Here is a 144,179-nt window from a genome sequence, read left to right on the forward strand (position 1 = left end):
TGATTTTGTGCACCAGCTGTTGTTTACAAATATACAGAGACCGCCACCCCTTGTCTTACCGTAGTCTGCCGTTCTGTCCTGTCGATGTAGCGTATAGCCTGCTAGCTGAATGTTATCATTGTTGTCGTTCAGCCACGACTCCGTGAAACATAAGATATTACAGTTTTTAATGTCCCGTTGGTAGGATAACCGTAATCTTAAATCGTCAATTTTATTCTCAAAAGATTGAACGTTGGCTAATAGGATTGATGGGAGAGGCAGTTTACTCGCTCGCCGTCGGATCCTTACAAGGCACCCGGATCTGCGTCCACGATATCTCCGTCTCTTCCTCACGCGAATGACGGGGATCTGGGCCTTGTCGGGTGTCTGTTGGAAATCCTTCGCGAACGCCTCGTTGAAGAAAAAATCTTCGTCCAATGCTAGGTGAGTAATCGCTGTCCTGATATCCAGAAGCTCTCTTTGGTTATAAGAGACGATGGCAGAAACATTATGTACAAAATAAATTACAAATAACGCGGAAAAACACACATAATAGTACAATTGGTTAGAGGGCTGTAAAATCAGCCACCAATTGTGCAAGTTCTCCCACTTAAAAAGATGAGAGAGGCCTGTAATTTTCATCATAGGTACACGTCAACTATGACAGACAAATTGAGATTTTTTTTCCCAGAAAATCACATTGTAGGATTTTTAATGAATTATGGTGGAAAATAAGGTGTAAACTTGGCAGTAGAAAACCTAAACAGTATACAGTGGGGAGAACAAGTATTTGATACACTGCCGATTTTGCAGGTTTTCCTACTTACAAAGCATGTAGAGGTCTGCAATTTTTATCATAGGTACACTTCAACTGTGAGAGACGGAATCTAAAACAAAAACCAGAAAATCACATTGTATGATTTTTAAGTAATTAATTTGCATTTTATTGCATGACATAAGTATTTGATACAGTGAGAGAAAAAAGTATTTGATCCCCTGCTGATTTTGTACGTTTGCCCACTGACAAAGAAATGATCAGTCTATAATTGTAATGGTAGGTTTATTTGAACAGTGAGAGACAGAATAACAACAAAAAAAATCCAGAAAGACACATGTCAAAAATGTTATAAATTCATTTGCATTTTAATGAGGGAAATAAGTATTTGACCCCCTCTCAATCAGAAAGATTTCTGTCTCCCAGGTGTCTTTTATACAGGTAACGAGCTGAGATTAGGAGCACACTCTTAAAGGGAGCGCTCCTAATCTCAGCTTGTTACCTGTATAAAAGACACCTGTCCACAGAAGCAATCAATCAATCCGATTCCAAACTCTCCTCCATGGCCAAGACCAAAGAGCTCTCCAACGATGTCAGGGACAAGATTGTAGACCTACACAAGGCTGGAATGGGCTACAAGACCATCGCCAAGCAGCTTGGTGAGAAGGTGACAACAGTTGGTGCGATTATTCGCAAATGGAAGAAACACAAAAGAACTGTCAATCTCCCTCGGCCTGGGGCTCCATGCAAGATCTCACCTCGTGGAGTTGCAATGATCATGAGAACGGTGAGGAATCAGCACAGAACTACACGGGAGGATCTTGTCAATGATCTCAAGGCAGCTGGGACCATAGTCACCAAGAAAACAATTGGTAACACACTACGCCGTGAAGGACTGAAATCCTGCAGTGCCCGCAAGGTCCCCCTGCTCAAGAAAGCACATATACAGGCCCGTCTGAAGTTTGCCAATGAACATCTGAATGATTCAGAGGAGAACTGGGTGAAAGTGTTGTGGTCAGATGAGACCAAAATCGAGCTATTTGGCATCAACTTAACTTGCCGTGTTTGGAGGAGGAGGAATGCTGCCTATGACCCCAAGAACACCATCCCCACCGTCAAACATGGATGTGGAAACATTATGCTTTGGGGGTGTTTTTCTGCTAAGGGGATAGGACAACTTTACCGCATCAAAGGGACAATGGACGGGGCCATGTACCGTCAAATCATGGGTGAGAACCTCCTTCCCTCAGCTAGGGCATTGAAAATTGGTCGTGGATGGCTATTCCAGCATGACAATGACCCAAAACACACGGCCAATGCAACAAAGGAGTGGCTCAAGAAGAAGCACATTAAGGTCCTGGAGTGGCCTAGCCAGTCTCCAGACCTTAATCCCATAGGAAATCTGTGGAGGGAGCTGAAGGTTCGAGTTGCCAAACGTCAGCCTCGAAACCTTAACGACTTGGAGAAGATCTGCAAAGAGGAGTGGGACAAAATCCCTCCTGAGATGTGTGCAAACCTGGTGGCCAACTACAAGAAACGTCTGACCTCTGTGATTGCCAACAAGGGTTTTGCCACAAAGTACTAAGTCATGTTTTGCAGAGGGGTCAAATACTTATTTCCCTCATTAAAATGCAAATCAATTTATAACATTTTTGACATGCGTTTTTCTGGATTTTTTGTTGTTATTCTGTCTCTCACTGTTCAAATAAACCTACCATTAAAATTATAGACTGATCATGTCTTTGTCAGTGGGCAAACATACAAAATCAGCAGGGGATCAAATACTTTTTTCCCTCACTGTACATCAGAAAAGGAGAACTTAATATTTGGTACAGAAAGCTTTGTTTGCAATTACAGAGATCATATGTTTCCTGTAGGTCTTGACCAGGTTTGCACACACTGCAGCAGGGATTTTGGCCCACTCCTCCATACAGACCTTCTCCAGATCCTTCAGGTTTCGGGGGCTGTCGCTGGGCAATACGGACTTTCAGCTCCCTCCAAAGATTTTCTATTGGGTTCAGGTCTGGAGACTGGCTAGGCCACTCCAGGACCTTGAGATGCTTCTCTACGGAGCCACTCCTTAGTTGCCCTGGCTGTGTGTTTCGGGGTCGTTGTCATGCTGGAAGACCCAGCCACGACCCATTTTCAATGCTCTTACTGAGGGAAGGAGGTTGTTGGCCAAGATCTCGCGATACATGGCCCCATCCATCCTCCCCTCAATACGGTGCAGTCGTCCTGTCCCCTTTGCAGAAAAGCATCCCCAAAGAATGATGTTTCCACCTCCATGCTTCACGGTTGGGATGGTGTTCTTGGGGTTGTACTCATCCTTCTTCTTCCTCCAAACACGGCGAGTGGAGTTTAGACCAAAAAGCTATATTTTTGTCTCATCAGACCACATAACCTTCTCCCATTCATCCTCTGGATCATCCAGATGGTCATTGGCAAACTTCAGACGGGCCTGGACATGCGCTGGCTTGAGCAGGGGGACCTTGCGTGCGCTGCAGGATTTTAATCCATGATGGCGTAGTGTGTTACTAATAGTTTTATTTGAGACTGTGGTCCCAGCTCTCTTCAGGTCATTGACCAGGTCCTGCAGTGTAGTTCTGGGCTGATCCCTCACCTTCCTCATGATCATTGATGCCCCACGAGGTGAGATCTTGCATGGAGCCCCAGACCGAGGGTGTTTGACCGTCATCTTGAACTTCTTCCATTTTCTAATAATTGCGCCAACAGTTGTTGCCTTCTCACCAAGCTGCTTGCCTATTGCCCTGTAGCCCATCCCAGCCTTGTGCAGGTCTACAATTTTATCCCTGATGTCCTTACACAGCTCTCTGGTCTTGGCCATTGTGGAAAGGTTGGAGTCTGTTTGATTGAGTGTGTGGACAGGTGTCTTTTATACAGGTAATGAGTTCAAACAGGTGCAGTTAATACAGGTAATGAGTGGAGAACAGGAGGGCTTCTTAAAGAAAAACTAACAGGCCTGTGAGAGCCGGAATTCTTACTGGTTGGTAGGTGATCAAATACTTATGTCATGCAATAAAATGCAAATTAATTACTTAAAAATCATACAATGTGATTTTCTGGATTTTGGTTTTAGATTCCGTCTCTCACAGTTGAAGTGTACCTATGATAAAAATTACAGACCTCTACATGCTTTGTAAGTAGGAAAACCTGCAAAATCGGCAGTGTATCAAATACTTGTTCTCCCCACTGTATATGACCTCTCAGCTTCCCTATCAAATCTAAAAATCTCTAACAGAAAACCGAAGAAAAGTAACAACAATGACAAATGGTTTGATGAAGAATGCAAAACCCTAAGAAAGAAATTGAGAAACCTATCAAACCAAAAACATAGAGACCCAGAAAACCTGAGCCTACGCCTTCACTATGGTGAATCACTAAAACAATACACAAATACACTACGTAAAAAGAAGGAGCAGCATGTCAGAAATCAGCTCAATGTAATTGAATAATCCATAGACTCTAACCACTTCTGGGAAAATTGGAAAACACTAAACAAACAACAACACGAAGTGCTATCTATCCAAAACGGAGATGTATGGGTAAACCACTTCTCCAATCTTTTTGGCCCGATAACAAAGAACAAACAGCAAAAATATATACATGATCAAATGCAAATCTTAGAATCAACTACTAAAGACTACCAGAACCCACTGGATTCTCCAATTACATTGAATGAACTACAGGACAAAAGACAAACCCACCAACCCTAAAAGGCCTGTGTTGTTGATGGTATCCTCAATGAAATGATAAAATATACAGACCACAAATTCCAATTGGCTATACTTAAACTCTTTAACATCATCCTTAGCTCTGGCATCTTCCCCAATATCTCAAGAGAAGACTGGCTATGTGCACACTGCCCACAAAATGAGGTGGAAACTGAGCTGCACTTCCTAACCTCCTACCAAATGTATGACCATATTAGAGACACATATTTCCTTCAGATTACGCAGATCCACAAAGTATTCGAAAACAAACCCAATTTTTATAAACTCCCTTATCTACTGGGTGAAATACCATGGTGTGCCATCACAGCAGCAATATTTGTGACCTGTTGCCACAAGAAAAGGGCAACCAGTGAAGAACAAACACCATTATAAATACAACCCATATTTATGTTTTATTTATTTTCCCATTTGTACTTTAACTATTTGCACATTGTTACAACACTGTATATATACTCCTGAGTGGCACAGTGGTCTAAGGCACTGCATCGCAGTGCTAGCTGTGCCACTAGAGATCCTGGTTCGAATCCAGGCTCTGTCGCAGCCGTGGGCGGCGCACAACTGGCCCAGCGTCGTCCAGGGTAGGGGAGGGAATGGCCGGCAGGGATGTAGCTCAGTTGATAGAGCATGGCGTTTGCAACGCCAGGGTTGTGGGTTTGATTCCCACGGAGGGCCAGTATATATAAAAAAATATGTATTCACTAACTGTAAGTCGCTCTGGATAAGAACGTCTGCTAAATGACTAAAATGTATGTAAATATACATAATATGACATTTGAAATGTCTTTATTATTTTGGAACTTCTGAGTGTAATGTTTACTGTTAATATTTATTGTTCATTTCACTTTTGTTTACTATCTACTCCACTTGCTTTGGCAATGTTTACATACGGCCAATAAAGCCCTTCAATTGAAAAAAATTGAATTGATAGAGAGAGTTTGTGTGTGTGTGTGTGTCACGATTGTTTACGGACGAGACGGACTAAGGCGCAGCGTGATATGCGTACATGTTTATTATGAATAAACTCAATGACAAAACAACAAATGAAACGATACGTGAAGTCCAAGGCAGCAACACTACACATACCTCACACGGAACAAGATCCTACAACCCCCTAGTGCCAATAGGCTACCTAAGTATGGTCCCCAATCAGAGACAACGAGCTACAGCTGCCTCTGATTGGGAACCACACCGGCCAACATAAATCTATACTATCTAGAATGCACAACACAGAAATACACAACACACAACATACACACCCTGACTCAACATTTAAGAGTCCCCAGAGCCAGGGCGTGACAGTACCCCCCCAAAGGTGCGGACTCCGACCGCACAACCTAAACATAACAGGGTAGGGGCCGGGTGGGCATTCCGCCTCGGAGGCGGATCCGGCTCAGGGCGTGACGACCACTTACTCTCCGCCTCCCTGTTGCGCCCCTGGTCTAGTCTGGACCTCGGCGCGCTGCTTCCCCTCTTCCTCCCACGACGTACCAAGCCCTGTCTGGACCCTGGTGTGGGAGAACCCGAACCTGGAGAGGGGCTGACGTCTGCGTCTGGACTGGAACCGCTGACTGGATCTGGACTGGACCCCGGTGGAGCGGATTGCTCAGACTCCGGAGTGGAGCAGCTGACCGGAGCTGGATCAGGCACCGGTGGAGTGGACTGCTCTGCCTCCGAAGTGGAGCAGCTGACCGGTGCCAGACCAGGCACCGGTGGGACAGTCACGGGCCGTGCCGGACTGGACACACGCACCACTGGCTTGGTGCGAGGAGCAGGAACGGGCCGGACCGGGCTGACGACGCGCACCACTGGCTTGGTGCGAGGGACAGGAACAGGCCGGACCGGGCTGGCGACGCGCACCACTGGCTTGGTGCGAGGGGCAGGAACAGGCCAGGCCGGGCTGGCGACGTGCACCACTGGCTTGGTGCGAGGGGCAGGAACAGGCCGGGCCGGGCTGGCGACGCGCACCACTGGCTTGGTGCGAGGGGCAGGAACGGGCCGGGCCGGGTGGCGACGCCGCACCACTGGCTTGGTGCGAGGGACAGGAACGGGCCGGACCGGGCTGGAGACGCGCACCACTGACTTGGTGCGAAGGTCAGGAACGGGCCGGGCCGGGCTGGAGACGCGCACCACTGACTTGGTGCGAGGGTCAGTAACGGGCCGGGCCGGACTGGGAACACGCACCACTGGCTTGGTGCGGGGAGCAGGAACGGGCCGGGCCGGACTGGGAACACGCACCACTGGCTTGGTGCGGGGAGCAGGAACGGGAACACGCACCACTGTCTTGGTGCGGGGAGCAGGAACGGGCCGGGCCGGACTGGGAACACGCACCACTGGCTTGGTGCGGGGAGCAGGAACGGGCCGGGCCGGACTGGGAACACGCACCACTGGCTTGATGCGGGGAGCAGGGACGGGCCGGGCCGGACTGGGAACACGCACCACTGGCTTGGTGCGGGGAGCAGGGACGGGCCGGGCCGGACTGGGAACACGCACCACTGGCTTGGTGCGGGAAGCAGGACTGGGCCGGGCCGGACTGGGAACACGCACCACTGGCTTGGTGCGGGGAGCAGGAACTGGCCGGACCGTACTGGGAACACACACCACTGGCTTAGTGCGGGGATCAGGAACGGGCCGGACCGGACTGGCGACACGCACCACTTTCTTGGTGCGAGGAGCGGGACTGGGTTCCTTTATAAACCCCCGCTCCTTCTGCTGCCTAACCAGCTCCTCTCGCCGTGCCTCTACACTCTCCTTCTCCCTTATAGCCGCCTGTAGCTCCTCCCTCTGACCAAATAACTCCTGCTCCCTCTGGACCAATAGCCCCCGTAACCTGGTGGCCTCCTCTCCTAACCTGCAGATCCGCCCTGTCGCTGCCTCCTGCTGCCTCGTCGTCCACACCGTGTGCCCCCCCAAAAAAAATTATTGGGGTTGCCTCTCGGGTCTCCGTCGTCGGCACTGTTGGCGCCGTTTCTCCTCTCCTACCTGGGCATCCTCCTTCATCGCCTTCCGGTAGCGGACGGCCTCCTCCTCCGTAATTCTCCCCCACCCGAGGAGGACATCTACTAAAGTAACCTCCTGTTTAATTCCCGGCGTTTGCTCCTGAACACGCTGCTTGGTCCTATTTTGGTGGGATCTTCTGTCAAGATCGTTTACGGACGAGACGGACCAAGGCGCAGCGTGATATGCGTACATGTTTATTATGAATAAACTCAATGACAAAACAACAAATGAAACGATACGTGAAGTCAAAGGCAGCAACACTACACATACCTCACACGGAACAAGATCCCACAACCCCCTAGTGCCAATAGGCTACCTAAGTATGGTCCCCAATCAGAGACAACGAGCTACAGCTGCCTCTGATTGGGAATCACACCGGCCAACATAGATCTATACGATCTAGAATGCACAACACAGAAATACACAACACACAACATACACACCCTGACTCAACATTTAAGAGTCCCCAGAGCCAGGGCGTGACAGTGTGTGTGTGTGTGAGAGAGAGAGAGAGAGAGAGAGAGAGAGAGAGAGAGAGAGAGAGACAGAGACAGAATCATAATATGATTTTGTGTGTGGATTTGTGAGAGAGCGAGTGTGTAAAGTGTGTGTGTGAGAGAGAGTGTGTGTGTATGTTAGAGAGAGAGAAAGAGAGAGAGAGAGTGTGAGAATGTGAGATAGAGAGAGAGAGTGTGTGAGAGTGTGGGAGAGAGTGTGAGTGTGAGAGAGCGAGCGAGAGAGAGAGAGTGTGTGAGAGAGAGAGAGAGAGAGATAGGAACTTAACATTCAACATACCAATTAGGATCTGGCTAAAAATACTTGAATCAGTTATAGAACCTATTGCCCTGTATGGTTGTGAGGTCTGGGGTCCGCTCACCAACCAAGAATTCACAAAATGGGACAAACACCAAATTGAGACTCTGCATGCAGAATTCTGCAAAAATATCCTCCATGTATAACGAAAAACACCAAATAATGCATGCGGAGCAGAATTAGGCCGATACCCGCTAATGATCAAAATCCAGAAAAGAGCCGTTAAATTCTATAACCACTTAAAAGGAAGTGATTCCCAAGCCTTCCATAACAAAGCCATCCCCTACAGAGAGATGAACTTGGAGAAGAGTCCCCAAAGTAAGCTGGTCCTGCTATTCATAGCAGACTTCGAAAAGGCATTTGATAAAGTACGACTGGGGTTTATATATAAATGCCTGGAGCGTTTCAATTTTGGAGAATCTCTTATAAAATGGGTCAAAATCATGTACAGTAACCCTAGGTGTAAAATAGTAAATAATGGCTATTTCTCAGAAAGTTTTAAACTGTCAAGAGGAGTGAAACAAGGTTGTCCACTATCGGCATATCTATTTATTGTGGCCATCGAGATGTTAGCTATTAAAATCAGATCCAATAATAATATCAGAGGACTAGAAATCCAGGGCTTAAAAACAAAGGTGTCATTGTACGCTGATGATTCATGTTTTCTTTTAAATCCACAATTAGAATCCCTCCACATCCTCATAGAGGATCTAGATACATTTTCAAACCTCTCTGGATTACAACCAAATTATGACAAATGTACTATATTACGTATTGGATCACTAAAAAATACAATTTTTACATTACCATGTAGTTTACCAATAAAATGGTCTGATGGTGATGTGGATATACTCTGAATAAATATCCCAAAGGAAATAAATGATCTCACTTCAATCAATTTTAATAGAAAGTTAGCAAAAATAGATAAGATCTTACTACCATGGAAAGGAAAATACCTGTCAATTTGTGGAAAAATCACCCTGATGAACTCTTTAGTATTATCCCAGTTTACCTATTTACTTATGGTCTTGCCTACGCCTAGCGAACAATTTTTTTTATTATATGAGAAAAAAAGATTCAATTTTATTTGGAACGGCAAGCCAGACAAAATTAAAAGGGCCTATTTATATAATGAATATGAATTCGGAGGACAGAAATTATTAAATATTAAAGCATTAGACCTATCACTAAAAGCTTCAGTCATACAAAAGTTATACTTAAATCCGAACTGGTTCTCCAGCAAATTAGTAAGATTGTCTCACCCAATGTTCAAGAAAGGCCTTTTTCCCTTTATTCAGATTACAACAACTCATTTTCAGTTATTTGAAAAGGAAATCATCTCCCAAATATCACTATTTCTAAAACAAGCCATAGAAAGTTGGTTGCAATTTCAATTTAATCCTCTAGAAACGACAAAACAAATAATGCAACAAATATTGTGGTTAAATTCAAATATACTAATTGACAAAAATCCTTAATTTTTTGACAGAATGTTTAAAAAAGGTATAATCTTCGTAAATGATATCATCGGTAGGACTGGTGGAGTTAAGTCGCACATGCAGCTAACAAAAACATATGGAAATGTCTGCTCTACCCAATATTACAACCAAATAATTGCAGCCTTACCGCAAAAGTGGAAGAGGAAAGTGTGTCACGATCGTCTAAGGAAGCGGACCAAGGCGCAGCGTGTTTAGCGAACATGTTGACTTTATTTAATTAAAGCAACCACGAAAACAACAACAATAAATGACGATAGTGAAGTCCACAGTGACAATGACTGACTAGGAACAAAAACCCACAACCCCAAGGTGAAAACACACAGTATAAATATGGCTCCCAATCAGAGATAACGAGCCGACAGCTGACACTCGTTACCTCCGATTGGGAGTCACTCAATACAAACATACAACAACCTAGAAATAGACACAACAGAACTACCAACATTGAAATAAACACATAGAATGCACACACCCTGGCTCAACAATACGAGTCCCAGAACCAGGGTGTGACAGTACCCCCCCCTAAAGGCGCGGACTGCGACCGCGCCTCAAAAACCCCAAACAGGGGAGGGCTGGGCGGGCATACCTCCTCGGTGGCGGTTCTGGCTCCGGCCTAGACCACCACCCTCCGATACACCCCCACAGTACCCCTGGTCCTGTCTAGCCCCGCTGGCCGGAGCCGGACTGACGACACGCGCCCCTGGCTTGGTGCGTGGAACAGGAATGGACCGGAATGGGCTGGCGACGCGCACCACAGACCTGGTGCGGAGAGCAGGAACGAGCCGGACAGGGCTGACGACGCACCCCGTAGGCCTGGTGCGTGGAGGAGGAACGGGCCTTACCAGGCTGACTTCTCGCACCCCTGGCTTAGTGCGAGTGGCAGGAACAGGCCGGACCGGGCTGGCGACGCGCACCGTAGGCTTGGTGCGAGTGGCAGGAACAGGCCGGGTCGGGCTGGCGACGCACACCGTAGACTTGGTGCGGGTGGCAGGAACAGGCCGGACCGGGCTGGCGACGCGCACCGTAGGTTTGGTGCGCGTGGCAGGAACAGGCCGGGTCGGGCTGGCGACGCGCACCGTAGACTTGGTGCGGGTGGCAGGAACAGGTCGGGCAGGGCTGTCGACGCACACCGTAGACTTGGTGCGGGGAGCAGGACTGGGCCGGACAGGGCTGTCGACGCACACCGTAGACTTGGTGCGTAGAGCAGGAACAGGCCGGGCAGGGCTGTCGACGCACACCGTAGACTTGGTGCGTAGAGCAGGAACAGGCCGGGCAGGGCTGTCGACGCACACCGTAGACTTGGTGCGTAGAGCAGGAACAGGCCGGGCAGGGCTGTCGACGCACACCGTAGACTTGGTGCGTAGAGCAGGAACAGGCCGGGCAGGGCTGTCGACGCACACCGTAGACTTGGTGCGTAGAGCAGGAACAGGTCGGGCAGGGCTGTCGACGCACACCGTAGACTTGGTGCGGGTGGCAGGAACAGGCCGGACCGGGCTGTGGAGACGGATAGGAGGCCTGGAGTGAACAGCGGCCACCACCCGTCCTGGCTGAATGCCTACCCTCACACACTCTGTGTGAGGCATCCGCACAGGACGTACAGGGCGGTGTACCCCTGGCCTGGTGGCCTCCTGGATTCGCCCCATCTTTGCCTCCGTCGTCCATGCCGTGTGCCCCCCCCTAAAAATTTCTTGGGGTTGCCTCTCGTCCTTCCGACGATGGCCCTGCTGACGCCGTTGCTCCTCTCTCGCCAGGGCCTTGATCTTCCCCCAAGGTCCCTTGCCCCCGAGCATGTCCTCCCAGGACCACGATTTGCCCACCTGGGCCATCGCCAGCCTCTCGATCTCCTTACCAGGCGCCTCCTCCCATGTCCAGTCTCTTTGCTCCTGGACACGCTGCTTGGTCCTTTTGTGGTGGGTTTTTCTGTCACGATCGTCTAAGGAAGCGGACCAAGGCGCAGCGTGTTTAGCGAACATGTTGACTTTATTTAATTAAAGCAACCACGAAAACAACAACAATAAATGACGATAGTGAAGTCCACAGTGACAATGACTGACTAGGAACAAAAACCCACAACCCCAAGGTGAAAACACACAGTATAAATATGGCTCCCAATCAGAGATAACGAGCCGACAGCTGACACTCGTTACCTCCGATTGGGAGTCACTCAATACAAACATACAACAACCTAGAAATAGACACAACAGAACTACCAACATTGAAATAAACACATAGAATGCACACACCCTGGCTCAACAATACGAGTCCCAGAACCAGGGTGTGACAAAGTGGAAGGGGGAGAAAGTAAGGAACTTGTCTGTCGGCCTTGCATTAAAGAACATAATTGGTTAAGGAAAACTGTGATAAATAAAAAAGTATATCAGTTTCACTTATGGACCAACGGATTGACAGCCGTCCCATATAGATTGCAAAATAGTTGGGAAGAGATTTTTGACGTACCGATCCCATGGCATAGTGTTTATGAACTGACACGCAAAATGACACCGGATTCAAAAATTAGAATCTTTCAATTTAAATTATTATATAAAATTCTTGCTACCAATAGAATGTTATTTATATGGGGGATACAATCTTCCCAGCTCTGCAGATTTTGCTGTGAAGAGACAGAATCATTAGATCATTTGTTTTGGTTCTGTCCATTTGTAGCTTGTTTTTGGACACAGGTCCAGGAATGGCTAAAGGATTGCAATATTTACCTGGAGCTAACCTTGCAGATAGCACTACTGGGTGATCTGAAAAGTCATAGTCAATCGATCAATAATATAATAATACTTTTAGCAAAAATGTTTATTTTTAATTCACAATCTGTAGAAGCAATGAGAATAGAAAGGTTCAGAACTTTTGTAAAACATCACAGTACGGTTGAAATATATATGGCAAATAGAAATCCTATATGGATGGTGTTAAGAGATAGATGGGAGGTATTGAATGGAGTTGAAGGATGGGTCTAATAACAAATAACAACAAATAATAACAAGATAACTAATAATGTAAGCATACTGTGTCCATAATAAGTATATAGGTTGCAGGGGCGGCCTGTTCAATAGGGCGATATGGGCGACGCACTGCCAAACGGGAAAAGGAAGGGATTTTTTTTCTAATCAATTATATCACGGCAACAGTAGTTATCAGTGTTGTAATCTATACGTCTGATCTGCCACAGTGCCACACTGCCACTAAATGTCGAATCAGGCTAAAGTCGTGCTTCAAATGGCTCCCCCCTTTTGGGGGCGATTTCAGTCAGGTTGAAAATCGCCCAGAAGTCTGTCATAGACTCCCATGTAAAATCTATTTTTTCAAATTTCAGAGCCTTCAATACAATCTCAATGGGTGTCTGTGGGCTTGCACTTACGCGCTTTGCGTCATACGTTACGTAACCATGAACGTAACTGAGAAAAGAGCGGATTGTGTCTTTGAAAGAAGTTCCTTTTTGTCGCGAACAAATTAAGATAAATTGGCAACGAAACAATTAGGACCTCCCAGACCAAATTTAATAATTCAACAGGTTTCTACTAAAGGCGGAAAGTCCTACACCCGAGGATTTTCCAAAAAATTGGTACGAAACGAAAAAAGACATTGCCACTCACTCAACTGGATGAGGGATACAGGCTAGCTGTCCGCCGCCACAACGATGAGGTTAGTGTTGATAATCACAAGTTTACTGGAGAACTGAGACCAAGTAGAGACTTTGGACAGGGTGGATATGGTATAATAAAGGCAGTTTATTCAGAGGTAAAGATATCTGGAATCGCGTGCACGGACCCGTTCGTCAAACTCTTAGGGAGCTATAAATTAAGCCCCATTACTTACCATATCAGATAAGAGAAATTGCTGCAGCTACATATATTTTACATCCTGGCCCTACATAGTTCACTATTTGCATCACTTACCAAAATATTACATGTGGTCATATATGCTTGGAAAGTGGAGATGCCATAGAACGTCAAAAAAGTAAACATTGCTGGAGACACATTGCCGTTTTGGAGAAGACATCGCGTTTGCTAGCGAAGAGATTTGTTGTGGCAAATGAACTTGGGCTGGGAATTGCCAGGAACCTCACGATAAGATATATGCATCAGCATTGCGAGTCTCATGATTCTATACGTATTGCGATTCGATAATGTGATTTTATTGCGCACCATATGTCTGTTGCAGAGGGATCAGAAAGCCATGAGAACGAGTTTTGATCAGTCATGGAAATAAAAGTGCTGAAAACAAATTGGCTCCCAATGTGAAAAGATTGAGAACAAGCTATGAAGGAACAATAATGGTGTTTTGGTGCAGGTACAGCCAACTAGCGCTAAAATATTGCGATATTGTCAATACAGTATATCGTAAAGTATCACTATGTAACTCGATTTCTTTCACCCCAATCCCTCAAATTAACGGTAAATAACTGAATTGTTTGCCCCACATTTAGCTAAGATGATTAGCTAGCCAGCTAAAATGTTTTATTTAGTTAGCAGTCGCATCTACAATAGTTTACTGTCAATAACATGTCTCCAAAAATGACGTGGTGTCTCCAATTGTGTTGACATTTTACAATTGCGATGCGCATCCATGAGTATCCACTTTCTGTAGCTCAGCTGGTAGAGCATGGTGCTTGTAACGCCAAGGTAGTGGGTTCGATCCATATGGGACCACCCATACACAAAAATGTATGCACGCATGACTGTAAGTCGCTTTGGATAAAAGCGTCTGCTAAATGGCATATTATTATTATTATTATTATTATTATCTAAAGAGAGCCCCGAAACATTGTGTGCAGACATTTTATGCAATAAATGAAGTAGGTTGAATCTAGTAGTTCTGATCTTCTGATTGGTCCTGATGAGTTGGGCGAGGTCCCCTCCAGGCTACTGTCACTGTTGCATTGGCTCTGAGTCGGGTTCTCTGTCTTCAAATGTTCAGCCTAAGAGAGGGGATTTTTGTGTGTGTGTGTGTGTGTGTGTGTTTAACAGTGATGATGTGTGTGTGTGTGTGTGTGTGTGTGTGTTTAACAGTGATGATGTGTGTGTGTGTGTGTGTTTGTGTGTGTGTGTGTCCTCAGAGCAAGAACTCGTGAGTTGGAAGAACTGAGAGGCCTATGGCGTGGGTGTTGTCCTTGGCCACCTGCTGACAAGGCTGACAAGATAGGACCCTTTTGTCCATTGTTATTGGATAGGAACAGAACTTATAACCAGCTCCTGACCTAAATAGATCTTAGCACAACATTTTACTCAACATATCATATTCCATATTCACTATAACAAATATATTTACTACGACATTAGCAAGAACCGCCACATCCTCAGCCGGCTAATCCAGTGTGTGAAGTTTTTGCGGAGTGTTTGAGTTAGCTTTGCGAGGCAAAGATGAAACTGAGGGCTCCACCAACCCTGGTAAGCCAACACTTTTGAGATCAGTCAATAAATGCTTCTGGTATTGACTTATATGCTGCCCCTGTCTTCATGTTGTTGCTGGACATATCTTTTTTAAAATGTGTGTAGGTCACCTAAATCATCAGAAAAATTGCCCCTCCTGAGAATTTTTTCAGGAGCAGCCACTGATAGGTTGTATGTTGGGAGCTTTTGGGAAAGAGCACAGTTAGAAAGATATGGCATATAGAAGCAAAACGGATGGACATCATGAAAATGATCGGAGAGGTTGAGAGTAGAAGAAGTTCAGGAGCAAAAACAAAAAAAAACAAATAAAATAGAATTATTGTAAAATTGACTGTGTCCTTAAGGTGTAGATAGTAAGTATAGGCTCGAAGTAGAGGCCTGGGCATTGTTGTTCACTAATTTACCCCAAGTAGGGAAAGGATTGCGGGGTTAAAAAGTAATAAAGGGGAGTATATATATAAAAAACATGGGGGATTGTAAGAGATGCAGACAATTACATTGATAGAAGTTACAATCTATCTGCAATAGTAAGCTGATCTACCCCCATAAAAAAAAAAAAAAAAAAATAGCTGGTCCTGGGGCTCTGTTCACAAACACAAACAGACCCCACAGAGCCCCAGGACAACAACAACACAATTAGACCCAACCAAATCATGAGAAAACAAAAAGAGAATTACTTGACACATTGGAAAGAATTAACAAAAAAATTGAGCAAACTAGAATGCTATTTAGCCCTAAACAGAGAGTACACAGTGGCAGAATACCTGACCACTGTGACTAACCCAAACTTAAGGAAAGCTTTGACTATGTACAGACTCAGTGAGCATAGCCTTGCTATTGAGAAAGGCCGCCGTAGGCAGACCTGGCTCTCAAGAGAAGACAGGCTATGTGCACACTGCCCACAAAATGAGGTGGAAACTGAGCTGCACTTCCTAACCTCCTGCCAAATGTATGACCATATTAGAGACACATATTTCCCTCAGATTACACAGATCCACAAAGAATTTGAAAACAAACCCAATTTTGATAAACTTCCTTATCTACTGGGTGAAATACCACGGTGTGCCATCACAGCAGCAAGATTTGTGACCTGTTGCCACAAGAAAGGGGCAACCAGTGAAGAACAAACACCATTATAAATACAACCCATATTTATGTTTATTTATTTTCCCATTTGTACTTTAACTATTTGCACATTGTTACAACACTGTCTGTAGACATAATATGACATTTGAAATGTCTTTATTCTTTTGGAATTTCTGAGTGTAATGTTTACTGTTATATTTATCGTTTATTTCACTTTTGTTTACTATCTACTTCACTTGCTTTGGCAATGTTAACATACGTTCCACATGCCAATAAAGCCCTTAAATTGAAATTGAAATTGAATTGAGAGAGAGAGAGAGCAGGAGATAGAGAGAGAGTTTGTGTGAGAGAGAGTCTGTGTATAACAAGCCCTGCAGGTAATATTCTTTATCTCACTATTAGTGTTATAATATGGTTTTGTGTGTGTATTTGTGAGAGAGTGAGTGTGTAAAGTGTGTGTGAGAGAGAGAGAGAGAGAGAAAGAGAGAGTGTGTGTGTGTGTGAGAGAGAGAGAGAGAGAGAGAGAGAGAGAGAGAGAGAGAGACAGAGAGAGAGAGAGAGAGAGAGAGAGAGAGAGAGAGAGAGAGAGAGAGAGAGAGAGAGAGAGAGAGAGAGAGAGAGAGAGAGAGAGAGAGAGATACAGTCTGTGTATAACAAGTCTCTCACAATTGACTGAAGTGATTTTGAATTATCTTTCACTGCAGGTACTTGACTGAACCTCTGGGAGGAGAGAAGTACATTTCCTGCTCAGTGGTGTTGCCTGATTTGTGTAATCTCCTTCAGGTGATGGAGAGCTCAGATGATGACCCTGCCTACATGGTAAGAATCAAGCTGACATTCACAACAGACCTGGAAAAACGCAAGGAAAACGCCAAGCTCACATGGCTGAAGATCACCACAGCACTCGACCCAAGGTTTAAGGACCTGAAGTGCCTTCCTAGACCTGAGAGGGGTGAGGTGTGGGATTTGGTCAGCAACTTGCTGAAGGAAGATAGGCCTGCACAGCAACCTGATAAAGCAACAGAGTCACAGCCACCAAAGAAGAAAGCTGCCCTTTTGTTGAGTTCTTCTGAGTCTGACTCTGATGAAGAGGAGGAGTCCATTGAGAAATGTGTGGAGCGTTACAAAGCAGAGCCCAGCATCAACATGGAGGACTGTCCACTACAGTGGTGGTCACATCATGCAGGGGCACACACCAGGCTGGCCTGCATTGCACAAAGGTACCTGGCAACGCCTGCTACATCAGTACCTTGTGAGAGGTTGTTTTCACTCCCTATGGCATATCGTACAAAAGAAGAGAGCAGCTTTATCATCTGAAAATGTCAACAGGCTTGTTTGTCTTTGAAACTGGCTCAGTGAAAAGAAATAGGAGGACGACTGAAGTGTATGGTCGCAGGTTTATGTTCTGTGGAATTCATTACATAGTTGGACAAGTTATGTTCGTTGTATCCATAGAGCCAGTAGTTTTTTTCTTATAGCCAACCCTCCAATCAGTAATTGGGAGAACAATCATTTGGAATGGCTGAAGCTTTAACTGTGTGTGTGTATGTGTGTGTGTGTGTTTGTGTGTGTGTGTGTGTGTGTGTGTGTGTGTGTGTGTGTGTGTGTGTGTGTGTGTGTGTGTGTGTGTGTGTGTGTGTGTGTGTGTGTGTGTGAGAGAGAGAGAGAGAGAGAATGTATGAGGGAGCATTACCTGGCCTACTGGGAGCATTAGTAAGTTCCAGGACTTTTGTATTGCTTAACTTGTTTATGGTGCATATGCCATTAAAATCATTCTGATACAGAATATGTTTTGTGATTCTGTCCCTACATGCCTATAACTAAATACACATATAAAAAAAAAGGAAATAATCTTTATTTAGCACCAAATTTGAGCAAATAGAAAATGTGCGTTTAACTACAGAATTGAATGCGATTAATCGCGATTCATTATATTAATCATTTGACAGCCCTAGTAATATTGTTATTGTTATAGAGTGGACACTATATAAATAATTACATTGAATATGTGTTGTACTTACCTGCAGTATAGTATGATTGCTATTCATGTGTGCATGGTTATTATTGGCATTGACCGTGACCTTTCCCCTCTGATGATGTCATCACCAAGAGTCAGTTCTGTACAATGTGATTCTACCACAGGTTGAGTGGGCTGTATCGTTCTACTGTTTTGGTACCGTTTGTACATGGCTGTACACCTTTTATTTATTGGGTTGAAAGTAAAGGAAAGTAATATTGAAATGTGTGTGGACATTCCTTGTCAAGTTACTACATATTTTTGGCGACGAGGATAAAACTTTATCAACATGTACAGGGCGATGAGCGACGGAGAGCAGCCGCCGCTGGAGGGAGACGCCGACGGGGACGATCAGCAGCAGGTGAAAATCGCTAACGAAGATCAAGGACAAGTTGGCGTTATAATGGCAATGTTTGGGACTATCACCGAGTTTGTGGAATAGAACGAGGACTGGACGGAATATGTGGAAAGGTTGGGACACTTGGAATTACAGATGAGGCTAAACAGTGCTCTATTCTCTTGAGTGTGTGTGGGGCTAAAACCTACAAGCTAATGAGGAATTTGGCTACACCAAGGAGACCGGGAGAAATTCCTTTTGGCGATCTAGTTGCTCTCTCGTTCAGACTCACCACAATCCAAAGCCTTCAGTGATTGTCCAGAGGTTCAAGTTTAACTACCATTTTCGGAAAACAGGTCAGTCTGTTGCTAACTTTGTTGCTGAATTACTTGAACTCTCTGAACATTGTGAGTTTGGCCTATGTTAGAGGACATGCTCCGTGACAGATTAGTCTGTGGCATTAATGAGGACAGCGCAGGTTGCTGGGGGAAGCCACACTGACTTTCAAGAGAGCATTGGAACTATCTCAAGGGATGGAGATGGCCGCTAGTAATGTGAAAAATATTCAAAAGGCCAACAGTCAGTGGAAGTTGTGCAGTGCATCAGGTGACAAAAGAGGTGGCAGGAAAAAGGGGAAAAGCAGTGGAATGTTTCAGATGTGGAGGAACACATTATGCAAACAATTGTAAGTTCAAGGATACTGTCTGTCACAATTGCAACAAAAAGGGACATTTAGCTAAAAAATGCAGGGGTCCTAGGAGCAAGCCAGAGGGTGGGCGGATTGGGCTGGGCAAGTTCACAGCACTGAAGCCGCAGTCAGCAGCGCACCACCTAGAGAGCACAGAGGAGGAGGAAGAGCATTGTTCCTACAACATGTTTAATGTGAGTGAGCCGCGTGCAGAGCATATCTATGCTACAGTGTAGGTAGATGGAAAGCAGATGAGGATGGAGGTTGACAAGGACAGCCAGGAAGCGAGAGCACGGCTCCTGGTGGTGAAAGGGAATACTACTACTAGGGTGTGACTGGCTTAACAAAATACAACTGAACTGGGGTGAGATAAAACACAACCGAGTGACTGAGGATGTCATTCAAAAGTACCCTGAGATTTTCAAAGATGAACTGGGCACACTGCAGGGCACTGCAGTTAAGCTGTTCGTGGATCCTCAGGCCGAGCCTCGCTTTTTCAAGCCCAGGACAGTGCCTTACGCCATGAAAAAGAAAGTGGAAGATGAGTTGGAGCGGCTGCAGGAAACAAACATCATGACTCTCATTCAGTTCTCCCGCTGGGCAGCTCCAATCATTCCCGTTCTGAAAAGTGAAGGCACGGTGCGTATATGTGGGGACTACAAACTCACCATCAACGGGGCCTCTAAGCTAGACGCTTACCCGCTGCCGCGGGTGGAGAACCTGTTTGTGACGCTTGCAGGAGGTAAGACGTTCTCAAAGCTTGACATGAGTCACGCCTACCAACAACTCCTCCTGGACGAGGACTCAAAAGAGTATGTCACAGTCAACACGCACAAAGGCTTGTTCAGGTACAACTGCTTGGTTTTCGGAGTGGCGTCCAGCCCAGCCATTTTCCAGAGGACAATGGACAATCTGCTGCAGGGGATCCCTCATGTAGCAGTGTACCTGGACGACATCCTGGTTACAGGGGAGACAGAGGAGGAGCACCTCCACCATCTGGCCCAGGTGTTAAAGAGATTCTCTGAGGCAGGGCTGCGCCTGAAGCGTAGCAAGTGCACATTCCAAGCACAGAGTGTGACATACCTAGGTCACAAGATCACAGCGCAGGGTCTGTGTCCTGTGGAGGACAAAGTCAGGGCAATCAAGGATGCTCCAAACCCCAAGAATGTGTCCGAGCTCAGGTCGGTCCTGGGCATGGTGAACTACTATGGTAAGTTCCTCCCTGAGCTGTCAACAGTGTTGGCTCCACTTTATCAGCTGCTCCACAAAGACTGTAAATGGAAGTGGGGGCCAGCACAAGAGAAAGCTTTCAAGGAAGTGAAAGCACTACTACAATCAGCACAACTTCTGGTTCATTTTGACCAAGACAAAGAGATCATCCTGTCATGTGACGCCTTGCCCTATGGCGTCGGGGCAGTACTCTCTCATCAGATGGATGACAGGTCAGAGAAACCCATTGGATTCGCATCACGTATGCCGACGAGTGCTGAGAAGGGTTATTCACAGTTAGACAAAGAAGATGTCTGGCCATAGTCTTTGCTGTGAAATGCTTCCATCAGTACCTCTACGGTCGTCATTTCACCATATGGACTGACCACAAACCACTGATGAGCCTTTTCAGTGAATCAAGATGCATTCCTCCCATGGCTTCAGCAAGGATACAGCGCTGGGCCCTCACACTGTCAGCTTACCAGTACACTAGAGCGGGGAAGGACAATGCAAACGCAGACGCGCTCAGCCGTCTCCCGCTACCAGAGATGCCCACCACAACGGTGGTGCCTCCCGAAACAATTTTCCTAATGGAGAGATCGTCAAACTCACCTGTGAAACAGATCAAACAGTGGACAGACCAGGATCCTATCCTGTCCCAAGTGAAAAGATTCCTTATGCTGCACATAGACTTTGCAGGCCCTTTTATGGGTCACATGTTCCTTGTCATGGTGGACGCGCACTCCAAGTGGCTGGAGGCTAACATCATGAACAACATCACAGCGACCACAACCATCGAAAAGCTTCGGCAGGTGTTTGCAACCCATGGTCTGCCTGACTCTCTTATGTCCGACAACGCAACAACGTTTACCTGTGACTTGTTCCAAGAATTCATGTGGAGAAACGGGATTCGCCATGTCCGCAGCGCTCCGTTTCACCCAGCCTCAAACGGCTTAGCGGAGCGGGCTGTGCAGACACTGAAAGAGGGGCTCAAAAGAATGACTGGGGGAACCATCACAACTAAGCTCTCTCGGTTCTTGTTCCAGTACCGCATCACACCACAAACAAGAACAGGACAGGCTCCAGCGGAGATGTTAATGGGCAGAAAGCCAAAAGCTCACCTGGATCTACTGTGTCCGGACATCAAAGCACGAGTGGAACGGAAGCAGGAGAAACAAAAAGAGAGACATGACCACCACGCGAGGGAGAGACAGTTAAAACCCAATGACACTGTCTACATCCGCAACTTCACAAGCAGCCAACGCTGGTTGCCAGGTATCATTCTGAGTCAGAGTGGTCCTGTCTCCTTTGTGGTCAAACTGACTGATGGTCGAGTCATGCGCAGACACCAGGACCACCTCCGCCTCCGCTATGACAAAGACAAGTGTCACGTTCGTTCATGAACGGGTCAGACCAAGGCGCAGCGTGATATGCATACATGTTTATTAGACTTATAAACACAACGACAAAACAAGAAACGAAACGTGAAGTCCAAGGTACACAAACAACATACCTTTCACGGAACAAGATCCCACAACCCACTAGTGCCAATAGGCTGCCTAAGTATGGTCCCCAATCAGAGACAACGAGCGACAGCTGCCTCTGATTGGGAACCACACCGGCCAACATAGAAATACACATCCTAGAATATCAACATAGATATACACCAACATAGAACATACACACTCTGACTCAATATATACGAGTCCCCTGAGTCAGGGCGTGACAACAAGATCATGTTTTCAGACGGAACAGCTGTGGGTGGTAGTATACAAGTTGAAACCCCACAGGAAACAGTATCTGAGGAACAGGGGCATTCAGTGGTTCCAGCAGAGGGTGATGGACATTCTCTCACAAACATCCAACCCGCTCCTGTGCCCTCAGACCCAGCTCCACTGGGACACGCCTTACCTGTGTCTCGTGGCACACCAGGAGTACTGCGCAGATCACAGCGTAGTCACAAGCCTCCTGAAAGACTAACTCTGTAGTTGAGACTGAGAGACTCGTGGTGTTAGTGTTTGTTTGGAGCAGCAGACTTAGTTGTTTACATTTACAGTTACACCAGCAGAAGTTCTACAGTGTTGTGAAGTAAAGAAAAGAAAACACTGATGTGGTTTACTTGTTAACCTTATGTTTTCCTTACAGGGGGGATTTAAATTGAGGGGGGAGAAGTGTTATTGTGTGGACGCTATATAAATAATTACATTGAATATGTGTTGTACTTACCTGCAGTATAGTATGATTGCTATTCATGTGTGCATGGTTATTATTGCCATTGACCGTGACCTTTCCCCTTTGATGATATCATCACCAAGAGTCAGATCTGTACAATGTGATTCTACCACAGGTTGAGTGGGCTGTATCGTTCTACTGTTTTGGTACCATTTGTACATGGCTGTACACTTTTTGTTTCTTGGGTTGAAAGTAAAGGAAAGTATTATTGAAATGCGTGTGGACATTCCTTGTCAAGTTACTACAGTTATAATATTGTATTTTTTTAAATTTGTATTTTTTGGATGTAATAATTCATGTGTAGCATTATTATAATCATGTATTTTCTTTAGATGTTTTTTTCTGGAAGTAATAATTAATGTTAATTAATAATTATCTTTGTTGTTGTTAGTTGATTTGGTTAATCAAATAACAAACAGATGCATTACATAATAGATCAACATCCCAATGACATAGCTGTGATCTAGCCTTTTGAGGGCCCTAAGCGAGATTTTGTTCTGTATCTATGGACGCAACCCAGTCGTTCGTTCTAAATGTTCTATTATGATACTGGCTGGCAATGTTCTTATCACTCGCTTACTAGCTAGCCAACTACGGCTAATTTACAGTCACATTAAACAGTGCAGCCAGAATAATAACAAAGTAGCTGCATTTGCATTTGTTTAAGCTGTTTTCCAGTGACATTTATTTGGATACATCCATAACAATGAGCTAATGATGCACAATTTCACCTGGCATAGAAAATGTGCTCTCTCATCAGGACACTGTTGTTCAGAGGAGCTAGCCAACAACACCGCTAACACAATAACTTCAAACTGAAGCTGGAAAGACTGCAAACTAGCTGCACTTTGCTTCGATTTACCTGTTTTCTATTGACATTTATTTGTATATATACATAAAAATTATGCTTATTCATGATTTTGACTGGCTGAGAAAAGCTGCCTGCCTGTCTCATCTCGACTCCCGACCTCTACACGTTCATTATTATGGGACAGCTAGAGATCGAATTTCAATACTGATTTTTTTTTTCAAATGTCAGACAGATCAAATCAAATTGTATTTGTCACACACACGTGTTTAGCAGATGTTATTGCGGGTGTAGCTTCTAGCTCCAACAGTGGAGTAATATCTAACAATTTCACAACATATACCCACGTCGTGATGTGACTTTCATTATTGTGATGACTATTATTTATCCAATAATTACCTACTATGTTTAATTGTTACTAGATTAAATTAATCATGTAACAATTAACTCATTAGGAATTTGGGGCACCACGGGAAAAGTTGTTTAACGAGTTACCGTTTCCCGAATGAACTCTAAAGATATCTAGATATCTCTTATCATTTAACAATCATTTATTAATAATTTGCCTCATATCAGTCTCATTCTGAAAGTCGTAGGCTCTTTAAGTCTGCACGAACCCGGGTCTTACTGATTATTCAGTACCACACAAATTAATTTAATCATTTATTTACTAACTAATAAAAAATGATAACACAAGATACAAACACATACACGGTATAGGTAGGGATTAGAAACTTAATACAATGAAAACTGGTCCCTAGCGAACGAATACAATATGACACTTGTTTATTTATTTATTATTTTTTTTATTTTTTTGGGATGGATCAGCTTAATATTGCAGATAGATTGTATCTTCTATCAATGTAATTGTCTGCATCACTTCCAATCCCCCATGTTTTATTTTATTTTTTATATATATATTCCCCTTTATTACTTTTCAACCCCACCATCCTTTCCCTACTTGGAGTAAATTAGTGAACAACAACGCCCAGGCCTCTACTACCGGTCTATACTTACTATCTACACCTTATGGACAGAGTTAATTTTACAATAATTCTATATCTATATATATATATATATTAATTTATTTTTTTGCTCCTGAACTTCTTCTACTCTCAACCTCTCCGATCATTTTCATGATGTCCATCCGGTTTGCTTCTATATGCCATATCTTTCTAACTGTGCTCTTTCCCAAAAGCTCCCAACATACTACCTATATACTTATTATGGACACAGTATGCTTACATTATTAGTTATCTTGTTATTATTTGTTGTTATTTGTTATTAGACCCATCCTTCAACCCCATTCAATACCTCCCATCCATCTCTTAACACCATCCATATAGGATTTCTATTTGCCATATATATTTCAACCGTACTGTGATGTACAATATGACACTTGTTACAAAAGATGGCTAGAGAGAGAGAGAGAGAGAGAGAGAGAGAGAGAAACACTTGGATACACATGGACCTAAGCTCATAGTAATCATAATACTTTGCCAGAACTGTCGCCCGTTTGGTAAGAAGTAATGCATGTATTTACGCGTTTGTCTTCGTCGTCTCTGTTGGACCCAGGCCTTCGTGGGAAGGGTCGATTGGGCCTTCTCTTTCCGGATGGCCTTTTAGATGTAAGGCTCAGATGTAAGGCTCAGATTGTCCACAAGAGGTCAGAATGTCCTTCTTCTTAGTCGTCTGTTTACTTTCACTCGTTCTGGAAGTGGTCTTCTGAGGACGACTAATCAGCCGTGTCGATGATCCCCTGTGGGGTGATGAGAGCAGTGTAGTAGACAATGGTTTGAAGAGAGTAACAGGATGGTCCCACTTAAATTCACCTTCTTAAATACAGTCCTTAGAACAGCTTCTCAGCCGTAACATTGATTGTTAGTGGAGGCAACTTTGTCGTCTTCACCTCGTGTTGATTTTCAGGGTCGGACCAATATGGACAACAGCTGCAGCTTGAGGTCCATCTAGTCTGATCTGATAATTCTTATCTCAGTCTTTTATGCACTCTGGTAAAGAGGGGCGTTTCTGTCATACGGACACGCTCTCTGAGCTCCCTTGGGCGTGGCTAGTTACGAGGCAAAAGTATTATCATCACTATGATTTTGTTAGAAAGCTAAATTCACATTCCTATCTTCATGAAAACATTGTCTTCCTCCTTGATATTTTCTACACAGGGTAAAGGATGTAAGCCGGATATACACAGTGTAAAAGCTCTTCAAGTCACAATGTTTTCATTATAACGCCTTTATACCATTTTTAATGACATCACAAAATATACATTCATTTTCCATATTCCATTTCTCATCATTCCCAATGTTTGGATGTTGAAATATATTGTCCCAATGTTCATTGTTGGATGTTGAAGTTTTTGGGTGGCAAAAGTCTCTGAAACAAAGGACATTCCTTTCACCATACTACAGGGCCAGAGATAGATTCTCCTATCTCAAATTTATGTCAGTATTAAGGTGTCAAGACCGGCAAACCGGTCTGGTATATCAAGAAGCTGATTAAATGGTATGATAATTACACAGGTGCAACAATGCCACAGATGTCTCAAGTTTTGAGGGAGCATGCAATTGGCATGCTGACTGCAGGAATGTCCACCAGAGCTGTTGCCAGAGAAAGTAATGTTAATTTCTCTACCATAAACTGCCTCCAATGTTGTTTTAAAGAATTTGGCAGTACATCCAACCCGCCTCTCAACCACAGACCATGTGTAACCACGCCAGCCCAGGACCTTCACATCCTGTTTCTTCACCTGCGGGATCGTCTGAGACCAGACACCCAGAGAGCTGATGAAACTGTGGGTTTGCACAACCGAAGATGTTCTGCACAAACTGTCAGAAACCGTCTCAGGGAAGCTCATCTGCATGCTCGTCGTCCTCACTGGGGTCTTGACCTGGGTGCAGTTCTGCGTCGTAACTGACTTCAGTGGGCAAATACTCACATTCGATGGCCACTGGCATGCTGGATAAGTGTGCTCTTCACAGATGAATCCCCGTTTCAACTGTAGCGGGCAGATAGCAGACAGCATGTATGGCGTTGTGTGGGAGAGCGGTTTGCTGATGACAATGTTGTGAACAGAGTGCTCCATGGTGGCGGTGCATTTTATCGATGGCAATTTGAATGCACAGAGATACCAAGACGAGATCCTGAGGCCCCATTGTCGTGCCATTCATCCTCCGCCATCACCTCATGTTTCAGCAAGATAATGCACAGCCCCATGTCGCAAGGATCTGTAGACAATTCCTGGAAGCTGAAAATCTTCCAATTCTTCCATGGCCTGCATACTCACCAGACATGTCACCCATTTAGCATATTTGGGATGCTCTAGATCGACGTGTACGACAGCGTGTTCCAGTTCCCGCCAATATCCAGCAACTTTGCACAGCCATTGAAGAAGAGTGGGACAACATTCCACAGGCCACAATAAACAGCATGATCAACTCTATGTGAAGGAGATGTGTCGCGCTGCATGAGGCAAATGGTGGTCACACCCGTTACTGACTAGTTTTCTGATCCACGCCCCTACCTTTTTTTAAAGGTATCTGTGACCAACAAATGCATATCTGTATTCCAAGTCATTTGAAATCCATAGATCAGGGCCTAATGAATTTATTTAAATTGATTGAATTCCTTATATGAGACTTGTTTCAAGAAACTAGGCGTATGTCGTGGGTCACAACTTCAAAGGAGAGCCATTTGAACGTAAACTTTAAAAAATAGTCATAATCATAATAATTTGCCACCATATCTTCATTTTCACTAAACTATGAAAAAAGAAAAATATATACTGAAGAAAAAAAAAAATATGTATATATATATATTGACAAGCAGCTACATAAAGTGCAATCGGGAAGTATTCAGACCCTTTCCCCATTATTTTGTTGAAGCACCTTAGGCAGCGATTACCACCTTGAGTCTTCTTGGATATGAGGCCACAAGCTTGGCACATCTATATTTGGGGAGTTTCTCCCATTCTTCTCTGCAGATCCTCTCAAGCTCTGTCAGGTTGGATGGGAAGCTTTGCCGCACAGCTATTTTCAGGTCTCTCCAAAGATGTTAGATCGGGTTCAAGTCCGGGCTCTAGCTGGGCCACTCAAGGACATTCAGAGATTCTTGTCCCAAAGCCACTCCTGTGTTGTCTTGGCAGTGTACTTAGGGCCGTTGTCCTGTTGGAAGGTGAACCTTCACCCCAGTCTGAGGTCATATGCGCTCTGGAGCAGGTTTTCATCAAGGATCTCTCTGCTCCATTTATCTTTCCCTCAATAGTGACTAGTCTCCCAGTCCCTGCCGCTGAAAAACATCCCCACAGCATTATGCTGCCACCACCATGCTTCACCGTTGGGATAGTGCCAGGTTTCCTCCAGATGTGACGCTTGGCATTCAGGCCAAAGAATTCAATCTTGGTTTCATCAGACCAGAGAATCTTGTTTCTCATGGTCTGAGAGTCTTTAGGTGCCTATTGTCAAACTCCAAGTGGGCTGTCATGTGCCTTTTACTGAGGAGTGGCTTCCATCTGGCCACTCTACCATAAAGGCCTGATTGGTGAAGTGCTGCAGAGATGGTTGTCCTTCTGGAAGGTTCTCCCATTTCTACAGAGGTACTCTGGAGCTCTGTCAGAATGACCATCAGCTTCTTGGTCACTTCCCTGACCAAAGCCCTTCTCCCCCGATTGCTCAGTTTGGCCAGCTCTAGGAAGCGTCTTGGTGGTTCCAAACTTCTTCCATTTAAGAATGATGGAGGCCACTGTGTTCTTGGGGACCTTCAATGCTGCAGAAATGCTTTGGTACCCTTCCCCAGATCTGTTCCTCAACACAATCCTGTCTCGGAACTCTACGGACAATTCCTTCGACCTCATGGCTTTGTTTTTGCTCTGACATGCACTGTCAACTGTGGGACCTTATATAGACAGGTGTGTGCCTTTTTAAATCATGTCCAATCAATTGAATTTACCACAGGTGAACTCCAATCAAGTTGTAGAAACATCTCAAGGATGATCAATGGAAAGAGGATGCACCTGAGCTCAATTATGATTCTCATAACAAAGGGTGTGAAAACGTATGTAAATAAGGTATTTCTGTTTTTTAGTTTTTATAAATTGCAAAAAAGAAATTTAATAAGGCTGTAACGTAACAAAATGTGGAAAGAGTCAAGGGGTCTGAATACTTTCCGAATGCGCTGTATGTTGAACAATCAGCTATTCTACAGTGGTATAGAACTGACTGGTGTCTAAATGGTTATTAGTCAGGTGTTGAAAACCACTTTACCATCACTCAACGATTTCAGGTATATCTCAGCTACTTAGAGCCTGCTTGGTCATAAAGACCCTTAGCTTCCTTGTAGACAGCACTAGCTGCTTTCTCTGCTGCCTCCTGTACTGTCTCTGCCTCCTCTGCTACAGTAGCTCCTACTATCCCTCCTCTTACCGCTCCTGCTGTTGCTCTTGCACCTATGCGTACCCATGCTCCTATGCCTATACCTGAAACCATTCCCATGAGCGCCCCTGTCTCTCCTGCAAGCACTGGTCCTGCCGCTGTCTCCATGACTGTTTGCACTGTTTTCATTGAAGCTGCCATCTGACGTATACCTAAATGAACCAGTGGTTTTGTAGCGAGTGTGAGTGGGATCCCTGACCCCAGTGCCACCCCAAGGAACGCTCCTACCACTACACCTGCTGTAATCCCTGAGAGTTTGATCAGGCATTTCTTCCACACACTTTCTTTAGCCTGTTTTCTCATCTCTTCCTCTAACATCTGGTCCTTTGACTCCTTTCTAAGACTTTCTATCTCTGCCTGTATTTCTCTCTCTGCCTCTTGGAGCATCTCGTTGGTGTAGCATCCTCCTCCGTTCTCTCTCACCATCTTCTCTATGGTGTTGAGTAGCTCTGCTACTTGGTACTGGTTGCTGTGCTGACCCTGCTGACTGGTGTTCCAGTATTTGTTGTCGATTACGTGATAGCGGCCTCCACATTTCTCCACAAGCTTGTTCAGTTCAGCATTCTGTTGGACAAACTTCTCAATGGTCAAACCATTGAGTTGTTCACCATGAGTGAAGAGGACTGTGGCATATTTGAAGGCCTCTGGTGAAAAATATTTCTCAATATTCGCTACGGCTTCTTTCTCGTGGACTGTGTACCGTTCCACTTTCAGTACAATGAGAAAGGCATGCGGCCCCGGAGCACACTCTGTTATACATTTGACTATTATAGGTTTGAGGTTCTCTTTAGGGATGTCAGTGTCAAATAATCCAGGTGTGTCAATCAAGGTGATGTTTCTTCCTTTGATGTTCTTGGTCTGCGCTTTACATATCTGTGTTGCGGAAGTGGAGTTACTGTCCGCAAGGAACACATCGCCTTGTCCGAAGATTGTGTTTCCAGCACTGCTTTTACCTCCTCCGGATTTCCCCAGCAGCACAATCCTGATGTCTATAGGGAGGGTTCATAATTAAAACTTGGAATAGTTTAATCATAACGTAATAATGTATTTGATCTAAAGGTGGGCATGAAGTGTTATAACTCACCTTGCTCTGGACGAGTGCCCATTCTGGGCAAAGCATTCTGGGCAGTCTGAAAAGCCTGTAGATTAGAGCAAACGATACAACTGTAATGAAGGACTGTAATTGTAATTATTACAACAAATTTGTAATTTGTAATTTTTGACTCAGTATTATATAATGGCTTCAGAGACTCTGCAACGTGATTGGCTGAAACATATTGAAGTTAATAGACATTTTGTGAAATGCTTTGAGACCTTTAAAAGTCTCTGCTCACCTTGGTAGAATCTCTGTCATTGGGATGGACGATGATGTGGACAAGGAAGGGACTTTTGCTCGCTCGATTCTGTTCATACCGACGCACCTCTTCTAGCAGAACCCGCGTTGCCACGTTCTGAGGAAACCGGAGAACCACACCAGTTTCAACTACAGGGAAGGCAACGGAACAGAAGCCCCGGTTCTCACAAGAGGTCAGGATTTTCCTCACACCTTGCCTCAGAACCTGAGAGAGGACCAGAGGTTAAGGGTTAATGGAGGTTCAAAGGTCATAACACACACACACACACACACACACACACAAGGGGACACACTTGTACTGCTGGTCCTTGGGGGTTGTTGTCCCATTGTGCACAGCTGAGGAAGAAGACACGGCCAGAGCTGAGACCAGTCAGTCCCTCCACCAGGACATTGTCACCAGGTGCAGTCTGTCCCCCTGATTCCCTCAGAAATGCTTTCATCAGTCCCGGTCCAGCTGCCTCCGACAAGACATTACCAACACGGGAGGAGAGAGGGTCACTACCAACCATGGGGGACACCAGGGCATCCACCTTCAGAGAGACAGACAGAGAGACAGAGAAGAGGAAAGAAAGAGATAAAGAAAGAAAGAAAAAGGGTAACAGAAAAAGGAAGAGAAAGTGTAAAAGAGAACGGGAACATTGAGTCAGTATGAAGTAAACATAATTCACAGAATGTTGTTGAATCAAGAATATGGTCATGTCAGTGTCTCTCTCTCACCTGCTGCTTCTCTATGGTTCCCTGGATGATCTCCACCTGGACACAGACCTCTGGAGTGGCTGCTTCCCTTGCGGAGGCAGAAGTGGTGTCTCTCTGAGGAGCATGTGTAGTGGTAGTGGTGGTGCTAGAATCTCCCTCCCAACCAGAAAACTCCCTCTTCCCCTGAAACAGCCTATCACAGGCCTCCTGCATGGCTTTCACTGCCTCTCCACTCACATCAATCAGAGTGACCTTGGTAAGGATGCGCTGTTCCCTCCCAAAGTCCCTCACTGCAGAGACTATGGCCTCAGAGCACACCTTCAGAGGAACGCTGAATATCCCTGAGCTGATGCAGGGCATGGCCAGGGTCTGGAGCTCCATGGTCTCTGCCAGATCCAGGGCTGCCATTACTGTCTTCTCCAGCAGAGGGCGCTCATTCCCACCTACGCTGCCACCTACTGGTCCCACCGCATGCAGCAGCATCTTACAAGGCAGCTTCCCTCCTGTGGTCTCTACCACTGTACCTGTGGGTACTCTCCCTATCTGCCTAACCAGATCCCTGCTGGCCCGCTGTACCTCAGGCCCCCCAGCCCGGCTCAGAGCTGCAGCCACGCCCCCAGCGTGATCCAGATCCTCATTGGCTGCGTTCACCAGCGCGTCCGCCCATTCCTTGGTGATGTCACCCTGACAAACCACTACCTGCAGTCCCCCCTGGAGGTGATAGCTGGTGGCTGCGACCATCTCCTCACGTCTTGGTCCGGGGCCCGCTTCACCGACTATGCCACCATGGTTCTGTTGAGGGCGTCCCACGACTCTTACACTGGACTGGTCTATCAGAAAGGCCCCGATCTCCTCCCTCAGTTCCTGAACCTGCTTCAGGTGGCCCAGCAGCTGCACTCTACACGCAGGACCATAACTGGCTACCACCCTGTGTCTGCTCTTGTTCATCTCCTTCACCTTCTTCTCAAGCTTAGACTTCAGTTCAGCCGGGAGGGCAGGAAAGTTGGGCAAGTCGATCTTCTCCTCCCCAAACTCCCCGAGCAGATCTTTCTCAGCCTGGTCCAGTTTATAGGAGGAGAGGGCGAACAGACGGAGCTCTGTGTCCCCCAGCTCTACTTTCACATGGCATCCAAACCCCAGCAGGCTGCTCAGGTGCTCAGGCCTCCCATACTCCTGCCTCAAGAAGGACAGGAGGTGGAGGGACACCTCAGGCACCACCCGCTCCAGCACCAGAGAGATCTTATCTGTAACTAACTGTCTGGCTGTCCGGACTTCACTTGCTGAACCCTCCAGCACCAGCTGAGCTGAGTCACCGCGCATCACTCTCACTCCAGGAACAGCCTCACCTAGATCCTTCTCTATAACTTCCCCTAGAAGACGGAGCTTGGCCGGTCCCAGACGACAAGTGGTGCTGATCTTCTCCTGCTTCCCTGAACTCAGACCCTGAGCCTGGAAGGCCTCCAGCTCCTTCAGTTTGGCCTGTACCTCGGCCCCCTCCCCAACCACCACCGCAAACCCTGCCTCGCAGTAAACCCTCACATCCTCCGAACCTAGGGTACTTCTCTGCAGCAGCGTCTGGAGCTTACATGCGTCTACCTCATAGTGGCATTGGTACCGCTCATGGAGATGTTTGAACAGTTTCTCTACCTGTGCCTTCCATGGTCCCACCCCAATCCCGACTCCATCTCCACATGAATAAGCTTGGCCTGAGCCTCTGACCACTGCCCTCCCGTCCTCTTGGTGGAGCTGGACAGAGCAGCCCAGAAAGGCCAGCTGCTGCTGCATGCCTTTTCCAGCCCCAGGGCTCTCCTTCAGGTAGCGCAGGAGGTAGGAGTCTAGATGGAGTTCATGCTCTAGGCCACCAGGTGGCGATGTCTGGACTGGGAAGGAGGGACGTAATGGGAGGAGTTGGTGACTCTACAGTCAGAAAAGAAAGGTATAAGTCCTGGATAATTCTACTGTTAATGATTATTATGTCTGGATTTATCTACATTTATTATTGATTTATTATTGTAGTTCGACCGTACAGCTGCGTCTGGATTATCTGATACATAAAAAAAAAAAACTGGTTTGGCATTTGTCCATTTAGTTTAGTACAGATTTGTTTTGCTAAAATGTATGTTCTTGTCATTCCACAAATTGTAAATTATTATGTTACTTATTACAATATAACATACACCAAACATGCAATAAAATCAGTGCAGACTATTTTGGCCTCATTTGAAGGGATATTATAGTTATTACCTGACTGGCAGATCCACGATGTATGACTAAGCTATGTGTTTACTGGGATGCAAATACAACAACAGTGCATTGACGTCTGTGTACTTTGACCTCATGTTAGGGAAAATAAATGTATTCTCTAACAGGTTATGTGACTCAGCCTGTACTCTATACTGTAGTTGTGTCTGTATAGTCGGGCCTCACCGCATGACTGCTTACTGGGGAGGTTGTCTCCAGGCTGCCTCTCAGAGTGAGGGAGAGAGGTCCCCCAGGCATCTCCAACACATGATGAGTTTTCTGAAGTACCCTCTCCTGGACTGGAAGAATTACAACGTCATAATGAGTTGTTGTTGTTTTGTTGTTGTCATGTAGTAGTAGTAGTAGTAGCAGTAGTAGTATTAGTAGTAGTAGTAGTAGTAGTAGTAGTAACAGTAAGAACAATAACAACAACAACAACAATAATAATAATAATAATAATAATAATAATATTTTTTTACTGCATTAATTAAGCCTTTTGCATTTAGTCCAGGACTTGAAGAGTTAAAGGCTACATATGCTAGAGGAGTTGTGCTGTAATCTCTAAAGTAATACACTGTATGTACATCTATACAGTTCTTAATTAATCATAAAAGTTATTAAAATAAAAATGTTATTTCCTTTTAGATTGATAAAGTCCTGTAGAGTTAATACATATAATGAAAAGCCAAAGGAATGAATTTGTGCATATCTGTCTGCATACCTGTAGCCTGGCTATGTGAAAGTGAAATTTACTCCTATAGCATATTTATTTGCTGCATGTCAATCACTAGTTACCACAGCCACAAAGTCATAAACCCTGCCTATTACTACAATTTATTTTCTTAATTAAAATATTATTTCAAACCTAACAATAACCTTAAACCTAACCTTAACCACACTGCTAACCTTATGCCAAACCCTAACCTAAAATCAAGACCAAAAAGCACATATTTTTTCAAGTATTTTTATGATAGCCAATTCTGACTTTGTGGCTGTGGTAACTAGTGAAAACGGCACGTCTGACAAACATTCTGATTTCGCAAATCCTCCTTGAAGTTTAAATTTCATTGTCTTACCCAAATGTAGGCCTATTCAAATTATAAATTGTAATCAAATAGGCCATAGAATAAATCATATATTGAACAAACTAACTTTAACTTATGAACAGACATTGGCAAGAGCGCATGGTAAAAAATAAATAAAAAAGGCATTCAATATCCTATCACTTCGCCTAAACATTTTCATACCTTTCGGGTAAATAAACGCAACCTTGTAAACTTTGTCACCAACTGATTCTACTGGTCCACAATCTCCGCCACCGGATTTACGGCGAATTTCAAAGTACTTTTTTATCTTCTCTTTCTGTGATGGGTCCAGAGTCTGGCACTCGAAGAAAACAGGGTATTTGTAAACTTCCATTTTATAACGTAGGCTAGCAATTAGTCAGTCGATCGAGGAGAATAACTACACTGCTGCCACAACATACACCCATGCTTGGCCACGAATTCCTATTATTTGATCAGATTTACATAACTTGATGAACTATAGAGGTCGTCTATGATTGGTTCAGATGTAGTCCGTCCTGAACGTCCGGAAAAACAACTTCTGTGTATGCACGGTGCTCGTTGAGGGGATTCGGTTAATCTGTCCCGGTCACCCAGGTATGCCTCTTTTGCACCGGGTGAAAGTTTGTTGCATTCGTTTTGAAACAGGGCTGCCTCCTGGCCCGGTTCAAAGCCTACAGAGATGTCGGCTCAAAACAAAAGTGGTGTAATTAAGCATGCTGGGTAATGAGTAGGATTTTTTGTTTTTACATGCAAAAGTGATAGCTTTTTTTTTTTTTTTAACTTGATCTGCCTTTCCAATTAAAACTAGTTTGAAAATTGAAATACATATTTCAAGGAAAATAGATGTTTTATGTTTCTGGATGATGCACGACGTTGCAATGTTGACAACATGACCAAGTGACAGAGATTACTAAACGATTTGAAGCACTTTTGCTGGTTCAAATCCGCTCAACCAGCAAAAGTGCTTCAAATCGCCAGTGACGTCATCCGCTCACATTGATGAGCTGACGTGAGAACCATAAACTGTAGGGCAGGGATCATCAACTAGATGCAGCTGCGGTCTGATTTCCGTAACATAATTACATATAATTTGTAGACTGCAAATTGACCTTTGACTAAAACATAATCATTTCAAACCTTGCTTACGTTTGTATATGATCACGTGACTCCCTACAGTGCGTGGGAATACTTGGGAACAGATTTCTGAAGTTAAAATCACTTGGAGCTGATTTCCTGGTATTTTTACAGTCTTTTATGTCCAACAATAAAATATGATAATAATATATCATCTTTTTTTTGGCTCAGGAAACTTAATTATTTGTATGTAGCCTACAAGGTATGACCTAGTGTGGTAGGATGGCTAATGTTTTACTATTCTTCCAGGCACCTTTATTTCCAAGGGTGTAGTTATTCACCTGCCGCGTTCAATCAGCTAGCAAGTCAGAAATGTCTGATTTCCCACTAGCACCTGAATTCAGCAATAATAATAGTAAAACATTAGCCATCCTACCACACTAGGTCATACCTTTATGTAGTGCACTAGCAGGGCACTGTGTTGTACTTCCAAATAAAACCACCTGCGGTCCAAATTTTTACCATTGGCTATACTGTGGGCGTGTATGTAGGCTACATAAAAGTAATTATTGCTGAATTCAGGTGCTAGTGGGAAATCAGACATTTCTGACTTGCTAGCTGATTGAACGCAGCACGTGTATAACTACACCCTTAGAAATAAAGGTGCCTGGAAGAACCTTTCCAGTTCAAAAACGTTTTGTTGTGACTTCACCTTAACATTAATCTGAGGACTGTTATTTATCTAATCAACTAACAATGTTTAATTGTTACCCGATAAAATGTATCATGTAACAATTAACTCATTAGGATCTGGTGCACCACGAGAGCGGTTCTTTAAAGAGTTACCATCTCCCGAATTAAACTCTAAAAGGTCTTTACCTATCACATCTATAAACAGTCAACTTATTCATCATAACCTCGTATCATATCATCATTCTGACAGTCGTATCTGCAAAAACCCGAGCCTTACTTATGATTCAGTACTGCACAAATTTGTTTAATTATTAATTTACTAGCTAATTAAATGGAAACACAGGATAAACACACACACACTGTATCGGTTATTGACTGGAAACTTAATACGATGAAAACAGGTATCACGACTTCCTCCGAATCTCTCCTTGTTCGGGCAGGCTTCGGCGTTCGTCGTCACCGGCCTTCTAGCCACTGCCGCTCCTCATCTCATCATTCCAATTGTTTTGTCTTGTTTATTACACACACCTGGTTCATATCCCCTCATCAGTACCTGTATCAGTGTTCCCTCTGCCCCCTTGGGTTTGTGTGTGATTGTTTATTGTAGAGGAGATTATAGCTCGGTGGAGCTAGTTTCTATTGTGTATCGCTGGGTTATTCACCTGTTTGCCTTATTTTCCCCAGTCCACCGTTTGTACACACTGGTGTGTATTACGCATTGCTGCGTACCTCTGTTTATTGATTAAACCATTTATTCCGTGATTTCCTCTCCTGCGTCTGACTCCGTCCATCATCACCCGCACAGTTCCCTAGCGGAATGACAACAGCATTGATGCATGTTAAGGAAAAGAGGAAGAGGTTAGAGACACTTAACATTACCACATTCGTAAAACTACTCTCTTCTATAGTAACCATATACTTTGCACACAAACCGCCGCCCTCTTTGAGTAAGAAATCATGAATGTATTTACGTGAAATGCCTGTTTCGCCATGTATCTCTCTCGGTGGACTGTACCGTCCTGGAAAGGGAGGTGAGCCTTCTCGCTGCACGCTTGTAAGGCTCTGATTGTCCAAAAAGGTTCCAACAAGTCTTCTACTGTTGTTCTCTTCTTCGTAGTTGTCCGGTCTGCAATGACTTGTCTTGTAGTCCTGAACAGAACTATAGTTGATTTTCCTTCCATTCACTCTTGAAAATGTTTCTTTGAAGATAGGCTAGCCAGCCGTATCGATGATTCCCAGTGGGGTGATGGGCATAGCGTAAAAGGATGGTTTGAGCAGAGTAATAGGATGGGCCTACTTAAATTCAATTTCAAAGATACTTTACTTAGGACAGCTAATCAGCCATACCAGTGATTGTCCTGGAAGTGAGTTTTCCTTCTCCACCTTGTGTTGCAATTCAGAGTTCCAACCATTTTAAACGTGTAGCGGCCGCTTTATGCTTTTCTGATCTAATATGTTAATTCTTAACCCACCATTTACAGACTCTGCTCGAAAAGGGGCGGTTCCGTAAGGCTGACACGCTTTCTGACCTCACTTTGGGCGGTTACTACTTCCTGTTTAAAGTTTATGGAAAACAATTATCTCTTATAGCTTCTTAAATCACATCCCTCTCTTAACAAAAATACTTTAATCATTTTTCATATTACATGCACAACGCATAGTATGGACACTTTCCAAGTTACAGTATTTCCTTTAAAACATTTTTAATGACATCACAAAATAACAAACAATAAGACATTAGTGTTCTATAGATTGCCTACGACCATTCCCACATTCTACATTAGAAATATTGTTCCAGTATTCGCTTTTGAACGTGTTAAAGTTTCAGCTGGAAAAAGTATGTTAAACAAAGAACATTCCTATAGGGAATCTTTAGAAGGGAGAGAGAGATCTTCTTCCCTTGATTTATGACCAGGCGTGAGCTGTTAAGCCCCCCCATTAGTTCTTTCCTTCCACCTCTACGGGTGAGAGGGGGTCTGATTGAATTTGTTAATTGCAAACCTGATCTGACCTATTTGGATTCTCGTGGACAGTCAGCAGGGGTTCTACAGTTTGAACCCCTGCTGTCTCTGGCTCTACACTCACCCCGCCCAGCCATCTAGATGTGTGAAAGTTAGTGTATAAGCTAATGATCCATCATGTATGACATTCCTGGGAGTGTGTAAACGTATTTTTTTTATTACCATATCATTTTTGTATGTTCTCTATAGTGACCAATTCGGCACATTTGGGCAGACTTGATTAAAATAGTCCAGTATTGCAATGTTTCACTGGATCATTCTGAAACTTTGCACACACACTAAATCTAAATTGCGCCTAAACTGCAATATTATATTGTGGCCTTTCTCTTGCATTTCAAAGATGATGGAACAAAACAAATAATAGAAAACACATGTTTTTTTGTTTGTATTATCTTTTACCACATCTAATGTGTTATATTCTCCTACATTAATTTCACATTTCCACAAACAAAGTGTTTCCTTTCAAATGGTATCAAGAATATGCATATCCTTGCTTCAAGTCCTGAGCTACAGGCAGTGAGATTTGGGTATGTCATTTTAGACAAAAATGGAAAAAAAGGGTCTGATCCTTAAGAGGTTAACAATATTTTGTAGAGGTGGCAGCCTATGAGATTGGATGCGTGGCTTATTGGGGAATGGCTTTCAGATAGTTGTTTTTAACTACCCGTCAGCGTAAATGTCATTCCTGCTCATTTTAAGTTTGTACACTGCACCCCATGTTCAAGAATGGCCTTTTCCTCTTTATTCAGATTACAACCTCTCACTATTGGTTATTTGAAAATGTAATACTCCTCAAAATATTGCTATTTTTAAAGCAAGCCATAGAAAGTTGGTTGCAATTTCAATTTAATCCACCAGAAACGACAACAAATAATACAACAAATATTATGGTTAAAATGAAATATACTTATTGATAAAAAAAGGGTATAATCTTTGTAAGTGATATCATATATAGGACTGGTGGAGTTATGTCACACATGCAGCTAACAAAAATAAATGGAAATGTCTGCTCTACCCAAAATTACAACTAACTAATTGCAGCATTACCGCAAAAATGGAAGTGGCAAGTAGAAGGGGGAAAAAGTAAGGAACTTGTCTGTTGGCCCTGCATTAAAGACCAAAATGTGTTAAAGAATGTTGTGATAAATAAAAAAATATACCAGTTTCATTTACAGACCTAAAAATTGACAGCTGTGCCATATAGATTGCAAAATAGTTGGGAAGAGATTTTCAATGTACCGATTCCATGGCACATGGTTTATGAACTGATACACAACGCCAGATTCAAAACTTAGAATTTTTCAATTTAAATTATTGTACAAAATTCTTGCAACCAATACATACAACCATCCCAGCTCTGCAGATGTTGCTGCAAAGAGACAGAATCATTAGATCATTTGTTTTGGTACTGTCCATTTGTAGCTTGTTTTTGTTCACAGGTACAGGAATGGCTGAAGAATTGCAACATTTACCTGGAGCTAACTCTGCAAATAGCACCGCTGAGTGATTTGAAAAGTCAAAGTCATTCGATCAATAATATAATAATACTTTTTAGCAAAAATGTGTGTCTTTGATTTACAATCTGTAGAAACTATGATAATAGAAAGCTTCAGAACTTTTGTGAAACATCACAGCACAGTTGAAAACTATATGGCTAATATAAATAAAAACAGGATGGTGTTAAGAGATAGATGGGAGGGGTTGGATGAAGCTGAAGGGTGGGACTAAATACAACAAGATCAAATATACTGTGTCCGTAAAATGTATATGGATTCGGAAAGTATTCAGACCCCTAGACTTTTTACACATTTTGTTATGTTAGCCTTATTCTCAAACAGATTGTATGTTTTTTTCCTCATCAATCTACACACAATACCCCATAATGTCAAAGTAAAAACAGTATTTTTTTAAATCTTAGCAAATTTATAAAAATAAAAAAAAACGGAAATATCACATTTACCTAAGTATTCAGACCCTTTACTCAGTACTTTGTTGAAGCAACTTTGGCAGTGATTACAGCCTCGAGTCTTCTTGGGTATGACGCTATAAGCTTGGCACACCTGTATTTGGAGAGTTTCTCCCATTCTTCTCTGCAGATCCTCTCAAGCTCTGTCAGGTTGGATGGGGAGCGTCGCTGCACAGCTATTTTCAGGTCTCTCCAGGGATGTTCGATCGGGTTCAAGTCCGGGCTCTGGCTGGGCCACTCAAGGACATTCAGAGACTTGTCCCAAAGCCACTCCTGTGTTGTCTTGGCTGTGTGCTTAGGATTTCATCAAGGATCTCTCTGTTCTTTCCTCCGTTCATCTTTCCCTCGATCCTGACTAGTCTCCCAGTCCCTGCCGCTGAAAAACATCCTCACAGCATGATGCTGCCACCACCATGCTTCACTGCAGAGATGGTGCCAGGTTTCCTCCAGACGTGACACTTGGCATTCAAGCCAAATAATTCAATATTGGTTTCATCAGACCAGTGAATCTTGTTTCTCATGATCTGAGAGGCCTTTAGGTCCCTAAAATTAATTACTTAAAAATCATACAATGTGATTTTCTGGATTTTTAGATTCAGTCTCTCACAGTTGAAGTGTACCTATGGTAAAAATGACAGACCTCTACATGCTTTGTAAGTAGGACAACTGGCAAAATCGGCAGTGTATCAAATACTTGTTCTCCCCACTGGAAAGGAAAGGAAAGGGGGATACAGTGAGGGAAAAAAGTATTTGATCCCCTGCTGATTTTGTACGTTTGCCCACTGACAAAGAAATGATCAGTCTATCATTTTTATGGTAGGTTTATTTGAACAGTGAGAGACAGAATAACAATAAAAAAATCCAGAAAAACGCATGTCAATAATGTCATCAATTGATAAACATGAGGGAAATAAGTATTTGACCCCTCTGCTAAACATTACTTAGTACTTGGTGGCAAAACCCTTGTTGGCAATCACAGAGGTCAGACGTTTCTTGTAGTTGGCCAACAGGTTTGCACACATCTCAGAAGGGATTTTGTTCCAGTGCTCTTTGCAGATCTTCTCCAAGTCATTAAGGTTTCGAGGCTGACATTTGGCAACTCGAACATTCAGCTCCCTCCACAGATTTTCTATGGGATTAAGGTCTGGAGACTGGCTAGGCCACTCCAGGACCTTAATGTGCTTCTTCTTGAGCCACTCCTTTGTTGCCTTGGCCGTGTGTTTTGGGTCATTGTCATGCTGGAATACCCATCCACAACCCATTTTCAATGCCCTGGCTGAGGGATGGAGGTTCTCACCCAGGATTTGACGGTATATGGCCCCGTCCAACGTCCCTTTGATGCGGTGAAGTTGTCCTGTCCCCTTAGCAGAAAAACACCCCCAAAGCATAATGTTTCCACCTCCATGTTTGACGGTGGGGATGGTGTTCTTGGGGTCATAGGCAGCATTCCTCCTCCTCCAAACACGGCGAGTTGAGTTGATGCCAAAGAGCTCAATTTTGGTCTCATCTGACCACAACACTTTCACCCAGTTCTCCTCTGAATCATTCAGATGTTCATTGGCAAACTTCAGACGGGCATGTATATGTGCTTTCTTGAGCAGGGGGACCTTGTGGGCGCTGTAGGATTTCAGTTCTTCACGGCGTAGTGTGTTACTAATTGTTTTCTTGGTGACTATGGTCCCAGCTGCCTTGAGATCATTGACAAGATCCTCCCGTGTAGTTCTAGGCTGATTCCTCACCGTTCTCATGATCATTACAACTCCATGAGGTGAGATCTTGCATGGAGCCCCAGGCCGAGGGAGATTGACAGTTCTTTTGTGTTTCTTCCATTTGCAAATAATCACACCAACTGTTGTCACCTTCTCACCAAGCTGCTTGGCGATGGTCTTGTAGCTCATTCCAGCCTTGTCCCTGACATCCTTGGAGAGCTCTTTGGTCTTGGCCATGGTGGAGAGTTTAGAATCTGATTGATTGATTGCTTCTTTGGACAGGTGTCTTTTATACAGGTAACAAGCTGAGATTAGGAGCACTCCCTTTAAGAGTGTGCTCCTAATCTCAGCTCGTTACCTGTATAAAAGACACCTGGGAGCCAGAAATCTTTCTGATTGAGAGGGGGTCCAATACTTATTTCCCTCATTAAAATGCAAATCAATTTATAACATTTTTGACATGCGTTTTTCTGGATTTTTTTGTTGTTATTCTGTCTCTCACTGTTCAAATAAACCTACCATTAAAATTATAGACTGATCATTTCTTTGTGAGTGGGCAAACGTACAAAATCAGCAGGGGATCAAATACTTTTTTCCCTCACTGTATGTAAAGGGTTACCAGTACCGAGTCAATGTGTGGGGGTACAGGTTAGTTGAGGTAATTGAGGTTATATGTTCATGTAGGTAGGGGTAAAGTGACTATGCATAGATAATAAACAGTGAGTAGCAGCAGCTTAAAAAAAGTGGCGGTCAATGCAAATAGTCCAGGTAGCCATTTGATTAATTGTTCAGCAGTCTAATGCCAAGCTCCTGAGTGGCGCAGTGGTCTAAGGCACTGTGCCACTAGTGATCCTGGTTCGAATCCAGGCTCTGTCGCAGCCGGCCGCGACCGGGAGACTCATGGGCGGCGCACAATTGGCCCAGCGTCGTCCAGGGTAGGGGAGGGAATGGCCGGCATGTAGCTCAGTTGATAGAGCATGGCGTTTGCAACGCCAGGGTTGTGGGTTCATTTCCCATGGGGGGCCAGTATTAAAAATAAAAATAAAATAATAATATGTATTCACTAGATAAGAGCGTCTGCTAAATGACAAAAATGTAAATGTAATGTAAATGTAATGGCTTGGGGGTAGAAGCTGTTAAGGAGCCTTTTGGACCAAGACTTGGCGCTCTGGTACCACTTCCCATGCGGTAACAGAGATAAGAGTCTATGATTTGGGTGGCTGGAGTCTTTGACCATTTTTTGGGTTCCTTACTAATGAGTGACCTTAATTCATCAATCAAGTATAAGGAAGGAGTGAAAACCCGTGAACACTCGGCCCTCCGTGGAATGAGTTTTACACCTGTGCATTAAAGGTTCTTCCAAGAACCCCTCAACTAACCGAATGTGCAAATATAAACCATTTACTAGCAGTGGTTCCTTGAAGAACTCCAGGGGTTCCTTGAAGATCTCCAGGGTTCCTCGAGTCACCACTAATTCTAAAGTGTACAACCAGTTGAAAAGTTGGACATTTCTGAGTTTGGAAAAAATCTGCCATTCTGCCTTTGAGCAACGCAGTTAACCCCAAACAACAACTGCGCAGATGACATTGATTAAGGCAGCACCTCTCTGATTCAGATGGGTTGGGTTAAATGCGGAATAAACATTTTGGTTGAATGCATTCAGTCGTGCAACAGACCAGATATCCCCTTTACCTTCTCTCTCTCAGACCATGGATATAGATGGCCAATTGATTGTACATTTTCAGAAGGGCTATCACTTATTTTATTTATATTTGTTTCCAATTGGAAATAAATCCTAGGATATGTTGTGAAAACAACCGCATAGCCTACGGTCGCCTACGGTCGGGAAGCCCGCAATTTGGGAACCAGGAGAAAAATATCAAATGGAGTGGCTGCAGTTCCGAATTATCTGGAAGCCTCTTCCAGATAGCTAAAAATCTGAAGCTTTCGCTCATGTGCAAGATTCTCAACTTTATGCACAGGCCGTGTCCGAAATCCTGTCTTGCCTACTACTTAAACTGCATACTGTGCACTAATCATACTTATCAAGCAAACTATTTGGAACATACTTTTTAGTAAAAACTAATGCAGTAGGCTAAGCATATCAGCACACTAGGCTTATTCTACTGAGAATGTGCCATCTAATGCGCAATTACGTTTATTCCCGCCATTAGTTTATTTTGGCATATTGCATCCACTCATGTCTCGGTGTCAGCGAATTAAACAGGAAAGCTGAAATGAGTATGACATCCTGATATTAAAGCATAGTAAATGTTTGAAATTTCACATACTATAATACTTTTTTCTCATACTCAAAATGCCTACTATTTAGAAAGCAAGTACGGGTATTTGGACACGTCCAAAATCTCTGACCACAATGTCTGCTCTACTGTTTTGCCTGCCCAGAGAACAGGCTACTCTAGCGAATTTCAGTGACGAATGGAGAATGGTGCTGGTTTAATAAAGTTAGATCAAATTTAGATCAAGACCATAAACCAAATGGGGCCATTGGCCTAGCTGATTGTTGAGTTTTGGCTGTCAGTGAAAAGCATCCAAAATAGTCCTAGGCCTATGGCAATATTTCAAAATATAATTGCGGTTAAAACACAAAAGAGAAAGGAGACAAAGAAAAAACTCTTATATGTCTTTAGTTATCAAAATTCTCACCTCCCAATACTGAGAGAACAGTAGGCCTAGCCTGTCTTGGCACTAGCGGAGAGTATCGGACATATTCTCGGGGAGTGCTCACATTCACTATCTTTATCATTGGATGAGTCAGCGCTACTGGAATGTTTTTTTTTCCCTCCTCCAGGCCAGATGGATGTCATACTGTACAATATGTGTTTCCCCTTTTCATAGGCCTAGATTAGATGGTTACATTAAAGATGAGGTCGTTATTATTGGTCTTTGTCAGTGTAAGCAGGGTATTATTTTTGTGGTGTTAAAGTAACTTTCCAGTGAAAATCTCACTTTTAAAAGTTAATATTCTGTTAACCCTTACCCAAATAATGTTGTTGACTCATCCTACACTCATATGACATGCGTCACCTAGATGCGATTGGCCCCAGGTGTGTCTCATTGTTGGGGGGTGGGGTTTGCCTTTTAAGATGCAGGTGTTTCCATGTGCCAGCAGATATATTTAGACGTGTACAGGTTGGCGTACCTGGGGAGGATGAGAGCAGTGAATGTGTCTTCAGTCCAAATTCCAGTGTAGCAACCTGGTTGTCTAATCTGTGCTGTTCAGCCAGTCGGCTCTCCTTCTCCCTGTGGCACACCTCCCTCAACGATGCACTTTGTTTGTACGCTCTTGTTATATCAAACTAATAATTGTGCTAGAATGACTCTGCAAGTGACAGCGCCGAAGATTGTGTTATATTTATATGCAGACCATACTATTATATTGAATGTACGAACTGAAACTATGCTGCTGCAGAAAAAACAGGGTTTCTATTTAAAACTTCGTTCTCAATTTGGTATTTCCATGCTCCACCCCTATTGGTAAAGAACCTGTGTTATTATAAATTGTTGATATAGTGTTTGGTAATTATCAGATGACCTCACCTCTATAAAAAAGTTGGCGTAGATCAGCTATTTACTCAGTGCTACACTCGTAGTTTGGGGCCAAAACATAAACTGGAGAAAAACACATCAACTCCACCTCAAACTTGTATCTTAAACAGACCTTTGAAAAAAAATGCTTACTATTTCCTCATAGTGCAAACCCTTCCCCTGCCTCGCAGTACACCCTCAGATCCTCACACTTTTTAAAAGGTTGATGCTCATGTACTGTATTTCTATACAATTTAAAAACTCTAAAATACTATTTGGAAAACAGCAAAAATTATGTCCTGCAATTCTACAAATTTTGCCATTACTTATGCCATGATAATATGATATCTGAGTGAGAATAATTAACCAAATCAATGGGGGCCCCCTGGAGGTCGGGCCCCTGGGCACATGCTCAGGGGTCCACATTGTGACCAGATATCCTGGTCCCTCCCTGTATGCAAAATATTTGTAGATATTCTTTCAAAATATTATTTATTTTAAGACACATATTGATTTCATAAGTCAGAGGACTTGATGGTTTTTGCGACAGCACTTGAAGAAACTTTAAAAGTTCTTGACATTTTCCAGATTGACTGACCTTCATGTCTTAAAGTAATGATGGACTGTCGTTTCTCTTTTCTTATCTGAGCTGTTCTTGCCATAATATGGACTTGGTCATTTACCAAATAGGGTTATCTTCTGTATAGTAACCCTACCTTGTCACAACTCAACTGATTGGCTCAAACGCATTAAGAAGGAAAGAAATTCCACAAATTAACTTTTAAGAAGGCACACCTGTTAATTGAAATGCATTCCAGGTGACTACCTCATGAAGCTGGTTGAGAGATTGCCAAGAGTGTTCAAAGCTGTCATCAAGGCAAAGGGTGTCTACTTTGAAGAATATAAAATATACAATATTTACTACATGATTCCATATGTGTTATTTCATAGTTATGATGTGGTCACTATTATTCTACAATGTAGAAAAACCCTTGAATGAGTAGGTGTGTCCAAACTTTTGACTGGTACTGTATGTACATGCCTTCAAATTCAAATATACATTTACTGATTAATATTACACTTTTATGTCAAATGAACTGCATACACTGAAAATATACTTAAAGTATTGCTACCTTGAGCAGTATGTACACTGCTCAAAAAAATAAAGGGAACACTAAAATAACACATCCTAGATCTGAATGAATGAAATAATCTTATTAAATACTTTTTTCTTTACATAGTTGAATGTGCTGACAACAAAATCACACAAAAATTATCAATGGAAATCAAATGTATCATGGAGGTCTAGATTTGGAGTCACCCTCAAAATTAAAGTGGAAAACCACACTACAGGCTGATCCAACTTTGATGTAATGTCCTTAAAACAAGTAAAAATGAGGCTCAGTAGTGTGTGTGGCCTCCATGTGCCGGTATGACCTCTCTACAACGCCTGGGTATGCTCCTGATGAGGTGGCGGATGGTCTCCTGAGGGATCTCCTCCCAGACCTGGACTAAAGCATCCGCCAACTCCTGGACAGTCTGTGGTGCAACGTGGCGTTGGTGGATGGAGCGAGACATGATGTCCCAGATGTGCTCAATTGGATTCAGGTCTGGGGAACGGGCGGGCCAGTCCATAGCATCAATGCCTTCCTCTTGCAGGAACTGCTGACACACTCCAGCCACATGAGGTCTAGCATTGTCTTGCATTAGGAGGAACCCAGGGCCAACCGCACCAACATATGGTCTCACAAGGGGTCTGAGGATCTCATCTCGGTACCTAATGGCAGTCAGGCTACCTCTGGCGAGCACATGGAGGGCTGTGCGGCCCCCCCCCCCCACACCTTGACTGACCCACCGCCTGTCTAGACCCTGGTGTGGGAGACCCCGAACCTGGAGAGGGGCTGACGTCATGGTCTGGACTAGAGCCGCTGATCGGAGCTGGACTGGGCACCGGTGGAGCGGACTGCTCTGGCTCCGGAGTGGAGCCGCTGACCGGAGCTGTATCAGGCACCGGTGGAGCGGACTGCTCTGGCTCCGGAGTGGAGCCGCTGACCGGAGCTGGACTAGACCCCGGTGGAGCGGACTGCTCTGGCTCCGGAGTGGCGCAGCTGACCGGAGCTGGATCAGGCACCGGTGGAGCGGACTGCTCTGTCTCCGGAGTGGAGCAGCTGACCGGTGCCGGGCTGGCGACGCGCACCCCTGGCTTGGTGCGAGGAGCAGGAACAGGCCGGGCCGGGCTGGCGACACGCACCACTGGCTTGGTGCGAGGAGCAGGAACAGGCCGGGCCGGGCTGGCGACGCGCACCACTGGCTTGGTGCGAGGAGCAGGAACAGGCAGGGCCGGACTGGCGACGCGCACCGCTGGCTTTGTGCGAGGAGCAGGAACAGGCCGGGCCGGGCTGGCGACGCGCACCCCTGGCTTGGTGCGAGGAGCAGGCACGGGCCGGGCCGGACTGGCGACGCGCACCACTAGCTTGGTGCGGGGAGCAGGAACGGGCCGGGCCGGACTGGGAACACGCACCACTGGCTTGGTGCGGGGAGCAGGAACGGGCCGGACCGGACTGGCGACACGCACCACTTGCTTGGTGCGAGGAGCAGGACTGGGTTCCTTTATTAACCCTCGCTCCTTCTGCTGCCTAACCAGCTCCTCTCGCCGTGCCTCTACCTTTTCCTTCTCCCTTTTAACTTCCTGTAGCGCCTCTCTCTGACCGAATAACTCCTGCTCCCTCTGAGCCAACAGCCCCCGTAACATGGTGGCCTCCTCTCCTAACCTGCAGATCCACCCTGTCGCGGCCTCATGCTGCCTCGTCGTCCACACCGTGTGCCCCCCCAACATTTTTTCTTGGGGTTGCCTCTCGGGTCTCCGTCGTTGGCACTCCTCTTCCCGTGAGGACTCCTCCGGGAGCCCCCACGAGTTAAGGAACAGAAACTCGTCGTCGTCATCATCCTCCGACTCCTCAGTATAATACTGTTCCCACTCCTCTTCCAATGGTCGTAGGGACCCAATCTGGAAACCAACCGGGTGCAGTGGTCGGGGCTCTTCTCTCTCGCTCCCCGACCACCCCTTTAGCCCCCCCCAAACATTTTATTGGGGCTGCTTCTCGGGCTTCCTCCTCGGCCGGCTTCCGTGTTGCCGTTGCTCCTCTCCTGCCTGGGCTTCCTTCTTCGCCCAGGGTCCTTTTCCCGCAAATATCTCTTCCCATGACCACCAATTGCCCACCTGTGACATGGCTACTCTCTCCGCCTGGGCACGCTGCTTGGTCCTCGTTTGGTGGGATCTTCTGTCACGTTCGTTCATAGATGGGTCAGACCAAGGCGCAGCGTGATATGCGTACGTTTATTTTAACTTAATAAACAAAACGACAAAACAACAAACTAAACGAAACGTGAAGTCCAAGGTAGAACACAAAACATACCTTACATGGAACAAGATCCCACAACTCACTAGTGCCAATAGGCTGCCTAAGTATGGTCCCCAATCAGAGACAACGAGCGACAGCTGCCTCTGATTGGGAACCACACCGGCCAACATAGATCTAGACATACTAGATAGAAAACATAGAACTACACAACATAGAATATACACACCATGACTCAACAAATAAGCGTCCCCTGAGTCAGGGCGTGACAGCTGGAGGATGTTGCAGGCAGCAGAACGTTCTCCACGGCGTCTCCAGATTCTGTCACGTCTGTCACATGTGCTCAGTGTGAACCTGCTTTCATCTGTGAAGAGCACAGGGCGCCAGTGGCGAATTTGCCAATCTTGGTGTTCTCTGGCAAATGCCAAACGTCCTGCACGGTGTTGGGCTGTAAGCACAACCCCCAACTGTGGACGTCGGGCCCTCATACCACCCTCATGGAGTCTGTTTCTGACCGTTTGAGCAGACACATGCACATTTGTGGCCTGCTGGAGGTCATTTTGCAGGGCTCTGGCAGTGCTCCTCCTGCTCCTCCTTGCACAAAGGCGGAGGTAGCAGTCCTGCTGCTGGGTTGTTGCCCTCCTACGGCCTCCTCCACGTCTCCTGATGTACTGGCCTGTCTCCTGGTAGCGCCTCCATGCTCTGGACACTACGCTGACAGACACAGCAAACCTTCTTGCCACAGCTCGCATTGATGTGCCATCCTGGATGAGCTGCACTACCTGAGCCACTTGTGTGGGTTGTAGACTCCGTCTCATGCTACCACTAGAGTGAAAGCACCGCCAGCATTCAAAAGTGACCAAAACATCAGCCAGGAAGCATAGGAACTGAGAAGTTGTCTGTGGTCACCACCTGCAAAACCAGTCCTTTATTGGGGGTGTCTTGTTAATTGCCTATAATTTCCACCTGTTGTCTATTCCATTTGCACAACAGCATGTGAAATGTATTGTCAATCAGTGTTGCTTCCTAAGTGGACAGTTTGATTTCACAGAAGTGTGATTGACTTGGAGTTACATTGTGTTGTTTAAGTGTTCCCTTTATTTTTTTGAGCAGTGTATATTTACATTTCTATGATAATCATTACTGCATTATACTAATTCTGTACAAAACATTCCCAATCTCTTCATGGTTATATAATCAAATGTATTGGTCCTACTTTACAATATATTAAGTATTCAGAAATATACGTATTTACATGGTAGCTACATAACCAGGTACAGTGTAATTACACAGTGTAGGTACACATTGTTATCTGAAATGCATTCTGTTTGTGCTAACATTACACTCTTTTCCACTCCTTGCCATGTCAAACATGAAACAAAATGGTTGGCATAACAAGGAGTTGCAAGGAGTGGAATGCTAGCACAGAACAGACTGAACACATTGTTATATACAAGTAACTGCCACAATAATGGAAACACAGGTGTGGTTTCTGAGTTAAATGTGCAATTAACATCCCATCATGCTTAGGGTCATGTTTAAAAATGCTTGTCAGGCCATTATTTTGGCTACATAACTATGCCCCCATAGGATGACAATGCCCCCATCCATAGGGCACGAGTGGTCATTGAATGGTTTGATGAGCATGACAATGATGTAAACCATATGCCATGGCCGTCTCAGTCACCAGATCTCAACCCAATACAACACTTATGGGAGAGTCTGGAGCGGCACTGGAGACAGCGTTTTCCACCACCATCAACAAAACACCAAATGATGGAATTTCTTAGAAGAATGGTGTTGGGGTTGCATCCAGACACTCGTGGTGGCCCAACACCCTATTAAGACACTTTATGTTGGTGTTTCTTTCATTTAGGCAGTTACCTGTAGTTCTCGTTATACCCGTATATCTACCAGGTGTTGACTATAATAACTCTTCAGTCACACACATGGCCTAATACAGCACACACACACACACAATATCTGTTTTAATCCATCACCATCAATTAAAATCTGATCAAAGAATAAACCTAGAGATGAACGCATGCGTGTGTAGTACCACCTACCACAGGTGTGGTAATTTCGAGGTAAACTTGGCAGCAGTGGCAGTCTAGCGTAGTAATGGATCGATCAACTGACTTGAAGTCAGTGATTTGCTCCCTGTCTATATGCTAAATACTTTATTGTATAACAAGTTTACAAATACCTTGTTTTGTTCAAGGGCCAGAATTTGAACCCATCACAAAAACAGAAGATAAAAAAGTACTTTGAAATTCGCTGGAGATTGGGGACCAGTAGAATCAGTTGATGACAACTTCCAGGAGCAATTAGGGTTATGTGCCTTGCTCAAGGGCACATTGACAGATTGATCACCTGTTCGTCTCAGGGATTCGAACCAGCGACATTTTGGTTACTGGCCCAACGCTCTTAACCGCTAGGCTACCTGCCGCCTACAAAGTACAGTACATACAGTACATGCTGTCATGACAACAACAACTCATTGTGACTCTGTAACTCTTTCAGTCCAGGAGAGGGTACTTCAGAAACCTAATCATGTGTTGGAGATGCCTGGGGGACCTCTCTCCCTCACTCTGAGAGGCAGCCTGGAGCCTCCACCCACAACAACCTCTTCAGTCAGCAGTCAGGAGGTGAGGCCATAGTAAACAGACACACCTATACAGTACATACTGAGTCACATATCCTGTTAGATACAACATTTATTTTCCATAATATGAGGTCAAAATATACACACACACGTCAATGCACTGTTGTTGTATTTGCATCCCAGTAAACACAAAGTTTAGTCATGTATCGTTGATCTGCCTGTCAGGTAATTACTTTATTATCCCTTCAAATAAGGCCAAAATACTGTGACCATAGACCAGCAGGGGGTGCTACGGTACTTCCAGGGCCTGGGAATGGTGTACATGGGGGCGGGGGTCCGCTCTCAACACTGCCTCATCCAGCAGCAAAACCATGGTGGCGTTGCCGGTGAAGCGGGCGCCGGACCAAGACGGTAGGAGGGCTGCAGGTAGTGAGGTGTCAGGGTGACATCACCAAGGAACAGGCGGACGCACAGTTAAACGCAGCCAATGAGGACCTGGATCATGCTGGGGGCGTGGCTGCAGCTCTGAGCCAGGCTGGGGGACCTGAGGTACAGTGGGCCAGCAGGGATCTGGTTAGGCAGATAGGGAGAGTACCCACAGGTACAGTGGTAGAGACCACAGGAGGGAAGCTGCCTTGTAAGATGCTGTTGCATGCGGTGGGACCAGTAGGGGGCAGCGTAGGTGGGAATGAGTGCCTTCTACTGGAGAAAACAGTAAAGGCAGCCCTGTATCTGACAGAGACCATGGTGTGTGTGTCATTGCAAACACACCCACACACCCACACACATACACACACACGCATGCACACACACACACACCACTGAGGCAGCATTTCTCAAACCTGTCCTTGGAGAACACCCTGTATTCAATGTATTTGAACTATATACAATACCAGTCAAATGTTTGGACACACCTAATCATTCAAAGGTTTTTCTTTATTTTTACTATTTTTTACATTGTAGAATAATATTGAAGACATCAAAACTACGAAATAACACATATGGAATCATGTAGTAACCAAAACAGTGTTAAACAAATGAAAATGTATTTCCTTCTTAATGCGTTTGAGCCAATCAGTTGACTTGTGACAAGGTAGGGGGGGTATACAGAAGGTAGCCCTATTTAGTAAAAGACCAAGTCCATATTATGGCAAGAACAGCTCAAATAAGCAAAGAGAAACGACAGTCCATCATTACTTTAAGACATAAAGGTCAGTCAACACGGAACATTTCAAGAACTTTGAAAGTTTCTTAAAGTGCTGTCGCAAAAACCATCAAGCGCTATGATGAAACTGGCTCTCATGAGGACTTCCACAGGAAAGGAAGACCCACAGTTACCTCTGCTGCAGAGAATAAGTTCATTAGAGTTACCAGCCTCAGAAATTGCAGCCCAAACAAATGCTTCACGGAGTTCAAGTAACAGACACAGCTCAACATCAACTGTTCAGAGGGGACTGTGTGAATCAGGCCTTCATGGTCAAATTGCTGCAAATAAACCACTACTAAAGGACACCAATAATAAGAAGAGACCTGCTTGGGACAAGAAACACGAGCAATGGACATTAGACCGGTGGAAATTTGTCCTTTGGTCTGGAGTCCAAATGTGAGATTTTTGGTTCTAACCGCCGTGTCTTTGTGAGATGCAGTGTGGGTGAATGGAGGAGGAGAGTTATGGTGTGGGGGTGATTTGTTGGTGACACTGTCTGTGATTTGTTTAGAATTCAAGGCACACTTAACCAGCATGGCTACCACAGCATTCTGCGGTGATACACCATCCCATCTGGTTTGCGCTTAGTGGGACTATCATTTGTTTTTCAACAGGACAATGACCCAACACACCTCCAGGCTGTGTAAGGGCTATTTGACAAAGAAGGAGAGGGATGGAGTGCTGCATCAGATTACCTGGCCTCCACAATCCCCCGACCTCAACCCAATTGAGATGGTTTGGGATGAGTCGGACGGCAGAGTGAAGGAAAAGCAGCCAACAAGTGCTAAGCATATGTGGGAACTATTGGAAAAGCATTCCAGGTGAAGCTGGTTGAGAGAATGCCAAGAGTGTGCAAAGCTGTCATCAAGGCAAAGGGTGGCTATTTGAAGAATCTCAAATATATGATTAGGTGTGTTTTGACTGGTACTGTATATGGTTTGCTACAGCAGGAAAGGAAATGTGAATTATTAATGGGGATTACAATTAATGTCCATAACAGTCTAAACCCTGTCTAAGCTGGGGGAGGGGGGTTCTACTTAGCTATATGGAATTGTTTTAGGAAGGGCATACCAAGGATCATTTAGCTATTTAGAATTTTAAGAAACCCTTGAAGTATCAAAAAAAAAGATTATGAAATTATTTGATGAAAATGTTAATTTGGCCTTACTGCTGTTAGCCCATTCTGTCACGATCGTCTAATGAGGACCAATGCGCAGCGTTGAAGGTGAACATCTTTTATTAGATAAATGATCACACGATCAAAATAACAAACGAAATGTGACGTCTACAGTTGAACACAACCCAACGAGAACAAGAAACCACAAACACAACGTGAAAGACAGATAGTTAAATATGGCTCCCAATCAGAGACAACGAGCCAACAGCTGACACTCGTTCCCTCTGATTGGGAGTCACTCAAACAAAGAAATACAATAACCTAGAACCCACAACAAAACATATAAACTAACACCCTGGCTCAACATACGAGAGTCCCCCGAGCCAGGGCGTGACAGTACCCCCCCCTAAAGGCGCGGACTCCGACCGCGCCAACGAAACACAACAGGGGAGGGACCGGGTGGGCACTCCGCCTAGGCGGCGGATCCGGCTCCAGTGGAACAGGCACGTGCCGTGCCGGACCGACGACGCACACCACTGGCTTGGTGTGGGGAACAGGCACGGGCCGTGCTGCACTGACGACGCACACCACTGGCTTGGTGTGGGGAGCAGGAGCGGGCCGGACAGGGCTGACGAACCGCCCCACAGACTTGGTGCTGGGAGCAGGAATGGGCCGGACCGGGCTGGCGACGCGCACCACAGACCTGGTGCGGAGAGCAGGAACGGGCAGAGCCGGGCTGACGAGACGCACCACAGACTTGACGCGGGGAGCAGGAATGGGCCGGACCGGGCTGGCGACGCGCACCACAGACCTGGTGCGGAGAGCAGGAACGGGCAGAGCCGGGCTGACGAGACGCACCACAGGCTTGATGCGGGGCGCAGGAATGGGCCGGACCGGGCTGGCGACGCGCACCACAGACCTGGTGCGGGGAGCAGGAACGGGCAGAGCCGGGCTGACGAGACGCACCACAGACTTGATGCGGGGAGCAGGAATGGGCCGGACTGGGCTGGCGACGCGCACCGCAGGTTCGGTGCGGGGAGCAGGAATAGACCGGACCGTACTGGGGACACACACCACTGGCTCCACACCGGGATCTGGAACGGGCCGGACCGGACTGGCAACACACGCCAGTACCTCTCGCCGTGCCTCCACACCTTCCATCCCCTCTTCTACCAGTGGCCCCCGTAACCCGGCGGCCTTCTCCGGCAACCCACTGGACCGCTCTATCGCGGCCTCCTGCTGGTCCGCCGTCGTGAGCCCCCCCCTAAAAATTTTCGGGCGTCTCTCCTACCCGTGGACCACGTCTCCATATCCCTCGCCAGCTTCTCGCCCTTCTGCCATAATGTCAAGCCCTTGTCTTCCTCCCTCGGCTTGACCCAGTCCAGGAGGCGAAGGAGATCTGTGAGGGATCTCCCTGGCGATGGCTCCTGAACACGCTGCTTGGTCCCATCTTGGTGGTTTCTTCTGTCACGATCGTCTAATGAGGACCAATGCGCAGCGTTGAAGGTGAACATCTTTTATTAGATAAATGATCACACGATCAAAATAACAAACGAAATGTGACGTCTACAGTTGAACACAACCCAACGAGAACAAGAAACCACAAACACAACGTGAAAGACAGATAGTTAAATATGGCTCCCAATCAGAGACAACGAGCCAACAGCTGACACTCGTTCCCTCTGATTGGGAGTCACTCAAACAAAGAAATACAATAACCTAGAACCCACAACAAAACATAGAAACTAACACCCTGGCTCAACATACGAGAGTCCCCCGAGCCAGGGCGTGACACATACTTACGTGATAATGCCAGAGAAGCCGGTGTTTGGAGGATATATTGGCACGGGTGTTGTTAGGCCCGAGACGAAGTCAAGGGCCGGCAAACCTTGCCAATATATCCTCCAAACAGCGGCTTCACTAGCTGATTTCACTAGCTGGCTGTCCATCATCTGTTGTTTCTACAGCTCTGGTGCCGCAGGGAATTTTATTGACCAGGCCCTTGCCTCCTCCCTGAACCTAAATTTATAGCGGCTCTCCTCTCCGTTTCCAGTTCAAGCGCTGGATAACCGACCACTGGGATCTGGGACAATCACACATATCACAGCACCCCTCACCATCACTGTGGGACCCCTGCATCAAGAAAACCGTCCCTTCCTCATCATCCAGGTACCTGTACACAAAGTCATCCTTGGCCTCCCGTGGCTCCAACGCCACGACCCCACCATCTCCTGGTCGAGGACGGAGATCACGGCCTGGGCACCCGGATGTTGGAAGACCTGCTTTCCCTTACCCTGTGGTTCCACGTCGGTTGAGAATCCTGTGGTTGCCCTGCAGGCCGACATCCAGCTGGATCTGCGGAGTGCCTACAATTTGATCTGCATCCGGGAGGGGGATGATTGGAAGTCGGCCTTCAGCACGATGTCTGGGCCCTACGAGTACTTGGTGATGCCTTATGGATTAGCCAATGCTCTGTCGGTGTTCCAGGTATTCGTGAATGAGGTGTTTCGGGACATGCTTTGGCGTCAGGTGGTCATGTATATTGATGACATCCTGATCTACTTGGCTACCTTGGAGGAGCACATCGGCCATGTCCGGGTAGTCCAGGAACGCCTCCTGGAAAACCGTCTGTAAGTCAAAGGGGAGAATTGCCAATTCCATCAGACCACCATCTCCTTCTTGGGATATCGGATCAGCCCACAGGGAGTGGTTTTGGAGGAGAGGAAGGTAGTTGCAGTCAGGTCATGGCCAGTCCCAACCAACATAAAGGCACTACAGCGGTTTTTGGGGTATGCCAACTTCTATCGCCGCTCCCTTAGGAATTTCAGCTCCATTGCTTCTTCTCTCACCTCTCTCGTCAAAGGTGGTCCCCGTAAGATGGTGTGGAGTCCTGCAGCCAATGAGGCCTTCCGCCTACTGAAGGGGCGTTTTACCTTCCGCCCCATTGCTAAAAAAAACAGATCCTATGCTGCCCTTCGTGGTGGAGGTGGATGCCTCAGAAGTGGGCGTGGGGGCCGTTCTGTCACAACGTCAAGGTAATCCACATAAATGGCATCCGTGTGCATACTACTCTAAAAAACTGTCTCCTGCAGAAAGGAACTATGACGTCGGCGACTGGGAGCTCCTGGCGGTGAAGTTGGCATTAGAGGAGTGGAGACACTGGCTAGAGGGCGCCACGGACCCATTTCTCATCCTCATCGACCATCAAAACCTGGCAGCTGAACCCCCACCAATCAAGGTGGGCTCTCTTCTTTACCAGATTCAACATCACCCTGTCATACCGCCCAGGTTCAAAGAACATCAAAGCCGATACCGTGTCCCATCTCCACAATTCGGGAGAGGTTGTTGTCCTGAGTGTGCCCATCATACCGCCCTCCCGAATGGTTGCTCCTGTGCTTTGGGACATAGACGTGGACATCCTCCAGGCTCTGGAGAGGGAACCCGCGCCTACGACCTGTCCTCTGGAGCGCACCTACATTCCCATGGAGGTAAGGGATTGGCTATTGACCTGGGTGCAAACATCCCTCGCAGCTGGACGCCCAGGTATCACCCACACAACTCAATCCATTTCCGTTAAGTACTGGTGGCCCACCTTGTGCGCAGGACGTCGCCCGCTATTTCACCGTATTGAAGCACCCGTATTCCATCCTGGTGATCGCGTCTGGCTCTCCATCAGGAACCTCCTGCTCCACCTGCCGGAAGGTTGAGCCCCCGGTTTGTGGGGCCATTCAAAGTCCCCCTCTCCAGCGCTCGACATCGCCGGTCTACTAAACACCGGTCCTGGCAACCCATCATTACGCACACCTGTGCCTCATCATTAGGCATACCTGGACTTCATCACTTCCCTGATTACTCCTCCGTTATCTAGCACTCCTTTGTTATCACCCATCAAGCAATATTGTTTCTGTGTTATGTTCAGATGCTACTCTTGATCCTGTATCCACTCTATGTTTGATCTTATTAAACTCACCGACTGCACCTGCTTCCCGACTCCCAGCATCTTCGTTACAAAACTGAAGTTGGAAAGACTGAAAACTAGCTGCACTTCGTTTCGTTTTACCTTTTTTCAATTGACATTTTGTTGTATATATACACAAAAATGATGCCAGCTGATTCATGATTTAGACTGGCTGAGAAACGCTGCCTGCCTGTCTGTCTCGTCCAGACTTGTTCACCTCGTTCACGAATAACATGAATTTTTTCAACTGGTACCTAGGGACATTCAGACGAGTCCTGTGGGCATCCTAGAGCAAAACAACCGACATGTACGCATTTGTGTGTAGCCCAAACTGTTCGGACGCTATGGAGAGAAGACAGAAGAACTTCAGACGAGTTCCAAGACACTTGTGGGGTTGGTTTGCCAGTAAGTGCTGTTACAAGATCCTCTGTCCCCATCATTGGCCTTCTGTGAGCTTCACGCTGAAACACAAGTCATTGAATCCTGATTGTTTGCTAATCATTTTACAGTACTCTAATTCAACATGCTTAGGTCAAGTTGCAACTTGAACTTTGTCTTGTCCAATTACCTTTTAAAAACAGATTAACAAAGTTATCTATTAGGATTAGGATAATGAGAGTACACAAAAACATAATTTAACATAATAATAAAAAACATTACAGGAAACAGAAAGGTGGTCTTACCTGTTAGCGCACTGTCTACATGGGTTAGGAGCAGGCTTACAACTCCTGTGAATAAGTCATCATTAATTTGCTTGTATTGCAATCATCTTCATTCATTATCCATACAGTAGATCATTTTCACAATACAGTATGTAATAGTAGAATTAATTGCTGAGGCACTATAGTGAAACAGTGGTAGTATGATCAGTTGTTGCTATGAATATTGTGGTGGAAGATGGAAAGGAAAGCAACATTGGTTGTCATTGTAAACATACAATACATAAGCCCTTAACATGTCTGGCAGGGTTAGGGTCAATTCCATTTCAATTCCAGTCACTTCAGAAAGTCATATAGACTGTTCTCTCTGCTACCGCACGGCAAGCGGTACTGATGCACCAAGTCTGGAACCAAAAGGACCCTGAACGGCTTCTACCCCCAAGACACAAGATTGCTAAATACTTTGTTAAATAGTTAACCAAATAGCTACCCAGACTATCTGCATGTACCCTTTTGTTTAACCTCTTCAGGATCGGACCCTTTTTTTACATTTCCGCCTAAATTGACATACCCAAATCGAACTGCCTGTAGCTCAGGACCTGAAGCAAGGATATGCATATTATTGATACCATTTGAAAGGAAACACTTTGTTTGTGGAAATGTGAAATTAATGTAGGAGAATATAACACATTAGATCTGGTAAAAGATAATACAAACAAAAAAGGTTTTTTGTTTTGTTTTATGTTCCATCATCTTTGAAATGCAAGAGAAAGGCCACAATATAATATTGCAGTTTAGTTGCCATTTAGAAGATAGCAGCAGGGTGTGTTTAAAGTTTCAGATTGATCCAGTGAAGCATTGCAAAACTGGACTATTTTGTATTTCGTCTGCCCAAATGTGCCGAATTGGTCAATTAACACTTTTTCAAGTACATAACAATAGAAAACATACAAAAATGATATGGTAATACAAAATGTAAGTTTACACACTCCCAGGAATGTCATACATGATGGATCATTAGCTTATACACAAACTTTCACACATCTAGATGGCCGGGCGTGGTGGGTGTAGAGCCAGAGACAGCAGGGGTTCAAACTGTAGAACCCAGTTACTACATTTGAATATAAAAATTGATTTGATCAAACAAAACTATGCTACATTTTATATCTGTGACCCTTATGATGACAAATCAGAGCAAGATTACTGAATGTAAGTACATTATTTACCTTCAGAGGTAAATGTATCAAACAAGTTGCCGTGATAAGATTTTTGTTGTTGTGCACTCTCCTCAAACAATAGCATGGTATGTTTTCAATGTAATAGCTACGGTAAATTGGACAGCGCAGTTAGATTAACAATAATTTAAGCTTTCTGCCCATATAAGACATGTCTTCGTCCTGGAAAGTTTGCTGTTACTTACAACAGTCATGCTAATCACATTAGTGCACGTTAGCTCAACCGTCCCTTTTTTGCTATTGTGACTCTGCTGCTACTGTTTAGTCACTTTATTCCTAGTTATATGTACATATCTACCTCAATTACCTCGTACCCCTGCAACTCGGTACTGGTTCCCGTGTATATAGCCAAGTTATCTTTACTCATTATGTGTTAATTATTACTATTATTATTAATTATTACTATTATCATTTTTTCTCTCTCTGCATTGTTGGGAAGGGCCCATAAGTAAGCATTTCACTGTTAGTCTACTCCTGTTGTTAACGAAGCGTGTGACAAATTCAATTAGATTTTATTTGAAACACACACATACAAACCTACACCCACGTGTACCCACAAAAACCCAAACCAACACACACACACACGCGCACGCGCACGTGCACACACACACACACACACACACACACACACACACACACCCTTCCACCCAGCATCCTAATACATGGAGTATGAAGGAAGATGCATTTACACAGTCTTGTCCTGTTTCAGTGAAGTGACTTCCTCTCTCCAAGGTCTGTCTGTGTGTCTCTTCAGTCTCTTCATCACTATACTTTATGGATGAAGCCAACTCGTCACTCCAGCTTATGTTGCCTTAGCAACATGTAAATCATAGGAGAGGGCTCTGGTCAAAAGTAGCACACTATATAGGGAATAGGGTGCTATTTTGGAGGCACTTCCTAGTCTGCCATCACATTGCATTATGGCCCGTCATCCTCTGTTGTCAATTAAACACAACAGAGACATTTCACTATTCAAAGTACAATATAATGACTTAGTTATCCATTCGCAATTCTGGTGCCATACTCATTTGATGCGCCCCAAATTGCACCCTATTCCCTACTTAGTGACTACTTTTGACCAGGACCCATAGTGTTATGTTCAAAAGTAGTGCACTTGATAGGGAATAGGGTGCGCAGCCATGAATTTGAGACGCAGCCATGGTGATCTCATTGTTAAAGGGAAGAGCTGGAGTCCTGTTGAAATAAGGCACTTTTATTCATTTTGATAGAATATCTTTACATAATATATTCAATCTTATGTTTGTGTAAATACATAATCATGATTGTGAACAGACATGTAAAAAATGTACAATGTATGTTAAAATAAAAAAAATTAAAAGAGATAAATACATTTGCATAGAAATTGTATTTTACACACTCACTAACTTATTTTCTGTGTGAAAAATATAAATCGTTCAATAAGGAATGTTTGAAACGTTTGATTGTTGATTGTCAAGTAAATAAAATATATTCACCCTATTTAAATATGCATATATTATCATATCAAGCGCTTTTTCCAAATTAAAAGGTACAATGGTTCAGAGGTAACTCGATCAATTATTCTGATACGGTCCTGATTGAAGGCAGTGATAACTTGGATCAACATAACAGCCATGACTATTCAAATAGCCATGTCCATTATGATACTAACTCTGTGAAAGCAACAAATTGTCAGCAAAATAAACTGTATATGGCTGGGATTCAATCAAAGGTGCATGATCAACAACGCACTGCACTGTTGTCAATGCACCTTTCAACGCAATTTCCCTGACATTCATGGAGATCACATTCATGCTAAACCCTGTGATGTCGGCGCAAGTGTCAATTACCTTTAATGTCAAGTTCAGTTCTCAACAATTATCCATTGATTCAAATCTGGCCTATGCTTGAAGATGTCAGTTACAGTGCCTTCAGAAAGTATTCATACCCCTTGACTTATTCCACATTTTGTTGGGTTACAGACAGAATTCAAAATGGATTAAATGTATTATTTTATTCACCCATCTACACACAATACCCCATAATGACATGTTTTTAGAAATGTTTGCAAATTTGTTGAAAATTAAATACAGAAAAATCTAATTTACACAAGTATTCACACCCATGAGTCAATACTTTGTAGAAGCACCTTTTGCAGCGATTACAGCTGTGAGTCTTTCTGGGTAAATCTCTAAGAGTTTTTCACACTCAGATTGTGCAACATTTGCCCATTATCCTTTTCAAAAATTCTTCAAGCTCTGTCAAATTGGTTGTTGATCACTGCTAGAAAACCATTTTCAGGTCTTGCCATAGATCTTCAAGTAGATTTAAGTAAAAACTGTAACTCGGCCACTCAGGAACATTCGCTGCCTTCTTGATAAGCAACTCCAGTGTAGATTTGGCCTTGTGTTTTAGGTTATTGTCCTGCTGAAAGGTTAATTAATCTCCCAGTGTCTGGTGGAAAGCAGACTGAACCAGGTTTTCTTATCACCATTCCATTTTATCCTGAAAATCTCCCCAGTCCTTATCAATTACAAGCATACCCATAACATGATACAGCCACCACTATACTTGAAAATATGGAGAGCGGTACTAGTAATATGTTGTATTGGATTTGCCCCAAACATAACACTTTGTATTCAGGACAAAAAGTTAATTGCTTTGCCACATTTTTTGCAGTATTACTTTAGTGCCTTATGAGAAAACAGGATGCATGTTTTTATTCTGTACAAGCTTCGTTCTTTTCACTCTGTCAATTAGGTTAAATTCTGTAAACTGTTTTAAAGTCACCATTAGCCTCATGGTGAAATCCCTGAGCGGTTTCCTTCCTCTCCGGAAACTGAGTTAGGAAGGACACCTGTATCGTTGTAGTGACTGGGTGTATTGATGCACCATCCAAAGTGTAATTAATAACTTCACTGTAGTGTTTGAGAGATAAGCAGCATGTTATTATGCACACCTGGTTAAAATGGTATGCACGTGTTCAGTGCATGATATTAGAAATATGTATCTGATTGGATGGGCATAGCTTTATTGGCAGGCCCTCATTGGTTGTTGGGTATTCAAGTGTGCTACCTTTGAGCGGGTGCAGATGGACTCGGCTATGTTGTATCTGCTGTCATGTTGGAAATAAACCATCTTCGTGATGTTAATGCTTTATACTTTTGAGTTTCTCTTCGCACTAACTAAAAATAACCCGCTTCCTTTAACCGGGGATGCATCATTCACCATGCTCAAAGGGATATTCAAAGTCTGTTTTTTTCCCCCCATCCACCAATAGGTGCCCTTCTTTGCGAGGCATTGGAAAACCTCCCTGATGTTTGTGGTTGAATCTGTTTGAAATTATCTTCTTGACTGAGGGACCTTACAGATAATTGTATGTGTGGGGCACAGAGATGAGGTAGCCAAAAATCATGTTAAACACCATCATTGCAACTTATGTGACTTGTTAAGCACATTTTTACTCCTGAACTTATTTAGGCTTGCCATAACAAAGGGGTTGAATACTTACTGACCCAAGACATTTTAGCTTTGCATTTGTAATTAATTTGTTTAAAAAACAACAACAAAAAAACATAACTCCACTTTGACAATATGGGGTATTCTTGTATGCCAGGGAAAATAAATCTCAATTTAATCAATTTTAAATTCAGGCTGTAACACAACAAAATCTGGAAAAAGTCAAGGGGTGTGAATACTTTCTGAAAGCACTGTACATGTGTATCTAAATGTGCGTTTGTCAACAATGCGCCATAGATTAAATCCTGACCTATGTTATAAGATGTGTATCTAAATGTGTGTGATCTGTTTCACAATACCTCAGTTCAGTGCTTCTCAAACCTCTCCTCGAGGACCACCAGACGTTTCACAACTTTTTTGTAGAACTGAACTAGCACACCTGATTCAGGTGCAGATGTAGGTAAAAAAAATTTTAACATTTAATGCACAAATTGAATCATTGAATTCATCAATTGAACTTGTGTTTCATGATTTGAAACTGAAATTAATGAATATTGCATTCCGTTTTAAATTTAAATTTAAATGTAATATTCAAGTTCAATATATATATATATATATATATATATATATATATATATATATATATATTCAGTTTCAATATGGTATATATTGCATTCATTGTCTGTGTATCAAGTTTACATGTTCTCATTTCAAGTTGATCAAAGTTTCATACATTAAACTTCTCAGATGCATTCAGATTCAGTTTTCAAATTCAGTTCGCTAAATTCAGATGTAAAACCAGAGACAACATCCTGGTACTTTGCCAGCCAGGAAAGGTACAGGAGAACAGATAGAATCAAACGCTCACTGTGGTAAATGGAAACTTCTCGCGGTTTCTGAAGCCAATCCCTTATCGAAAAACCACATGATTTCACATTTGGAAAATCACATGAATTCATGTGAACATTCCATGTTTTGCTAATTTTATTTCACATGAGAAATTTCACAAATGAAATAATTTGAAACTATGCGTTTTTGGATCACTTCACGTGACGATATTTCACATAAATTTTTAGGTGTGGATTTTCACGTTATCAAATGTGGATAAAGATTTTCACATGAAATTTCACAGGTGATGCTCTGCAATTAGTTGTTAGGATACACACACAGTGCTTTCAACATCAAATCAAATGTTATTTGTCACATGCACCGAATACAACAGGTGTAGACCTTACAGTGAAATAACAATAGCGAGGCTATATACAGGGGGTCAATATGCGGGGGCACCGGTTAGTCGAAGTAATTGAGGTAATATGTACATGTAGGTAGAGTTATTAAAGTGACTATGCATGGATAATCAACAGAGAGTAGCAGCAGTGCACAATGCAAATAGTCTGGGTAGCCATTTTATTAGATGTTCAGGAGTCTTATGGCTTGGGGGTAGAAGCTCTTTAGAAGACTCTTGGACCTAGACTTGGCGCTCCGGTACCGTTTGCCGTGTGGTAGCAGAGAGAACAGTCTATGACTAGGGTGGCTGGAGTCTTTGACAATTTCCTTCCTCTGACACCGCCTGGTATAGAGTTCGCCTGGTATAGAGATTTTTGGTGATGTGGTGTCGTAGAAATATTTGACTAAGAGATAACTCAAAAATATCTCTCAAGACACATGAGCTTGTGAATTCAAGAATTAGACTTTATTGCATAACAAAGCCAGAGTTTGCTCCATGAAGCAACTGTCTTCCTTTAGCTTAGAGCTCCCTTTTATACACACACATGCATAATCATGTTACATAGCATATACAGTCCCTCCCCTTAGGGCAAATGATTAACTTATTTTAGTACCACTCTACCTTAGCTTTCAACGTCCAGATGTCACCTATAATGTACTCCAAAAGGTCATGGGCGCTTTTCCACAGGAAGCCTCTTCCCTAATCTCATTATATTGGTAGCAGACCCTTTCCCTAATCTCATTATATGGTTGCAAACCCCTTCTTTACAAATAATACACATACATACATTAAGGCATTTATCATTTACCATCCTCCCTGGCCCTTGAGATTATGTGCATGTGGCCATGTGTCAGGTCATAGGGTCATAAGCAAAACAAATGATAACACTAGGTCCATTGTTACTCCAATCCCCACACAGCCATCACATGTCATTGACATACTCAGACCAGCTGCAGAGAGTCTATGAAAAACACAAATGTCTCTGCCCTTCAACTGGTTCTCAATCCATAAACATTTTAAGGCATATAGGTGTTTAATTCTACAACATATGTACTTGAAAATCATCCATATATTCCCCCCTTTGGGACATTCCAATAATGTCCCAATAATACAAAGATAAATTTTAAAATGAATGTAAGCATGCGCATTTACTTATTCTTAGCCTTGCCATATGTGGTTTCATTTTACACGCATATATTTAAACCAATATATCTTCCTCTTTACTTGACCCATCTTGATGAGGCCCCATAGCCCAGTCAGGTATTGGATACAAGTCTGCAAGGTTTTCCTCTATATTAACCTCTAAGTTTTCCTGCTGGGCTTTGTAACCATGGCAGGCCCATCCACCCCCAGGAACAACTCCATACAGACATTGAGGATTCCCAAATGGGCAGTCCATTGGTCCTCCTTTAACATTACAAGATTTCCCATATTTATTAACATACTGTCCTGGAGCTCCCTGAACTGGGTGTATTTCTTTGGCTGAACTAGTAACAATTGTCTGTACAGTCATTTGTTTTACTGTGGTTTGAATCAAAAGTGATTTTAACAAAGGCAGTATACAACAAAACACTACTCCCATTACTACAAGTGATATTCCTATCATTATTGACATTTTTGTAAACATTGCACCCCATTTTCCCAAAGTTAATTCCATCCAGTCCCAAACATGAGCATCATACCCAGCATTATCCTTAACCTCTTTTCGTAGTCCCTTGAGTTTAGTCATTGCTTCAGTGAAAGAACCATCCGGGGCAGTATTATTGGGGATAAAAGTACAACATTCATCTCCAAACATAACACAAACTCCACCTTTTTCTGCTAATAGCCAGTTTAGAGCCTGCCTATTCTGCCATGCCATTCTACTGGTAGCCTGTACTTGCTCTCCTAGAGCTGATAATGCAGAGTCTGTGTAATTAATAAACCTTTGTTGATTATAATAAATATAATTGATCCATTCTAGGTTTTTGTTGGCTGAAATCCAGACAAGTATTGATTCAAATCCTGCTTTAATTTCATCTCTTGCCTTATATTCATTTGGAATTCCTCTGGGTTGACCTATTGCATCTAAATATACATTGGGGTCATGTTCATATGATCTTTTTACCCTTTTATTATTATTCTGTGCATCCCTATTTGTTGTTTTGTCTACCTCCCACTCTGATATAACCACCTCCTGAAGCATTTGTACTCTAGCACATACTCCCTTCCATCCTTTAGGCAAAGTAGCTCTAATCTTTTGTTCTCCACATACCCAAAAGAAATCTGCCACTACCACCGATTGATCCTCATAAGGAGAAATCAATGGCATTGCTAGTGTTTGCTTCTCACATTCCCCAGGGTCACCCGGCCCTCCATTTGTAGCTATTGCCCCAGTACTTGATCCTGCTGCCTGATAAACTGCTCTGTGGGGGGTATCTGCATTCCAGGACGTATCATTATTTAGGTGCCATGTGGTCTCACACTTTCCCTTAAATTTTCCCAAATCGTGCTCCCCATCCGTTTTATTGTAGCATTCATAATTTAGATTATAGTCTATACGGTATTTTTCCGGTGCTTCCATTTTTCTGGGCTCTATTCTGATATCTATTTTTTTTACACCACTCTCCCCATCCTGTTTGATTATAGAATCTGTAATGATAGGGATTTCCCAAAAATGATAAACATTCTGCAGGGCAGTAGGGCCTTTCTCCTCTTTTAAGATGACAGTAGCTTCGTTGGAAGTTAGCACAGTCCTTGTAACTGTGTGGACTTGGTATTACTATCAATTCTTTTAATGGAGAAGGAGCACATACTAAACAATTAGTTTTTCTATTAATTATTTTAGCTGAATATTGTGCCCATTTGTACCAATCATTTTGCATGGCTCCCTCCCATAGCCTTTCTATTTTTGGTGATGCTATCATTACTTTCGGTATTACTGTTGCTAGAGTAGATTGTCTATTTTCCTGACTTCCCCAGCTAGTTAAAGAATCCCATACATTTTGAAAAAACCCATTTGTTCCTATTTTTTCTAATCCTGTCTTTGTTGGTTCAACTGCTATAGTAATTAGTGGTCCTTGGGTAGTGGTCATAGTTACATTAACTATTTCAGGTTCTTCCTCCTGTCTAGATTGGTGTTTGGAAATAGGATCAATGTCCATTGTTGTTATACTATTTCCTTCTAACCCTTTAACACTATCTATTTCCAATATGTACTTTGCATTATTTTCTTGAGTCAATTCCTTAAAGGTAATTTCCCAACTAGTGTCTCCTTTGTTAACTTCTATTTGGCAGCCATATTCATCCCAGATTGCTTCTCCTCTTGTTTGATGTTTAGCCCACCCACAAAGTGATCTTTCTGGCAGAGGTTTTATCCTACGTATTGAAAAGGATCTTTGAATTTCTTCAACTGTCAGTACTTGCGCTGGAATAGAAATACTAGTTCGAGCTATCCCCAATGGTACATGTTTTTTTATTCTATTCCTTATTTTAGCTTCAGGAACCAATTTCTTAAATACTGACGAAATCATGAGATGATTGGCTTGTTTTATATCCATTATTTTTTCATGTCCATTCCCTTTTAGCTCAACTTCTACACAATGATTTTTTGGCATTTTATTCTAAACATTGCATATCCTTCAATCTGACATTTCCCCAATCTAGGCCATCCTGTATACGATACTTGTTCTTTGTTTACAACAGCAATTCTTCCTGGCTCAGTAAGACTATCTCTAGAATATTGTATAGTTGTAGGCAGACTCACCACCATCTCTCCTAGGTTAACTGCTATTACCGTTAGAGCAATTCCACAGTTCTTAAATTGTCGGAGATCAGGTGAGGGCAGAGAAGTCAATTGTGTGAAAGTCCCTTTCCTCAACAGCAGAGGAGCCTCTTCCTTCAATAGTAGAAAGATCGCTTCCTCCTCCTTCTCCTGTTGTCCCTCCATTCCCTGGGTGTCTGCTTGTGTTTGGGGGATCTGCCATGGCAGGTATCCTATCAGCAGTATTCCCCACATCATCAGGCCCCACCTCCCCACTCTCCGGATTTTCAGGTGGGAGTGTCTGTTGTCCTTCGACGTTGGCACTTGGACTCGTGCATGCTTCTTCTTCCTGGACTCCATCTGATGCCTCGACATCCTCCTCTTCCCCATGGCTCGCCAATGGCAGACCGGTTCTCTTCGGTACCCTGGTGCAGTGGTTTAGATGGTACCACGTCGTGCTTCCTTCCACCTGTACTGCTGTGGGCGTCGCTCGGATCACCGTATATGGTCCTTCTCTCCTGGGCTCGTTCCACTTCCTGCGAAACACTCGGATGTAGACTTGATCTCCTGGAATCACCGGCCCTGGCTCCTCTGGTCCAGGTTCCGATTCTCGCCCTTTTTCCTGGAGATAGATCACTTTATGTATAGCAGTTAGTTGTCTTACATATGCTTTAAGTTCCATCTCTAATTGTTCCAATGAGGGTCCTTTGTAGGGCCCTCTTAGACCTGGTACTGGCATGGGTCGACCCGTAAGCATTTCATGCGGGGTTAGATGCGTATTTCTGTTAGTTTGCATGCGATAACTCATCAATGCTAGTGGTAGTGCATCCACCCAATTGAGCTTTGCACTAGCACAGATTTTATTCAGTTTAGCCTTGAGGGTGCCATTAACTCTCTCAACCATCCCCTGAGATTGCGGATGATACACACACCCTAATCTTTGCTTAATCATTAGCTGCTGTAATACTTGCTTCACTGTTTTCTGAATAAACGCTGATCCATTGTCTGAACTGATTTCTGTTGGTATTCCGAATCTGGGTATTACTTCTCTAGTTAGAAATTTGATTACTGTTCCTGATCCTAGATCTGCTGAGGGTACCGCTTCTACCCATCTACTGAATCTATCTATGATCACTAGCATGTACCTTTTGCCATTCACCTTTTTTATCATATCTACATAGTCCATGACTAAGTGTCGAAATGGTCCATCAGGAACTGGTATGTGCCCTATCAGCGTTTTTATTCCTTTTCTTACATTGTTTTGTGCACACACCTCACATCTTGCTAATGCCTCATCTATTGTTGCCTGTAGGTATGGAGACCAGTATCCTTGTTTTTAATTTTCCTTACTATTTCCCCCTTGCGCAATGGTCAAAACCATGCGCATCAGTTATCAGTAAGTTGAGCAACACAATGGGTGCTACTATGGTTCCTTCATGAGACCTCCATAATCCCTTCACATCTTTGGTGGCCCCTCTTTGTTGCCACATTGTCTGTTCATAAGGTCCTACTCTTTCCTGCATCCTTATTATATCATCTGGCTGTGGTATGGATTCAATAATGACCATTGGTGCTGTTAACACTGGGACGGTGCATCTAGATGCCTTCTTTGCAGCTTCATCAGCTGCATTGTTTCCTTTGGTTATAAATCCTTTTCCTTTCCTATGCGCCTGACATTTCACTATCGCCAATTTAGTGGGATACATTAACGCCATCATTAATTCCACAATCTGCTCGTGGTGTTGTATGGGTGTACCATCACTTTTCTTAAACCCTCGCTGCTTCCAGACTGCCCCAAATAGATGGCACACCCCGTGTGCATATGCTGAATCAGTATAGATATTAACAGTTTTTCGTTTTCCTAGGATGCAAGCTGCAGTGAGTGCCTTTAGTTCAGCCAACTGGGCTGAGCATGGCTGTGGACAGTATTCTGCTATCACCTCTTTGAATATGTCTCCTTGTTTTTGCACTACTGCATAGCCAGCATGATTTCCCACATGATCTTTATAACAGGATCCATCAACAAAATACTCTTCTATGCACTCTACCCCCAGGCTGGACAACGGGGTTGACTCTAAGTCTGGCCTTAGTCGAGTAAATGTCAATGAATCTGCTACACAGTCATGTGCTTGCCCCTCAAACTCTAAGGGGATTCTTTCAGCTGGGTTTACTGTACTGCATCGTTTAATGGAAACATCTGGATAGGTCAATAGAGTCAAGTATTCCAAAGTTCTAGCATTGGTAAGGACAAACTTCCCTTGTTCTATTAGTTCCACTATTTTATGGTGTGTATATATTATTACCGGGTATCCCATAGTAATTGTGGACGCTTTGTCATATGCATATTGTAATGCAGCTAGACCTTGATAACAGGGTGGATATCCCTGGGCAACAGAATCTAGTTTAGAACTATAATACGCAATAGGTTGTTTTCGTCTTCCACTGCATGTCTCTTGCATAAGTACCGCTGTTGCATACCTATCACATCTATTTGCCACATACAACAAGAATGGTTTTGTGTAATCTGGGGCTGCTAAAGCCGGCGCTGACTGTATTTCCTTCTTTATTGTTTCGAACGCAGTCAATGCGTCAATGTTCCATTCCAGGCTTGCTCTAAGGTCTAGTTGTCCTGCTTCTTTCATGATTTCTCGTAGAGGAGCAGTTTTAACTGCATACTCCTCTATCCAGTCTGAGCTGAATCCAGTCATCCCTAAGAACGTCATCATCTGAGCAACTGTTTGAGGTAGTGGTGCCTTGCTGATTCCTTCCAATTGTCCTGGTGCTATTGCCTTTGTTCCATGTGCAATTGTTCTTCCTAGATATTCAACTTGGGATTGGCAATACTGAAGTTTCTTTTTTGACACCTTGTGTCCTCCTTCTGCCAGTCGCTTTAAAACCTTTATAGAATCAGCATGGCATTGTTCTAAGGAGGTAGCGCAGATCAACAGGTCATCCACGTACTGGATCAATGTTCCTTCAAGTATTAGATCTTCTAGATCTACTCTTAACACCCGATTGAACAAATGAGGAGAATGCTTAAATCCCTGTGGAGTTCGAGTATACGTAAGTTGTTTACCTTTGTAGGTAAATGCAAACAAGTGTCTGCATTCTTCTGCCAGGGGAACACTAAAAAATGCTCCACATAAGTCAATCACTGTGAAGTACTTTGCTTCTGGGGGAACATTGGTGAGTAGCGTATGAGGGTTTGGAACATCAGCAGGCCAATCTTGTACTATTTCATTTATGGCCCTTAAATCATGTACCAGCCTCCACGTTTTCCCATCTGCTTTAAGGACCGGCAACAAAGGTGTGTTACAACAACTTTGTGTTTCTATCAATACTCCTGCTTTTATCAGTCCCTCAATTGTGCCACTGATGCCCTCTTCTGCTTCAGGTTTCATATAGTATTGAGCCCTCCAAGGGGGCTTAACATCTGGCTTTATTTTGACAAACACAGGACTTGCTGATTTTACCAATCCAACATCTGTATCATGTTGTGACCATACCTCATGAGGTATGTTTTTCTCCATTTCCTGTTTTTGCTGGTCCTCAAATTCTGTAGCTTCCCCTAGCTGTGTTAGCTGTTGGGATGTTACTTCCACTTCCCTTGGGTCTCCAGTCATTATTGTAGTATGGTGTATCTTGATGAAGGCTTTATCTTTTGAGTGATAAATCAGTGGATTTTCTGTCTTGGTCCATTGAATTGTTTTTGCTCGCTTCATCATGGGGCCCAAATCCTTTGCCTCCATTTCCTTGTTTACTAGCAAAGTAATGTGTGGGGCAGCTTCAGAAACATTGTACCATTTTGCCACAAAGTCTGAGCCATCCATGTCCGTCACCTCCATTGCTGCTCCTTGTTTTCCTATAATTATGTACTGAGACATTATAGGAACTGATTTTACATTTGCATTTAACAACCACAGTTGCTCTAAAAGATCATCACGATAGGGATCATATTGCATGGTGCAGTGAAATTCTGACTTTCCTCTTTCTGCTTCTGGTATCTGAGCCTGAATAAACCTACCCCATTTCTTTACTACCCTATCTACTTCTGTCTCGATATCCCCTAACCAATAGACATTTGCTGTATCCTGTTTCATTACCATTTGTAAGTTTAACCCTGCCCTGTCTATAATTACCCCATCAGAGGAACATCGAATTTGTATACCCATTTTGCATAGGGCATCTCTTCCCAATAGATTGACAGGGGTGTGTTCTGATACAAGTATAGGGAGGGTTGCGGATTTGTCATCCGCTGTCAGGCGAACTGGAGCTGTCATTGGAATTAACTGCGTTTGTCCCGAGAATCCTATAGTTTTGGCATATTTGCCAGACATGGGGAGGTGAGAGGCATAATTTGGACTTACACAAGTGTAAGTGGCTCCAGTGTCAACCATCATGGGTGTGCCTCTGTTCTCTATTTGAACCTGCAGCATATGTTCTTGATCAGCTCGTGTAGTTAGTACTGTAAACTGACCCTCCCCGGTAGGGATTCTCTGGGCACCCCTAATACCCTGATTGGGCCCAGCCCATGGATTCACAGGACCTTGGATTTGTTGCTGATTTTGTTGCCAGCCGTCAGGTTGCTTCCAATTATTTTGGTTTTTGTTTCCCTGTTGTTGCCAGGGGTTTGTGGGGCAGTTTCGTCTGATATGCCCTTGCTGCTGGCATCCCCAGCAAATTCCAGGTTGCCCTTGTGGGCCCTGATTTCCTCCTTTTTGATTATTTTGCTGAAATCTTTGTTGTTTATTGTTATTATTCCATTGCCGGGGTTGTTGTGCATACACATTCACTACTGGTACTGTGGGTTGTACTTGGGCCTGTGGCGCGGGAGGCAGATATGGCCCTCCTGGAGTGACTGCAGCCATCATTCCTGTTTCATTCGCAGGTGTTGTTACTGGGGCCTGGATTTTCTTCTTCCCTCTGTTTGTCAGTTCTTCCAATTGGAGTTGAGTCAGTTTCCTCTGAATGTCTCTCCCCTGCTCCATAAATCTCTGTTCATCCTTTCTGTGTTTTTCTACTGCATGTATCACATGATCACATAATTCTTTGTGTGTCTTTGAGGTTAGTCCCACCACATCCTCCAGCCTGCTTCTCACTGATTGGGGCATTGCCTCTATTATGGCGTTTCGGAATAGAGTTGTCATCAGTGGGTCCCCTTCTGGATCTCGTTCCGTTTCCAGTCTCCATCGTTTCATCTGTTCATGTAGATAGGCAGCTGGATTCTCAGTTTCTCCCAATGTCCCCCCTTTCAATGACTTGGGGTCAATTCTCGCCGGGTATTCCAGTCTTAGTGCTTGCCAGACTTCGGGGCGGTGTGAATCAAAGTCCATCCCATCTCCTTGTGGGTCACTCACTTCTCTACTCAGGTCACTGTTCCCCAGTATGTCCTCCATCTTTGCCTTTCCAACCACCCTCGCCAACAGTGCCTTCAGATCCCCCACAGCCAGCAGTTTCCCCATGGTCTGTTCCTCAAAAATCCTAATCCATTTTCCCGCCCCATCATGCAAATCTGGCAGACGGGCAACCAATCCTTCCAGGTCCTGTGATCCCCACGGAACATAGTGAGCCTGGGTACCTTTAATTAGAATTGGATACTGTCCCTTATATTTTTCAGGTCTTCTCAATGTTCTCCTATTGCGCAATCTTTCTTCCCTTATGCCTTGATTGCAATCTCCCCATATTTCAGCTGATGCTCCTTCTTCCCCCTCTAGCTCTCTGCCTGTATGCTGTCTTACCTCACTTTGCTCCCTCTTTTTTTCTTCCTTTTCTCTCAACATTCGCCTCATCCTGTCCATTTCTCTCTCTATTTGTTCGTTTGTTGCTTCAATATCTGCCATTTCTGCATCTGAGAGTTCTCCATCATCTCTCTTTGTCATTTTCATTCTTCCCAATGCTTCCCTCAGCTCTCCATAGCAGTCCAATCTATTTGGCTTGATTTCTACCCTTCGCTTGATTCCTTCTGTTTCCTTTGAGTCTTTTTCCATCCTTTGGGAGGATGTAAACAAAGGTCTTTCTTCTTCCATTTCTATTTCTCCTTTAATTGATACTACTCCGGACACCTGGGGATATTGTCCACCAACATATGGTGGGGGTCCCACAGACCAATCTGCTTTATTTTTGTTTGTTTTCTCATCATCTTTTCTCAACATGTTTCTGGCTTCTCGCATGTTCTTTAGCAATCCTTCTCCTTCCATTTTGAACATGTTGAGTACTTCTTTTTCTCTTTCTTTTTTGACGCTTCTCTTCTTTCCTGTGTTTTTTGCTTTATGGTTCTTTATCAGTGTTTCCATTTCCTCACACACCGAGACATCAAATGTTCCTCCTTCTGGCCATTTGGTGCCCATTTTCCTGGTGCGTTTCTCCCATTTTTCAGATGTTTTCGCTATTTCTTCCTTGCCTAAGGGATACCTGGCACTCAGTATTTCTACCGCCGTTTTATTCATATTTATGGCCTATATTTTTTAACTTCCTTTTTTAATCTATTTTATTATTCTTCCTATTTATTTATTCTTATATTAGTATTTGCTTTTATTGTTAGACTATTTGTGCTTCTTTGATTATTGTTTGGTTAGAACTTATTTATTATTAATTGTCACGAACAGAAGAGGACCCAAGAGCGCAAGTTCAAATTCAGAGTTCTTTATTCAAGGTTACAGGCGGGAAGAGGAGTCCCAGGGGTGTCAGGGGTCTTTCAGGGTCCTCCTGTGGGTACCTGTGCTCCGGGGGTCACCAAATGTCCGGGGGTGTCCAGTCCAAGTGCTTAGTGTGTGTGTTCCCCAGTGATGGAGCGGCGTATCGGGCTGAGGGTGGTGAAACGTCTGGGCACGCTCATCTGGTGGTCGGAGACCTGGGGGAACACACACACACAACAGCAATATGAATGGCAGGCAGAAGTACAGATCAGGGCTGGGCAAATATCGTGGTGAGAGACAGAAGGCAGAAACGAGTTACCGGAGGGGCTGAAGATCGGAGAGTAGTCGAGGTCCAGAAGGCAGGTTGGGATAGACGGGGCAGTAGAACAAGGAGGCAGTCAAGAAAGGATCGGTATCACAAACAGGAGTCAGAGCGCAGACAGGCAGGTTACTGGTCCGGGTTTGAAGACGATCTGACAGGGCTTGGCTGAAAACCAGGGCTTGATATACTGGGAGAGGTAGTGGGGAAATGCAGTTCAGCTGGCAGAGTAATTAGAACAGAGTGAGGCAAGGTGAGGATGGTGAGTGGGAAATGCAGTGCAGCTGGCCAGGTAACAAGAGCAGAGCAGGGCAGGTGGAGCTAGTTAGGCTGAGTAGAGAGAGGGAGGTGAGCAGAGTGGAAGATAATTGAATGCAATTAATGTTGCTACCAGGGAGAGAGAGTGCTCATGACAGGACCCCCCTCCAAGGGACGGCCCCAGAAGTCCCAAGAACAACATCATGCCGGGAGGGTGGAGGGGAGCAGGCGGCGGGTCAGAACTCCTCCGAGCGGTCCGAGTGAATCTCCTCATCCTCAGAAGGAGCTGGAGGGTCACGGTCGGGAGACAGGACAGGCACTGAGACAGGAGCAGGGCGGGCCGGACGGCTAGGAACCCCTCTTGGACGGCCCCTACGGATTGCAGGCTGATCAGGATGTAGTCGGTGGAAGTCAGTGATAAGGGTCCGGTCCACTATCCTCCTGGCCGGGATCCAGGTCCTCTCCTCTGGACCATATCCCTCCCAATCAACGAGGTACTGGAGACCCCTACCCTTCGCCTAGAGCGGAGCAGCCGCCGGACGGTGAAGACAGGACCGCCATCTACGAGGCGCGGAGGAGGTGGCGCCGGAGCTGCAGGGACCAGGGGACTTTCATGGACCGGCTTGACCTTGGAGACGTGGAAGGTGGGGTGGACCCGCATGGAAGCGGGCAACTGAAGTCGGACCGCCGTTGGACTGATGACTTTCTGCACAGGAAAAGGACCAATGAAGCGAGGGGGCCAGCTGTCGTGATACAACCCGCAGCGGCAGATCCCGGGCAGACAGCCAGACCTTCTGACCAACCCGGTAAGTAGGTGCTGGGGTCCTCCGTCGGTTGGCACCGACGGCGTAGCTGGTTCCAGACTTCAGGAGCACAGTGCGAGCCTGGGCCCGGAAGTGCGGCGGCAGCGGCGGGCATACGCAAGAGCAGACGGACAGGTGGCATCCGCCTCCTGGCTGGCAAACAGTGGAGGTTGATACCCGTAGACACACTGAAAGGGGGAGAGCCCGGTGGAGGAACTGGTGAGTGAATTATGGGCATATTCCACCCAGAGCAGGTGTTGAGCCCAGGCCCGGGGATTTTGGGAAGCCACACACCTCAGTGCCTTCTCCAGCTCCTGGTTCATGCGTTCAGTCTGGCCGTTTGACTGCGGGTGGAATCCAGACGATAGGCTGGCGGTGGCCCCAAGGAGATGACAGAACTCCTTCCAAAAGGTTGCTGAGAATTGCGGGCCCCCGGTCTGACACTATATCCTGGGGTAGGCCATGGATACGAAACACATGTTCCAGGACCACCTGGGAGGTCTCTTTAGCAGAGGGTAGTTTGGGAAGGGGGCACGAAGTGGGTCATCTTACTAAAGCGGTCAACAATGGTAAGGATGACTGTGTGTCCGTCAGAGGGCGGAAGGCCCGTAACAAAGTCCAGTGAAACGTGGGACCAGGGCCTCTTGGGTATGAGTAGGGGTTGCAGCAACCCAGCAGGAGGCTGGTTGGGAGTCTTGTTTCGGGTTACAAGTGGGACAAGCTCGGATGAATTCTCGGACATCCCGTCTCATCCCCCGCCACCAGAACCGCTGGCGGACCAGATGAAGGGTGCGAGTGATGCCGGGATGACAGGCCAGACGGGATTCGTGCCCCCACTGAATCACAGGTGACCTGAGATTTGCTGGAACAGACAGACGGTTGGGGGCGCTGGTGCTTGGACCTGGCTGGTCCCGAAGAGCCTCCATGACCTGCTTCTCGATCTCCCAGGTGAGGGCCGCTACGACCAAGTGGCTGGGAAGAATGGGAGCTGTCATGGCGGTGGTCTCGTCCTTCTGAAACATCCGGGAAAGAGCATCAGGTTTGATGTTGCGAGATCCCGGGCGGTAGGAGAGCGTGAAATTGAAGCGCGTAAAGAACAGAGACCACCGCTGTTGACGGGAGTTCAGCCTCCTGGCTGTTTGGATATACTCCAGGTTCTTGTGGTCTGTCCACACTACGAATGGTTCCTTTGACCCTCTAACCAGTGCCGCCATTCTTCAAGGGCGAGCTTGACAGCCAACAGCTCGCGGTTCCCAATGTCGTAGTTGCATTCGGCAGGGGTTAGCCGACGGGAGTAGAAGGCACAGGGGTGCATCTTGCCATCCTCAGCTGCTCTTTGAGAAAGCACTGCACCCACTCCCACGTCCGAAGCATCTACCTCCACCACAAACTGCCTTGCTGCATCTGGCATCTGGAGGATGGGAGCAGAAGTGAAACATGTCTTGAGGATATTGAAGGCCTTATCAGCAGCTGATGTCCATTGGTACGGTTGTTTAGTGCTGGTTAGCGCCGTGAGGGGTGCAGCCACTGTGCTATAGTTTCTGATGAATCTCCTATAAAAGTTGGCAAAGCCCAGGAACTGTTGCAACTTCTTCCGAGACTCAGGAACTGGCCAGGAAGTGACAGCCGACACCTTCGTGAGATCCATCTGAATGCTGCCCTCGGTCACCACATACCCCAGGAATGAAACGGTCTTGGCATGGAACTCGCACTTCTCTGCCTTCACGAAAAGAGAGTTCTCCAGCAGGCGGCGCAGGACCAACCGGACGTGGTGCGTGTGTTCTGACAGAGTCTTTGAGAATATTAAAATATCGTCAAGGTACACAAATACGAACGTATTTAGCATGTCCCCTGAGGATATCATTCACTAGGGCTTGAAAAACTGCTGGGGCATTGGTGAGGCCGAAGGGCATGACGAGATATTCATAGTGGCCGGTTGGTGTGTTGAACGCTGTCTTCCATTCGTCTCCCTCCCTCATCCGCACCAGATGGTAGGCATTGCGAAGGTCCAGCTTAGTGAATACAGTGGCTCCCTGCAGCAGTTCGAAGGCAGACGAAAGTAAGGGCAGTGGGTAGCGATTCTTAACCGTGATGTCGTTCAGACCCCGGTAATCTATGCATGGACGAAGAGAACCGTCCTTCTTGCCGACAAAGAAGAATCCCGGCTCCCTGCGGGGGGAAGACGACGGTCTAATTATCCCGGAGGCAAGAGAGTCATTAATGTAGTCCTCCATGGCCTTTCTTTCCGGGGCTGACAGTGAATACAGACGACCCTTGGGAGGTGCTGTGCCAGGCAGGAGATCAATCGCGCAGTCATAGGGTCTGTGTGGGGGTAGAGATGTCGCCTTGGATTTGTTGAACACCTCTTTCAGGCTGTGGTAACAGGCCGGAACATTGGATATGTCGGAGGTAGCGCTAGATCCTTCCCCGGTGAACGGGCAGGGTGGCCCCCTTAAACAGGTCTGGTGACAACTCCTTCCCCACTCACGGACTGTTCCTGTCTCCCAGTCGATGTGGGGGTTGTGCTGACGGAGCCACGGGTATCCAAGAATGAGTGGTTGGCCAGGTGAGTGTAGGAGGTGAAACTGGATGGACTCCTGGTGGTTTCCTGACAGCAGGATTGTCACAGGGGCGGAGATATGAGTGACAGTGCCAAGATGATGCCCATCCAGGGCTCGTGCAGGAATGGGTTGTGTCAGTTGATGATGGTTCACGCCCAGTTGCTGTGCAAGCTCAGGGTCCATGATGTTTGCTTCGGCTCCGGAATCCACAAGGGCGGCCAATGTATGAGTCTTGTCAGAAAGCTGAAGGCGGAGATGAAGCAGGGTCTTTCGGATGGAGGGAGACTGAAGGCTTGTTGAGCTCACCCGGATCTCCCCTACACCTGGTGAGCTGCGGCTTTTGCCGGACAAGTAGCGACACGGTGATTCTCGCCACCACAGTAGAGGCAAAGGTTGGAGCTTAGACGGCGCCGACGCTCCTCGGGAGTCAGAGAGGCACGGCCAATCTCCATGGGCTCAGGCTGATTGAGTTGGCTATGGGACTTGACAGGCAGGGGCTGGACAGAAGCGGTATCGACCCGAGTACGGATGGCAGGTTGACTGAGACGGCCCTTCTCCCTCCTCCGGGTCTGTATACGGCGGTCAATGCGAACGGCAAGGTCAATGGCGGCATCAAGCGTTGAGGGCGGGTCATGGGAAACAAGCTCGTCCTTGATATAGTCCGCCAGGCTATGGAGGAAGGCTTGCACCAGTGCCTCTGGGTTAAACGAGCTTTGACTGGCCAGGGTACGAAAGTCAATGGAGAAGTCTGCCACTGTCCGATTGCCCTGACGGATGGTGAGCAGAGCTTGTGACGCTTCGGCTGTTGGCGAGCCTAGGTCAAAGACCTTTAACATCTCCTCCTCAAAGGCACTGAAGGAGGCACAGGCTGGGGTTGCCGGTCGAATTCGCCGTTCCCCCACAACCGAGCTCGACCGGTGAGATGTGTGATGACATACCCCACCTTGGCTCCCTCTGTTGAGAAAGTCCTGGGCTGTAGTGCAAACTGGATTCGGCAGCTGCTCAAGAATGGTCTTACTTGCTTCTGGTTGCCATCAAAACGTTCCGGGTTCCCAATCCTTGGTTCAGGAGCGTGGGGATCTGGTGGCAGCACTGCCGGGCCTGCAGCATTGGGACCTCCAGCGGAGGGATGAAGGAGTATCGGTGGTACAGGAACAAAAGGACCAGGGGGTGCAGGTGGAGTAGCCGGGCTTGAGAGTAGTTGCAGGGCTTGGGCTAGCTGTTGTTGCTGCAGTTGGAACTGTTGTTGCTGCTGGTTGAATAGCTGGAGAAGGGAAGCGATGTCGCCAGCCATCCGATTTATGTCTCCCTCAGAGCGTTCCAGTCGCTGTAGGGCAGTCCTCTCTGGCTCTTCCTCCATCGTGGTCAGGGGAGTGCGCTGGGTCCATGATGGTCAGATCGTTCTGTCACGAACAGAAGAGGACCCAAGAGCGCAAGTTCAAATTCAGAGTTCTTTATTCAAGGTTACAGGCGGGAAGAGGAGTCCCAGGGGTGTCAGGGGTCTTTCAGGGTCCTCCTGTGGGTACCTGTGCTCCGGGGTCACCAAATGTCCGGGGGTGTCCAGTCCAAGTGCTTAGTGTGTGTGTTCCCCAGTGATGGAGCGGCGTATCGGGCTGAGGGTGGTGAAACGTCTGGGCACGCTCATCTGGTGGTCGGAGACCTGGGGGAACACACACACACAACAGCAATATGAATGGCAGGCAGAAGTACAGATCAGGGCTGGGCAAATATCGTGGTGAGAGACAGAAGGCAGAAACGAGTTACCGGAGGGGCTGAAGATCGGAGAGTAGTCGAGGTCCAGAAGGCAGGTTGGGATAGACGGGGCAGTAGAACAAGGAGGCAGTCAAGAAAGGATCGGTATCACAAACAGGAGTCAGAGCGCAGACAGGCAGGTTACTGGTCCGGGTTTGAAGACGATCTGACAGGGCTTGGCTGAAAACCAGGGCTTGATATACTGGGAGAGGTAGTGGGGAAATGCAGTTCAGCTGGCAGAGTAATTAGAACAGAGTGAGGCAAGGTGAGGATGGTGAGTGGGAAATGCAGTGCAGCTGGCCAGGTAACAAGAGCAGAGCAGGGCAGGTGGAGCTAGTTAGGCTGAGTAGAGAGAGGGAGGTGAGCAGAGTGGAAGATAATTGAATGCAATTAATGTTGCTACCAGGGAGAGAGAGTGCTCATGACAATTAATGGGCATTTGACAGTCTCCTTATATCATAATAATATTTCCTGATGTCCACTTTTCTTTTGTGTGGACACCTCATAAATCTTTCCCTTACTAGTGTTTTTATCTTAGCTTTAAATCACTCAGCTATATTCTTTATGTAATAATAAAATGATTTATCCTGATGTCCACTTTTCTTTTGTGTGGACACCTCATAAATCTTTCCCTTACTAGTGTTTTTATCTTAGCTTTAAATCACTCAGCTATATTCTTTATGTAATAATAAAATGATCTATCCTGATGTCCACTTTTCTTTTGTGTGGACACCTCATAAATCTTTCCCTTACAAGGACAGAGATTTTCACACTCACTTGCACTCTCCCGCTTTCACTCTTGGTGTGAGACCGGGTGCGTCCCTCTTACCAGGTTACACTTAAGTAACGGTCCAGAGAGGGTGCGCCAACCTTTCTCCACCAAACTCCGACACTTCAAACGACCTCAAACACAGCTTCTCTCCTCAACACAGAAAATAAGCTGTTATCCGCAGCATTTCTTATTATTTTCATTCATACAGATGAGCAGCCACTTGTGCCCAAATGAATCAGACAGTTGAATGACTCACAGCCGCCAAAGCAAACCACTTACTCACACCAGATGAGCAGACCTACTCTATTTAACACTTTATCAAAATTGTAAGCCCTTGTGACTATTTAACCCGTTCACCTACTCAGGATGACCGGTGTTACTCCAATTTATGGTGTCACCTACGCCGGATGACCTAACTTTTTTACCTGATTGACCCTACCTAATTTTGGCATCACCACAACACAGGATGATGCCCTACCTGCCCGTTCAGACCTCTGGAGTGCTAATTTTAGCTCTCCAAAGCGGTATCCACAGGATTTCTATTTATTTAGCCCCCTAGGTGTTACACTTCCTCTACACACCTGGACTTCTACTACGCTTTCCTAAGCGACCTGTAAATTCGGCCCTATTTTTTCTGTTACACTTCCTCAACACAGAAAAAGGAGCAGTATTACACAGGATTTCTGCCTACCTAAGCAGCCTATAAACGATACACTTTTGCTACACGTTTATAGCGGTATTCGCAGGACTTAACATGTTATTGTCTGATCGCTCAACCAGCTGGACAGCCGTCCGTGTCGAAATGACCCAGACAGAGCGATCAGCACAATGAATCAAATGAATCGACCGAATCGAACAGACGCATCAGATGAGCAACCGAGTGACCCCGACGATTGAACGCACGAGCTGAGCAGTCGAATCAAACAGATCAATCAGACTGTCCAACTCAGCAACCCGAATGAGACAGAGTAATCATCCAACCTGACCACAATCTATCAAATCTCAATGGATTAAACAGAATTAGTAGCAGGATGAACAATTGAATCAGATGTTTTTGAAAAAACGGTTCAGACGAACAACCGAGTGTCATTGACAAGTACAAGATGCGTCAAACCGTCGGTTTAGTCAAACAGATGCATTCATACTGACCAAATGATCAACTCAAACGAGACAGATAACCCACCCCACTCAACCATAATGACTGACCTACCCTAACCCAGGCAGACCTATTTATACTATTTTCTACTTATTGCAACCCTCGAGGCTTTTTTATAATTTAGCATGTATTTTAAATTCAAAAGCTCCCAGTGTCTAATTTTCTGGTTCTTATATTTGGAGAGGCCTACTAGGTTTTTCTGCAGATGTTGCCGAGCCCCAGATCGAACCACACAAACGTTATACTATATAAGTAAGAACTTGGCTTACCTCTTAAAAGCGGCCGCTTTTGTTTGTATGGTCCGTCCAAGCCGTTTCACAACCGCAGATGTACACCGTCTCTGATCCCTATTTTTCAACTTCTGGACAAGCTCGCCAATTATGTCGTAGAAATATTTGACTAAGAGATAACTCGAAAATATCTCTCAAGACACATGAGCTTGTGAATTCAAGAATTAGACTTTATTGCATAACAAAGCCAGAGTTTGCTCCATGAAGCAACTGTCTTCCTTTAGCTTAGAGCTCCCTTTTATACACACACATGCATAATCATGTTACATAGCATATACAGTCCCTCCCCTTAGGGCAAATGATTAACTTATTTTAGTACCACTCTACCTTAGTTTTCAACGTCCAGATGTCACCTATAATGTACTCCAAAAGGTCATGGGCGCTTTTCCACAGGAAGCCTCTTCCCTAATCTCATTATATTGGTAGCAGACCCTTTCCCTAATCTCATTATATGGTTGCAAACCCCTTCTTTACAAATAATACACATACATACATTAAGGCATTTATCATTTACCATCCTCCCTGGCCCTTGAGATTATGTGCATGTGGCCATGTGTCAGGTCATAGGGTCATAAGCAAAACAAATGATAACACTAGGTCCATTGTTACTCCAATCCCCACACAGCCATCACATGTCATTGACATACTCAGACCAGCTGCAGAGAGTCTATGAAAAACACAAATGTCTCTGCCCTTCAACTGGTTCTCAATCCATAAACATTTTAAGGCATATAGGTGTTTAATTCTACAACATATGTACTTGAAAATCATCCATAGTGGACACCAAGGAACTTGAAGCTCTCAACCTGCTCCACTACAGCCCCGTCGATGAGAATGGGGGCGTGCTCGGTCCTCTTCTTTTTCCTGTAGTCCACAATCATCTCCTTTATCTTGATCACGTTGAGGGAGAGGTTGTTGTCCTGGCACCACACGGCCAGGTCTCTGACCTCCTCTCTATAGGCTGTCTCGTCGTTGTCGGTGATCAGGCCTACCACTGTTGTGTCATCGGCAAACTTAATGATTGTGTTGGAGTCGTGCCTGGCCATGCAGTCATGACTCCAACATACAGTGTTTTCAACTTACATATATGACACGTGACTACATAGTGTACGTTTTTTTATACAGTAATTATTATTCAACATGTACTCACCTGGGATTTAAACTCACAACTTCCTGGTTCACGTCATTCCGATATTCCTGCCCACGCCACCATGTCTGTGTGAACAACTGATTTCACCTGTATTCTTACACATTGTACTTCAAAGGAAATCTCAGCTTTGTTAGAAATACACTCAAGACAAATTCTAATATTTATCATAGGGATTCAGGAAAATTATTCAAACAGAATACTGTGCCTCACCAACATTAGACAACTATACAGAAAACCCTCCAATTGCTGAAGTAAGTAAATTAAATCAATTATGAGAATAGATGGCACTCTTTTGCTAAGTGCAGAGATATATTATAGGTACTGAATGTGTAGAGGACTTCTGAAATTGCTACAGACTTTGTGGTGCAGCAGAAGGATCAGCACACCTGAAATCCAGAAGTTGAGTTCAAATACTAGGCGAGGTCATATTTTATCTGAACAGCGTACCACTTCCGTTAAACCCCCCATACCATTTCATTTTTTACTTAATATGGTTTGGGATGGTTTAGGATCATTTGGGACTATCACCTGACATCCTGGTAGGTCAAATATCTTGAAAACATCTTGCACACATCCTAACATCATCCTCACCCTTACGGAAAAACCACAAGAATTTCACATGATCATATGTGTTTCACATGTGATTTCGTGATAACATGTGATCTTATGTGAAGTTTGTGATTATCACATGTTGCTTTACATGTTATCACAAACTTCACATAAAAGCACATGTGAAAACATAATTTCATGTGAAGTGTTCCATAAACACATTTTCACATCATGTGTATTTCCACGTGACATCATGTGTTTTTTCCGTAAGGGCAATAGCGCTCTTGGGGGATGTTGTGTCATGTTTCCCTGGAGGTTTGTGTCTAGCTCAAATGTTGTCACGAATCGTTTTATTGTATCACATGTTGACATTTTGCATCCCCATGTTATTATTATTATTTTTCACAAGATTATGTTTACACGTTGCTTTTAGATGTTGTCACATGTTTATTTATTTATTTTATTTATTTTTGGTCATTTAGCAGACGCTCTTATCCAGAGCGACTTACAGGAGCAATTAGGGTTAAGTGCCTTGCTCAAGGGCACATCGACAGATTTTTCACCTAGTCGGCTCGGGGATTAGAACCAGCGACCTTTCGGTTACTGGCACAACGCTCTTACCCACTAAGCTACCTGCCGCCCACATGTTATCACATTACCTTCACATAAGATGTTCAATTTCTTTTCTTACAATGATTTTGGCTCTAGCATTTGAACCATTTTGGCAACAAGCTATTATGACCCCATTCCCGAAAAGCTAAGACTCTTTGGAGCATGGATGTTCCCTTCTATGATGATTACAGGATGCGTTAGAAGGGACTGTCACGAAAACCTAAATTTGGCCCCCATAAGAACATAGTTGAATAGTCCTTCTAAGGATAGCCTTTCCACTCCCTATGTAATCTTGCTCTTGTGACTAACTGGGTTCGAACCAGGTCTCCTGCTTGTCACAATACTGTGTTAGCCCACTTAGCTATATCCTATATGGATAAGTTCAGGAAGTTCATGTAAAGGACAACACGCTGCTTGCTTAACAAGTACCACCTCCCCCTGATTCAGCTCATACAAAGACTCGAACTCAGGACCTCTGCCTTGCAAAAACATGCGACTGTCCTCCTAAAGCGTTCCAACCCACTGGGCTATTGAAAAAGGCCTTCTCCAATTGCGCAAGGAGCAACACTTCAGGCTGATGAGTGAGCTTCACAGATCCCCATCTGCTACATTTCAACCCCTTAACTCACTCCACAGCGACCCCAGAGGTTGAACCAGTGCAACTGTAGTTCCGAGTACAGTGGAACCATTGTGAAGGACGTCACGCTGCATGCTTAGCGAGTACCGCTTCACCCGATTCAGCTTATATGGAGACTCGAACTCAGGACCTCTGCCTCGAAAAACACACGTGACCGCCCTCCTGATGCATTCCAACTAATAAAGGCATTCTTCAATTGCGCAATGGGCAACACTCAAGGTTGAGGAGTGAGTTTAACAGATGCCCATCTGCTACACTAAGTCTTCAAGATACAGCAAGGTTACTTGTGTGGTTTGTTGATATATGCTTATGTGATGATAACCTTGCCTGAGACCTTAAGACATGTTCGTTTGCAAATGGTTGCCTCAAGGAAAATAATGGGCCAGTGTGGGGGCCTGGAGAAAAATAATGGTCCGGTGTGTTAGAACAGCCAGCGACGATTTTTGGTCCCAGTCCGCCCCTGGTTTCATATGACTGACTGGGTTAAGATTGTGTTAGCCTGTTGAGTTAAAGCCTTGGCATTGGTCCTGTGACTTGGATGGGTCTCTTCAAGGAGGAAGTCAAAGGGGGGTGAAGTGCAACACAGGTGGTTCTGTGACCACGCTCAGTGATGAGTAATTTGTCTAAGACCTGAAAAGTTGTATTATCTGGTGCACAGGAGACCTGGGTTAAAACCCCAACAGTCAAACTAGCACGTCTTCATGTCTCAGCCAAGGTTGCTCATCATATAGCCTCGTGAGCGGCCTGACTCTGCGAGCTTACATGAATGGTTCGTCTACATGTGGTAATCAGTCTGTTAATTAAGAGGCTACTCATCACATTGATGGATCACCAAACCACCTCTGAAGCACTCTCATTAAATGGGGTGCACAGATCCTTCTGCTTCTGCTTGCCACAGAAAGTTTTGTTGTTGTGCAGTAGGCCTGATTTCGAACCCAGTCAGTTATATTAATGTCGTGATCTCTGAGTACGAGGTCAAAGGGGGGTAAAATTTAACCGAGGTCGTTCGATGAACCTTGCTGGAGACTTGAAGACTTGTGTTAGCTTCCTGAACTAATCCCTATGGGCTTTATCTAAGTGGGCTAACACAGTATTGTGACATGCAGGACACATGGTTCGAACCAGTCAGTCACAAGAGCAAGATTAACTAGGGAGAGGAAGGCTATCCTTAGAAGGGCTATGACATGGCTATTCAAGTATATGCTTATGGGGACCAAATAGTGTTTTTGTGACCTTCTAACACAGCCAAACATCTATACTATAGAGTCTTAGCTTTCAGGAATATGGTCATAATAGTGTATAGCCAAATTCATAGAAAGAAAATGAATTCAACATTCCACATTGGCTTCAGAAACTGCCAGAAGTTTCTGTTTACCACAGAGAACATTTGATTCTATCTGTTTTCCTCTACCTTTCCTGGCTGGCAAAATACCAGGATGTTGTCTCTGGTTTTGAATCTGAATTTAGAGAACTGAATTTAAAAACTGAATCTAAATCCATCTGAGAAGTTGAATATATTTATCTTTGATTAGCTTGAAATGATTGTCTGTGTATCAAGTTTACAAACTATGAATGCAACATCTACCGTATTGAAACTAAATATAGAAATATTGAATTTGAATATTCATCCCAATGCAGTTTGGTCATAAAGACCCTTAGCTTCCTTGTAGACAGCACTAGCTGCTTTCTCTGCGGCCTCCTGTACTGTCTCTGCCTCCTCTGCTACAGTAGCTCCTTCTATCCCTCCTCTTAATGCTCCTGTTCCTGCAGCTATGCCTACCACTACACCAGTGGAAGCTCCTCAGAGGAGGAAGGGGAGGACCATCCTCAGTGAATTTCATAAAAGTAAAAATGTTAAAACATTTAAAAGGTTATTATCGTATCTGAAGATTATGCCTTTGTTAAATGGTTTTCATGAAGAAATGGAATGTGTTTATGTTAGTATCCAGAGGGAAGGTTTTAGGTGTAACGCCACATCCAGCAGACCGGAAGTGTCTTGGAGACTGGGGATTGGTCAGAAGAGGTCAGCTTCATTGTTATAAATAGGGGGGTTAGGCGAGGAAAACGTCAGAACGGCCATAGCAATCGGGGAGCCGTTCTCCGGACATCGCGGGTCTGTACCTATACTGTAAACTCGTGGTTTGAATAAACCTTATGATCAACGTTCAGTATGAGCAGACTCCTTTTGTTCATCAGCAATAATTGCCACCATTCATCATATACGACATAATGGCGCCCAACGTGGGGCTGGGTTTGCGTCTCTTCCTTGTTTCAGTCAACCGCCGGCCTAACTCTCTCTGAAGCATGGCCGAAAAAAGGGTGAGTGTTCTTACCGCTTCGGAGTTTGTTAGATTGGATATGACTTGTGTACACTGAAGAGATGTTCCATTTCGACCTGGCCTCGGTGGCGTTGTTGCTGGTCGACTGGAGTCTGCTAAAATGTTATTTCATTGGTAACTATAGACAATGATAATTTAGAGTGATAAGTTTATATTTCATTGGTAACGGATGGCAATGAGGATGTAGAGCATAAATTTATATTTCATTGGTAACTATGGGCAATGACAAATTTAGGAAAACGGTAGGAGACATTTATATTTCATTGGTAACTATGGGCAATGATAAGGTTATATTTCATTGGTAACGGGTGACAATGGTTGGTAAATTCAGATATGCGCATTCTTTAGAGCATTGCAGGTTTAGATAAGCCCTCGTGACGAACGGGGCGACCACCAGGGTGGGCCAAAATCCTGGACATGCATTAGGAGTGTTCAGGTTCAGTCTGGGACTGGGGGTTGGTGGGACATTTCTTGGGGATGGCTTACTCAACTTCTGTTCGACGGGATAGTTGCATTGGGGGGGATCGCTCACTGAAATAGCCATACCCACGGCAGAATAAATTTTGGACAAACGAAACAGTACTCAATTAAAGACGCAATGCGGGTTTGTTACATGTTGTAGGCCGCAGTTGGCTAAAGGCTAATGCTAACGGCTAATTGCTAAATGCTAAATGTGTGTTGTCGCAGTGTACCTAATGCTAACGGCTAATTGCTAAATGCTAGATGTGTGTTGTCACAGTGTACCTAATGCTAAAGGCTAATTGCTAAATGCTAATTGTGTTGCGTGCTACATGATAACTTCAACCTTAGAGGTCCACTGCGATGGATTCAAGCCTCTTAAACTTGTTTGTATGTGGTGGAACTGAAAGTTCTACGCTAATGTGAGCTCTGTTATGTGTAATTGTGTGAGTATAAGGTATAAAATAGTGACGCTGTAGCGTGATGCTATCGTTCTGTTGTGTGGTAAGCATGGGCTTGAATGGTTGTGCGCATGCGTTTAATTTTGCGATACTACCCTACAGAAAGGGGGAGTTTATGACACGAGATTAGGACACGTGTTGATTTTACAGGGCTAAAACTACGACATGTGGCCGTGCTGAGCCTACAAAACAAAATGGTGGCTTTGGGGTTTCCTTACAGGGGTTTAATAGCTACAGATAAAGAGAAGATGGTCACGAATCTTTTAAATAGTTAAAGTAACTGTTATTCGAACGTTAAACTAGTTGTTGAGATGTAGTAAATTTATACATTAAATATATGTTGGCGAAGTATAATTAATTGAATTAAATGACGGATTAAAATAAAATAAAAATGTTGTTGAGCGATCTATTTAGTTCTGAGTTTAGTCTTAGAGTGAATAATGTAGAACGAACGAATATTGAATGGTTGGAAATACTCAGTGATTGCATTAACTGCTGAAATCTTGTGTGTTTCTATGTTTTTTTTGAAATATGAGAGGAACATGGAACGAGAGGAGAGAGAGAGAAGGGGCTGACGTGTGCGTCACGTGACAAGGTGTGACGAGGCAGACGAGAGGATCAGATCAGGCTAGTACACAAAATCATCCTAACAAGATATGTGATGTTATGACAATTTTACATAGGCTTGGCAAATACTATTTCATTAAAAATTGCATTTTGGATGCTCTGTGCATAACTGGGGTTTGATTGGAATTGGGTTGGGAATCAGGTACTGACATTATTCGGCAATTAAGATACTTGGGTGCATATTAAACAATGGAATTTATAAAAATACTTATTGGGGTTAGAGGTTTTGTTTTTGGGGGATTGCTTTGAAGTTGACTAACTTGCATTTACTGGCAGTTGATGGGTTGTGGTAAGATAGCCAACACTCATTGATAAATTGGTAACATAGAATATAGGAATAAAAAATTGGTTTTAAATTATTCCTAATTTTTGATTGAGGTTTTAATTTGTTTTTTATTTTTAGTTAAATGGTTTTTGAATAAGGCATTTAATTGAATTTTTTAATATTCATATTTTATTTTATTTTATTTTTGGGGAGGGGAAAACTCCAGAAGGAAGGAAAACCGAGATGTCTGGGAACTTAAAGAAGATGAGGATGATGAAGATGAGAGTGATTGAGAGAGGTCATGGGTGGATATGACTCTGTGATCAGAAGGAAGTTGGCAAGAGAGAAACGAAGAAGGATACACGAGATTTGATCTCTGATGAAAGTTGAACGAAGAAGGAGACAAGAGATTCGAGTTCTGATGAAGAAAGCGATGAAGATTTGGAGATTAAGGGTGCTTTATGTTCAAGAGGATTTTATCCTACAATGACTGGCAAAGAAGAAATAGGAGATATAGACCGAGGCGTATCAGGCCTGGAGGAAGAGACGACTTTGGGAGAGGTAAGGGAGCTAGAGGAACAGCTCGAGACGCTGAAGATACAGAAGAGACAAGGAGAAAACCTCGCGGAGAACATTTTTAATCCCAAGAATTGGAGGAGAAGAAGAATACATTGAGGCAAAGATGCTGAAGAAAAGTAAGAAGATGATGGAAGATGATATTTCGAGGACAGAACTTAGAACTAAGGTTGAAGAATACTGATATGTCAACGACGAGAAGGAACAGGACCAAGAAAACCTGCTGAGAAAATAATCCCAAGAGTTGGAGAAGGAGAAAATAAGTTTTGGTTATGAAGAATCAGAATGAACCAAATCAACAATCACGGTTACAGCTTCAACTGAACAATATCAAATGCAATTATACCAGCCAAGGGGGGACCAGATGTTCCATATCGACCGCCAGTTTCTGGACAGACACAGAATTGGAGGAGGAGGAAGAACAGAGAACATTTTTAAGGAAGATACAGGGGCAATTCAAGATCACCTGTTAGTACCTAGGAGATCTGGAAGGGGGGTGCATTGCTGAGAGCATCGATTAGAGGAGAAGAGAAAATAGCTAACAGTTGAAACAACCGGCCATTAGAAGTGATAGTGAATAGGGGAAAACGTATCTGTGTTCAGCCTAAAGAGGTTAAACATCTCACTAATTGATAACTAATTAGGATAGGGATTTGAGGTAGTAAAACAGTTACTTACTCTTAAGGTACTAATATTAGAAGATGCTGTTATGGCAGTGTTGGGAAGAGATGCATGGTTTGAATTGAATTGTACAATAAAATGTACACTAGACGACTGTCTATTAAGACAATCTGTCTACAAAGTTAAAAGGGGTGACTGTTTATTCTGGGTTACATTCTTACACTAAGAGATTTCAGGCTAGGCTAAAAGGTGTTTAGACGTTTTGCCAAGTCTGTGTGTAATGAGTCAGAAGCAGGTGGGGAACTTTCCCAATCACATATTCTACAAATTTGGTGGTAAGGGATTTTGTGAAAATCAGGGGAAAAGTTGTAAATGTTATGAGAGAAAAGATTAGATTAAAATAAGTTAGGAGTAGATTGGGGTTGAAGGAACTCTGAGACAGTAAGTTAAGTTTTAAGGTTAGTAGTAAGAGAGAGAGAACAGTAATGAATGACACTGTAGAGTAGGGAGATCAAGGTAATTATGGGTGTATTTTGTGTAATCAAAGGTTTGAAAGTCAGGGATTTAGAGAAAGGACTGAGATTTGGGGAAAAAGTGACACTAGTGGGGATAGATGGAAGTACAAGTAAAGAGTTCAAAGTCTTAGGGGAAAACTGGGGGAAAACTAGGAGTAACTAAGGACATTAACACTTCAGTTTATTAGAACAACAGGGAGAAGCAATTTAACTCTTTCAACATTGATAGTTATTAAAGTCATAAATATATTGCATTTGATTATAAGGGAATCAATACAGCACCAATGTTAGGGAAAACTACTTATTAGGGTTTAGGATGGGGACGTTTCTCCCATATGGAGAGATAATTATGGAGAATAAGTATTGTTATCAGGACCAGGAGTAGAAGCTGTTGTACCTAGTCAAAGGAGGGATAGTTTGTACAACGGTATAGTTTGGAAGAGGTTAGGAGTGACTGTTCATTTATGTTGCGTAATGTTATAGAGAAAGGTTAGGGAGAATATATGTGTACTTATCTAGTGCAAGCATTAGAAGTTGCTCCGGTTAGGAAGTATTGGTTAAAGGACTATGTAATTCATAAAGTAACGCTTATAATGGAAGAGTTAAGGTTTGTAGCCTCCACAGTCACCAAAGGAGTTCAGGAAGAGTAGATTACCGTCACTCCAACAGTAGATAATACAGAGGATAATAGGAACTTTTGCACTAGAAGTAATTAGGGTTGATACAGCAATTAAGTCAACTACTTTAATGGTAACTTTGGAAGGGATTAGTGATACGATGGCAATAGCAAAAGAGGGAGTATGACATCGACAACAACTTTTCTGAAATTAAATGGGGAATTTTAGACTCATGGGTTATGTTACGGATGGAGAGTGCTGTCAATGATAGTACGAATAGGGTTAAAATAGGAGAACAGATAGTAGTAGAGAGAATATAGATTCATCATGGAGGACAGGATGAGGTCTTTGATTTTGATGACAGACAGGGAGAGGTATCTGATCAGTACCGCTCGTTCTTCTGTTGTGGAAATTAGAGATAGATTAACTCATTCTGTAAGATCAGTGAGGAATCTTGAGGGTCCATGTCTGTTGAGAATTCCATCCCAAGCATGTTAGACGGTTGCGCAGCCTCTATCAGGTATGGGTCAGTCTTATGCTTTGTCATGGCTGTGGTATTGGCAACAGTCATTGACAGATAAAATAATGTCGTTGTCAGAACAGTGATTTAAGCTTAGGCTTAATTGTTCTTGGTTAAATGAATTACCCTATGGGAATTGTTAAATGGGAAAGGAAAATCAGGTAACAACGGAACCATGAAGTATTCAGGTGAAACATTGAGGGCTAAAAGTTGTTTTATTCTAATAAAACATATGAGGTAAGGGGTGTGTTTATGGGAAGATCAGATTGGGATGTTATATGATAACTTTGGATAAGCATGACCTTAAGGGTAGTAATGAGAAATATGTTACTTTTTAGGTAGCAGGTAGTAAGAAAAGCAGGACTTTGATGGTTAAAAGATTAGCTTTTGCCTATGACTATGGGGAATTTTAGAGATATTTAGAGGGGGTTTGTGAGGATAAAGTATATTTATTCTTACATTATGGATGGTCAGGATTTGGTTACATGTCAACGTTGAAGCTTCCATATGAGGCTTTTACTATTAAAAGAGGAGTAGCACCGAACACAGATCAATTTAAAACTAGAGTTCAAAATAGGATGAAAAGCGACATGTCATAGGCTTGAAGCCTATCATTGAAGGATAAGTCTAAGGGAGAAGGGGGGACTTTATTCATGGTATGGTGTAACATTTGGGAAGATCATATTGATAAATATTAGTTATACTTTGAGTCCAGATAGTTCAGATAAGATCACTGGGATTATAGATGCATTATAAGGGATGTGTTTGGGAGATCTGAAAGGATTTGGTTGCAAGATCAATTAGGCCCAGTAGGGGCAGTGATGGGTCAGATTTTAGTTTCAGCTTTGATAACACTGTGAATTTGTTACTTACCTTTGAGAAAGTTATGATATTGAGATAGGTTGGAGAATGATGCCTGGAGACAACACTCAGATGCCGGTGTGGACTGTTCCTGATCTGGAGGAAGATGGATGGACTACTGATGGATAAATATCATTTTTTTATGAGTTGATTATTTTTCGATTTTTTTATTTTTTCCAATATTGGGGTGATTTTGATATGATTTATGAATCAAAGGGGGGAATAGGTTTATGTGATTCATACATCATTTATATATCATTTTTTTTTTAATTCTTAGGTGAAATTGAGGTTTAATTTGAAAGTGTTTGTTTTGCGAAAGATACTGTTTGGTTGTTTCTTTTCTTTTCATTCCAGACGCATTTGGGGGAACATGTGGAGATTGAAATACTCAAACAAAGACAATATGAAGGGACAATATGACTGGAGGAGATGAAACAAGGAGGGTGTGGCTGATTCCATCATCAACAGTCCATTGGAAGAGAAGACTACGGGGAGATGAAGTGAAGTGGACTACATTCCAGTGTCGGCAATGAAATATAGACATGTGTAATACATAATTGTGTAATAGCCTCAGGGATTAATTTTTGTAGAATGATGTTTGATGTAATTGGATACATGGGAGGATCTTAGATGTTTTTGTTTATTTCGTGAATGTTTAGGGACAGAGAGGCTAGGAAGGGAGAGTTTCATTGTACGGTCCTATGGGTTGACCAGCCGTACAATGGATGTTTATGGATAGGATTTGTTTGCAGGGGCTTACATGTGTATTTAATTGCATCATAGTTTCAAATGCATTTACATGAGTTATGAGGTTATCTGGAGTACCGACGGTGGTTGCCTGGGGCAGAGGGACCGTGAGAGAATTTTACTGTCTTGATTGATATGGATGGATGGCTGCCAGACAGTTTTTCGCTCTTACACTCCATAGAGATTTCTTCATATGTCATAGTAATGTATTCACACTCCATAGAGATTTCTTCATATTTCATAGTAATGTACTTACACTCCATACAGATTTCTTCATATGTCATAGTAATGTATTCACACTTCATAAACAGTTATTGCATAGAAAGGTATTTACACTCTAGAGAATAATGTTTTTGGTTTAATGTTAAAGATACTCAATAAGATAAATTGTTACTAGTCATAATCCTATTCTGTTTGTTTTCGAGACGTTTAGTTCGTCTCGAAGGGGGGAATATCGTATCTGAAGATTATGCCTTTGTTAAATGGTTTTCATGAAGAAATGGAATGTGTTTATGTTAGTATCCAGAGGGAAGGTTTTAGGTGTAACGCCACATCCAGCAGACCGGAAGTGTCTTGGAGACTGGGGATTGGTCAGAAGAGGTCAGCTTCATTGTTATAAATAGGGGGGTTAGGCGAGGAAAACGTCAGAACGGCCATAGCAATCGGGGAGCCGTTCTCCGGACATCGCGGGTCTGTACCTATACTGTAAACTCGTGGTTTGAATAAACCTTATGATCAACGTTCAGTATGAGCAGACTCCTTTTGTTCATCAGCAATAATTGCCACCATTCATCATATACGACATTATCCTTTTTAGACAAAACTAAACTAAACATAATCACGTCACCAAATAATGGATTTAAACACACTATTTTGCAAAGAAGGTCTACGGTAGCCTCAACAGCACTCTGTAGGGTAGCAACATGGTGTAGCCGGAGGACAGCTAGCATCCGTCCTCCTCTGGGTACATTGACTTCAATACAAATCCTAGGAGACTCATCGTTCTCACCCACTTCCATGGATTTACACAGTAATTATGACAACTTCCGGAGAATGTCCTCCAACCTATCAGAGCTCTTGCAGCATGAACTGACATGTTTTCCACCCAATCAAAGGATCAGAGAATGAATCTAGTACTGAAATCATAAGCTACAGCTAGCTAGCACTGCAGTGCATAACATGTGGTGAGTAGTTGACTCAAAGAGAGAGAGAGACAGACAATAGTTGAACAGTTTTGAACAAATTAATTTATTCCAAAATGAAGGAGAAGCAAGAGAGAAATATATATAAAGATAGATTGTGTTTTTTTTCACTTTAAGTTTCACTTACTTAGCTAGCAAAAGCAGCTTGCTAGCTTAGCCTACTGAAACACCCTGCTCAAACAGAGGGATGCTATGTTAGCTAGCTGGCTATGACTATCCAACACAACACTGGAACTTTTCTAAGTCAAGGCTTTTGGTTTTACTAATTTATTGCCACCGGGGCCCGCCGGTGTAACTGCTTATTGACTGTACACAGTAACGTTACAGCATGATTGTAGCGGGTCTACTAACGCGTTAGTTCTATTAGCTATACTGACTATGATGTTACTTTAGCTAATATGGTGACAACGATGTAGGCTGTGTGTAGCAGTTTGGCTTGGAAAGGTTTTTTCGCCTGGTCACATACAGCTGATGTGTTGTGCATTGAAGTCCACAAGCGAAGGAACGAGGTGAGAGGAGGAGAGCACATGGATGCGAGAAGGATTACAACGTGGCTGTGTGTTTACGCGTGATCAGGGGTGTATTCATTCCGGCGATTCTGTTGAAAAAAATTTTATGTAACGGAAGCAAACGGAACAAAAGGGGATAAACATACTTGAATTTGTCCAATAGAAACTCTCGTTTGCAACTGTTGGACTAATGATTACATCCTATATCAGCTAGATGCAGGCAAGAGTGTGCAAGGCGGTATTGAATGTCACTGTCTGTCCATGTGTCACTGTCTGTCACCTCAAATTTGTCTCTCGACCTGTGCACCTACGTTGTAAACTCTCCTTCATAGGCTAGGTTGTAGCAACCTCATGATGGGTATTGGGACAATTTGATTATCATAAAGTAGCCTAAACCTATCGCTGTTACATTGAACTGGGTGAATGGAATATGAATGACAGTCATCCAATATGCTGTAATAGAAATATGGCCATGCTCATGAAAATAAATTGTCCTCCCTCATCTTAAATGGCACTGACCGCCACTGCACTACACCTGTTAGTATACCTGAGAATTTGATAAAGAGTTTCTTCCTCACTTTTGCTTTAGCCCGTTTTATCATCTCTTCCTCTGACATCTGGCCCGTTGACGCCTTTCTAAGACTCTATATCTACTTTTATTTTTCTCTTTGCCTCTTGAAACATCTCGTTGGTGTAGCATCCTCCTCCGTTCTCTCTCACCATCTTCTCTATGGTGTTGAGTAGCTCTGCTACTTGGTACTGGTTGCTGTGCCGACCCTGCTGATTGGTGTTCCAGTATTTGTTGTCGATGACGTGACAGCGGCCTCCACATTTCTCCACAAGCTTGTTCAGTTTATCATTCTGTTGGACAAACTTCTCAATGGTCAAACCATTGAGTTGTTCACCATGAGTGAAGAGGACTGTGGTATATTTGAAGGCCTCTGGTGAAAAATATGTCTCGATTTTCGCCACGGCTTCGTTCTCGTGGATTGTGTACCGTTCCACTTTCAGTACAATGAGAAAGGCATGCGGCCCCGGAACACACTCTGTTATACATTTGACTATTTTAGGTTTCAGCTCCTCTTCAGTTATGTCAGTGTCAAAGAATCCAGGTGTGTCAATCAGGGTGATGTTTCTTCCTTTGATGTTCTTGGTCTGCGCTTCACATATCTGAGTTGCGGAGGTGGATGAACTGCCTGCGAAAAACACATCATCTTGTCCGAAGATGGTGTTTCCAGCACTGCTTTTACCTCCTCCGGTTTTCCCCAGCAGCACAATCCTGATGTCTATAGGGACGGTTCATAATTATAACTTGAAATGGATCAATCATATAGTAATAATGAATTTGATTTGAAGGTAGGGTTGAAATGTTGTAACTCACCTTGCTCTGGTCGAGCACCCAATACGAACCCTCTGAGATGCAAAGCATTCTGGGCAATTTGAAAAGCCTGTAGATTAGAACAAACAATACAACTGCAATGAAGGACTGTAATTGCAATTATTAAACAAATCTGCAATTATGGATGTGTTACACAGTATTATTAAACAGCTTCAGATAATCTGCAATGTGTTAGGCTGATACATATTTAAGTTAATGGACATTTAGTTTAATTCTTTGAGACCTTCTTTAAAAGTCCTTCCTCACCTTGGTAGGATCTCTGTCATTGGGATGGACGACAATGCGGATAAGAAAGGGGGTTCTGCTCGCTCGGTTCTGCTCGTACCGACGGATCTCTTCTAGCAGAACCTGCGTTGCCACGTTGTGAGGGAACTGGAGAACCACACCAGTTCCAACTACAGGGAAGGCAACGGAACGGAAGCCCTGCTTCTCACAAGAGGTCAGGATTTTCCTCACACCCTGCCTCAGAGCCTGAGAGAGGACCAGAGATCAAGTGTTAATGGAGGTTCAAGGTCATAACACACACACACACACACACACACCTGTACTGCTTGTCCTTGGGGGTTGTTGTCCCAGTGTGCACAGCTGAGGAAGAAGACACAGCCAGAGCTGAGACCAGACATTCCCTCCACCAGGACGTTGTCACCAGGTGCAGTCTGTCCCCTTGATTCCCTCAGAAATGCTTTCATCAGCCCCGGTCCAGCTGCCTTCGACAAGACATTACCAACACGGGAGGAGAGAGGGTCACTACCAACCATTGGGGACACAAGGGCATCCACCTTCAGAGCGACAGACAGAGAGAGAAAGACAGAAAGAGATAAATAAAGAAAGAAAAAGGGTAACAGAAAAAGGAAGAGAAAGTGTCAAAGAGAACGGGAACATTGAATCAGTATGAAGTCAACATAATTCACAGAATATTGTTGAATGAAGGCTGTGGCCATGTCACTGTGTGTCTCTCTCTCACCTTCTGCTTCTCTATGGTTCCCTGGATGATCTCCAGCTGGACACAGACCTCTGGAGCCGCTGCTCCCCTGGTGGAGGCAGAAGTGGTGTCTCTCTGAGGAGCATGTGTAGTGGTAGTGGTGGTGCTAGACTCTCCCTCCCACCCAGAAAACTCCCTCTTCCCCTGAAACAGCCTATCACAGGCCTCCTGCATGGCTTTCACTGCCTCTCCACTCACATCAATCAGAGTGACCTTGGTAAGGATGCGCTGTTCCCTCCCAAAGTCCCTCACTGCAGAGACTATGGCCTCTGAGCACACCTTCAGAGGAACGCTGAATATCCCTGAGCTGATGCAGGGCATGGCCAGGGTCTGGAGCTCCATGGTCTCTGCCAGATCCAGGGCTGCCTTTACTGTCTTCTCCAGCAGAGGGCGCTCATTCCCACCTACGCTGCCCCCTACTGGTCCCACCGCATGCAGCAGCATCTTACAAGGCAGATTCCCTCCTGTAGTCTCTACTACTGTACCTGTGGGTACTCTCCCTATCTGCCTAACCAGATCCCTGCTGGCCCGCTGTACCTCAGGTCCCCCCGCCCGGCTCAGAGCTGCAGCCACGCCCCCAGCGTGATCCAGATCCTCATTGGCTGCGTTCACCAGCGCGTCCGCCCATTCCTTGGTGATGTCACCCTGACAAACCACTACCTGCAATCCCCCCTGGAGGTGATAGCTGGTGGCTGCGACCATCTCCTCACGTCTTGGTCCGGGGCCCGCTTCACCGACTATGCCACCATGGTTCTGTTGAGGGCGTCCCACGACTCTTACACTGGACCGGTCTATGAGAAAGGCCCCGATCTCCTCCCTCAGCTCCTGAACCTGCTTCAGGTGGCCCAGCAGCTGCACTCTACACCCAGGACTGTACCTGGCCACCACCCTGCACCTGCTCTGGTTCATCTCCTTCACCTTCTTCTCAAGCTTGGACCTCAGTTCAGCCGGGATGGCAGCACTGTTGGGCAAGTCGATCTTCTCCTCCCCAAACTCCCCCAGCAGATCTTTCTCAGCCTGGTCCAGTTTATAGGAGGAGAGGGCGAACAGACGGAGCTCTGTGTCCCCCAGCTCTACTTTCACATGGCATCCAAACCCCAGCAGGCTGCTCAGGTGCTCAGGCCTCCCATACTCCTGCCTCAAGAAGGACAGGAGGTGGAGGGACACCTCAGGCACCACCCGCTCCAGCACCAGAGAGATCTTATCTATAACTAACTGTCTGGCTGTCCGGACTTCACTTGCTGAACCCTCCAGCACCAGCTGAGCTGAGTCACCGCGCATCACTCTCACTCCAGGAACAGCCTCACCTAGATCCTTCTCTATAACTTCCCCTAGAAGACGGAGCTTGGCCGGTTCCAGACGACAAGTGGTGCTGATCTTCTCCTGCTTCCCTGAACTCAGACCCTGAGCCTGGAAGGCCTCCAACTCCTTCAGTTTGGCCTGTACCTCAGCCTCCTCTCCAACCACCACTGCAAACCCTGCCTCGCAGTAAACCCTCACATCCTTCGAACCTAGGGTACTTCTCTGCAGCAGCGTCTGGAGCTTACATGCGTCTACCTCATAGTGGCATTGGTACCGCTCATGGAGATGTTTGAACAGTTTCTCTACCTGTGCCTTGCATGGTCCCACCCCAACCCCGATTCCATCTCCACATGACCCAGCTTGGCCTGAGTCTCTGACCACTGCCCTCCCGTCCTCTTGGTGGAGCTGGACAGAGCAGCCCAGAAAGGCCAGCTGCTGCTGCAGGTCTTTTCCAGCCCCAGGGCTCTCCTTCAGGTAGCGCAGGAGGTAGGAGTCTAGATGGAGTTCATGCTCTAGGCCACCAGGTGGCGATGTCTGGACTGGGAAGAAGGGACGTAATGGGAGGAGTTGGTGACGCTACAGTCAGAAAAGAAAGGTATAAGTCCTGGATAATTCTACTGTTAATGATTATTATGTCTGGATTTATCTACATGTATTATTGATTTATTATTGTAGGTCAACCGTACAGCTGCGTCTGGATTATCTGATACATCTAAAAAAAAACTGGTTTGGCATTTGTCCATTTAGTGTAGTACAGATTTGTTTTGCTAAAATGTATGTTCTTGTCATTCCTCATATTGTAAATTATGATGTTACTTATTACAATATAACATACACCAAACATGCAATAAAATCAGTGCAGACTATTTTGGCCTCATTTGAAGGGATATTATAGTTATTACCTGACTGGCAGATCCACGATGTATGACTAAGCTATGTGTTTACTGGGATGCAAATACAACAACAGTGCATTGACGTCTGTGTACTTTGACCTCATGTTAGGGAAAATAAATGTCTTATCTAACAGGTTATGTGACTCAGCCTGTACTCTATACTGTAGTTGTGTCTGTATAGTCGGGCGTCACCGCCTGACTGCTTACTGGGGAGGTTGTTGTGGGTGGAGGCTCCAGGCTGCCTCTCAGAGTGAGGGAAAGAGGTCCCCCAGGCATCTCCAACACATGATGAGTTTTCTGAAGTACCCTCTCCTGGACTGGAAGAGTTACAGAGTCATAATGAGTTGTTGTTGTTTTGTTGTTGTCATGTAGTATTAGTAGTAGTAGCAGTAAGAACAATAACAACAGAAATAATTATAATATTTTTTTACTGCATTAATTAAGCCTTTTGCATTTAGTCCAGGACTTGAAGAGTTAAAGGCTACATAAACTAAAGGAGTTGTGCTGTAATCTCTAAAGTAATACACTGTATATACATCTATAATGTTCTTAATTAATCATAAAAGTTATTAAAATAAAAATGTTATTTCCTTTTAAATTGATAAAGTACTGTAGAGTTAATACATATAATGAAAAGCCAAAGGAATGCATTTGTGCATACCTGTCTGCATACCTGTAGCCTGGCTATGTGAAAGTGAAATTTACTCCAAAACCAGATTGATTTGCTGAATGTCAGTCATCACTAGTTACCATAGCCACAAAGTCATAAACCCTGCCTCTTACTACAATTTATTTTCTTAATAAAATATTATTTCAAACCTAACAATAACCTTAAACCTAACCTGAACCACACTGCTAACCTTATGCCAAACCTTAACCTTAAATCGAGACCAAAAAGCATTTTTCTTTTCATGAATATTCATGATAGCCAATTCTGACTTTGTGGCTGTGGTAACTAGTGAAAACCGCATGTCTGACAAACATTCTGATTTGGAGAATCCTCATTGAAGTTTAAATATGATTGTCTTACCCAAATGTAGGCCTATTCAAATGATAAATTGTAATCAAATAGGCCATAGAATAAATCATATATTGAACAAACTAACTTTAATTTATGAACAGACATTGGCAAGAGCGCATGGTAAAAAATAAATAAAAAAGGCATTCAATATCCTATCACTTCGCCTAAACATTTTCATACCTTTCCGGTAAATAAACGCAACCTTGTAAACGTTGTCACCAACTGATTCTACTGGTCCACAATCTCCGCCACCGGATTTACGGCGAATTTGAAAGTACTTTTTTATCTTCTCTTTCTGTGATGGGTCCAGAGTCTGGCACTCGAAGAAAACTGGGTATTTGTAAACTTCCATTTTATAACGTAGCCTAGCAATTAGTCAGTCGGTCGATGAGAATAACTATACTGCTGCCACAACATACACCCATGCTTGGCCACGAATTCCTATTATTTGATCAGATTTACATAACTTGATGAACTATAGAGGTCGTCTATGATTGGTTCAGATGTAGTCCGTCTGGAACGTCCGGAAAATCAACATCTGTGTATTTACGGCGCTCGTTGAGGGGATTCGGTTAATCTGGCCCGGTCACCCAGGTATGCCTCTTTTGCACCAGGTGAAAGTTGTTGCATTCGTTTTGGAACAGGGCTGCCTCCTGGCCCGGTTCAAAGCCTACAGGGATGTCGGCTCAAAACAAAAGTGGTGTAATTACACATGCTGGGTAATGAGTAGGAATTTTGGTTTTCACATGCAAAAGTGATTGCTTTTTTAAAATGTGTGTTTTACTTTATCTGCCTTTCCAATAAAAACTAGTTTGAAAATTGAAATATATATTTTATAGAAAAGAAATGTTCTATGTTTTTGGATGATGCACCAGGTTGCATTGTTGACAACATGACAGAGATTACTAAACGATTTGAACCACTTTTGCTGGTTCAAATCGGCTCAGCATAATCGAATCCGCCCAATGGTAGAGGGAAAGGCTACATGCAGTGACGTGCACCGCTCACATTGATGAGCTGTCGTGAGAACCATAAACACAGTTTTTTTTAACCCTAAACTGTAGGGCAGGGATCATCAACTAGATTCAGCCGCGGTCCGATTTCCGGAACATAATTACATATAATTTGTAGACTGCAAATTGACCGCAAGAAGCCCAAACAGATATAATGTTTGACCGGCCTTCAAGCCACTGCCACTCCTCATCTCATCATTCCATTAGTTTTGTCTTGTTTATTACACACACCTGGTTCATATCCCCTCATCAGCACCTGTATCAGTGTTCCCTCTGCCCCCTTGTCTTTGTGTGTGATTGTTTATTGTAGAGGAGATTATAGCTCGGTGGAGCTCATTTCTATTGTGTATCGCTGGGTTATTCACCCGTCTGCCTTATTTTCCCCAGTGTGCCGTTTGTCCACACTGGTGTGTATTACTCAATGCTGTGTACCTCTATTTATTGATTAAACAATTTATTCCGTGATTTCCTCTCCTGCGTCTGACTCCGTCCATCATTACCCGCTACAGAATCACACACCCGAATATATGGAGTCAGCAGGAACCGGGAATATGCCTGGAGTCGTGGACCGGGTCCGGGTCCGGGAGCATTCGAATATACTAGCCAGCTTGGGCGAAGCGATGGATCGGGTTCTCCAGGTCGTCCAACGCATGGAGAGGAGAGGACCCGATCCTTCGGAACCAGCTGGGCTACCGGATCCAGCCAGCCACACCCCAGCACCCAGAGGGATTCACCTTTCCCGACCAAGGGAATACGACGAGACAGCGGCCCGCTGCCAGGGTTTCCTCCATGCAGCTGGACCTCTATTTCTCCACTATCAGCCCGGCTCCCTCGGAGCGGAAGAAGGTGTCCGCCCTCGTCTCTTGCCTTTCGGGCAAAGCCCTGGAGTGGGCCAACGCGGTCTGGAGTGAAGGAGGAGCCGCGTTGGACAACTACGGGGGGTGCGCTCGCCTCTTCCGGGCCGTCTTCAATCACCCTCCCGAAGCGAGAGAGGCGGGCAAGCGGCTGGTCCATTTGAGGCAGGGGACGAGGACCGCGCAGGAGTCCAGACTCCAGCGGCTGAGTCCAGGTGGAATGAGCGGGTCCTCATCGACCACTTCTGGTGCCACCTGCAAAAGGACGTCCGCTAGCCTGCCGGGACGCCACGTTGTTCTTCAATCAACTGGTGGACATAGCCATCCGGATGGACAACCTGCTGGCTTCTAGAGGACGTCCTGGAAGGGGCATGCCTGTTCCACCCCACCCCAACCCGGATCACAAGATGATGGAGCTGGGCGGTGCGGCGATCCGGGAGAGCTGGGCGGTGCAGCGTTTTATTGGCTTTGCCAACTACTATCGGAGGTTTATCCGGGGCTTTGGCAAGGTCGCAGCTCCCATCACATCTCTGTTGAAGGGTGGGCCGTCCCGGCTTCGCTGGTCTGCTGAGGTGGACAGGGCCTTCAGTAACCTGAGGGTTCTGTTCACCTCGCCAGGCCTGGTGGGCCCTATTCTTCACACGGTTTGATTTTACACTGCCTTACATCCCGGGTATGAAGAACGCGAAGGCAGACACACTGTCATGGCTGTACGACACAGAGGGGAGGCCAATAGACAACACCACCATACTCCCAGCCTCCTGCATTGTGGCACCGGTAGTGTTACGCACAGAGCCATCTCCACCTCAGTGCCCAGCTGGGCTGTGAGACGTGCCGTCTCTTGTCCGTGACCGTCTGATCTATTGGGCACACATGTCCCCCTCCTATGGTCACCCAGGTATCGGCCGTACAGTGCGCTGCCTGACCGGAAAGTACTGGTGGCCTACCTTGGCTAAGGACGTGAGGGTGTATGTCTCCTCCTGCTTGGTGTGTGCCCAGAGTAAGGCACCTAGGCACCTCCCAGCAGGTAAGTTACAGCCCTTACCAGTTCCACAACGACCATGGGGTCACCTGTGTATTGACTTTCTCACTGATCTTCCCCTCTATCAGGATAACACCACCATCCTGGTTGTTGTAGACTGCTTTTTTCAAAAGCCTGCCGCCTCCTTCCTTTGCCCAGTCTCCCCACGGCCCTGCAGACTGCGGAGGCCCTGTTTACTCACGTCTTCCGGCACTACGGGGTGCCAGAGGACATAGTGTCCAGGGTCTGGAAGGCGTTAATGGAACATCTGGGGGTCTCGGTCAGCCTGACCTCTGGGTTTCACCCCGAGAGTAAACGGGTGAATCAGGATGTGGGTAGGTTCCTGCGGTCCTACTGCCAGGACCTGCCCGGGGAGTGGTCGGTGTTCATGACATGGGCCGAATATGCCCAGAACTCTCTCCGCCACTCTTCCACTAACCTATCGCCATTCCAATGTGTTTTAGGTTATCAGCCGGTTCTGGCACCGTGGCATCAGAGCCAGACCAAAGCTCCTGTGGTGGATGACTGGTTTTGGCGTGCGGAAGAGACGTAGAACGCTGCTCACGTCCACCTCCAGCGCACCGTGCATCGCCAGAAGGCCAACGCTGACCGCCACCGCAGTGAGACCCCAGTCTTTGTACCGGGTGATCGGGTCTGGCTCTCGACCTGGAATCTGCCCCTCCGCCTGCCCTGCCGGAAGCTGAGCCCATGGCTTGTGGGGCTGTTCAAAGTCCTGAAGAGAATAAACGAGGTTACCTATAGGTTACTGCTCCTTCCAGATTACCATAGTAACCCCTCGTTCCATGTGTCTCTCCTCAGGCCGGTGGTGGCTGGTCCGCTCAAGGAGTCTGAGATGCGGGAGGTCCCTCTGCCCCCCCGGCGTACTCCGTCCATTCCTACCTGGATTCGAGGTGTCGGTGGGGGGCCTTCAGTACCTCATGGAGTGGGAGGTGTACGGTCTGGAGGAGCGGTGCTGGGTCCCGGGTGAGGGATATCCTCGATCTCTCCCTGTTGCGGAATTTCCACCGTCGCCATCCTGCTCGCCCTGCTCTGCGTCATCCTGGCCATCACCGAGGCCGGTGTCTGCGCGCTGCTGCAGCTGCGTGTCAAGGGGGGGATACTGTCACAACTTCCTCCGAAGCTGCCCCCTCTCCTTGTTCGGGCAGGCTTCGGCGTTCGTCGTCACCGGCCTTCTAGACACTGCCGCTCCTCATCTCATCATTCCATTTGTTTTGTCTTGTTTATTACAAACACCTGGTTCATATCCCCTCATCAGTACCTGTATCAGTGTTCCCTCTGCCCCCTTGTCTTTGTGTGTGATTGTTTATTGTAGAGGAGATTATAGCTCGGTGGAGCTAATTTCTATTGTGTATCGCTGGGTTATTCACCCGTCTGCCTTATTTTCCCCAGTGCGCCGTTTGTCCACACTAGTGTGTATTACGCATTGCTGCTTACCTCTGTTTATTGATTAAACCATTTATTCCGTGATTTCCTCTCCTGCGTCTGACTCCGTCCATCATCACCCGCTACAACAGTTCCCTAGCGGAATGACAACAACATTGATGCATGTTAAAGAAAAGAGGAAGAGGTTAGAGACACTTAACATTGCCACATTCGTAAAACTACTCTCCTCTATAGTAACCATATACTTTGCACACAAACCTCCGCCCTCATTCAGTAAGAATTCATGAATGTATTTATGTGAAATGCCTGGTTCGCCGTGTATCTCTCTCGGTGGACTGTACCGCCCTGGAAAGGGAGTTGGGCCTTCTCGCTGCCCGCTTGTAAGTCTTTGATTGTCTAAAAGGTTCCAACGAGTCTTCTACTGTTGTTCTCTTCTTCGTAGTTGTCCGGTCTCCGATGACTTGTCTTGTAGTCCTGAACAGAACTATAGTTGATTTTCCTTCCATTCACTCTTGAAGATGTTTCTTTGAAGATAGGCTAGCCAGCCGTATTGATGATTCCCAGTGGGGTGATGGGCATAGCGTAAAAGGATGGTTTGAGCAGAGTAATAGGATGGGCCTACTTAAATTCACTTTCATAGATACTTTACTTAGGACAGCTAATCAGCCGTACCAGTGATTGTCCTGGAAGTGAGTTTTCCTTCTCCACCTTGTGTTGCAATTCAGAGTTCCAATTATTTTAAACGTGTAGCGGCCGCTTTATGCTTTTCTGATCTAATATGTTAATTCTTAACCCACCATTTACAGACTCTGCTCGAAAAGGGGCGGTTCCGTCAGGCTGACATGCTCTCTGACCTCACTTTGGGAGGTGACTACTTCCTGTGCAAAGTTTATGGAAAACAATTATCTCTTATAGCTTATTAAATCACATCCCTCTCTTAACAAAAATACTTTAATCATTTTTCATATTACATGCACAACGCATAGTATGGACACTTCGTACATATAGTGGTTATACTTTCCAAGTTACAGTATTTCCTTTAAAACATTTTTAATGACATCACAAAATAACAAACAATAAGACATTAGTGTTCTATAGATTGCCTATGACCATTTCCCACGTTCTATGTTAGAAATAATGTTCCAGTATTCTCTTTTGAACGTGTTAAAGTTTCAGCTGGAGAGTCTGTTAAACAAAGAACATTCCTATGGGGAATCTTGAGAAGGGAGAGAGAGATCTTCTTCCCTTGATTTATGACCATGCGTGAGCTGTTAAACCCCCCCTTAGTTCTTTCCTTCCAGAGGGGGTCTGATTGAAGTTGTTAATTGCAAACCTGATCTATTTGGATTCTCGTGGACAGTCATGACAGTTTCTTGAGGAACCCCTCTGAAAAGGGTCTTCGAGGAACCCTTGTGTAAAGGTTCAAACCGGAACCTTTTTGTGATGGGAGGGGTTCAACTTTGAACCTTTTGAACCTCTATGGGATCGGTGTTCCGTATATGGGACGGTTGAGCTAACATACGCTAATGTGATTAATGTGATTAGAATGACTGTTGTAAGTAACAGCAAATTTTCCAGGAAATGGACATGTCTTATATGGGCAGAAAGCTTCAATTCTTGTTAATGGAATTGCACGGTCCAATTTACAGTAGCTATTACAGTGAAAAAATACCATGCTAATGTTTGAGGAGAGTGCACAACAACAAAATCTTATCACGGCAACTGGTTTGATACATTCACCTCTGAAGGTAAATAATGTACTTACATTCCGTAATCTTTCTCTTATTTGTCATCGTAAGGGTCCCAGAGATAAAATGTAGCATAGTTTTGTTGTAGGAACTGGGTTCTACACTTTGAACCCCTGCTGTCTCTGGCTCCACACCCACCCTGCCCGGCCATTTAGATGTGTGAAAGTTAGTGTATAAGCTAATGATCCATCATGTATGACATTCCTGGGAGTGTGTAAACTTACATTTTGTATAACCATATCATTTGTGTATGTTCTCTATAGTTATGTACTTGAAAATGTATCAATTGATGACCAATTCGGCACATTTGGGCAGAGTTGATACAAAACAGTCCAGTATTGCAATGCTTCACTGGATCATTCTGAAACATTGCACACACACTGCTTCCATTTGTGGCCAGAATCTAAATTGCGCTTAAACTGCAATATTATATTGTGACCTTTCTCTTGGATTTCAAAGATGATGGAACAGAAAAGATAATAGAAAACGCATGTTTTTGGTTTGTATTATCTTTTACTATATCTAATGTGTTATATTCTCCTACATTAATTTCACATTTCCACAACTTCAAAGTGTTTAGTTTCAAATGGTATAAAGAATATGCATATCCTTTCTTCAAGTCATGAGCTACAGGCAGTTAGATTTGGGTATGTCATTTTAGGCGAAAATTGAAAAAAAGGGTCTCATCCTTAAGAGGTTAATAATATATTGTAGAAGTGGCAGCATATCAGATTGGATGCGTGGCTTATTGGAGGAATGGCTTTCAGATAGTTGTAATTTGGGGTAGCTAAAAAAAAATAACTAATTGCAGCATTACCGCAAAAATGGAAGAGGCAAGTGGAAGGGGGAAAAAGTAAGGAACTTGTCTGTCGCCCTGCATTAAAGACCAAAATGTGTTAAAATTGTGATAAATAAAAAAGTATACCAGTTTAATTTACAAACCTAAAAATTGACAGCTGTGCCATTTGATTGCAAAATACTTAGGAAGAGATTTTCGATGTACCGATTCCATGGCACATGGTTTATGAACTGATACACAACGCCAGATTCAAAACTTAAGAATTGTTCTATTTAAATTATTGTACAAAATTCTTGCAACCAATACATACAACCATCCCAGCTCTGCAGATTGTGCTGCAAAGAGACAGAATCATTAGATCATTTGTTTTGGTACTGTCCATTTGTAGCTTGTTTTTGTTCACAGGTTGGCTGAAGAATTGCAACATTTACCTGGAGCTAACTCTGCAAATAGCACTGCTGAGTGATTTGAAAAGTCAAAGTCATTCGATCAATAATATAATAATACTTTTAGCAAAAATGTGTATCTTTGATTTACAATCTGTAGAAACTATGATACTAGAAAGGTTCAGAACTTTTGTGAAACATCACAGCACAGTTGAAAACTATATGGCAAATAGAAATAAAAACAGGATGGTGTTAAGAGATAGATGGGAGGGGTTGGATTAAGCTGAAGGGTGGGACTAAAAACAACAAGATAAAATATACTGTGTCCGTAAAATGTACAGTGCATTCGGAAAGTATTCAGACCCCTTGACTTTTTCCATATTTTGTTACATTAGCCTTATTCTCAAACGGATTAAATGTTAATTTTTTCCTCATCAATCTACACACAAAACCCCATAATGTCAAAGCAAAAACAGTTTATTTGAAATCTTAGCAAATGTATAAAAAAAATCAAAACGGAAATATCACATTTGCATAAGTATTCAGATCCTTTACTCAGTACTTTGTTGAAGCACCTTCGGCAGTGATTACAGCCTCGAGTCTTCTTGGGTATGACGCTATAAGCGTGGCACACCTGTATTTGGGGAGTTTCTCCCATTCTTCTCTGCAGATCCTCTCAAGCTCTGTCAGGTTGGATGGGGAGCGTCGCTGCACAGCTATTTTCAGGTCTCTCCAGGGATGTTTGATCGGGTTCAAGTCCGGGCTCTGGCTTGGCCACTCAAGGACATTCAGAGACTTGTCCCGAAGCCACTCCTGTGTTGTCTTGGCTGTGTGCTTAGGATTTCATCAAGGATCTTTCTGTTCTTTCCTCCGTTCATCTTTCCCTCGATCCTGACTAGTCCCCCAATCCCTGCCGCTGAAAAACATCCCCACAGCATGATGCTGCCACCACCATGCTTCACCGCAGGGATGGTGCCAGGTTTCCTCCAGACGTGATGCTTGGCATTCAGGCCAAATAATTCTATCTTGGTTTCATCAGACCAGTGAATCTTGTTTCTCATGGTCTGAGAGTCCTTTAGGTGCCTTTTGGCAAACTCCAAGTAGGCTGTCATGTGCCTTTTACAGAGGAGTGGCTTCTGTCTGGCCTCTCTACCGTAAAGGCCTGATTGGTGGAGTGCTGCAGAGATGGTTGTCCTTCTGGAAGGTTCTCCCATCTCCACAGAACAACTCTGGAGTGCTGTCAGAGTTACCATCGGGATCTTGGTCACCTCATTGACCAAGGCCCTTCCCCCCCGATTGCTCAGTTTGGCTGGGCGGCCAGCTCTAGGAAGAGTCTTGGTGGTTCTAAACTTCAATTTAAGAATGACGGAGGCCACTGTGTTCTTGGGGACCTTCAATGCTGCAGAAATGTTTAGGTACCTTTTCCCAGATCTGTGCCTCTACACAATCCTGTCTTGGAGCTCTACAGACAATTCCTTCGACTTCATGGCTTGGTTTTTAGCTCCGACATGCACTGTCAACTGTGGGACCTTATATAAACAGGTGTGCCTTTCCAAATCATATCCAATCCATTGAATTTACCACAGGTGGACTCCAATCAAGTTGTAGAAACATCTCAAGAATGATCAATGGAAACAGGATGCACCTGAACTCAATTTCGAGTCTCAATACTAATAATACAATATGCAAATGTAAATAATGTATTTCAAATATGTATTATTGGCACTGTCAGCTAAACTTAAAAACACTAAATAGATACTTAACTATTTAAATAGACACTTAACTATACATGTCGCAATTCCAGACATAACAATGCACAAACAGTCTGGCAATGTATCCGCTCACTTTACCAGCATTGCTTCCAGTAGATTTGAAGTTCATGACGCTGTTGATGCTAATTCCAGTGTATACACATCCGTTCACGTGTGTAAATTACACGTTTCGTTTGATTTGGGCTTTACCCATTCAAAGAATCTAATCTTTTAATGTATGTTGTAGGTTCTGAGCCGTAAGACTAAACATACACATTACAGTATATGGTCAAAAATTGCATTCATGGTTCTCACAACAGTGTGAGTGGAGTATGGAGCCAGATAGCTGCCAAAAGGTTGAACGTACGTATCGTTAGGATCGTAAGAAAAGCCATACGTAAATTGTTAGGATCGTAAGAAAATCCATAAGTGAAAAATGAAACGTAAATGTGAAATTTCATCTGTGAACATACAAACATCATGTTATGGTTACGGACTAACATTATAGGCTAGAACAAATTTGTGTTGCAATTCATATGTACAATAATACCTTTCAAAGTTTTGTCAGTTTCATCTCACCAACAAAAAATACGTACACTGAACAAGCATAACACAGTATAAAAAAAACGGAAGTCAGGGAAACTGGAAAAAGGTATCGGGCACGTTTTCAAGTTAAAAGTCTCCATTCTCTATTACTCCTGAGTTGAGTTTACTTCACATTTAGGTAGCTAATATAATGGATTTGTTTGCCAGTGTCACGCCCTGACTCAGGGGACTCTTATATGTTGAGTCAGGGTGTGTATATTCTTTTGTTGGGTATGTTCTATGTTGTTTTTCTAGTAGGTGTACATCTATGTTGGCCGGTGTGGTTCCCAATAAGAGGCAGCTGTCGCTCGTTGTCTCTGATTGGGGACCATACTTAGGCAGCCTATTGGCACTATTGAGTGGTGGGATCTTGTTCCTTGTAAGGTATGTTGTGTGTGCTACCTTGGACTTCACGTTTCGTTTCGTTTATTGTTTTGGCGAGTGTTTATTACGTTAATAAACATGTACGTATATCATGCTGCGCCTTGGTCTGTCCCGTCATTAAACGAACGTGACAGCCAGCGCAAGTCTAGATAGCAATAGCTGTATTATTCCTACAACAGTTTAGTTTCAGTCCGCTAGGTGTATCTCTACAGCATGGGCATATCTCTGGGTAACGTGGACATCCCCATGACACATATAATAATAATAATAGATGTTTGGTGAATCTATGAATTATGTATGACCACTGGAGACTTTGCCACTCAACATAATGTTTTTATAGAATATTTAGAAATGTATTTCCTCACTCAAAATAATTTGACATGATTTATATGAATCGGGTCATGAACATATGGACTTTGAAATGAACAAGGGAGAGGTTAGACGTAGGTTAAGTCTGGCATAAATCCACATCACCAACAAACTATCATGGTCCAAACACACCAAGACAGTCGTGAAGAGGGCACGACAAAGCCTATTCCCCCTCAGGAGACTGAAAAGATTCGGCATGGGTCCTCAGATCTTCAAAAAATTCTACAGCTGCACCATCGAGAGCATCCTGACTGGTTGCATCACCGCCTGATATGGCAACTGCTTGGCCTCCGACCGCAAGGCACTACAGAGGGTAGTGCGTACGGCCCAGTACATCACTGGGGCCAAGCTTCCTGCCATCCAGGACCTCTATACCAGGCGGTGTCAGAGGAAGTGGTCCTCTGTAGCTCAGCTGGTAGAGCACGGCGCTTGTAACGCTAAGGTAGTGGGTTCGATCCCCGGGACCACCCATACACAAAAATGTATGCATGCATGACTTTAAGTCGCTTTGGATAAAAGCGTCTGCTAAATGGCATATTTATTTTTATTTTTATTTAGAGGAAGGCCCTCAAAATTGTCAAAGACTCCAGCCACCCTAGTCATAGACTGTTCTCTCTGCTACCGCACGGCAAGCGGTACCGGAGTGCCAAGTCTAGGTCCAAAAGACTTCTCAACAGCTTCTACCCCCAAGCCATATGACTCCTGAACAGCTAATCATGGCTACCCGGACTATTTGCACTGCCCCCCCACCCCATCTTTTTACGCTGCTGCTACTCTGTTAATTATTTATGCATAGTCACTTTAACTCTACCCACATGTACATATTACTTCAACTACCTCAACTAGCCGGTGCCCCAGCACATTGACTCTGCACCGGTACCCCCCTGTATATATAGCCTCCCTACTGTTATTTTATTTTACTTCTGCTCTTTTTTCTCAACACTTTTTTGTTGTTGTTTTATTTGACTTTTTTATTAAAAATAAATGCACTGTTGGTTAAGGGCTGTAAGTAAGCATTTCACTGTAATGTCTGCACCTGTTGTATTCGGCGCATGTGGCCAATAAAATTTGATTTGATTTGATTTGTATTCAAAATGATCTAAAATCTCCAAAGTTCTTTAGCCTATTACTTTAATAATTCAATGTTTAATGTAGGCCTATCCAAATAAAAAAAATAGGCCTTCAATTTGTAGGCATTGCTATTTAGGATATAATTTTGGGTACTGGTGTCTTGCGGAATAATTTTAGAACTCTATTTGTTTTTAATAACTGTTTTTATTATAGGCCACTTTAAAAGAGACCCTAGCTCACAGGACTCTAAATATAGCCTCTAAATAAATGTTCTACAAAATAGTTGAAGAAGCATGTGCAGTGGCTGATAGGGAAAACAGATCTGGCAATCAGAATAGGCTATAGACAGTCTTGACCAGTTGGGACCCCTTGGCTATTACGCTCAGGACAGGTTATAGCCAAGACTTAATCAATATTTTGTTTTGTCTAATTTTTTGATATGGATATAGCCTCTGCGTGATGGGGTTGTGAAATGCAAATGGCTATAACAAGCCTACATACAGAGTGGAATTCGCAAATACAACAGTCAAAACGCCTAATATAAGTCCTACAGTCCGTGCTCCCAAATACTGGAAAAGGTGTGATTCATTAGGTTACATGATCACCATGCGGCTATAAAAATAAAGTATGTAATTATATGGCCATTAAATAACATACAACAGCATGGCATAGTGGAATAGGTCTAGCATAAATAATATTTACTTTATATTTTGCAGCTCAGGCGGTTATTCTAGACAAGGCTCTTCTGTGTCTTTAGATTCATTCTCACACAAGTCATTTGCTGAAGGCCCAGGCCAATACTACGCCATCTACTGGTATAACTTCGATGCCGTTGTAAAACAAGCTCAATACTTTTATTTTGGAAATGAAACCGGAAGCTGCAAAGCAACTCTAACGTCTGGTCTAGAGTTGCTTGAGTGACAAGCTAACTTCGGTTCATGTCTTTTGCTGATGCCACATTCCTGACAAAAGTTTGTACGTATAAAACGATCAGTAACCGAGTAAAGGGAGACGTAAAGTAAGAATTGTACGTGCAAATGTTCATTCATAGTCGTAACATAGGGTCTGTCCGTTTACAGACCTAATTTAACAGGTTACGTTTCACGCATGGCTTTTCTTACGATCCTAACAATTTACGTATGGACAATCAACTCGCACCCGCTGCAAAACACGCCTACCTGGGCGCCCGGGACAGATTAACCGAATCCCCTCAAGAGTTCCGCAAATCCACAGAAGTTGATTTGGGGATGGTCTGGACGGACTAAATCTGAACCAATAATAGACGACTATTTTTGGGACAACTCAAGGCCAGGGCGGACCATCTCATAAATTCATCAAGTACATCTGATCAAAAATAGGAATCCGTGCGTGTAAGGGTTTATAGTGGCAGCAGTGTAGTGTACTTGTTCTCCTCGATCGACTGACTTGCTCATTCTATTAGGATAAACGACAAATAAAAGCCAGGCTAATTTATAATATGGACGTTTTCAAATACCCAGTTTTTTTCGAGTGCCAGACTCTGGACGCATCTCAGAGAAAGAAGATAAAAAAGTACTTTGAAATTCGCCGTAAATCCGGTGGCGGAGATTGTGGACCAGTAGAATCAGTTGGTGACAACGTTTACAAGATCGCATTTATTTACCAGACAGGTACGAAAATGCGTAGGCTAGGTGATTGAATATGGAGTGCCTTTCTACCATATAGTCTTGCCAAAAGTCGGTTCATAAGTGAAAGTTTGTTTTTCAATATATGTTTTATTCTACTTGATTCATATTTATTATTTGAATAGGCCTACACTTGGGTAAAACAATAATATTTAAACTTTGTTGGAGGATTTGTTGAATCCGAATGTTTTTTAGACATATGCAACAAATAGATCTGGTATATGCTTAAGTTTCACTTTCACATAGCCAGGCTACGCTTATTTTTTACATTTACGTCATTTAGCAGACGCTCTTATCCAGAGCGACTTACAGTTAGTGAGTGCATACATTTTCATACTGCTTATTCAGACAGACATGCACAAATGCATTTCTTTGGCTTTTCATTATATTGATTAACTCTACAGGACTTTAGCAATCTAAAAATGAAGAAGCATGTTGTTGTAATAACTTTTAAGATTAATTAATAACTTTTAGATATACTGTACACACATTATATTACTTAATATGTTATAGCACAACTCCTCTAGCCTATGTAGCATATGCCTTTAACTCTTTAAGTCCTGTACTAAATGCAAAGGCTTAATAAATAGTAAAACGTATTATTATGATTATTATTGTTGGTATTGATATTACTACTACTACTACTACATGACAACAACAACTTATTATGACTCTGTAACTCTTTCAGTACAGGAGAGGGTACTTCAGAAACCTAATCATGTGTTGGAGATGCCTGGGGGACCTCTTTCCCTCACTCTGAGAGGCAGCCTGGAGCCTCCACCCACAACAACCTCTCCAGTCAGCAGTCAGGAGGTGAGGCCAGACTAAACAGACACGCCTACACAGTGAGTCACATATCACCATGTTAGATAACAATCTATGTTCATATGACGTCAATGCACTGTTGTGTTTGCACTGTTAGCCCACACTGGGATGTTTGCAAGTTTGTGAGGTATAAATGTGTAGTTTTGTAATATTGAGGGAAAAGTCATTCTAACTAAATCGAACCATCTTAAAGTAAACTGAAAAATACCACCCTGCTACAATGGAGAATCATCAGATATCCCAGAAGCAGCTGTACGGTTGACCTGCAATAATAAATAGAAAAGTAATACAATATTGTAATCATTTTTTACAGTGGAATTATCCTGCAATGACTCACTTGTTTTCCAACTCTAGAGTCACTCCCTCCCGGTCGAGACATCTTCACCTGGTGGTGGAGAACATGTACTTCATCGTCTGAGCACAGGGAAGCGGGAGAAGTTCAACACCACCTGTCGTTTGGGAAAGGCCGAGCTCCGTCTTCTAGGGGAAGTGATGGAGAAGGATCTAGGTGAGGTTGTGCCAGGGGTGAGGTTGACGCGCGGTGACTCAGCTCAGTTGGTGCTGGAGGGCTCCGCAAGTGAAGTCCGACCGAACAGCCAGAGAATGGGTCACAGAAAAGACTGCTTTGGTGCTGGAGCGCCGGGAGTGGGTAGTGCCTGAGGTGTCCCTCCACCTCCTGTCCTTTCTCAGGGAAGAGTATGGGAACTTAGGCAGCCTGCTGGCGTTGGAAGGCCAGGTTGAGGTAGAGCTGGAGGACACAGAGCTCATCCTCTATGAGGTGGTGTTTATGACGTGTTTGTTCTTCAATTTACGCTTTGGCCACAAATACGAGTATAGCTCTGAGTAAGTAGCTGATCTACGCCACCTTTTTTATAGAGGTGAGGTCATCTGATAATTACCAAACACTATATTAACAATCTATAATAACACAGCTTCTTTATCAACAGGAAATAACAAGCAGATAATTAAGTTGCTAATAGAAATCATTTTATTTTCTGCAGCAGCAGTTACAGTTTGTATATTAAATAGAATTGTATGGTCACACACAGCCTAATAATCAACATTGGAGCACTGCTCATTTAATTATAAACTGGGTGGTTCGAGCCCTGAATGCTGATTGGCTGACAGCCATGGTATATCAGACCGTATACCAGGGGTATGACAAAACATTTATTTTTACTGCTCTGATGAAGTTGTTAACCAGTTTATAATAGGAATAAGGCACTTCGGGGGTTTGTGATATATGGCCAATATACCACAGCTCCTTTTTGTGTCGTGCATAAGAACAGCCCTTAGCCGTGGTATATTGGCCATATACCACACCCCCCGGGCCTTATTGCTTAAATATGACACAATCTTCGCAGCTGTCACTCACAGAGTCATTCTAGCACCATTATTAGCTTGATATAACAAGAGCACACAAACAAAGTGCATTGTTGAGGGAGGTGTGCCACAGGGAGAAGGAGAGAAGATTGGCTGAACAGCACATAGTTAAGATTAGGCAACCAAGCTGCCACACTGGAATTTGGACTACGTATAGACACTTTCAACTCCCTCATCTTCCCCAAGCACGCCAACCTATACACGTGTAAAAGAGAACTGCTGGCACAGGGAAACACGAAACACACCTGGGGGCAATCACAGTTAGGTGATGCATGTCAGATGAGTATAGGATGAGTCAACAACATTATTTGGCTATGGGTGAACAGAATATAAACTTTTAAAAGTGAGATTTTCACTGGAAAGTTACTTTAATACCACACAAATAATACTCTGCTTACACTGACAAAGACCAATAATAACGACCTCATCTTGAATGCAACCATCTAATCTAGGCCTATGAAAAGGGGAGACACATATTGTACAGTATGACATCCATCTGGCCTGGAGGAGGGAAAAAAAACGTTCCACTAGCGCTGACTCATCCAATGATGAAGATAGTGAATGTGAGCACTCCCCGAGAATATGTCCGATACTCTCCGCTAGTGCCAAGACTGGCTAGGCTAGGCCTACTGTTCTCTCAGTATTGGGAGGTGAGAATTTTGATAACTAAAGACATAAAATAGTTTTTTCTTTGTCTCCTTTCTCTTTTGTGTTTTAACCGCGATTATATTTTGAAATACTGCAATAGGCCTAGGACTATTTTGGATGCTTTTCACTGACAGCCGCAACTCAACAATCAGCGGATGCACAGTACCAAAATTATCGAATGGCGGAAATCAACGATATGCTTAGCCTACTGTATTAGTTTGTACTAAACAGTACGTTCTAAATAGTATGCTTGATTAGTATGATTAGTACACAGTATGCAGTCTAAGTCAGTAGTAGGCAAGCCAGATTTCGGACACGGCCTGTGCATAAAGTTGAGAATCTCGCACATGAGCAAAACCTTCCGATTATTTGCTATCTGGAAGAGGCTTCCAGCGACTCCATTTTATTTTTGTCTCCTGGTGCCCAAATTGCGGGCTTTCTCACTGTAGGCTATGCTCTTATTTTGACAACACATCCCATGATTTATTTCCAATTGTAGATTTTTATTTGTATTAAGTGATAACCCTTATGAAAACCTGCAATCATTTGGCCATTTATATCTATGCTCTGAGAGAGAGAAGGTAAAGGGGATACACGCTACAGTATATGGTAAACACAGTTTTTGCATGGTTCTGACCTGAGCTCAACAGTGTGAGTGGAGCAGCGTCACTGCGTGAAGCCTACCTCTCTACCATTGGACGGATTCGATTATGCTGAGCTGCTGGGTGCATTATCCAGAAATGTACATCTCTTTTCCATAAAATATGTGTTTGAATTTTCAAACCAGTTTTCATTGGGAAAGCAGATAAAAGCACAGAATCCTACTTATTACCCCATGTGCTTAATCGCATCACTTTTGTTTTGAGCCGACTTCGCTGTGGCCTTTGAATGGGGCACCTGGCTCATGCCCGGGAGGCAGCCCGTTTCCAAAACGAATGCAAACAACTTTCACCTGGTGCAAAACATGCCTACCTGGGGGCCCAGGTCAGATTAATAAAATCCCCTCAATGAGCACCGCCTGTCCACAGAAATTGATTTTGGAGACGGTCCGGATGGACTAAATCTGAACCAATCATAGACAACTATTTTGGGGCCAACTCAAGGCCAGGGAGGACCATCTCTATAGTTCATCAAGTTATGTAAATCTGATCAAAGAATATAAATAAAATCTAATTGTATTTGTCACATACACATTTTTAGCAGATGTTAGCTTCTAGCTCCGACAGTGCAGTAATATCTAACAATTTCACAACATATACCCAATACACACAAATCTAGTAAGGAATGGAATTTAAGAATATATATACAGTGGGGAAAAAAAGTATTTAGTCAGCCACCAATTGTGCATGTTCTCCCACTTAAAAAGATTAGAGAGGCCTGTAATTTTCATCAAAGGTACACGTCAACTATGACAGACAAAATGAGAATGGAGTGTGACTGTTTGAGGTTGTGGACAGGTGTCTTTTATACTGATAACAAGTTCAAACAGGTGCCATTAATACAGGTAACGAGTGGAGGACAGAGGAGCCTCTTAAAGAAGAAGTTACAGGTCTGTGAGAGCCAGAAATCTTGCTTGTTTGTAGGTGACCAAATACTTATTTTCCACCATAATTTGCAAATCAATTCATTAAAAATCCTACAATGTGATTTTCTGGATTTCTTTTCTCAATTTGTCTGTCATAGTTGACGTGTACCTATGATGAAAATTACAGGCCTCTCTCATCTTTTTAAGTGGGAGAACTTGCACAATTGGTGGCTGACTAAATGCTTTTTTTCACCCACTGTACATATATAAATAAAATAATATGCCATTTAGCAGACGCTTTTATCCAAAGCGACTTACAGTCATGCGTGCATACATTTTTTGTGTATGGGTGGTCCCTGGGATCGAACCCACTACCTTGGCGTTACAAGCGCCGTGCTCTACCAGCTGAGCTACAGAGGACCACACATATATGGACAAGCAATAACAGAGCGGCATGGACTAAGATACAGTAGAATATTATATTATAGAATAGAATACGGTATATACATATGAGATGAGTAGTGCAAGATATGTATACATTATTAAAGTGACTAGTGTTCATTTCTTAAAATGGCAGTAGCAGCCTCTAATGTGCTAGTGATGGCTATTTAACAGTCTGATGGCCTTGAGATAGAAGCTGTTTTTCATTCTCTCGGTCCCAGCTTTGATGCACCTGTACTGACCTCGCCTTCTGGATGATAGCGGGGTGAACAGGCAGTTGCTCGGTTGGTCGATGTCCTTGATGATCTTTTTGGCCTTCCTTTGACATGCCCAAGCGCATGTGTATGTTTTCGCTCCTGCATGGGCGTATGGTGGCAGCAGTGTAGTCTACTTATTCTCCTCGATCGACTGACTTGCTCTTTCTATTAGGTTAAACAACAAATAATAGCCAGGCTACTTTATAATATGGACTTTTTCAAATACCCTGTTTTCTTCGAGTGCCAGACTCTGGACCCATCACAGAGAAATAAGATTTAAAAAAAGTAATTTTAAAGATTGTGGACCAGTAGAATCAGTTGGTGACAAAGTTTACAGGATCGCGTTTATTTACCGGAAACGTATGAAAATGTTTAGGCCAAGTGATCAGATATTTGGAGTGCCTTTTTAAAAGAACTTTATAGATGTAAATACAGTATATTACTTTAGAGATTATAGCACAACTCCTCTAGTTTATGCCGTAGGTGTCTGACTTTGTCTGAATGTGTGGGTGCAAATTGTTTTAGATATTTATTTATTTTAATCTCGCAATTCTATACTGTTTATGCTGTTTATGTAACCTATGCCTTTAACACTTCAAGTCCTGGACTGAATGCAAAAGGCTTAATAAATAGTAAAACATATTATTATTAATATTAGTATTATTATTGTTGTTGTTGTTATTGTTATTACTAGTACTACTACATGACAACAACTCATTATGACTCTGTAACTCTTTCAGTCCAGGAGAGGGTACTTCAGAAACCTAATCATGTGTTGGAGATGCCTGGAGGACCTCTCTCCCTCACTCTGAGAGGCAGCCTGGAGACAACCACCCCAGTAAGCAGTCAGGCGGTGAGGCCCGACTATACAGACACAACTACAGTATAGAGTACAGGCTGAGTCACATAACCTGTTAGAGAATACATTTATTTTCCCTAACATGAGGTCAGAATACACAGACGTCAATGCACTGTTGTTGTATTTGTACTGTTAGCCCACACTTGAATGTTTGCCAGTTTGTGAGGTATAAATGTGTGGTTTTGTAGTATTGAGGGAAAAGTCATTTTAACTAAATAAAAACATGAAAAAGACCAACCTAGTCGCTAAAATTAAGAATCAACAGATATCCCAGAAGCAGCTGGACGGTTGACCAGCAATAATAAATCCATAAACCTACTTAAGTAGAAAAGTAATAATAATAAAGTATTGTAATAGTTATCACAGTGTAATTACCCTGCAATTACTTACTTATTTTCCAACTCTAGAATCACCACTCCCTCCCGGTCGAGACATCTTCACTTGGTGGTGGAGAACATGTACTCCATCGTCTGAGCACAGGGAAGCAGGAGAAGATCAGCATCACCTGTCATCTGGGACAGGCCGAGCTCCGTCTTCTAGGCGAAGTGATAGAGAAGGATCTAGGTGAGGTTGTTCCACGGGTGAGGTTGACACGCCTTGACTCAGCTCAGCTGGTGCTGCAGGGCTACGCAAATGAAGTCCGGACAGCCAGACAGTTGGTTACTGATAAAATGTCTCTGGTGCTAGAAAGGGTAGTGCCTGAGGTGTCCCTCAACCTCCTGTCCTTCCTGAGGGAGGAGTATGGGGGGCCTGGGGCCCTGGGCAACCTTCTGGGGTTGGAAGGCCAGGTGGAGGTAGAGCTGGGGGACACAGAGCTCCGTCTGTTCGCCCTCTCCTCTGGAAAACTGGACCAGGCTGAGAAGGATCTGTTGGGGGAGTTTGGGGAGGAGAAGATCGACTTGCCCAACAGTGCTGCCATCCCGGCTGAACTGAGGTCCAAGCTTGAGAAGAAGGTGAAGGAGATGAACCAGAGCAGGTGCAGGGTGGTGGCCAGGTACGGTCCTGGGTGTAGAGTGCAGCTGCTGGGCCACCTGAAGCAGGTTCAGGAGCTGAGGGAGGAGATCGGGGCCTTTCTCATAGACCGGTCCAGTGTGAGAGTCGTGAGACACCATCAACAGAATCAGGATGGCGTAGTCAGCGAAGCGGGCACCGGATCAAGACGTGAGGAGACGGTCGCAGCCGCCAGCTATAGCCTCCGGCTGGGGCTGCAGGTAGTGGTGCGTCAAGGTGACATCACCAAGGAACGGGCGGACGCGCTGGTGAATGCAGCCAATGAGGACCTGGATCATGCTGGGGGCGTGGCTGCAGCTCTGAGCCGGGCTGGGGGGCCTGAGGTACAACGGGCCAGCAGGGATCTGGTTAGGCAGATAGGGAGAATACCCACAGGTACAGTGGTAGAGACTACAGGAGGGAATCTGCCTTGTAAGATGCTGCTGCATGCGGTGGGACCAGTAGGGGGCAGCGTAGGTGGGAATGAGTGCCTTCTACTGGAGAAAACAGTAAAGGCAGCCCTGTATCTGACAGAGACCATGGAGCTTCAGACCCTGGCCATGCCCTGCATCAGCTCAGGGATATTCGGCGTTCCTCTGAAGGTGTGCTCTGAGGCCATAGTCTCTGCAGTGAGGGACTTTGGGAGGGAACAGCGCATCCTTACCAAGGTCACTCTGATTGATGTGAGTGGAGAGGCAGTGAAAGCCATGCAGGAGGCCTGTGATAGGCTGTTTCAGGGGAAGAGGGAGTTTTCTGGTTGGGAGGGAGATTCTAGCACCACCAACACTACCACTACACATGCTCCTCAGAGAGACACCACTTCTGCCTCCACCAGGGGAGCAGCGGCTCCAGAGGTTTGTGTCCAGCTGGAGATCATCCAGGGAACCATAGAGAAGCAGCAGGTGAGTGAGAGACACACTGACATGGCCATGGCCTTGATTCAACAACATTGACTTCAGTTCACTTCATACTGACTCAATGTTCCCTTTTTCTTTCTTTCCTTCTTTCTTTCTTTCTTTCTTTCTTTCTTTCTTTCTTTCTCTTTCTTTCTTTCTTTCTTTCTTTCTTTCTTTCTTTCTTTTCTCTCTCTCTCTCTCTCTCTCTCTCTCTCTCTCTCTCTCTCTCTCTCTCTCTCTCTCTCTCTCTCTCTCTCTCTCTCTCTCTCTCTCTCTCTCTCTCTCTCTCTCTCTCTCTCTCTCTCTCTCTCTCTCTCTCTCTCTCTCTCTCTCTCTCTCTCTCTCTGAAGGTGGATGCCCTGGTGTCCCCCATGGTTGGTAGTGACCCTCTCTCCTCCCGTGTTGGTAATGTCTTGTCGAAGGCAGCTGGACCGGGGCTGATGAAAGCATTTCTGAGGCAATCAAGGGGACAGACTGCACCTGGTGACAACGTCCTGGTGGAGGGAATGTCTGGTCTCAGCTCTGGCTGTGTCTTCTTCCTCAGCTGTGCACTATGGGACAATAACCCCCAAGGACCAGCAGTACAGGTGTGTCCCCTTGTGTGTGTGTTATGACCTTTGAACCTCCATTAACCCTTAACCTCTGGTCCCCTCTCAGGCTCTGAGGCAGGGTGTGAGGAAAATCCTGACCTCTTGTGAGAAACGGGGCCTCCGTTCCATTGCCTTCCCTGTAGTTGGAACTGGTGTGGTTCTCCAGTTCCCTCACAACCTGGCAGCGCAGGTTCTGCTAGAAGAGATCCGTAGGTATGAACAGAATCGAGCGAGCAGAAGCCCTTTCCTTGTCCGCATTGTCGTCCATCCAACTGACAGAGATTCTACCAAGGTGAGGAGAGACTTTGAAATAAGGTCTCAATGCATTACAAAAAAAATCCTTTAAATTCAATATGTTTCAGCGAAGCCATTTAATAATACTGTCATACATCCATAATTACATTTTTTTTTTAAATAATAACAGTCACAATCCTTCATTGCAGTTGTATTGTTTGTTCTAATCTACAGGCTTTTCAGACTGCCCAGAATGCTTTGCATCTCAGAGGGTTCGTATTGGGTGCTCGACCAGAGCAAGGTGAGTTACATTTCACCCCCACCTTCAAATCAAATACATTATTACTATATGATTAATCCATTTCAAGTTATAATTATGAACCGTCCCTATAGACATCAGGATTGTGCTGCTGGGGAAAACAGGAGGAGGTAAAAGCAGTGCTGGAAACACCATCTTCGGACAAGATGATGTGTTTCTCGTAGACAGTTCCTCCACCTCCGCAACACAAATATGTGAAGCGCAGACCAAGAACATCAAAGGAAGAAACATCACCCTGATTGACACACCTGGATTCTTTGACACTGACATAACTGAAGAGGAGCTGAAACCTAAAATAATCAAATGTATAACAGAGTGTGCTCCGGGGCCGCATGCCTTTCTCATTGTACTGAAAGTGGAACGGTATACAGTTCACGAAAAAGAAGCTGTAGCGAAAATCAAGACATATTTTTCACCAGAGGCCTTCAAATATGCCACAGTCCTCTTCACTCATGGTGAAGAACTCAATGGTTTGACCATTGAGAAGTTTGTCCAACAGAATTATGAACTGAACAAGCTTGTGGAGAAATGTGGAGGCCGCTGTCACGTCATTGACAACAAATACTGGAACACCAATCAGCAGGGTCGGCACAGCAACCAGTACCAAGTAGCAGAGCTACTCAACACCATAGAGAAGATGGTGAGAGAGAACGGAGGAGGATGCTACACCAACGAGATGCTCCAAGAGGCAGAGAGATTAATACAAGCAGAGATGGAGAGTCTTAGGAAGGAGTTAAAAGGCCAGATGTCAGAGGAAGAGATGAGAAAACAGGCTAAAGAAAGAGCGAGAAAGAAGCTCCTGATCAAATTATCAGGGATTGTAACAGGTGCAGTGTTAGGAGCTCTACGTGGGGTGTCAATGCTGATAATGCTACCACTCACACTCGCTACACAACCATTGCTCAATTTAGTCAAAAGTCAGATAGCAGCTTCAATGACAGGGCCAGCAGTCGTGGCGGAGGTAGCAGGACCAGCACTTGAAGCAGAGACAGGGGCGACCATGGGAGTGGGTTCAGGGATAGGCATAGGAGCAGGGATAGGCATAGCTGTAGGAGTTGTTGCTGGAACCGCCGCAACAGCAGGAGCGGTAAGAGGAGGGATAGTAGGAGCTACTGCAGCAGAGGAGGCAGAGACAGTACAGGAGGCAGCAGAGAAAGCAGCTAGTGCTGTCTACAATGAAGCTAAGGGTCTTTATGAAAAAGCAGAAAACCTTTTGATAGGGTACAGTAAGTCTAAGTAGATGAGATATACCTGAAACCATTGCGTGATGGCAACGTGTGTTTCAATATCTAAAAATTATGTAGACAACAGTCAGTTCTATACCACTGTAGAATAGCTGCTTGTCCAACATATGTAGCTACTTGTCCAACATATGTAGTTGCTTGTCCAACATCTGTAGCTGCTTGTCCAAATATATAGAACATTTTTATTTTGTATATATATTTTAAATGTTTTCATTGTTTTGTAAAAATCAAGGGATATGGTGGCAAATAGGGCTGTGGCAGTCATGAAATTTTGTCAGCCGGTTATTGTCATGTAAAAGACTCCTGGTCTCACTGTAATTGACCATTAATTAACATAGACATGTTTAGCATCTGGAGGCCTCCACTCATACAAGTAGCATACAGGCAGCAGATGTGCACTTTTGGAACATCTACATTTAAAAAGTCTAATAAATCAATTGAATATACAACATAACAATAAACCTATTATTTATTTTAGGAAGGTCTAAATAAACATTATGATATGAAGAAAATGCATTTCAGAAGAACAGAATATGAGTTGGCCAGATAACATACAGTAGGCCATGTGCCATACCATAGGCTGTATAGGCTTGGTCATTTAGCAGACAATATATGCTTAAGACCCGTGTCAATAATTTATAATATATGATTTTATAGTAAGAAGAATGTAATTGAACTTAGCCGAATAAAATAGATAGGTTATTTTTCCTATTCCGGAGCTAGTGCGCATATTAAGTGGCTATGTTGAGTGTAAAAGTTATCATTTGAAACAGGTCCTATAGAGTTATATGGTACAAACCTAAGAATGTCTTAGAAATCAAAACATATATGGGCTGCATGATGCGACTATAGGCTATTGATGATTTGAGAATGTCGCAAAAAAGACTTGCCGCTCTGTTCCTTGCCTGTGGCTGCACATGCTGTTCTCTCATCAAGCAATCATATTTTCACCCTCAGTTTAATCTTGTCTTTACTAATATGTAAAATGACTTTCGATTTAGAATGGCCCATTATCAAATGGGCAGGGACAGGGCGGAAAAGACATGTCATCAGTATGCACTCGGAATAGCGAATGGGGGGCCGCTTTCCCGCCTGTTTGTTTTTTTATCTCATGAGGGTAGGCTACTGGATTATTTCACTCCACACATCAACCACTAAACAATCTAGCATGCAGCTTCATGCTGCGCGACAGGTGATATTCCGCCCAAACTTTGTATGCTATGGGCTCTCCAACCCTGTTCCAGCAGCTACCCAGGGCTTAATTTGGCCAACCAAGTTAAATCTGTTCGGAACAATGATAGTAACATGTTTTAACAATGAAAGATAATTAATTAACCTGTTGACAGATGGAAATGCACGGTGGTGAGATATTCTGGAGCTAAAGGTAATGTGTCAGCCTATTAATTATGAAAAAAAAAAAACTTACTACTAGGCTATTCAAAAATCAAGTACAAATTATCTATAATTGTTGGCTAATTGAATTTCTATAGGATATACCAATTATGTATCAAAGACATCTTAAATCAGTTTTTTAAAAATGTTTCTGACATGCATAATATGTGGTAGGCTATGTTTTGTATAACGGCACAATCATTATTTTAATTCAGTGTTTTTTTCAGGCTTGGGCTCATATATAGGCCTGTTGTGTATGCATATGCTCTAATATGCGTATGGGTGTTTTTGAATTAATCATCACCTTAGAAAGCGCTGGCCATTTCGTTGTGTTAGGCTTTACGTTTTGAAACAACATCCACATCCATGTTTTCCACACAGTTTCAACCTGTTGTTGAACTTCTTTCTTCAAATATATCAATCACAGTGAGATGAGTTTTAAAAGCACATACTGTTTTGATGATAAGTGTTTGATGTGATTTTCGATTGTATTTGCATTGATGTCAGAGTGGTTAGAGGGACAATAGAGCAATCTGATGATCATTAGCGAGTTTCCAGAGTGCACAAAAGGAGATTACCGTGACTCAAAGGTCACATGGAATTTTACTGCGGTCATGACTCATGACTGCCAGTGTGGCGGTAATATGTCACCACAACAACCCTAGAAAATGATTGTGACTAAACTGCATTGTATTTTTTCCTGGTCCATGACCATCCATAGGCTTATGGTTCAAACACCTGGATTAAGGACACATGGGTTTTTTACTATTTGACTTAATTTAAATGATTATTACATCAAAGCAATAAAATATGACCCATTCAATGGACAGAGAGAGTAAATGTTCTTAACATTTTATTTTCATTTGCAGTAATGTCTTTTCTGTAAAACATGCATATTCCAATTTGATATATTGATTGTTTGAACTGAAAGTATGTAATGTATTTAATGTGAGAGAGTTTCTGCTAAGAATTCCAATTCATGTAATCTATATTTTGAAAAAACTTGTTTATAACCAACTGGATAACAGTGAGTGTGTATATACAGTGAGGGAAAAAAGTATTTGATCCCCTGCTGATTTTGTACATTTGCCCACTGACAAAGAAATGATCAGTCTATACTTTTAATGGTAGGTTTATTTGAACAGTGAGAGACAGAATAACAACAAAAAAATCCAGAAAAACGAATGTCAAAAATGTTATAAATTGATTTGCATTTTAATGAGGGAAATAAGTATTTGACCCCCTCTCAATCAGAAAGATTTCTGGCTCCCAGGTGTCTTTTATACAGGTAACGAGCTGAGATTATGAGCACACTCTTAAAGGGAGTGCTCCTAATCTCAGTTTGTTACCTGTATAAAAGACACCTGTCCACAGAAGCAATCAATCAATCAGATTCCAAACTCTCCACCATGGCCAAGACCAAAGAGCTCTCCAAGGATGTCAGGGAAAAGATTGTAGACCTACACAAGGCTGGAATTGACTATAAGACCGTCGCCAAGCAGCTTGGTGAGAAGGTGACAACAGTTGGTGCGATTATTCGCAAATGGAAGAAACACAAAATAACTGTAAATCTCCCTCGGCCTGGGGCTCCATGCAAGGTCTCACCTCGTGGAGTTGCAATGATCATGAGAACGGTGAGGAATCAGCCCAGAACTACACAGGAGGATCTTGTCAATGATCTCAAGGCAGCTGGGACCATAGTAACCAAGAAAACAATTGGTAACACACTACGCCGTGAAGGACTGAAATCCTGCAGCGCCCGCAAGGTCCCCCTGCTCAAGAAAGCGCATATACAGGGCCGTCTGAAGTTTGCCAATGAACATCTGAATGATTCAGAGGAGAACTGGGTGAAAGTGTTGTGGTCAGATGAGACCAAAATTGAGCTCTTTGGCATCAACTCAACTTGCCGTGTTTGGAGGAGGAGGAATGCTGCCTATGACCCCAAGAACACCATCCCACCGTCGAACATGGAGGTGGAAACATTATGCTTTGGGGGAGTTTTTCTGCTAAGGGGACAGGACAACTTCACCGCATCAAAGGGACGATGGACGGGGCCATGTACCATCAAATCTTGGGTGAGAACCTCCTTCCCTCAGCCAGGGCATTGAAAATGGGTCGTGGATGGGTATTCCAGCATGACAATGACCCAAAACACACGGCCAAGGCAACAAAGGAGTGGCTCAAGAAGAAGCACATTAAGGTCCTGGAGTGGCCTAGCCAGTCTCCAGACCTTAATTCCATAGAAAATCTGTGGAGGTAGCTGAAGGTTCAAGTTGCCAAACATCAGCCTCGAAACCTTAATGACTTAGAGAAGATCTGCAAAGAGGAGTGGGACAAAATCCCTCCTGAGATGTGTGCAAACCTGGTGGTCCTCTGTAGCTCAGCTGGTAGAGCACGGCGCTTGTAACGCGAAGGTAGTGGGTTCGATCCCCGGGACCACCCATACACAAAAAATGTATGCACGCATGACTGTAAGTCGCTTTGGATAAAAGCGTCTGCTAAATGGCATATTATTATTATTATTACAAGAAACATCTGACCTCTGTGATTGCCAACAAGGGCTTTGCCACCAAGTACTAAGTCATGTTTTGCAGAGGGGTCAAATACTTATTTCCCTCATTAAAATGCAAATCAATTTATAACATTTTTGACATATGTTTTTCTGGATTTTTTTGTTGTTATTCTGTCTCTCACTGTTCAAATAAACCTACCATTCAAATTATAGACTGATCATTTCTTTGTCAGTGGGCAAACGTACAAAATCAGCAGGGGATCAAATACTTTTTTCCCCTCACTGTAAATGCATCATAATGCAGACCCTTAATGTGCCAACTTTCTAAATACATGGCTCTGGACAGTACCATCTTGTCATCATACGGGTGCAACAGTCTATGAGTACATAAATGATGTAGTAATATCTTACAGTCTTACTCAACTTTTTTGTTGTTGTACTTTTTACCCCTTTTTCGTGATATCAGATTGGTCATTACAGTCTTGTCCCATCGCTGCAACTCCCGTAAGGAGCCATGCGTCCTCCGAAACACAACCATGCCAAGCTGCACTGCAACTTTACACACTGCTCGCTTAACCCAGAAGTACCAATCTGACTGAAGTCAGCGTGCATGCGCCTGGCCCACCACAAGCAGTCACTAGAGCGCAATGGGACAAGGACATCCTGGCCGGGGTTATTTTATTTTATTTTTATTTCACCTTTATTTAACCAGGTAAGCCAGTTGAGAACAAGTTCTCATTTACAACTGCGAACTGGCCAAGATAAAGCAAAGCAGTGCGATAAAAACAACAACAACACAGAGTTACATATGGGATGAACAAAACGTACAGTGAATAACTCAATAGAAAATCTATATACAGTGTGTGCAAATGTAGTAAGTTATGGAGGTAAGGCAATAAATAGGCCATAGTGCAAAATAATTACAAGTTAGTATTAACACTGGAATGATAGATGTGCAGAAGATGATGTGCAAATAGAGATACTGGGGTGCAAATGAGCAAAATAAATAACAATATGGGGATGAGGTAGTTGGGTGGGCTAATTACAGATGGGCTGTGTACAGGTGCAGTGATCGGTAAGCTGCTCTGACAACTGATGCTTAAAGTTAGTGAAGGAGATAAGAGTCTCCAGCTTCAGAGATTTTTGCAGTTCGTTCCAGTCATTGGCAGCAGAGAACTGGAAGGAATGGCGGCCAAAGGAGGTGTTGGCTTTGGGGATGACCAGTGAGATATACCTGCTGGAGCGCATACTACGGGTGGGTGTTGCTATGGTGACCAATGAGCTAAGATAAGGCGGGGATTTGCCTAGCAGTGATTTATAGATGACCTGGAGCCAGTGGGTTTGGCGACGAATATGTAGTGAGGGCCAGCCAACGAGAGCGTACAGGTCACAATGGTGGGTAGTATTTGGTGACAAAACGGATGGCACTGTGATAGACTACATCCAATTTGCTGAGTAGAGTGTTGGAGGCTATTTTGTAAATGACATCACCGAAGTCAAGGATCGGTATAGTCAGTTTTACGAGGGCATGTTTGGCAGCATGAGTGAAGGAGGCTTTGTTGCGAAATAGGAAGCCGATTCTAGATTTAACTTTGGATTGGAGATGCTTAATGTGAGTCTGGAAGGAGAGTTTACGGTCTAACCAGACACCTAGGTATTTGTAGTTGTCCACATATTCTAAGTCAGACTCGCCGAGAGTAGTGATTCTAGTCGGGCGGGCGGGTGCAAGCAGCGTTCGATTGAAGAGCATGCATTTAGTTTTACTAGCGTTTAAGAGCAGTTGGAGGTTACGGAAGGAGTGTTGTATGGCATTGAAGCTCGTTTGGAGGTTTGTTAACACAGTGTCCAATGAAGGGCCAGATGTATACAAAATGGTGTCATCTGCGTAGAGGTGGATCTGAGAGTCACCAGCAACAAGAGCAACATCATTGATATACACAGAGAATAGAGTCGGCCTGAGAATTGAACCCTGTGGCACCCCCATAGAGACTGCCAGAGGTCCAGACAACAGGCCCTCCGATTTGACACATTGAACTCTGTCTGAGAAGTAGTTGGTGAACCAGGCAAGGCAGTCATTTGAGAAACCAAGGCTATTTAGTCTGCCAATAAGAATGCGGTCGAAAGCCTTGGCCAGGTCAATGAAGACGGCTGCACAGTACTGTCTTTTATCGACTGCGGATATCGTTAGAAGGTCGTCAGGATGGTAAGGTCCAGGGGCCTCATTTATCAGTCATGTGTAGGCCGAAATCTGTTTGTAAACCATGCGTGGGATCAGTTCCACGCAAAGTGTGAGATTTATCAATATGAATGTTTGCTTGAGAGTGTGCGTAAATTTACGCACAGTCATGACCATGCATAAGCACAGTACCAAGGAATAAGGAAACTGCTTGTCAAGTGTAGAATGGGGAAAATGAACACTAAGTATACAAAACATTAGGAACACCTTCCTGATATTGAGTTGCACCCCCTTTTGCCCTCAGAACAGTCTTAATTCGTTGGGGCATGCACTCTACAAGGTGTCAAAAGCGGTCCACAGGGATACTGGCCTATGTTGACTCCAATGCTTCACACAGTTGTGTCAAATTGGCTGGATGTCCTTTGGGTGGTGTACCATTCTTGATACACACGCAGTGTCGACCCGTCATTCAGGGCAGGTGGGGCAGAGCCATACCTGTTTAGCTAAAAAAATAGATACAGTGCATTTGGAAAGTATTCAGACCCCTTGACTTTTTCCACATTTTGTTATGTTACACCCTTATTCTAAAATGGATTAAAAACAAATGTTCCTCATCATTCTACACACAATACTCCGTAATGACAAAGCAAAAACAGGGTTTTAGTAATGTTAGCAAATATTTACATAAGTATTCAGACACTTTACTAATAGACTCGAAATTGAAATCAGGTGCATCATGGTTCCATTGATCATCCTTGAGATGTTTCTACACCTTGATTGGAGTCCACCTGTGGTAAATTAAATTGATTGGACATGATTTGGAAAGGCACACACCTGTCTACATAAGGTCCCACAGTTGACAGTGCATGTCAGAGCAAAAACCAAGCCATTTGTTTGAAGGAATTTTCCGTAGAGCTCCGAGACAGGATTGTGTAGGAGACAGGATTTTGTCGAGGCACAGATCTGGGGAGGGGTACCAAAACATTTCTGCAGCATTGAAGGTCCCCAAGAACACAGTGGCCACCATTAATCTTAATTGGAAGAAGTTTGGAACCACCAAAACACGCTTCCAAGAGCTGGCTGCCCGGCCAAACTGAGCAATCGGGGGAGAAGGGCCTTGGTAAAAAAGGGAGGTGACCAAGAACACGATGGTCACTCTGACAGAGCTCCAGAGTTCCTCTGTGGAGATGGGAGAACCTTCCAGAAGGACAACCAGAACCTTCCAGAACTCCACCAATCAGCCCTTTATGGTAGAGTGGCCAGACACTCCTCAGTAAAAGGCACATGACAGCCTGCTTGGAGTTTGCCAAAAGGCACCTAAAGGACTAAGAACATGAGAAACAAGATTCTTTGGTATGATGAAGCCAAGATTGAACTCTTTGGCCTGAATTCCAAGCGTTACGTCTGGAGGAAACCTGGCACCATCCCTATGGTGAAGCATGGTGGTGGCAGCATCTTGCTGTGGGGATGTTTTTCAGCAGCTGGGACTGGAAGACTAGTCAGGATCGAGGGGAAAAATGAACGGAGCAAATTACAGAGAAACCCTTGATGAAAACCTGTTCCAGAGCGCTCAGGACCTCAGTCTGAGGCGAAGGTTCACCTTCCAACAGGAAAACGACCCTAAGCACGCTGCCAACACAATGCAGGAGTGGCTTCGGGACAAGTCTCTGAATGTCCTTGAGTGGCCCAGCCAGAGCCCGGACTTGAACCCGATCGAACATCTCTGGAGAGACCTGAAAATAGCTGTGCAGCAACGCTCCCCATCCAACCGGACAGAGCTTGAGAGGATCTGCAGAGAAGAATGGGAGAAACTCCCCAAATACAGGTGTGCCAAGCTTGTAGCGTCATAGCCAAGAAGATTTGAGGCTGTAATCGCTGCCAAAGTTGCTTCAACAAAGTACTGAGTAAAGGGTCTGAATACTTATGTAAATGTGATATTTACGTTTTTTATTTTTAATACATTTGCAAACATTTCAAAAAATCTATTTTTGCTTTGTCATTATGGGTTATTGTGTGTAGATTGATGAGGGGGGGAAAAACTACTTAATAAATTTTTGACTAAGGCTGTAACGTAACAAAATATGGAAAAAGTCAAGGGGTCTGAACACTTTCTGAATACACTATATATACAAAAGTATGTGGACACCCCTCCAAATTAGTTGATTCTGCTATTTCAGCCACACCTGTTGCTGACAGGTGTATATAAAATTGAGCACACCGCCATGCAATCTCCATAGACAAACACTGGCAGTAGAATGGCCTTATTGAAGAGCTCAGTGACGTTCAACGTGGCAACGTCATAGGATGCCACCTTTCCAACAAGTCAGTTTGTCAAATTTCTGCCCTGCTAGAGCTGCCCCGGTCAACTGTAAGTGCTGTTATTGTGAAATGGAATTGTCTAGGAGCAACAACGGCTCAGCAGCGAAGTGGTAGGCCACACAAGCTCACAGAATGGGACCACCGAGTGCTGAAGCGTGTAGCGCGTAAAAATCATTTGTCCTCGGTGGCAACACTCACTACCAAGTTCCAAACTGCCTCTGGAAGCAACGTCAGCTTAAGAACTGTTCGTAGGGAGCTTCATTAAATGGGTTTCCATGGCCGAGCAGCCGCACAAACACAAGCCTAAGATCACCATGCGCAATGCCAAGCGCCTGCTGGAGTGGTGTAAAGCTCGCTGCCATTGGACTCTGTAGCCGTGGAAACGTTCTCTGGAGTGATGAATCACGCTTCACCCTCTGGCAGTCTGACGGACAAATCTGAGTTTGGCGGATGCCAGGAGAACGCTATCTGCACCAATGCAAATTGACAACTGTAAAGTTTGGTGGAGGAGGAATAATGGTCTGGGGCTCTTTTTCATGGTTCGGGCTAGGCCCCTTAGTTCCAGTGAAGGGAAATCTTAACGCTACAGCATACAATGACATTCTATACGATTATGTGCTTTCAACACTGTGGCAACAGTTTCTGTGTGGAAGAACTTGACTTGCCTGCACAGAGCCCTGACCTCAACCCCATCGAACACCTTTGGGATGAATTGGAACGCCGTCTGCGAGCCAGGCCTAATCGCCCAACATCAGTGCCCGACCTCACTAATGCTCTTGTGACTGAATGGAAGCAAGTCCCCACAGCAATGTTCCAACATCTAGAAGAAAGCCTTCCCAGAAGAGTATAGGCTGTTTTAGCTGCAAAGGGGGGCAACTCCATATTAATGCCCATGATTTTGGAATGAGATGTTTGATGAGCAGGTGTCCACATACCTTTGGTCATGTAGCTAATATATAAAACATGAATTATAATTTACCTATTTAGCATGTTATTATGGCAGTAATTCGTGTTACATATCAGTTTGCAAACAATGTAAAAAATTAAATAATCCTTGTGTTAATAAATGCACATACACACATGGTCTCTTGAGTAAGGCAACTCCAAAATGCAGGTGTTTCAGCCTAGCTCAGTGCTTTCTGAGGTGGAGGGGCAGACAGCGAAAGCACAGAGCGTAGGCGTTGGTAATTTTCTCTAGTTGTGCCGTGATTGGCTCAGTGTTTTGTCAGTCATAGGGATACTACGTCTTCAAGGTTGAGCTAGGCAATTCAACACATGGGAAACTGTTGAGTGTGAAAACCCAGAAGCGTTGCAGTTCTTGACACACTCAAACTGGTGCACCTGGCACCTAGTACCATACTCGGTTCAAAGGCACTTCAATATTTTGTTTTGGCTATTCACCCTCTGAATGGCACACAGACAATCCATGTCTCAAGGCTTAAAAACCTGTCTTCTCCTCTTCATCCTTCTTTAACCTGTCTCCTCCACTTCATCTACACTGATTGAAGTGGATTAAACAGGTGACATCAATAAGGGATCATAGCTTTCACCTGGATTCACCTGGTCAGTCTATGTCATGGAAAGAGCAGGTGTCCTTAATGTTCCTAATGTACACTCAGTGTGTATGTATATCAGAGGAGGTTGGTGGCACCTTAATTGGGGAGGACGGTCTCGTGGTAACGGCTGGAGAGCAATCAGTGGAATGGTTTTGAATACATCAAACACATGGCTTGAACCGTCCTCCCCTCAGCAGCAGTGCTGCCAACTAATTTTCAGGGGAAGTTGCTAGAGGCAGGTCAACGTGTTGCTAAATGATGTTGGGATGTCATTGAGTGATGACGTCATTACGTCATTACGTAATAACGTAAAACTGCGTCATTATGTAGAATACACAATAACGTTACTCAAACTGACTGGCCATCTCGGCGAAAAATATAATAATTTGACATTTGTTAGTTTAGATGTGTTAATTTATTATCACAGATTTGTATTTGTAAAAGTAATATAAACACAACACATTTTATATGATCAGATATTTTATTTTTTAAACACAACACATTGAAGAACAATTTCACATTACACATTATTGAACAATTACATTTGATTTATTTTCTTTTTAACTAGTAAATCTACACATTCTGAACAATTATAGTTTTAAGCAGTGTATTGGTAGTTAGTTAACATGCTAGCTAACTGATCAACAATTATAGGTACAAGCTAATAACAAGGAATGTATGCTATCTTATTGAACAAGCAACTTAAGTCAAATAATGATGTGTGCGCTAGGCATCTCTCTCCAGCTCTCTCCAGGTTGTTGTGCTGCTTGGCTGGCTAGCTGCTCAATGGTTTCCTCCAGATATTGCCACTGTTCTGGCTCACACTGCAGTGCACACTGCCACCATCAGCTGTATGTCTCCGCCAGCTCCAGAAAGTCCACTCCTTGCATACGTACTGTAAATATGACGAATCATAGATTGGCAAGGAATTCCTCTTCATCTTCTCTGTCCAACTGCATTGTCACAGAGCTGGAACCAGCAGAAGACGATGGAGTGGCCTTAAAGCTGTATGCTGCTGTGGTGCCAAACTGCTGCAGAACTTCACTTGGTAGTTTATGCTGGTAACAGGTATCACCAGCCAGCTTCAGTCCATACCGCACCAGGAGTATGGAGTTGAGAGTGTGCAGTGACATTCTACTTTGACTTGACCACACTCATTTGGCTGAACAGCCGTTCAACCTCCACATTTGAGTGTGGCAAGGAGAGGGCAGCGAGTGCAGTTTAGCACAGTTCTTCAAATGGATTTGACCCGGAAGAGTCTGTGTAGTTATTCACTTCACTCCAAAACTCGACTGTATTTTCAGTTGAGTCCCACCTAAACAGATGTATGTTTCTCCATTGGGAAACAATTGTATCAATTGTTTGTGCCTGGTACCCCAGTAGCTCAGCTACTTTAATCATTTCAGTGGTGCCTTTATTTTGCTTTAGTGTTTCCTAAACACTGAACAAGGCCATGTTTCACAAGGCTTCTAGGTTTTCTGGGGGCCTTGCTTGCAGCTCCTTGCTTAAAGCAACGATGTAGTTGATGCACTGTCTCCGAATGACCTTTTCGTCCTCTGGCGCAAGACTGAGTTGGTACACCGTGCTCTCAAAAAGGTACGCAAGGTATGGTGATGGACTGAGATGTCCATCAATGGCATACTTCAGGACATCCATTTTTGCCATAGGGTTGACTACTCTGCTGCAAATTGATGTTAAGAGGTGTACCAGATTGTCCAAAAGCTTGACAGGATCTGTTTGCTCTCCCTTCACTGCAACTTGTACATCGGACAGGATTGATTTCAAGAATGTCAGGTAGACATAGTTGATCTTGTCCATGTACATGGTGTGGAGCACATCCGCTCACTGGCCTTGGTCAACTCAAAGTGGAGTTTCAGTTCTTCCCACTGGCTCATTATACAAGTTACCGCAACCTCAATCGATAGCCAACGTGTGGCACACACTTTGGTGATCTGCAGGGGTTTCGGGCCACAATTAATGATGGCATACACTGCTTTGTACGCCTCGCGCCGTTTTGGGGAAATCGAAAACCAGTTGTAGGTTTCCCTGATTAAGTACTCAACACTCCTAGGGATGGTTTCTTTGGATTCTGCACTGACAGCCAATTGTAAAGAATGGCACACACAGCGGATGAGTACCAAATTGGGCAATGCACATTCTTCCTTTAAAATCTTGTGCACCCCGTTGTGCACCCCAGTCATCACGGACGCATTATCAGTGCCAATATCCTGAAGATTCTCTTTTTTAAGGTTACACTTCTCATGAAACTCAACTACCACCTTTGCTATTGATCTGGCGTCGCCCCCCTCCAATTCAACCAGCCCGAGAAATGAGGACACAGCGGTTCTTTTTTTAGCACTGAAATACAGAATCACCACACCCAGGTATTTCGAGACACTGACATCAGTGGACTCATCCAAAAGAAGACTGAACTTCTTCTCATCCCCCACATCTGATGTTACCCTTTTGAGAAGACAAGGAGCCAGTATTCCCCTAATCATTTCACTTGGTGCATCTGGAAGTTTGTTGCTGCCACAGAATCTGAAAAGGCAGCTTTGCAAGCCTTACCTAAATGGTTACATGCTAGCAGCGAACAATGCTCCGCAATGGCCATTGCCATAGTAGCTTCTGCACTTTTGCAGTTATCCACTTTGTTAACCAACTGTGGTAATGTAGACTGTGTTGAGGGTTGTACGGTTTTGATTTATTTGTATGCTTTGCTGTAGCACAATGTTTTTTGATGTCATACATTTTTGCAAGCATATCTGATTTGCAGTATGCACAGTATGCCCGACAACCATCCCCAATTACTGGCTTCAGCCACCCTTTAAATTCAGGTACAGACTCCCACTCTTTTCTGTACTTCTGGCTGTACAATTTTGTTTGAGACATGTTGATTGATGTTGTAAGTTCTGTTCAAGATCCAACATTCGTGACCAACTACAGTATATTCATTGGGTTTGTCTCGTCGAACGCATACTATTGCTGCTGCAGTCAGCCAACAATGATTTTCAATTTTCTGAAATTGCTGCTGGCCTGCTGCTGCCTGTGCACGAGCTGAGTGCCTGCTGCTGACGTCACTCACAATGCACTTTTGCAGCCAGGCATGTGTGTTGTGAGAGAGTGTGACAGAGATAATTTTATTTGTGTCATTTAGAGGGGAAACGTGTGCTAAAAGTTCAAAATTCATTTTTAAAAGTAGCTAAATTTGTTTCTAGGTGCTTTTTGAAAACAGGGTAGTCTGAAAAGTTGCTAAATCTAGCAACAAAATTGCTGAGTTGGCATCACTGCTCAGCAGCCTCCTCTGCTGTATATACAGAATACTCATTCCAGGCTTTTTCTTAATTTTTTTCTATTTTCTACGTTGTAGAATAATAGTGAAGACATCAGAACTATGAAATAACACATATGGAATCATGTAGTAACCAAAAAAGTATTAAACAAATCAAAATATATTTTAGATTTTAGATTCTTCAAAGTAGCCACCCTTTGCATTGATGACAGCTTTGCAAACTATTGGCATTCTCTCAACCAGCTTCATGAGGTAGTCACCTGGAATGCTTTTCCAACAATCTTGAAGGAGTTCCCACCTATGCTGAGCACTTGTTGGCTGCTTTTCCTTCACTATGCGGTCCAACTCATCCCAAACCATCACAATTGGGTTGAGGTCGGGTGATTGTGGAGGCCAGGTCATCTGATGCAGCACTCCATCACTCTCCTTCTTGGTCAAATAGCCCTTACACAGCCTGGAGGTGTGTTTTGGGTCATTGTCCTATTGAAAAACAAATGATAGTCCCACTAAGCGCAAACCAGATGGGATGGTGTATCGCTGCAGAATGCTGTGGTAGCCATGCTGGTTAAGTGTGCCTTGAATTCTAAATAAATCACTGACAGTGTCACCAGCAAAGCACCCACACACCATCAAACCTCCTCCTCCGTGCTTCATGGTGGGAACCACACATGCAGAGATCATCCGTTCACCTACTCTGTGTCTCATAAAGACACAGCAGGTGAAAAGAAAAATCAAATTTGGACTCATCAGACCAAAGGACAGATTTCCACCGGTCTAATGTCCATTGCTCGTGTTTCTTGGCCCAAGCAAGTCTCTTCTTATTATTGGTGTCCTTTAGTAGTGGTTTCTTTGCAGCAATTCGACCATGAAGGCCCGATTCACACAGTCTCCTCTGAACAGTTGATGTTGAGATGTGTATGTTACTTGAACTCTGTGAAGCATTTATTTGGGCTGCAATCTGAGGTGCAGTTAATTGCCTATTTCTGAGGCTGGTAACTCTAATGAACTTATCCTCTGCAGCAGAGGTAACTCTGGGTCTTCCTTTCTTGTGGCTATCCTCATGAGAGCTAGTTTCATCATAACGCTTGATGGTGTTTGCGACTGCACTTGAAGAAACTTTCAAAGTTCTTGAAATTTGACTGACTGACCTTCATGTATTAAAGTAATGATGGACTGTCGTTTCCCTTTGTTTATTTGAGCTGTTCTTGCCATAATATGGACTTGGTCTTTTACCAAATAGGGCTATCTTCTGTATACCAACCCTACCTTTTCACAACACAACTGATTGGCTCAAACGCATTAAGAAGGAAAGTTCCACAAATTACCTTTTAACAAGGCACACGTGTTAATTGAAATGCATTCCCGATGACTACCTCATGAAGCTGGTTGAGAGAATGCCAAGCGTGTGCAAAGCTGTCATCAAGGCAAAGGGTGGCTACTTTGAAGAATCTAAAATCTAAAATATATTTTGATTTGTTTAACACTTTTTTGGTTGCTACATGTCTTCACTATTATTCTATAATGTAGAAAATAGTTTTAAAAAATAAAGAAAAACCCTTGAATGAGTAGGTGTGTCCAAACTTTTGACTGGTACTATATATGTTTCTTTGAGAATTACAGTTGGGGGCAGTTACCTGGGGGTCTAATTACCCCTTATTACCTTATGGTAAAAAGGCACTCTATAGCAAATCACTTAAGGCAGAGAAAATTTGAACATGTTGCGGGTGATGAAACAACGGAGCCCCATTCATTTTCAATGATGTGATGTTGGGCGAGGGAGCGTGAACAGGGCGGGACCAAAGTTGGGGAACGCTGAAGTTGGGGAAAGCTGAACTTCTGTTGTGTACTCCGCGACATTACATTGCTATTGACCAATTGAAACTCACTGTAGTTTCCAGACCCTACTGGATTGGCTGTTGATACCTAGCACTACCTAGCCTGCTTGCTAGCAAGCATGGCTATACACATTTATGCGTTCAAAGGTTCTCAGCCGTTAGTGTATATTTTGTATGATCTCCTCTGGTCCTCTGTAGCTCAGCTGGTAGAGCACGGCGCTTATAATGCCAAGGTAGTGGGTTCGATCCCCGGGACCACCCATACACAAAATATGTATGCACGCATGACTGTAAGTCGCTTTGGATAAAAGTGTCTGCTAAATGGCATATTATTATATCTCAGCCATTAGCAGGCGTGGTCCTCTGTAGCTCAGCTGGTAGAGCACGGCGCTTGTAACGCCAAGGTAGTGGGTTCGATCCCCGGGACCACCCATACACAAAAATGTATGCACGCACGACTGTAAGTCGCTTTGGATAAAAGCGTCTGCTAAATGGCATATTATTATTATATTATTATTAGCCTAAACATACACCTTACAGTGTTCTCAAGGTGTCTAGAAAAAAAGTGCACCCTCCCTCTCCCAAGTTACAAATATTATGTTTTTGTCAATATACCTGGTGAATCATGGTTAATAAACAGCACTAAGGGGGGACCTATAAAATATGTGATTCCCCCCAAAATTGGATGTTCTGAGTCCATGTCAATGGTTAAATCACATCAAATATATATATTTTTTTGTTCTGGAAGAAAACTAACACATTTAGATTTTTTTGTGTAATTCCCCTTTAATTGTGCATCTGGCAAATGAGGAATGTGCCGGTCTAGAGATGGATCTGTAGGCCCATTGCTGCTGCTCATTTCATGGCAAAATTAGCAAATAATAGATACAAATGATACTTCTGCCAGGTAAGCAGGCTTGCCTCTGAAGCTAAGCAGGGTCAGTTCCTGGATGGGAGACCAGATGCTGTTGGAAGTGATGTTGTAGGGCCAGTAGGAGGCACTGTTTCCTCTGGTCTAAAAAACAATATATACCAATGCCCCAGAGCAGTGATTTGGGACATTGCCCTGTGTAAGGTGCTGTTTTTCGGATGGGACGTTAAACAGGTGTCCTGACTCTTTGTGGTCATTAAAGATCCCATGGCGCCTATCGTAAGGGTAGGGGTGTTAACCCGGTGTCCTGGCTAAATTCCCAATATGGCCCTCATACCATCATGGCCACCTAATCATCCCCAGCTTCCAATTAGCTCATTCATCTCCCCTGTAACTATTCCCCAGGTCGTTGCTGTAAATGAGAATGTGTTCTCAGTCAACTTACCTGGTTAAATAAAATAAATAAATAAAAGTCAACATGTGATTGAGAAGGTTTTGGGGAAAGTATTTCTATCAACCCACAAGAGGGTTATCACATCAACTGGCTATACATGGAGTGATAAACAAACACACGCACCACACAAACAGACAGGGGCAATATTGTTGGAAATTCATTGGCACATACTGTGTTAGGTTTGGCTTTGTAAGCCAATAGTGGCTAACCAGGGGTGGGATAATGTCAATGTTGCGTTGATTAGATAGTAGCTGGGAGCTTGTGGTGTTTGACACTTGTGAGATTTGTATATGACAGTTTGTGGTGGAACACATGAAAATTGCATGTTCTTTCAGAATTGTTTGGCGAGCTACTCATAAGTGGGCTGGGATCTGGCAATTGACATATTATGTTGTGGAAAATAACCACTATACTTTATTACAAATAAGGTCTTACAGAGTTTTTGTTGCATCAAGAAATGACTTTATTAAAGTTTCAACAAAGCCGATACCAGTCTGCAGAATGGCACCCCCCTTTTATTGCTCCGCCCACTTCACACTTTCATTAAGTTCAGAGTACTACAATCAATCAATCCTTATCTTGCAAAAACACTCATGTTTAGTTTAAAATCTGTTCAACCCCGGCTCTTTTCACTGTGTTTGAAGACAGAAACAAAAGGCCCAAGCCAGTTTCAGTCTTTGATATGATAAGACAACCATGGATCTAAGTAAGAGCAAGCAATCTGACCCTAGGTCAGATTCCCTCTTTACCACCACACACACAGTGAAATGACCCAATTACATTCCTGGCCCAGTAACAAATAATTCTAACTCTATGTTCGTGATTAACCCAATTTTATCTGATAATCCATAAAAAAATACACATCAGTTGGAGACCCCTGATCTATAGCAATCCTTTAAGTGGACTACAAAAAAATATAAAATACTTAGGATGCTTAATAAGTGACAACAAACAACAAATATATAAAGATATCCATTACTCAACAATATGAAAGCAGACCTAGTTAAATGGAACAATATTCCCAGGAATCTAACAGGTAGAATTGTACACTTATTATTGGTAATAGGCCTATCAATTACCCCACCGAAGATATTCTTTAAAAAAGTATACTTGGTCATAACAGACTTAGTATGGGCAAATAAAACTCATAGAATAAAATGGAAAGTTTTACTTCTTCATAAGTCTGAGGGTGGTTTTAACCTTCCAGACTTGGAATTGTATCAACTCGCCACCCAAGGCTTTTACTTGCGACATATAGTTAAATGCACTAAAGAGGAACAATGGGTACATATTGAAGATGCGCATGCTCATCCCCAGAATCTTTTCATGTGCCTATTTTCAAAGGATGAAGCTAAGAACATGAACAACTCATTGTGAAGAACACTATAACAACATGGAATTTAATGAAACATATTCTACAAGAACCAATATAACTGCTTAGAAACACAACCCTATGGAACAATCCTTGGATAGCTTTTTAGAATTGGGAGAGGGTCTTCCCGCCAAGACTCCAAAATCCAAAAGTGGATAATGAAACAATATTCCTACTTCAAAGAATGTGGGAAATGGTCAGTGGGGACTTAAAGAACAATCATGTCAAATTTGTTTATATGTTGTGATGTCATTAATGACAGTGGAACAACATAACTGTATCTCTGGGGGTGTACACTTCCCAGTTATGAGGTTTGCATCTAATTGTTGTATAAAACGAATGATTAAGTATAATAATACTTTTGTGAAGATAGCAATGTGATTTTAGCATTCCAGATGAGATGATTGTTTTCCATATTGATTTGTTCTCAGTCAGTGGCCACGCCCAGATGAGCACAAACATGATGGAACGTAACCTTTTACCCCGAGGGCATAAAAAGCCTTGAAAAACAAATTAACATTAGACCAGGAAGCCCCACAGCTTAAAATTGTTGAATTTCTACCAGACCAGCAGAGGTGAAGCGTGAGCTAAACGTTACAAAATGGTTCAACTCTACAGACCAGCCGACATGCAGCGTGAGCTGAATATGGCAAAATGGTGAAACTCTGAAATGCTCAACCTCTACACGAGCTGAAGAAGAAGACAATGCACTAGACCTTATCATTTCAGTCTGCAGCTGGCATTTATAGTCGTCTAGAGAACTTTCACTAAAGACACGAGTTGGGAAGGACAATCCCTCTCCGACAACCGTTGGTACATCAGAGGTATCCATCTAACCACCACTACGACCAGAAACTCTACCAAGGACATTGGGATCTCTGGTGGGCAAGCCAGTCCTACATCATCAACTCAACTATCGGGGACAGCTACACGTAAATACATGTTGCATTTCCAATCAGAATGAGCGGCTATTGGGTTCTAAGCATTTGTATTTCCGTGAGCGTAGTTTCCAAAGTAACAATGATATTTTGAATCTCTGTCTCTCTCTTCCACTCTGACCCTCCTTCTACGCAAGCATTCATGCTATTGTTCATCCAGTCCACTAGGGACCTGTTCTCATTATTACGTTAGTAATCAATAACCTATGTGTGTGTGTGTGTGTGTTTGTATTCTGTGTTATTATCTAGTTAGTTAGTAAATAAATAATTAAGCCAATTTGTGTATTGCTGATTCATAAATAAGGTTAGGGGTATTGCAGGTTCAAGGATTATGTGACGTTCAGAATGAGACTGATGAGAGGTAATTATTTAATAAGTTACTGTTTTTGATATACAGTGGGGAAAAAAGTATTTAGTCAGCCACCAATTGTGCAAGTTCTCCCACTTAAAAAGATGAGAGATGCCTGTAATTTTCATCATAGGTACACGTCAACTATGACAGACAAATTGAGAAAAAAAAATCCAGAAAATCACATTGTAGGATTTTTAATGAATTTATTTGCAAATTATGGTGGAAAATAAGTATTTGGTCACCTACAAACAAGCAAGATTTCTGGCTCTCACAGACCTGTAACTTCTTCTTTAAGAGGCTCCTCTGTCCTCCCTCGTTTCCTGTATTAATGGCACCTGTTTGAACTTGTTATCAGTATAAAATACACCTGTCCACAACCTCAAACAGTCACACTCCAAACTCCACTATGGCCAAGACCAAAGAGCTGTCAAAGGACACCAGAAACAAAATTGTAGACCTGCACCAGGCTGGGAAGACTGAATCTGCA

At 44.0% G+C, this 144,179-nt stretch overlaps 3 protein-coding genes and 1 pseudogene across 3 annotated transcripts; 2 read left to right on the forward strand and 2 right to left on the reverse strand.

Moving 5' to 3' along the window:
• The first annotated feature begins 17,089 nt into the window (after positions 1-17,089).
• Positions 17,090-22,534, forward strand: LOC121561533 (annotated as a pseudogene).
• Positions 22,535-28,897: 6,363 nt separating this feature from the next.
• LOC123483166 lies at positions 28,898-99,834 on the reverse strand. Its single transcript, XM_045212684.1, has 5 exons — positions 98,130-99,834; positions 30,683-30,919; positions 30,370-30,594; positions 30,120-30,174; positions 28,898-30,024 (listed from the first exon to the last, which is right to left on the reverse strand). The coding sequence occupies exons 1-5, from the start codon at positions 99,426-99,428 to the stop codon at positions 28,898-28,900; spliced, it is 2,943 nt and encodes a 980-aa protein (XP_045068619.1). The 5' UTR covers positions 99,429-99,834.
• LOC123483160 (GTPase IMAP family member 9-like) lies at positions 96,225-97,929 on the reverse strand. Its single transcript, XM_045212678.1, has 4 exons — positions 97,708-97,929; positions 97,412-97,636; positions 97,148-97,214; positions 96,225-97,052 (listed from the first exon to the last, which is right to left on the reverse strand). Exons 1-4 carry the CDS (start codon positions 97,921-97,923, stop codon positions 96,403-96,405), a joined length of 1,158 nt encoding a protein of 385 aa, XP_045068613.1. The 5' UTR covers positions 97,924-97,929; the 3' UTR covers positions 96,225-96,402.
• Positions 99,835-113,950: 14,116 nt separating the features above from the next.
• Positions 113,951-124,619, forward strand: LOC123483167. Its single transcript, XM_045212685.1, has 9 exons — positions 113,951-114,397; positions 115,101-115,225; positions 115,592-115,745; positions 120,232-120,344; positions 120,758-122,242; positions 122,587-122,823; positions 122,894-123,118; positions 123,295-123,361; positions 123,454-124,619. The coding sequence occupies exons 1-9, from the start codon at positions 114,226-114,228 to the stop codon at positions 124,617-124,619; spliced, it is 3,744 nt and encodes a 1,247-aa protein (XP_045068620.1). The 5' UTR covers positions 113,951-114,225.
• Positions 124,620-144,179: the final 19,560 nt, after the last annotated feature.

The sequence above is a fragment of the Coregonus clupeaformis genome, unplaced genomic scaffold (genome assembly GCF_020615455.1).
Source record: "Coregonus clupeaformis isolate EN_2021a unplaced genomic scaffold, ASM2061545v1 scaf0039, whole genome shotgun sequence".
Classification (NCBI taxonomy): domain Eukaryota; kingdom Metazoa; phylum Chordata; class Actinopteri; order Salmoniformes; family Salmonidae; genus Coregonus; species Coregonus clupeaformis.

Bases quoted from the DNA above. Each gene is read 5' to 3' on its own strand.
- LOC123483166 (XM_045212684.1), bottom strand. From the start codon at position 99,428: ATGCGCGGTGACTCAGCTCAGCTGGTGCTGGAGGGTTCAGCAAGTGAA. The intron at 30,595-30,682 runs GTGTGTCCCCTT...GTCCTCTCTCAG, and splicing joins CCCAAGGACCAGCAGTACAA to GTTCTGAGGCAAGGTGTGAG. The intron at 30,025-30,119 runs GTGAGTTATAAC...CCCTCCCTATAG, and splicing joins GGGCACTCGTCCAGAGCAAG to ACATCAGGATTGTGCTGCTG.
- LOC123483160 (XM_045212678.1), bottom strand. From the start codon at position 97,923: ATGGTTGGTAGTGACCCTCTCTCCTCCCGTGTTGGTAATGTCTTGTCG. The intron at 97,637-97,707 runs GTGTGTGTGTGT...GTCCTCTCTCAG, and splicing joins CCCAAGGACAAGCAGTACAG to GCTCTGAGGCAGGGTGTGAG. The intron at 97,215-97,411 runs GTGAGGAAGGAC...TCTAATCTACAG, and splicing joins ATGACAGAGATCCTACCAAG to GCTTTTCAAATTGCCCAGAA.
- LOC123483167 (XM_045212685.1), top strand. From the start codon at position 114,226: ATGGACGTTTTCAAATACCCAGTTTTTTTCGAGTGCCAGACTCTGGAC. The intron at 114,398-115,100 runs GTACGAAAATGC...TAACTCTTTCAG, and splicing joins CGCATTTATTTACCAGACAG to TACAGGAGAGGGTACTTCAG. The intron at 123,119-123,294 runs GTGAGGAGAGAC...TCTAATCTACAG, and splicing joins CTGACAGAGATTCTACCAAG to GCTTTTCAGACTGCCCAGAA.